At 45.1% G+C, this 144,179-nt stretch overlaps 1 protein-coding gene across 3 annotated transcripts; it reads left to right on the top strand.

Moving 5' to 3' along the window:
- Positions 1-46,838: 46,838 nt before the first annotated feature.
- Positions 46,839-138,072, top strand: SINHCAF (SIN3-HDAC complex associated factor). 3 transcript variants are annotated; one of them, XM_029600007.1, is made up of 6 exons: positions 46,839-47,052; positions 77,010-77,157; positions 96,400-96,499; positions 100,804-100,954; positions 114,325-114,475; positions 137,571-138,072. In XM_029600007.1, the coding sequence occupies exons 2-6, from the start codon at positions 77,030-77,032 to the stop codon at positions 137,731-137,733; spliced, it is 693 nt and encodes a 230-aa protein (XP_029455867.1). In that variant the 5' UTR covers positions 46,839-47,052; positions 77,010-77,029; the 3' UTR covers positions 137,734-138,072. The 3 variants fall into 3 exon arrangements, with proteins under 3 accessions (XP_029455867.1, XP_029455869.1, XP_029455868.1); XM_029600009.1 differs by having other exon boundaries at positions 46,845-47,052; positions 100,804-100,930; XM_029600008.1 differs by lacking the exon at positions 46,839-47,052 and adding an exon at positions 48,247-48,409.
- The last annotated feature ends 6,107 nt before the right edge of the window (positions 138,073-144,179 follow it).

The following is a 144,179-nucleotide window of genomic DNA, read 5'->3' as shown; positions in this document are numbered from 1 at the left end:
TTTTTATACTTCGGGCTGTTTGCATGCCCATAAAATTGCAAATCTGTACAAAATAAATGGAAAAATAAATCCAGCGATTGAGAGACTGCAGCAACTGCTGTCACCTTTGCCATACACTGGAGAGCAGGCTGAGCTGTGAACTCCCTTCCACCCAGGTTAAAAAATTAGAAGTAATAACCAGGGCACCAAAGTTCCTGCACGCACTTCTGGTGCAGATGAAGAGATGGGAAGTCGCTGAGCAGACACATTACACATGGCGTATATTTGTTGACTTAGAGCTCCCTTTTTTTTGTACTGAGATATTGCCCCGCTGTGATCTTCAGTTTGGACGTCGTATAGGCAACTTTCTCTTGGAATGACCACAAAATCCTTGTGAACGGTGAGAGATAATGTTAAGAGCGAGGAAAACAAAATGGCAGCGGAATTGGAAACGGCGATACAGGAGTTACTAAGAATGGATCAGCTGCCCTCAAAGATAAATTTAATAAACTACATAAGAACATGCCATACTGGGTCTGACAAAGGGTCCATCAAGCCCAGCATCCTGTTTCCAACAGTGGCCAATCCAGGCCATAAGAACCCGGCAAGTACCCAAAAACTAAGTCTATTCCATGTTACCGTTGCTAGTAATACCAGTGGCTATTTTCTAAGTCAACTTAATTAATAGCAGGTAATGGAGTTCTCCTCCAAGAACTTATCCAATCCTTTTTTTAAACACAGCTATATTAACTGCACTAACCACATCCTCTGGCAACAAATTCCAGAGTTTAATTGTGCGTTGAGTAAAAAAGAACTTTCTCCGATTAGTTTTAAATGTGCCACATGCTAACTCCATGGAGTGCCCCCTAGTCTTTCTATTATCCGAAAGAGTAAATAACTGATTCACATCTACCTGTTCTAGACCTCTCATGATTTTAAACACCTCTATCATATCCCCTCCTCAGCCATCTCTTCTCCAAGCTGAAAAGTCCTAACCTCTTTAGTCTTTCCTCATAGGGGAGCTGTTCCATTCCCCTTATCATTTTGGTAGCCCTTCTCTGTACCTTCTCCATTGCAATTATATCTTTTTTGAGATGCGGTGACCATAATTGTACACAGTATTCAAGGTGTGGTCTCACCATGGAGCGATACAGAAGCATTATGACATTTTCCGTTTTATTCACCATTCCCTTTCTAATGATTCCCAACATTCTGTTTGCTTTTTTGACTGCCACAGGACACTGAACCGATGATTTCAATGTGTTATCCACTATGACGCCTAGATCTCTTTCTTGGGTTGTAGCACCTAATATGGAACCTAACATTGTGTAACTATAGCATGGGTTATTTTTCCCTATACGCATCACCTATCTATCGATAGGATAAAGACAGCTTTGACACCCATCGAAATCGGATGGATGGAATCAAACATAGGGAAATGATGCAGGAAACTACGATGGACAGATTGGAAGCCGCAGTGGCAGCGTTGCAGAAAGAGAATGCAGTCTTGGTGGAGCGAATCGAGTATCAAGAGAATAGAGGAACGCGCAACAATTTGCGAATAGTTGGAATACCAGAAAAAGTTAAAGACACTGAACTACTGCATTTGGTACAGGTGTGGCTGCCGGAGAAGCTGGGGATCTCTCTGGAGACGGAGCCCATTATAGTGGAAAGGGCCCATCAGGTGGGAAAGCCGCCACAAGAAAATGGAAGGCCCAGAGTGGTGCTTGCCAGGATATTGAACTTTGCTGATAAAATGAAAATTCTAACAGTATACAAAAAAAGAGGTGGAGATCATCAGATTCAATATGACTGCTCCAAAATTCTTTTTGTCAATGACTATTCTACTAAAGTGACTGAATGTAGAAAAGTGTTGACACAGATTTATTCGGAGCTATTCAGAAAAGGAGTCAAATTTGCTCTTAAGTGTCCTTAAAGTGTTTCATGAAAGTACAGCCACTGCGATATCCATGAAGGACCAAAGCTTGAAACTTCTCGAGCACTTAAATATGCCATGAGGGTCAACCTAGTTTAGAGATGAGAGACAATGCCTTGGACCGAGATAGAGGAGCTTCGGGTGGATAAGTCGTTCTAATTTGGTCTGCAGAACGTACCCCGGCAGAAGCTTTTTTTTTCTTCCTGCCTTTTTTTTTCTTTTTTTCTTTGAAGGGGCATTGCCTTTGTTTGACTTTATGTTCTAAACATGTCTTTGCTCCCGATGCAGAAAACACTATTTAGGGGTTTCAGAATATACAAAGGACGATGTGATGGAACACTGGATATACTTTTATGTTACCATTTCTGACCATTTTCATGTCTTTTGACTGTGTTTAGAAGGACCTTTCCATGGGGTAGTTAGGGTCAAGGGCACTACATTTTTGAGCGGAGGGTTCACATTTTCTTTGTATTTATAAGAACTATTTTTTCTCAGTATACCAAAGAGTAGTTGTGTAGTGTACTGTGAATGATGGGCACCAAACGAAAATATTATGCTTTTGTTTTCCTTTATGGAGTATCCGTAGTATGATGTGTCTGGGGGTCATGGGCTGCCCTAGAAGAGAACCTGATGGGGTGGCCCAAGGATCTTAGAGCTGGTATGGGGTTATTGTGCTCTGTTTTTGTTTTTGGTGGGGTGGGTCTCAGATAAGAGGGGTTGTGATATTTTTCTCTGGAATGTATGTGGATATGTTGTGGATGTGGATGGATGTGATGTGTTAGCAGTGTGAGTGGTGCGGATTGGCTACATGGAGTGCAAAATCGAGTTGATAAGTATGGACCTATGAACATATGGGATTCTGCTTTTTCTACCCTAGAATATCATTATGAATCTGTGGGGAGAGGTCAAGGCTGGGTGATCGCTTCCCAATTAAACAATTGTGGTATATTGAGATTCTTTGATTATTGGGGAATACGCAATGGCTGACTTGTATATAATTTATTTTAAAATAGACAGTATGCATTCACCTGTGAAACGAAAAAAATATACTTAATTTTTTAAAAAAGGAACACTCTCATATTGCATTCCTTCAGGAAACTCATCTAGATGACAAGCAACATGAAAATCTCAAGCAGGATGTTAGGAAGCAGTAGGAGAGCAGTTCCACTTTCCAGGGGTTTGTGTGTTCTTGGACCACGGCTCGACCCCAGAGGAACTCTGAAGAGGTGCCGCGGCAGGCGAAGCATGCCCGAGCATGGGCTGGACAGGAGCGAGGTTGGACTGAAGACAGATGACTGAAGATACTGACCCTCCTCCGGACCTGCACGCTTCGGGAAGACCATCAACGCAATGGTGGTCTTATGAACAGTCCTCCGATCGTTCCAAGCCCTTTCGGACCTGCCGCTAGGTAACGGCAAGAAGCGGCAGGCTGGATGGAGACCAGGGCAACGAAGACCGGAACATGGAGATTCAGAAGAAGACTCAGAAACGAGGTACTTGAATGCACAGATGAGACTCAGGAACGAGGTACTTGGTATTCAGAAGACTCAGGCAAGGTTCAAGGTATTCAGGAGACTCAAGCAAGGTTCAAGGTATTCAGGAGAGTCAATCAAAGTACTGGATTGAGACTGCGATGCAGCGCGCCCTACACAGTCCACCCACGGGACTGGTCGCGGACCACCCTGGATTTGAAGTAGCATCTAGACAAGAAGTGGAATAATGAACGGAGCATGTCTCAGAAGCTGTAGAGGCCTGCACCAGGGTACGCCCTACACAGCCACCAGTGGCTAGATACGGACCACGCTCAGACGGCACAGATACTAGCAGAGTCTTAGGCATGGATGGAGCAAGCACAAGGGACTCCGTAGACCAGGGACAAGGATACAAGCGGAAGTCTCCCGGAGGCTTGTGCTGCAGAAGTGAGGAAGGCATTGCACCATGAGGCGCCCTACACAGCCCGCTCATGGGACTGGTCGCGGACCACTATGTGGCACACCAAGAAAGGTGGCGAGGAACCTGGGGTTCAGGACATCTGGACTGGAACACGGACTTCAGGAACAGGAGACGAACATCTGGACTGGATCACGGATTGCAGGAACTGGAAGACAGACAACAAGACTGACCATGGGTATCAGGAACAGCAGACGAACATCTGGACTGGAACATGGACAACTGGACAAGACAAGCTTCTACAAAGAACAGGAAACACAGGACCTTGAAAAAGAGCTGGAACAGGGACGACTCCTGGAGTGAGGGACAGGAAGATCCCAGGAGCATCTAACTCCTTGCGAAGGCAATGCTGGAATGGATGCTGAGCCCTTTTGTAGGGCTGAAGAGGACAATACACAGGGAGGAGCCAGCAGGGGGCCACACCTGGCTGGCCCTTGAAGAGCAGGAGAGAGGCACGCGCCCGCGCCTAAGGAGAGCTGGGAGAAGAGAGGACAGACTGGTGGCGTCCCCAGCCACGTGGAAGGCCCGAGGAGAAGCAAGGCAGGCAGCGGGGCAGCCCTGCCATAAAGATGGAGAGATGGCAGGCTACAGGAAGAGCAGGAAACTGCAGACACCGGCAGGGACGGCTTCCCTGCCGGGCAAGGACCCGGGCAGCAGCAGGCACCGACAGGGATGGCTTCCCTGCCGGCTGAAGATCCCGGCATCGGTGAGGATGGCTCCCTGCCATCCGAGGACCCCAGGGACGGCCCTAGCCGTGTCAGAACAGGAGCGGCTGTCCCGGCCGCGAGGGAGAGCCCCCAGCGGCTCGACCCCGCCGTGCAGGGCCGGAGGCAGTCGGGGAGGAGCCCGGCGACGGCGGCACACCCGTCGCGAAGGAAACAGCGCCAGTGGCCCGACTGGCCACGGGAGGTAAGGGACCTGCATGCACTCCTTGCGGGCAGGTTCACAACACAGGAATGGGTAAGCCATTGTTGTTATGTGTCATTTTCCAAGAGGCGGAGGGGTATAGCCATTTTAGTTCATAAGTCTTGTCCATTTGCTCTGGAGCAGAAACTTGTGGATACTTGTGGGTTATTTTGGTGGGCAAAAGTTTTAATTAATCCATGGTCTTATGTAACATTTAAGTGCCTAATGTGTTTGACCACCAATCCTTTTTTTCCAAATTAGTGATTCTCCTAAGTCAATAACCTTCTTACAAAATTGTGATGGGAGGATTTTAATCTCCTTATTTCTCTCCAGCTCAATATCCAGCCTATTAGAACTACAAAGATGCTTTGTTGTCCTAACATGAAGTGCAACACATTTTGTGTTATAAATCCATTTTGTTCTGTCAAGGAAATAAAGCTAGTAAGCTTCTGGCACACCTGGCACGCAATAACAAACTGAAACAATAATATTACAGGCCTTTATGATGTTCAGGGGAAGCTAATTACTTCTACAGCGGATATCACAAATATTATGTTACAATTTTATAAGGATGCCTGGAAGCCGACATCTATATCCCAACGTGAGGTGTTTTTTGAGGAGCTTCCTCTGCTGTGAATTTCAGTATTACAGGAACAGATGTTGCAAAAACCTATCACTGTTCATGAAATACGAGCCATTATACAACATCTCCCTTTAGCAAAAGCCCCAGGAATGGATGGGTTTGGTGCAGAGTTTTATAAATTATTGAAAGAGGGTATATTAGAACCCCTACTACACATGTATTTAGATTGTTTGCAGTGTGGATCTTTCCCGCAAGATATGAATACAATCCAAATTTTGTTTTTTTCTAAGCCGAGAAAAGATTTAACATTGCCAGGTTCATATAGGCCGAGATCCCTGATAAATGTAGACCTCAAGATTTTAGTGTCTCTCCTAGCAGCCCATGTAAGTGGGGTTGTTCTTGTATAGTGGCCGATGATTAAACTGGATTTGCTCAAGGGAGACATGGCATCACAAATGTTTGTAAATTATTAGAAGCAATTGCATCAGGAGAGCAGCGAAATCCCCAGGGTCTTATCAGTTTAGATGTGGAGAAAGCTTTTGATGATGTCCAACAGGATTATATGTTTTGGCTCTTTCCTAAATATGGGATACCGGATCCTTTTATTCAGTGGATTTGGCTACTTTATACCTCTCTTGCAGCGCAACTTCTTCTTAATGATGTACTGTTGGAACGGTTTTCTTTGCAAGGGGGTACACGACAAGGGTACCCATTATCACCTTTGTTATATATTCTTACCATTGAACCCCTGGTCCAGAAGTTAAGATTAGATAGTTCATCCCAGGCTCTTTTATGGGGAAAAGCGAATATAAAGTAGGTTTATTTGCCGATGACATGCTCCTTTTTCTACATGACTCTTTTCTTTCTCTGGGGAAAACTTTAGATCTGATTAAGCAGTTCAGAATGTTTGTGTGTTTGAAAATAAATCTTTCTTAAAAAAAATTTTTTTTAAAGACCTGGCTCTTTGAGCAAGCCTACATGGACAATTTACAAATAGGTCATTAACTTCGAGAGTCCACCATACTTGATTTTTTTCTATGCTGTATATATCTATTAAAGTTATTGCTTTATGCTTCTTTTTAGATTACTATGGTTCTTTTCACATAGATGTATTTTCTTTGAATGTTTTACTTTTTTGTAAACCATTGTGATGTAAACACGAATGAAGGTATATAATAAAATTTTTTAAATAAATAAAAATAAATAAGTAAATTGCCATTTCAGGATACTGTTCAATTGAAATGGACAGGGGACTTTCCGTTGGCATGGTCCACTGGCATTTTGAAATATCTAGGGGTGTGGATCCCTAGGAATTTAAATCTTTTATATTCTTTGAATATTGGTAAACTGATAGAATCCATGGACGAACAAATGCGCCTTTGGAAGGACTTCCCCATTTCATTCTCGGGAAGCTGTACCCTGTTTAAAATGTCTTTGCTTCCTAAGTTGTTATATACATTATAGATGCTTCCAATATGGTTGAAATCTAAGGATATTGCTCATTTACAGTCATTGGTTGTACAATTTATTTGAAGGGGGAAAGTAGCAAAGATAAGCTATAAGACTTTTTTTTTTGTAAATGATGTTTTATTGAAACAAATATTAGCATGATAACATTACAGCATGTAAACATGAGTATAACTCCACAATTGCAAGATAAACATTCATGTATACAGTCTAATAAACAGTCTCTTATGTAATACTCAGATGAATATCCTTGTGTGTTACTTTTTGAGGTCTCGGGTAAGAAGCCTATTGTTCAAGATTTAACCTGAAACCGACCTGTCCCCAAACTAGGGCTCTGTATGACCAAATGTCCATTGAATGTAATCTATGTTCATTCGCTCAGGTTATAAGGTGCGATGTAGCCCTCCATTGTAGATAGGGGTTCCTTACCTGCTGTGACGGGGTCACTATACTAGACCAGGTAGGAAGAATAAAGCCAGGAACAAAAAAACTCCCTGGAACCAAAGTCCTAGAAGGAGGGGGAAGAAAACCCAGGTGATACAGAGTCAAGGATATACACTGGTGGCTTCCCCTGTAACCATAGAGACAAACACACAGGTGTGGGAGGTTAAGGGTGGGACCTCCCCAGAGCCAATCAGCTGGCAGAGGAGGAGGAGGAGTTTGCAGAGTATAAAAGGGACTCCCTAACCCAGCAGTTTCAGTCTCCTGCTGGGGACTGAAGGAGAAGGACCATGCGCTGCGCTGCGCTGTTGGAACTTTGGTGCGCCTGTTTGGATGGGTGACTGGTGTGACTTCCAGGAAGGTGAGCTGGGAGATACAGGCTGTGTTACTATCTGGATGTACCCACTTAAGGATATTGTTTGAGAGACTGCCAGGGGGTGGTTGTACCTTTGGGGAAGAGTTGATATCCCAGAGGTACGGAGGGAGGTGGCAGTTAGGCCCATGGGGCCAGACTTTGGACTTTGAGATGAACTTCTGAAGCCAGCTGTTGGAAAGTGAGTTGCTGGCTCAGTGGGGAGGGCTTCTGTCTTCCATCCAGGCTGGGAGGGTACAAACTCTGCTTGGGGAGTTGTGAAAATAAACTACAAAGAACTTCTATTTGAGTTTTCAAGGGATCAGGAGAGCTTGTTCAGGGTTTGGACCCTGGAAGGGACGCAATCGACAGTGGGGTAGATTTTTTAAAAAAGCGCGTTCGCGTACTTTTGTTTGCGCACTAGGCGCAAACAAAAGTACACTGGATTTTATAAGATACGTGCGTATCTTCTAAAATCCTGGATCGGCGCGCGCAAGGTTGCTGATTTTGGGCAGCCAGCGCGCGCCCAAAATCCCTCCGAGTTCCCTCCGAGTTCCCTCCGAGGCCGCTCCGAAATCGGAGCGGCCTCGGAGGGAACTTTCTTTCGCCCTCCCCTCAGCTTCCCCTCCCTTCCCCTACCTAACCCACCCCCCTGGCCCTATCTAAACCCCCCCTACCTTTATCCACAGATTTACGCCTCCCGGAGACTCGACCCGGGGGCGGTTCCGGAGGTCGCGGCCACGACCCCGAAATGCCCTGGGCCGAAACCACGCCCCCTGTCCCGCCCCTGAAACACCGCGCCCCGCCCCCGAAATGCCACGTCATCGGGTCCCGCCCCTCGACACGCCCCCGACACGCCCCTTCCAAAAGCCCCGGGACCTACGCGCATCCCGGGGCTCTGCGCACGCCGGCGGCCTATGGAAAATAGGCGCGCCGGCGCGCAAGGCCCTGCTCGCATAAATCCAGGCGGATTTACGCGAACAGGGCTTTTAAAATCCACCCGAGTGTTTGGACCGGTGAAAGCGTCACAAGTGGTGTTAGAAGTGGGATAGCTGACAATCACCAGGACCAAACCGGAAGCGACTGGAGTGACTGCTGACCAGAGACGAGGTGCCTAAGGATCCAGCTCAAGGCGTATTTCAGCAGCCCTGGGAGGTAAGGGTACCTAAAGAGGGCGCTGATGGATTGGACAGGGCTGGAGGGTGAAACAGAACTTTAGAGGAAAAGGAAAAAAAAAAAGGGGTAGCGCACTTGTGTCTTGTTTGGGTTTTTTTTCCCCTTTGCAGACACCATGGCATCTGAGGAACTGATGAAATGGGTGGTCGAGACAATGCAGGCACAGCAGGCGGTTACAGACCAGCTGGTGCAACAGATGCTGGAGCAACAAACTCGCCAACATCAGATCATGCTACAGATGATGGATGGACTCACCCAGGGTTTTAAGAGGTGGACCATCTGGGGAAAAGAAGGTTTAACTGAGATGGAGCACTACACTGCACAACTAGACCAGAAAGAAGAGGAGCTACAAGCCATGAGGGGGAGAAGTGATGCAGCAGCTGTGGAAAACGTTCAAGCCCAACCAGAGAAGTCAGAGCCAGCATCCTGTATCAGAGGTACTTCTGAGAAATCACATACACGTGGGTGGGAGGATGGACAGCCAGGTAGAGTGGCTAGGGAATCCAGGCTCCTAGGTTCAGAGGCGGGACTAGGTAAAGGAGAGGCTGGACAGCCAGGTGGAGTGGCTGGGGAATCCAGGCCCCTAGGTTCAAAGGAGGGACCAGGTAAAGGGGGAGAGGATGGACAGGCAGGGAAAGAGACGGAGGAAGAATGGCAGTCTGACTGGGTAGAAAAACTGGAATGGGAGAAGGCAGAGAAGGTAAAACAGCTGCAAAAGGATCTAGAGGGGGTTTCTGAAGAAGCAACCCAAGGACTAGATAAGAACATAAGAACATAAGAAAATGCCATACTGGGTCAGACCAAGGGTCCATCAAGCCCAGCATCCTGTTTCCAACAGAAGGACCAGTATAGTCAATGGGGACAGGTCTGGGGAAAGACTCTGTGCAGGAAGTATAGAAAGAGGGCTCCCAAGTATAAACACTGGTCCAGGAAAGGAAGGGGCTGGTGGGTTTTTGAAAGGAAGAAATTTGGGGGGCTTAGAAAGGCCGGCTCCTATTTAGGGAGGGGGTAGGAGTCTCACCAGAGGGCGAGACTCCTAGAAAAGGGGAGAGGTATGTGACGGGGTTACTATGCTAGACCAGGTAGGAAGAATAAAGCCAGGAACAAAAAAAACTCCCTGGAATCAAAGTCCTAGAAGGAGGGGGAAGAAAACCCAGGTGACACAGAGTCAAGGATATACACTGGTGGCTTCCCCTGTAACCATAGAGACAAACACAAGTGTGGGAGGTTAAGGGTGGGACCTCCCCAGAGCCAATCAGCTGGCAGAGGAGGAGGAGTTTGCAGAGTATAAAAGGGACTCCCTAACCCAGCAGTTTCAGTCTCCTGCTGGGGACTGAAGGAGAAGGACCATGCTACGCGCTGCGCGACTGGAACTTTGGTGCTCCTGCTTGGATGGGTGACTGGTGTGACTTCCAGGAAGGTGAGCTGGGAGATACAGGCTGTGTTACTATCTGGATGTACCCACTTGAGGATATTGTTTGAGAGACTGCCAGGGGGTGGTTGTACCTTTGGGGAAGAGTTGATATCCCAGAGGTACGGAGGGAGGTGGCAGTTAGGCCCATGGGGCCAGACTTTGGACTTTCAGATGAACTTCTGAAGCCAGCTGTTGGAAAGTGAGTTGCTGGCTCAGTGGGGAGGGCTTCTGCCTTCCATCCAGGCTGGGAGGGTTCAAACCCTGCCTGGGGAGTTGTGAAAATAAACTACAAAGAACTTCTATTTGAGTTTTCAAGGGATCAGGAAAGCTTGTTCCAGGTTTAGACCCTGGAATGGACGCAATCAACGGTGTTCGGACTGGTGAAAGCATCACACCTGCGTGAACCTGGGAAGTGCATGATGCTTACAAGCAGTTATCCTGTATAATGCACTCATCATAACTAATTTCAATAATACCACCTCCAATGAGGGCACTACAGGCTGCTTCCACGCAGCAGCTAATATCCATCTATCTCCCAGACAAATTTGATGCACCAACAGCCCCTTGCTCTTTAAGCAATCAACAGAGGCATTCAGTAATACCCTTTCAGGTGTGAGTTGTATAGGTTGTTGCATGATTTGTTGAATAAGATCAGAAACTTCATTCCACAGCCGGGAACACATTAGGGCATTCCCACCACATATGGATAAAAGTCCCCCGTTGGCCACATCCCTTCCAACATAAGTCATTTTTACAGAGATGGGCCCTATAAAGTTTATAGGGAGTACAGTGCCAACTAAATAATACTTTATAACTATTTTCTGTGAGCAATGCTGATACCGAGCACCATTTAGTAAACATGAATATTTGATCCCATTCATCCTCCGATAAAATCCTGCCCAAATCCTTTTCCCAGGCCAGGATGTATGCTGGTTTATGATCAGGATCCCTCTGAAGAAGACTATGAATCTTGGAGAGTCCCTCCCTATTGCTTCCCGTCTGATAAAGTGATGTAATTGTAGATAGGGGTATATGGCAGTGGGCCCAAGCTTATACATGACCTTAAGTTGATCAAGTGGCACTAGCCCCTCCGGACCCCATACTTTCCCCATGGAAATTATCCCCTTAGATTTCCATTCCTCAAAAAGGGACAAGTCCCATCCTGGAATGAACCTCTTATTATGACACAAAAGGGTGTTGGCAAAGTACCTCCATGGACCCACTAAGAGATGTCACCACTGTTTCCATATGATGAGCGTGGTTTGGAGGGGCAGGGGGACTTAGCCCTAAACCCTCCATCTCTCTCGAGGTTGCCAAATGAGAGCTTGAATTGGCATATCACCCAATATCGTTTGTTTAATGGTCACCCACCGCGGGCTCTCGCCTCGCTTGTGCCAAGAAAAGACAGCACTAAGCTGGGGCACTCCCAGTCTGCCCCTTAACTTATGTCTGTACATAACATTGCTTGCCACCCTTGGTGGCCTCCTCTTCCAAATAAATGCAAACAATCTTTTCTGCCAGCATTTCAGTACTGCTGTTGGAATATGTATTGGCAGGGATTGAAAAAGTAATTGAATTTTGGAATGACATTCATTTTTATCGAGGCTATTCTTCCCGTCCATGCTATCGGGAAATGGACCCAAATGTCTAAGTCCCGAAATATCTTAGTTACCAAGGGAGAATAATTTGGGATAAAAAGGTCTGCCAAGATATTGCTAAGAAAAATACCCAGGTCTACTAGCCCATTTAAAGGGATATTGCAGTTTCAAAGGGGTTACCTGATCTGGTGGTAATGAGATGTTTAACACCTCTGACTTATCTAAATTAAGGCGAAATCCAGACACAAAACTAAATTCTTTTAGCATCTCCACCATGCCTGGCAAGGATTGCTGAGGCTGCGACAATGTAAACAGGACGTCATCCGCAAAGAGTGACATTTTATAATCCATTCCCCCTACCTTTATACCAGATATTGTGGACTGACTTCTGATTCTAATAGATAATGGTTCTAAAAATAGGGCAAACAACAGCGGAGATAAAGGGCATCCCTGTCTGGTCCCCCTCTGGATTGGAAAAGGAGCTGACTAAACCCCGTAGACTTTAACTCAGGCTGTCGATAATTTGTGTAACTAGTTCCTAAATAGAGGGCCAAAATTCATTCTCTCCAGGGTTTTAAACAGGTAAGGCCAATGTACCATGTCGAAGGCTTTCTCCGCATCTACGGATAATAGCACTGCGGGGATTTGTTGGTGTTTAGCCCATCAAAGCAAGTCCAAAATCTTTCATACATTGTTTGCAGCCTTCCTCCCCGGGATGAATCCCGCCTGATCAGAATGTATCAGCTTTGCCATTACTCTATTAAGGAGATTAGCCAGGATCTTCAAGTCAATATTGATTAGAGATATTGGCCTGTATGATCCACACTCCAAGGGGTCTCGTCCTGGCTTGGCCAAAATTGTAATCCCAGCAACATTAGATTCCAGGAACAACAAACTCCCATTACGGAGATCATTAAACATCTCAGTTAAATGGGGAGATAAGTAATTTGCAAATTTCTTATAGAAAAGACCCATGGTACCCATCTAGTCCCGGGGATTTATTAATCTTAAGCTCTTTTATTACCTGCCTAATTTCCATTTGGGAGATTTCTTTTTCAAAGAATTGTTTTTCTTCGTCTGTTAACTGTGGCAGCTCTACTTTATCTAAATAAGAGAGGATTTCTGCCTCCTGAATGCTCAATTCAGCTTTATACAAACTTCCATAAAATTGTTGGAATCTCTGCTGAATTTCTTCGGGTAGAGCTAAGAGAAATCCATCCACAGCTCTGATCCTGGTGATTTGATTCTGAGCTATTTGCTTTTTCAATTTCCTGGCTAACAACCTACCAGCCTTATTGCCCCATTCAAAATATTCTTGTTTCACCATCTATAGCTGTAATGCTGTAGCATCTAATTTCAGTGCATTGAATGCTTGTCTGGCCCTTTGTAGTTTTACATAATCTGGCTAGGATTGGGATATTTTATGCTAGGCTGCGAGCCAGGCAATTTCTACTTTTAATAGGGCTGAGCGAGCTTGTCTATCCTTCTTCTGGTAGGAGGCGAGAGAGAGAAATTTCCCCCGAAGGACCGCTTTTAAACATTCCCAAAATAGAGATTTAGTTACCATGGGATCCCCACTGTGCTGTTGGTATTCCTCTATTGTCTTTTGCATGGTTAAACAAAAGGATTCATCTTCTAATAGTGTCATTTCATTTCCAGAAGTGTGTCCCTGAATTAATATCATGCAATTGGATGCTTATCCATATGGGGGCGTGGTCTGATCACGTGATTTGTCCTATGTCTAATGCCTCCTGTACTCTCAGGCTCACAAGTTTGTCCACTAGAAAATAATCTATCCTAGAGTAGGAATTATGGGGATGTGAAAAAAATGTATAGTTCCTTCTCATGGGATTTCTATGCCTCCTGATATCCATAAGGTCCCTTCCCCTGGATAAAATGTTTTAAGGCGAGTGCATCCAGATTTAGCTCCCAGCCCACCCCCGGATGAATTGTCTATGCGTGATTGTATGGTGAGATTGAAATCCCCTGCTATAATCAGGTGTCCCTCCCCTAAATTATCTATGAGATTCCCCATGTCTGCTATAAAGCTCTGATTTGTATTAGGAGCAATGTATTACACCTCCCTGCCCAATTCCAATTGTACAAATAAAAAACGCCCCATCTGGTCTTCCTGACACTGTAGATCTTTGTGTATCAATATGATTACCCCTGAGTAGTGCGCCAGCTTAGAGGCCGCAGCATGAAATTGGTGGGGAAATATGTGCCAATGAAGCAAGTGTTCGTGCTGAAGTTTCAGGTGGGTTTCTTGGAGAAAAAGAATATCTGCTCTCAAATTTTGGGCCTCGGTCCTAAGCAGTTGCCGTTTTTACGGGCTATTTAGTCCCTTCGCATTGAGGGATACAATTTTAATCAATGTCATCCTGTCCAATATAGCGTACCACCTGATCTCTCCCCTTGGTTAAGGCCCCATGCTGCACCCTCTTTACCTGAGCTGCCTCTTGCTGTACCTCTAATATACCACCATCTGCTTGTTACCCTAAGCAGGTAGTTCTGAACAACATTGCAAAAGAAACTGTCATCATACATGATCCTGAGATATGTAGAGCTATCACACATGCTAACCGTTAACCCCCCCCCCCCCACCCCCTTCCCCTGTTTATAATCGCTGCTATTCACCCATAGCAGATCTGCAAGTGCAGATGGAGGCGGATTCATTCACGGAACATGCCCCCCCCCCCCAGCCACGCTCAGTAAATAAAACCAACCTTACTCGGTTAAATTTAGAACCTCTATCAACTATTAAATTTGTCCAAAGCTGTGGAACACCACCATTTAGCAACTCAGTCAATTCCTCTCAAATGACCAAAACACATTTGGTGCTGCGATCGTTCACCCCTTCCCATTGTCATGCTCCGGTGGTCTCCCAAGTTTCTGCACAGTCTTCTGCTTCCTTTACTGAGTATCTGCCAGCATTGCTGATGTGATATTCTTCCCCGGTGCTGAAATTTTGACTGCGTGGCCTGCCTCTTTCAAGATGGCCACCGCTTCTTCCATAGTTTTGGCCCTATACATTGTACCTTGAATCATCACAGTGATGCCGAATGGGAACAACCATCTGTACCTCATGCCTTCTTTTCTCAAGACTGCAGTGATTAAAGTCCATCCTCCTCCGTAAAGTCAGCGGTGAGATATCTGCAAAAACCATTATGGTATGTGTCTCCCACAGCCAAGTAGTTTGTTTTCTTGCCACCAGGAATACTTTCTCCTTCACAGAGTACCTGTTAAAGTAGACAACAATATCCCTGGGCTTATCATTCATCTTCAGGTCTAACGACCTGTGGGCCCTCTCCAACTCCACCTCAGGCTCTCCATCATCCTCAGTGTTATCGTTATGATGTCGCAGAAGGAAGCCACAAATTTTCTGGATAGTGGCCTTGCAGTCAGAATATTTGTCAGTTTCCGGGATGCCAAGAAACCACAAGTTATTTCTTCTGCTCCGATTTTCCAAGTCCTTAAGTTTAGCCTGGAGGTCCGCGTTATCATTGGTCACTTGAATGCAGGATTTCTGTAGGTTCAATTTTTAGGGCTTGCACATCTAACCTCATATCACAATCATCCAATCTCCTCCCACATGTCGGCCATAGTGGTGAGGAGTTCCTGTTTGTTGTCCTTCATTTCTTTTCTCAGGTCGCTAAACCATTGGCGGAATTCGTCTCAGGTAGGTAGTTTGGTGAGGCTAGCTGCGGTTCCCCCCCACATCACTTGCTTCTTCAGGCTCAGTTTCATGGCGCGGTTTCCCGGTCTCCTGCAGGACGGTCTTCATGGCTCACAATTTTAGTGTATGAAAATTGAAGTCGAGGCCCTTCTTCTTCTGAGCCATCTTTTAGTTCTTACTCACTCAATTTGAGGTATTTTGCAAGGTTAGCTATCTTTTTTGCATGTATTTTCCCAGTGTATGGCTCGGGGTTGGCAGGAGCTCAGGATCAAGTGTCCATCTGAGCGCCCCCCCCCCCCCCCCCCCAAATCTATAAGACTCTTATGCACTCTAAAGCTTATAGGGGCCTTCAGCTCCCGCATTTTTGTTTCTATAATGTGACATGCAAACTATGGTTTAGCTGGGAGTGGTATAAGCAATGTTTTAAATTTGAAGTACCCAAATTAGTCAATGACATTCTGTAGCCGTGGAAACTGATTAAAGTTCTTCACCTAGTGGACAAAGATATGGATGCTAAGATCTCTCGACATGTGCTTCTAAGACCAGTGATTTTAGCTTGGAGATATATGTGTAAATGGGGGGGAGGGGCAATAATCCCTATGCAACAGATTTAAGAGTTTGTGGAGAATCCTGCATTTATACCTGGTATGCAAAATCAATTATTTCAGGCATGGCATCAGAATGGTGTTATAAACTTGGGGAGCTTTTACTTGGTAGAACAGCAGGGAGTAGTGTAATTTGCTCACCTACAACAGCGTTGTGGTATTCCCCACTCACAGTTTTATATGTACTTATAAGCATGGCATTACCTTCAACTGCTTCAAACTAGTATTGTTTGGCACTTTATGGAATTTTCCTTTATTTCATTATTTTAAAAAGTAGCCAGATCCTCCAACACATTGGCCTTTTGGCATAATTGTCATTTTAGAGGAGAATTGGGGGGGGGGGGGTGTGCTCTCTTCTCTTGCATATAAATGGTCACTGGAATTAGGGGAAGATGTCTGTGATGGCATTAGGTAAATATTTTATATTAGCTCATACAACAACAATTGAGGCTAAACTGCAAGAACAAAATTTTAAGGTATTGCAGTGGAAAAGGGTAAACAGTGGAGTGCCTCAGGGATCTGTACTTGGACCGGTGCGGAATACGACGTGTGGTAATCAAATTTGCAGATACAAAATTATTCAGAGTAGTTAAATCACAAGCGGATTGTGATACATTACAGGAAGACATTGGAAGATTGGGTATCCAAATGGCAGATGAAATTTAATGTGGACAAGTGCAAGGTGTTGCATATAGGGAAAAATAACTCTTGCTGTAGTTACACAATGTTAGGTTCCATATTAGGAGCTACCACCCAGGAAAAAGATCTAGGCATCATAGTGAATAATACTTTAAAATCGTCGGCTCAGTGTGCTGCAGCAGTCAAAAAAGCAAACAGAATGTTAGGAATTATTAGGAAGGGAATGGTTAATAAAACAGAAAATGTCATAATGCCTCTATATCGCTCCATGGTGAGACCGCACCTGGAATACTGTGTACAATTCTGGTCGCCGCATCTCAAAGATATAGTTGCAATGGAAAAGGTACAGAGAATGGCAACCAAAATGATAAAGGGGATGGAACAGCTCCCCTATGAGGAAAGGCTAAAGAGGTTAGGGCTGTTCAGCTTGGAGAAGACAGCTGAGGGGGGATATGATAGAGGTCTTTAAGATCATGAGAGGTCTTGAACTGGTAGATGTGAATCAGTTATTTACAGTTTTGAATAATAGAAGGACTAGGGGGCATTCCATGAAGTTAGCAAGTAGCACATTTAAGACTAATCAGAGAAAATTATTTTTCACTCAACGCACAAAGCTCTGGAATTTGTTGCCAGAGGATGTGGTTAGTGCAGTTAGTGTAGCTGGGTTCAAAAAAGGTTTGGATAAGTTCTTGGAGGAGAAGTCCATTAACAGCTATTAATCAAATTTACTTAGTGAATAGACACTGCTATTAATTGCATCAGTGGTATGGGATCTTCTTAGTGTTTGGGTAATTGCTGGGTTGGCCTCTGTTGGAAACAGGATGCTGGGCTTGATGGACCCTTGGTCTGACCCAGCATGGCAATTTCTTATGTTCTTATAATGCACAGACTGACAAAGCTAGGGCCTATAAAATACATGTGGTGGAGTCTGACATCTGTGGTAAGTGTAAAATTCACCATTGTACCTTTATATATCAAGTAGTACTGAGCCCTGCTCTGTTTTCTTTTTGGGGGAAGGTATTGTCTTTTCTTGAGAATATTTTAAGCCAAAAACCTCCATTCCTGGGCTCCTTTGTAGTGCTGGGTTCAATGTCCTGGTTACAGTACACCTCTAAATTTAGAGTAAAATATGCTCATATCATGGTTCTGCTGGCTCACTGGATTCAAAGTAAAAGTCCTACTGTGGCTGAATGGTATTATAAAGTAGTGGACTGGATGCAGATGGAACGACTGGATGCCCTCCTTACTAAAAGACATATGCCCAGTGAGTATGTTCACTTATGGCAACGGATTTTAGAGTGCTGCCTGACAATGTAAGCAAAACCCTTATTTTAGGTGGTTATCCCAGTAATTAATGTAATGTGTTGACTTCTTTTGTTGTACTCCATCCTACTTTATATCCTGATATGGGGGAATATGCTAAGTATCCTTTACTGATTGTACAGTTGGGGCTGTATGTGTAAAAGAAAGGGTCCTGCATGGTCTGCGGAGGTGTGAATGAGGTATGGGAGTGTATGGCTGGATAGGGGCAACAGTGGGTATGTTTTTTATTTGAAGGTTTTTGTTTCTCTGGTGGGATTAAGATATAACATATGGAGGACACATGGATTGGTGTAGAACACGGATATGAGACTGGGGCTACCTGGGTTAATGTTGGCCTTTTGAGATTAATGTGACCCTTCTTATACTAATGTTGGCCTTTTGAGATTAATGTGACCCTTCTTATACTGAGTAGCGCATTCTATGTTTTGGATATGTCATTGTGAATATGATCATGGTATGCTGATTCAATATTGTTTTCTTGTTTCTGTATCTACTGCCTCATGTTGGACTCCATATACATAAATAAATAGAAAGTTCCTGCCCAACCCTCCCCCACCCCAACACTAGCTAGCTAGAGGAGAAGAGTTTATGGTCCTGGGGGAATTCTGCGCTATTGCAGAGCTCACAATTTGAGCAGAATTCCAACACTGCGCAGAAAATGGCAACGATGGAGGAGAACCCGGCGTACCACTAGCGGAACTTGTCCCACTTGCGATGAAGATGGAAGGCCCCGGTGTGCTGTGAGTGGAGTTCATCCTGCTTGCAACGAAGGTGAAGGCCCTGGTGGGGGTGAGTGTGTGTAAGAGCAGAGGGAGGGGGGTGTGGAAGGGTGTGTGTGTGTGTGAGACTGAAGCCTGTGAGAGGGTGCTTGAGTGTATGTGCCAGAAAGAGGGAGCCTCTGTGAGGAGATTGTGAAGGAGTGAGTTGGTGTGTGTGAAAAAGGGATTGTGTGTATGTGAGAGTGCTTGTTTGTTTGTTTGTGAAAAGAGAGCCTGTGTGAAGGGGTGTGTGAGAGAGAGATATAGGTAGCCTATATCGGTGTGTATGCAAGAGAGAGAGGGACCCTGTATGAGGGGATGTGTGTGTGTGTGTGTGTGTGTGTGCGAGAGAGAGAGGGAGCCTGTATGAGGGTGTGTATGTGAGAGAGAGAGGGACAGAGGGAGCCTGTGTGAGGGGCAGAACTGAGAGAGGGGTCAAAGTCTGTTAGTGGAGATAGAGTGGAAGGGGGTTGAGCCTAGAGGTGGAGGGGAGAGATACTGGCAGATGGAGGAGTTGGGGCCTGAGAGGGCAAAGTGGCCAGGGGAGTAGGGAGAGCGAGTGGAAGGGACACTCTTACAGTGAACTTCTAGGGAAATTATGCTCAAAATATTTAAAATTCTGCATCTTTAAGTAATCTTTGTTTTCTGTATTACATTTTAAATTAATTACTTAGCCTGTCATGTATAGTGTGTTATTTTGAGCAATATAAAGTATGCAGAATTAGATGTTTTTGTGTGTAGAATTTTAAATTTGTTTGCACAGAATTCCCCCAAGATTAAGCTTACCTTCGCCTGCTGGGCAGCCCTGTATGTCACGCAGCTGTACTAGCATTCATATTCATGCATTCACATCACTGGCTGGCCACGGATAGGTCCTTTCACTGACCGCTCTGTAAGTGAAAGGACAGTGGCCAGCCAGTGAAGTGAATAAATGAATGTTAATGTCTGTACAGCTGTACTGGGCTGCCCGGTGGGAGGAGGTAAGCTCTTCTCCTCTGGCTGGGATTGAGGGGTCAGGGGGAGAACTTAGCTGCTCTGGCCACTACTTTTATGTTTTAATTTCCCACCTGTTCTTCTCTGCTCCCCTCCCAGTTTCTCTTACCATCCCTGCACTGCCTAGTGGGTTCCTCCTCATCCATCCTTAGCCAGCTGCCCTCCTCTGCAGGCTTGGTTCACTCATCCCTTCACTGATTCCCACCCCCCCCCCCCCCCCCCCCCATCAGGTTAGGCTTCCCTTCCTTGGCAGGTTCAGCTCACCTTTCACTTTGCGATTCCCCTCCTTGAATCACTTCCCTGCTCCCCTCTCCCTGAGCCCAGGCACTGCTTTTCTTTCTGTAACTACTCCAGCCACCCCACCCCTTGCATCATTTCTCCCAGCACTCACCGATGCCAGTTCCCATGCCTGCTGAGTCCAAATAAGACACCCTCCACCACCTCATGTCAGGAGCCCTAGCAACTCAGCAGTCAGTATCTCCTCAGCTCCAGGGCCACAGCTGCATGTGGTGCCTCCTGCCCTCAATTTGGAAACCCCAGAGAAAACTGCTGTTTCCTGTGAGAAATAACTGGGGAATGTTTTATTTGACTTTTGTAACAAGGTGAACAATGTTCATCTCAATTCAAACCCTGACTCCAGACCCTCTCGATACTAGCGCTGCTAAGTTTTAAGAAAGATATTTTGAGTCTATGACGTCGCGTGTCATCACAACCTCCTCCTTTTCAATCCTTCCAGTAAAATACCTTATTTACCCTGGTGACTGTAGGGCTGGAAGAAAAGGGCAAATATCAGCTGCCCCTCATTCTTGACCCTGCACAGCTAGCACAGAAATCTTCACCAAACTTAAAATAATTTTTCAACCTTTGTGTCTATAGTTTGAATCAATCCTGTCTCTGCTGGCTCTTAGCTTTTTCTCAGTTTCCTTTCTGCCTTACTCCTTTTTTTTAAAGCTTATTTTCTGTTCTTCCTCTCATTTCTTTATTTGTTATTTTTCTTCTATGTGTATAATTCTATCCTCCAGCTGTCTCTCCACATCTCATTATCTTCTCTGGCCTCTTCCTATAATCACCCTTGCTATCAATTCCATCTTTCTCCTCACTTCTTCTTGTCTCATCCCCTCTCTTCTCACAGCTCTTACTTTGGTTTACCTTCCCTAGCAGATTCCCCCCCACCCCAGCCACACAATTCCTTTTCATGTCCTCGTCACCTCTCTCTCAGTGGCATAGCCACAGGTGGGCCTGGGTGGGCCATGGTCCACCCACTTTGGGATCAGGCCTACCCAATCAGGGTTACCCAACACCAAATGAGGCCTGAAGAATGGCTACTGTCAATTCCATCATCACAGTGGCTGTAGAAGGAGAGAGGCCACTTCGGGAGCCCATCCCCCATGGCGACGAATAAGGCCCACTGAAGCAAGGCCACCATAGGAGCCCATCTCGGTGGTGGTGAAGTCCCACTGAAGCAAGGCTGCCACAGGAGCTCATCCTCGTGGTGGCAAAGAAGAAGGTCCGCTGAAGCAAGGCTGCTATGGGAGCCCAACCCTGTAGTGGCGAAGAAGAATGCCCACTGAAGCAAGGCCATCATGGAAGCCTCATCCCCCATGGCGGTGAAGAAGATGATCCGCCAGAGTAAAGCCGTGGCGGGAGTCCATCCACGCGACAGCAAAAGAGAGGGCCTGCCGAAGCAAGGCCACCATGGGAGCCCATCCCAGTGGCTGAAAAGACGAAGGTCCACTGGAGTAAAGCCACAGTGGGAGCCCATCCCTGTGGCACCGGAAGAAGAGGTTTGGCAGTGAGGCCCAGTGCATGCATGTGAGAATGGGAGCCTGAGTGTAGGTGTTTGTGCATGAAAATGGGTACCTGTCTGTGTGGGTTTGTGAAAGAATGGGAGCCTGAGTGTTTTGTGTGTGTAAGAATGGGACTCTTGGTGTTTTGTTTTTGTGTGTGTGTGTGTGGGGAAGTAAGAATGGGAGCCTGGGTGTGGTGAGTGAGAGCTTGTGTGTGTGGTAGAACATGTAAGAGAGACAGCCTGTGTGTGTGTAAGGGAGTTATGTGAGAAAGTGTGTGTGTGTGAGAGGAAGGGAAGAAGATAGGAAAGAGAAGAGTGACCCTGGAGAAAGAATTAGGAAAAGACTGACAAGGGGAAAGTGGAATAAAGAGATCAGGACCAACTGATTAGAAAAATAAAAAGATCAGACAGAGGTAAAAAAATATATATATTTTGAGATTTTAGTAAGAGGTATGTGCCTTTTTATAATTTTGTGTTTGCTTTTTATCGTTCCACTTTTCTGAGTCTGGTTTCTCAGGCTTTCTATTTTGGTTTTGTTTTCATGTTTCCATTTCTAATTTGTAGTCCCATATTTCTGTGGGGCCAATACAATATATGTGCACTGAAAGCGGGCACTGAACACTCAGTGCCTGCTTTCCTAATGCACCCCCAGGCGCCTCTCCTGGGGGTGCCATGCAATATTTAACTTAGGGGTCACTTTTTCAAGGAGGTGCTAGGGTCTCTTGCACGCTCCTAGCGCCTCCTTGAGAACGGGAGCATGCAAGCAGTCAGCTATCCGCCGGTTAGGAAAACAGAGACACCAATAAATCCGGGGTGTTTTCCTAATCGGCGCACAGCCACGGCTTCAGGAAATGGGACGCTTGTTAACTGAGCGTCCATTTCCTGAACCTGACCAACAGTTTGTTTTTTTTTTTAAGTTTTTTAAAGATTTGTTCCTCCTATGTAGTATCGCAATGATATTAAGTAGGAAGATTTACAGAAAAGCATTTTTTCCAGCTTTTCTGTTCAACTTGTGGGAGCCCTCAGCAGCAGCTCCGGGCAGGCGTTAATTTTCTGATCGCAAAAATGTGCGTCTTAGACGCACTTTTTTTTTTTGCATTCAGAGTGAACAGCTAATAGCCTTATTCACATGCATTTGCATGTGATGAGCGCTATTAGTTTCACCGCACGTTGGACGTGCGTTATGGAGGCATTAATTCCCTTATTGCATAAGGGGATTAGGTAGCGCACTATGCAACCTGTGGCTAAGCGCACTATGCAACCTGTGGCTAAGCGCACTATATTGAATTGGCCCCTGTATTAGGTAAGGGTGAGTCTGTGTTCTGCCTGTGTGTGACTGAGGTGCAGTATTGCTGCTAGCGTGTATGTTCTCCTTTCCCCACCCAGAAACAAGTGAAGGCATTGAAATCAGCCAGATGATGTAGCCGCCAGAGAGAAGCGGGTGACTGTCTCCCCCCCAAGCATGCTGCCGAGGTGTGGTGTTCCTGCCCCTGACGGTCACAGGCCTCAAGGATGCAGTTAAAGTCATCCCTGAGCACCACATCCTCGGCAGCATCCAAGGTATGCATTATGGCTGACAATTGATGAAAGAATACCATTCTAGCGACTCCTTCGACCAGGGCATACACATTGATTATATTGATCAAGCAATCCTGGATGAGGAGCTGCAAGTGTAGCAAATGGCCTGGCAAGACGGGTTGAACGTCCAGCACATCGGCCTGCAGGGATTCCACGAGGATGGCCACTGCCCCTGCACGTCCAGAGTGGTCCTACTGAGCCACTCCAGGAGCCAGTTGGCATAACTCTCTGGAGTGGTGAGAGTCTCCTGCAGGAGACTTAGAGTATCCTCCTCTCTGGAGAAAGGAGAGTACCCAACTCCTGTAGAGACTCTCCCTGCAGTCACATGTCTAGGCCTCTCACGGGAAGGACTCTAGTTGCAAGCAGAAATGGCGTGCTCATTTTTTTGTCCATCAAGCTCACAGTCTTGCTCTTCAAGAGGTGGTCCAGGAGGGCCTCGGTGGAGATGCTCCTTGCCTGGCCACGTCCTGAGAGCTCTGTCTATCCTACTTGTCTTTCCTCTTGGCTGTTGGAGGAAAGCATCCGGGTCAGGGATGGGGGAGAGGGGAATCTAATTAGCCTGCAGAGAAGGCAAAGGGGGCTCGGGGTGCTGCTAGGTAGCTCCTCCTGACCATTGCATCCCATCCCCTCCCACCCCAAGCCCTCCCCCCAGTCCAGCTGTTTCAACTATTGTTGGCAGTTCCTGTGGACAGGAGATCACTGGCTGTTCTTGAGAGAGTCAGGGGCACTGACTCTAATATGTGGCCTCAGCCCTAATATACCCAACGCTCTCCCCTAGTTGGGCTGGACCCACCTCCCCTTACCCCAATTTCCCACCTTCCCTCTCTCACCTCATCTTCTTCATCCACTCACCTCTTGCCCTCTTCTGTTCTTACTTGGCAGGCTCCGGCTGTCAGGGTCTGGCCTCCCCACCAGCTGCTGTCCCAGGTGAGATCACACACTCTTCTTTGGCTGGTGGAACCCAGCCTCACTGACAGCTACTATCCTCTCTGGTGGAGCCACAGACTCTTCTTCAGCTGGCAGGGACCAGCCTCCCCAGCAGGACCATCAGGTCATATTTTGCTGGTGAGGCCAGCCTCCCCACCAACCATTGTTCTCCCCAGCAGGGCTGACATATGATGCGAAGGTTGGGACTTTATCTTCCTGCTAGTGGGGGGGGGTGGGATCCCCATTGGCAGACCAATAAATCACGCAGCCACGTGGGACTTTTTTGCCAGCAGGCACCTTTGTCTGGCAGGGAAATGAGGTGGTCACTGCAGGGTTATTTGGGGGGGGGGGGGGGGAGGCACTTTTTGCCGCCCCAAAATTTGGCCACCTGAGTCGACCGCCTCACCCTGCCTAATGATAGAACCACCTCTATAAAACAAGATGTTGGCTGGGAGAGGAGGTGGTAAGGAACTGTGAGGGAAAGAGGGACTGGAAGAAGAGCTGTGAGAGAAGGAAAGGAGTAGACCCAGGCAGTGAGGCCAGAGAGGGGACAAGGATTGTGAGAAGGGGGAAAGTACCTGAAAGAGGGGAAAAAGGGGTTATAAACAGGGAAAGAGGACATTGACTGTGATAAGAAGAGGAACAGGGGTGAGTGGTTAGATGAAAGGGAACTTAAGAGGAAGAGAGAGCAGTGACATAGCCAGAACTGATTTTGTTGGGCGGGCCCAAGGTTAACAAGCATGGGCTGTAGACATACAGGTCTGAACTCTACTAGTTATATTCTTATTGATAAATAATGCCTTAGCATGCACCGTACAATGAGTTCGTAAGTAAGTTAGGACTAGGGGGCATTCCATGAAGTTAGCAAGTAACTCATTTAAGACTAATCGGAGAAAATTCTTTTTCACTCAACGCACAATAAAGCTCTGGAATTTGTTGCCAGAGAAGGTAGTTAGTGCAGTTAGTGTAGCTGGGTTCAAAAAAGGTTTGGATAAGTTCTTGGAGGAGAAGTCCATTAATGGCTATTAATCAATTATACTTAGGGAATAGCCACTGCTATTAATTGCATCAGTAGCATGGGTTCTTCTTAGTGTTTGGGTAATTGCCAGGTTCTTGTGACCTGGTTTTTGGCCTCTGTTGGAAACAGGATGCTGGGCTTGATGGACCCTTGGTCTGTCCCAGCATGGCAATTTCTTATGTTCTTATACATCACAAGTGAAAATATTTAGAATATTTTAACTCTATTAGTTCAAGCACTTACCATCATTAAAAATTTCTTATTAATCTGTATTAATTTATTTTATATTTCTTGCAATTTATAAATACACAAGAATATCAGGTACAAAGCAAAGAACATATAAACATCAGATCCAGTCAATCATGTCATAAAACAAATAATGTATTCTTTCACGAATCCTCTTTCCAGAAAGCAGGATAACTACAATAAAATAGCAATAATCATAAGAATGGGTGCAGAGCAAAACTACAACAGTTCACACATTACACCCCAGCATGAAAAAAACTATATTCAAATTTTGGAGTCACCTCAGAAAAAAAAAACAAACCTCCCTCCACTGCTAAAACACAAACCCTGCAAAAATTAAAAAAAAAAAAAAGCACTTGGAACCTTACCATACCATACAACAGAACTGACTTTCAGGACTCAATGACAGCAAACTTATGAAAAAGAAGCATTGCAAATACTACATCAGGCCTTAGAACATTAATACACCACCTAGATCAACCGGCTGTACGTCGGCAGCTTCTTAAAGTCACAAGCCCTCTTGAGTGTCATTGAGGGGGCAGCTTTCTCGTATCACCACCTGGTGGCCATGAAGGTGAGGCTCAATTTGGCTGAGCCTCGAGCCACTCACTGGCATTTCAATAACTCCTTACTGGAGGACAATGGCTTCATGGCAGCGATCCAAGGGTTCTGGGTGTAATGGCACACCTTTAAGGCAGTTTGCACCTCACAGATCCTGTGGTGGGACATGGAGAAAGTCCATCTGAAATGACTATGTCAGAGGCGTCAACAGGGAGTGAAACCAAGAGATGGAGCACCATCTTGAAGCCCAGGCTGTCTGATGTTACGAACCAGGCTCTGTGACATGAATACATGGAGAAGAAGCGTACCCTCCATCACCTTGAGAAGCGGCTTGGCCAGGGGGCCTTTGTGAGTTCGTGGATCCAGTTCCTCCGGGAAATGGATTGCAGCTCACATTTCTTCTACAGGCTGAAGAAGAGAAGAGGTGTTCAGAAGCAGATCACTTCCTTGTTGTCTGCCAAAGGGGCCCTCTTCACAGACCCAGAGAGAATACGGGCAGCAGCTTGGGACTTTTACTTGACCCTATTCTCTCCGGAGCCAGTTGATCGGGACTCCTGCAGAGTCTTGTGGGAGGGGCTTACTACCATCAGTCAGAACAGTAGAAACAGACTAGAGAGACCCTTGACTGGATGACCTTTCTGAGGCTCTGAGCCAGATGCCCTGCAACAAAACTCTGGGCATCGATGGCCTGATGGTAGAGTTCTTCTGCCAATTTTTCAATCTCTTGAGACCCAATCTCCTGTGGGTCCTAGCAGAAGCCCTGGAGACTGGAGAGTTACTGCTGTCATGTCACTATGCAGTGTTGACTCTGCTCCCCAGAAAAGGGGTTCTGTGCGACTTGCGGAACTGGCAACCAGTCTCCTTACTCTGCACAGACTACAAAATCCTAGCCAAAGCACTTTTGCAGAAGCTAGAGTCCATGCTGAACCAGGTAATCCACAGAGAAAATTTTTATATGGCCCCAGCCCGCTCTATCTTTGATAACATTTTTTTAGTCCAGGAACTGGTCCACTACTGCCGTAGGAAGAAGCTGCCGGTGACTTTATTGTTTCTAGACCAGGAGAAAGCCTTTGACAGAATGGAGCACTGGTATCTCATGCAGACCCTGCAGGAATTCAGGTTCAGCATCCAATTCATGAGTCTTCTCTGCCTCCTGTAGTCGTCCACAGAGTGCTTAGTCAAAGTGAACTGGTCTCTAACAGTGCCCCTGGATTTTGGGAGGGGAGTACATCAAGGCTATCCCTTGTCCGAGCAACTATATGCGCTGGCCATTGAGCCTTATTTTGTGCCTTCTGCGCAAATGGCTTACTGGCATAGTGCTGCAAGAACCCGGACTCCAGGTCACTCTATCTGCCTACACCGATGATGTGCTCCTCATGATCCAGGATCCACTTGATCTGGAAAGGATGTGAGCCTGCCAGCAGGTGTATTCATCTGCATCCTCCGCCAAGATCAACTGGACGAACTGCGCAGGGCATTTGATAGGACTGCAGCAGGAGGACCTTGACCCGAGTACTGTTGACAATTTTTCATGGAGCCAGGAAACAATAAAATACCTGGGGGTCCATCTTACCACAGAGAACACTGTGGCCTCTGTGAACTGGAGGAGAAGGTAGACGCTCGCCAGAGATTGTGGTTGGGACTGCTACGGCTGGTGTCCTACCGTGGGAGAGAGTTAGTGGTGAACAAGCTGGTGTCCAGTATGTTTTGGTACCAGCTGACCGCCCTGAGCCCACCCATGGAGTTTCTCGCCCGCACCCAGAGGAAGCTGCTGGACTTTTCTGGGCCAGGAAGAAGCACTGGGTCTTTGTGGGAGTTCTGTCTCTTCCTTTGAAGGAAGGCTGACAAGGCCTCATGTGCCTGAAGAATCAGGTATACACCTTCTGGCTACAGGCCCTGCAGAGATTTCTGTATGCAGATCTCCCTCCTTAGTAGCGCCCACTGGCTGCTTTTTATTTTCAATATTTGGGTGGGATGCAGTATGACTGGCAATTCTTTTTAATAAAACCACATTTCTATTGAGACCTTGTTAAATCTTGGCGCATTATTTCTAGAGATGTGAATCGTGTGATCGATCGTCTTAACTGGGGGGGGGAGGGAATCGGATCGTCGCAGTTTTGTTTTTTTAAATATCGCGTAAATCGAGGGAGGGCGGGAAAACCAGCACACTAAAACAACCCTAAAACCCACCCCGACCCTTTAAAATAAATCCCCCACCCTCCCGAACCCCCCCAAAATGTCTTAAATTACCTGGGGTCCAGTGGGGGGGGGGTCCCAGTGTGATGTTCCACTCTCGGGCCATTTTGGTTCCTGTCCCCCGACGTCACGAGCATAGGAGATCGCTCCCGGACCCCCGCTGGACCCCCAGGGACTTTTGGCCAGCTTGGGGGGGGGGGGGGCCTCCTGACCCCCACAAGACTTGCCAAAAGTCCAGCGGGGGTCCGGGAACGACCTCCTGCACTCCAATCGTGTTGCCGTATTGCAAAATGGTGCCGGCCGTACGGCAACACGATTCGAGTGCAGGAGGTCGTTCCCGGACCCCCGCTGGACTTTTGGCAAGTCTTGTGGGGGTCAGGAGGCCCCCCCCCCCCAAGCTGGCCAAAAGTCCCTGGGGGTCCAGGAGCGATCTCCTATGCTCGTGACGTCGGGGGACAGGAACCAAAATGGCGCCGGCGCTACCTTTGCCCTGTCATATGACAGGGCAAAGGTAGCGCCGGCGCCACTTCTATCCACGCACCCGTGGCCCGAGAGTGGAAGATCACACCGGGACCCCCCACTGGACCCCAGGTAATTTAAGACATTTTGGGGGGGTTCGGGAGGGTGGGGGATTTATTTTAAAAGGGTCGGGGTGGGTTTTCGGGTTGTTTTAGTGTGCCGGTTTTCCCGCCCTCCCCCTTCCCCCGATTTACGATTTTTGACGATAAATCAGGGGAATTCCTACTATATATCGCCTCTAACGATTTTTGACGATTTAAAATATATCGGACGATATTTTAAATCGTCAAAATGATTCACATCCCTAATTATTTCTGCCTCGAGGAGATCGACTAACCCTGTGGGAGACTACCAGGAAGAATCCCTCCTTTACAACCCCGCTCTGAGTGTTGGGATGTTGGAGTCCCCCACAGTATGCGATCGATTTGCCTCAGCCGGAATCACCAAAGTCGGCCACCTTATAAAGGCCGACTGTAATTCATGGGTGCAGCCTGCTGAACTGGCATTGCGAACTAGGCTAACAGACCTAAGATCCCTAGCTGGGGCCGTTTACCGACTGCCATCTGTGCACCCATGATGCTGTCCTTCCTACCAGGAGGGGCTCCTCAGGCTGGAGGTCCCTACCCACCTTCTATTCCCCCTCCTCCTGAACTGCATATAGGCTCTATCTTCAGAGGCCCCCGGCCATCCAACCCCTACTCCCCATCCCAAAGCCTCAGCAGGCATAAGAGTTCCCCACTGTAGCCTTTGAGGCATTTTCATGGAAGAAAATGTATAGTCTGATGCTCTGTAGCATTCATTATCTCGCTTTGGTCTCTTGCCTGGATACAGTTTGGCGCTCCCTACTGGGAGATGGGACAGGACCAAGGTGGGAAAGTTTTTATGGTGCATTAACATCAAAATGCTATGGCGATCTTTTGTGGTGTATTGTGCATGGAGTGGTGTGCACAAGGAGCATTCTTGAAGCCATCTCTGGCATGCCACCCCTGTGCCCTTTTTGTTCTGGAGGGAGTCAGTACAGCACATATTTTGGAGCTGCCCCAGGCTAACTCCCTTTTTAAGCTTCCTAAAAATCCTGTTGAAGTTTTTTGGTTTCTTTTTCACCTCATATTCTCATATATAGGCATCCAATAGGGAAGGTCCTGAAGGAAAAACGAGACCACCTAGTGAATTTCCTTCTGGCAACAGCTAAACAAACCATCAGGTGTACGAGATAGGAAGCAAGAGCCAGTGGTGAAGCAATTGATTATGAAACCTATTTCAGATCAGAAGTAAGATCGAGGATTCACATGGACCACCACATGACAGTCACTAATACTTATTTCATTAATGCTTTTTGTTTAGGCAGTGGGATCCCTGTACGAAGAGCAGTGGAGTATAATGATTAGCTAAAGGTCACCCATTATATATGGGTAATTCCATTCTGTCTTTGAGCACTGCTTATTATGAATACTTTACCGCTCCTTTCTTCCCCCATGGCAAGGATTGAGAGGTGCGAAGAATAAACCTATAGCTCCTAAGATAAGTGTCAAGCCTGAAGCCAACTAAGACATTTACTTTTATAGACGGACAATATTTTTTCTGTGTGGTGTCCCACAGGATATGGGTCCACAGCATGTTTGCTTCCATTTCTTATTCGGGCCACAATGGTCCACCTTAAAAACAGGACAGGCATATTTGACTACCCTCCCCTGGAACCCACAGCCAGCCAATGAACTGCAGGTGGAGGCAGAATCAGTAGCAGAGAGACAGAAACACTTCCCTTGTTGCCTTCACCCACAGCCCTACAGCATGGAGCACTCCACTCCCGAGGTACAGGATTACAGGAGACAATATTGAGGGTGCTCAAGCACCCACAGAGCTGGCACTTAGAATATTAGAGGGAGGGAGCAGTGTAAGGGGGATCCTCTGGAGATTGCTGATGGAATCTCCTTCTTCCCCCTCTGCTGCTGCTGGCCGATGTGCTCCTCTTAGCACTTTATGGGACCGGCGCCAGGCATAACATTCGGTGGATGTGGCGGGGTTAGAAGATCCCCATTCTTGGCCCTGAAAAAGTGTCTGCTAGGCTGTGGAAAGGGAGTCCCCTTTCCACAGGCCCCGGAGACTACTGGTGAAGGCTTCTCCTTTCCCCTATGCTGCTACTGTCCGGTGTGCTCTCCTTCACCTTGTTATAATCTGTTGACCAGATAAACAATTGCTCAATGTGACAGCACTATTGGTGTGAGCTGCAGCATTATAGGAGGCCCAGCCTCTCGAGGCAAGGGCCTCCTAACTGGGCAGGCGTGCTGTAGCCAGCGCCAGAGGAGGGGAGGGACAGGCGGCATATGGGGCGCCCTGACTAGGTGGGGGCCGGGCGGCCAATGGGGTTCCGTGGCCAGTTTAAATCCCAACCAGGAGCCAACGAGACAAGAAAGTGGCGTCTCAGAGCTCAGGTACATTAAGGGGTAGGTCAGGGAGGGGTGGCACATTCGCCGACCAGAATTGAGAGCAAGCACTGACTTCCAGCTAAGAAGAAGCAGACCTCCACGTGGCGAAACAAATAAGGAGATTTTTCGCTGCATAGGGGGAGGTTTTTGTGTCGGGGGAGGGGGAAGGGGAGGAGCTGAGCACCAATGACTTTGCATAGGGGGAAAGCTTGGGGATGGCTATATGCAAAGCATGGCGCAGACAGAGATGATGGCTGGTCTGCGGGTGGCCCAATTAAGGCCTGGCACAAACAATAACTGGGGCCCGCAAGGAGCGGCAGTAGCCATAGGGTCATTCATGGATGCCAGTGGTTGGTGTACCACCTTCACGGAGCGGAAGGCTGGAGGGCTGCCGCCTCCAACAAATAGAGGGGGGGAGGGGGGTAAGAGCATGTAGTTTTACCGGTGAGGGCATAGGCTAGATGTATTTCCAAATGTCAAGCTTGTTCAAGTATTGCTGATTGTTAATGTTTTAAAGTAATGTTAATTGGCTGTGGCTGTTTCTTCCACTCAATAAAGGACAATGATTTAACTTACTGTGCATCTTTGTGGTCAAGGGTGGGATGCCCGGAAGCTACGGCTTGCACAAGTTAAGGGTCTCACATTTTTCTTTCCAGCCCTTCCATACACAACCTAGGTTCCCTAAGGGCTGATATGGGTGTTTGGTAAGGCATGCTATATTACAGTGCCTCCTGTTGGTAACAGCCTTAGCTGAAGGCTGTGGTCTTCTGTTTGTATTACTACAAATTATATCCAGGGAGACACTACACAACACAGCAGTAATTCCTCCAAGCCTTCTCAGTCAAGTCTTTACAAATGTCATTTTCTACTGAAATGATAGTGTAATTTTTAGGAACATGCTTTTTCTAAAACCTTAGGGGAAGATTTTCAAAGGGTTACACGCGTAACCCCCGAAAAGCTGCCCCAACCTGCCCCTGTGCGCACCGAGCCTATCTTGCCTAGGCTCAGTGGCGCGCACAAGCCCTGGGATGAGTGTATGTCCCGGGGCTTCCGGCACAGCCGCCATGCGGAGGGACCGTGCGCCGGCAGCAATTCTCAAATAAAGGTGTGTATGTGGGGGGGGGGCGGTAGGAAAGTTCGGAGGGAATGGAGGCAGGCTGCGCGGCTCGGTGCGTGCAAGTTGCACAATTGTGCACACCCTTGCATGCACTGACCCTGGATTTTATAACATGTGCGCGCAGAGGCGCGCACATGTTATAAAATTGGGCGACTTTGTATGCGCCGGGTTGGGTGAACATATCTACGCCCGCGTGTAGATTGTAAAATCTGCCCCTTAGTTTTTAAGTTTCTCTTCATAGAGTCTATACGGTCTCTTTATTCTCCATCTGTCATACTCCATTTATGTCTCTGATCTTCCTTTATACATAAAAAAGGTTCATTTTCAAAGCCATTTACATGCATAAAATGGGTTTATGTGCATAAATGGCTTGTTATATAATTGCCTGGAGTTTGTGCACATAAACGTATGCATGCAACCCTATTTTGTGCATACTTTTATGCACACAAGAGAGGTATTCCGGGGGGGGGGGGGGGGGGAGGCAGCAGAGGGAGGAGATTGGGCAGAAACTATGCATGTAAATCAACACACACAAGTTGTACCCTGCAAAGAGCAGGTGTAACTCTGTGCGGGTAAGTTTGTGCACGTTATTTTGGGAAATCTTTTAAAGCAGACTTGCATGGTTTTGTTGATTTCCTCATGAGAGCTGTTTGAAAATGACCCTCCCTGTCGGTAGAAGTGGTTACTTTGTACCTGTGGATTTTGCACCCATTTTCAAAGCAAAACCTTTGAGCAGGAGTGATCTAGCACAGTCTAGGACAGTCCTGCAGTAGCCCCTAGTTGTCTGGTTTTCAGGATATCCACAATGAATATACATGAGATAGCCACAGACTTACATGCAAATCAGTCCTGAAAACCTGACTGACCAAGGGGTACTACAGGACTGGCTTGAGAAACATGGCCTAATGATTAGAACAATGGGCAGAGAACAAGGAAAATCAAGGTTCTAATCCCACACTCCTTGTGACAGTGGGCAAGTCACTTTATTTCTTGTTGCCACAGATACACACTTAAGATTATAAGCTCTTGAGGAAAGACTTATTGTACTTGAATTCTAATAATGCAATAAGCTGCCTTGAGCATCATTTTAAAAGGTGGGCTAAAATTCCAAAAATTACATTGTCAGTATTGTTAGGACTCCATGATGCTTATGAAGAGGGGAAAATACTTTCCACGTCTTTTTATATTCTGAAGAGGAAAAGGGATGGGTATAGTCTCAGCTCTGCTCAGTTTTGAAGTTAATTATTTTTGCCAAGTAATTACTATTAGAGTAGCCCTTAAGAGTGTTCTGGACAGGGAACTAATGCTTTAAGGTTCAGGATGAACTGAGTAGATATTTTTTTTTATTTTCTTTGTGACTATTAGGGGAATTCCAATGACAAACAAAGAGTATATTTTACTTGTTTATTATTTCATCAGAGGGGAGAAAAAGATTTGGATGTATTTGTTTAACTGAAGTGAAACCTGTGCTATAAACAATGCAGAGCAATGCCTGGAAGTGCTTTAAAAAAAATGTAAGCAGAAGGTTTAATCCTCCTGCTTCGGCAATGGTTGTTACATTTTATTTATTTTATTTAAAAACTCTTCTATACCGTCGTTAAGCTAAATAACCATCACAACGGTTTACAAAAAGCACGATAATAAAATATGAGTGGTATAGATTACAAATTAATCATGTGCCATCATAGTACGGTAACAATATAATATAATAGACTATGTGAGTGAGTTAAGCTTGTTTGTCAGGTATATATTAGGCGGCTTGAATTTAATATTAATATGCGTTTGTGGGTTAAGATAACCTCAGGCTTGGTGCGTCCTTATAGATCAACTGTTTTTCTCATTCTCTTTATAGAAAGCTTGTTTAAAGAGCCAGGTTTTCAGATTGGTTTTGAATATTTTCAGACTACTCTGCAGGGATACATCACTGTATCCCTAATGCAAGTGAGGTGGCAGGGCATTAATACCCCTCCCCCAAGTTATCACTCAGCCAAAGGGCCAAGCATGGACCACCCTTGGCTCAGAGATCACAACTTGCACCTGGATGTCAACCAAAGGCCAAGAATGATACTCCAGTTTATTAAATCTAAAGAGAAACCAGTGTCAAAAAACCTGCTTATTTTCACTGTCCTTTTCTACCATACAAGGCAGCACTGGCAGGGATTCTTGTTGGCTAGCAATATAACTGTCCTTCTCACGCCAGGCACTAGTGCAGACTTCAAAGCCTTTCTACGGCAGGGCAGTTAGGGGTTCCATTAATAATAAAACTCAGCATGGAGAAAATGAAATCTTTATGGGGAGGGTAGGTGAGGCTAGTCCAGGACTGGGCAACTCCAGTCCTGAAGTGTTACAGACAGGTCTGGATTTCAGGATAATTTCCATTGTGTGCAGATTTATCTCATATATATTCATTGTGGATGTCCTGAACACCAGACCCCTTTGTGACATTCCAGGACCGGAGTTGCTTACCCCTGGGCTAGTCTATGACTTCTAGTTCCTGATGAGTCAATTTACTACTTAAACAGGCCCCTGCATACCTCTCCCAATTCATCTCCTTTTACACGCCCTCAAGGGAACTCCAGTACTCCCAAATGGCTCTTCTCTCCTCGCCTTTGCCGACTGCCGCCAGATCCTCCTGCTCAAGATCCCGAGCTTTCAGCTGCTACACACCAAATATTTGGAACAAGCAACCGTTAATCCTGTGCCTGGAGCCATGGAACTCTAATTTCTGGAAAAAAGCAAAGGCATGCCTTTTCAGCCAGGCCTCCCCTTGAGACACACTTCTTGCAGCTCATCTACCTGAACTCTCTTGAGAGATTGCGCTATACACAACAAGGACACTACTGGATTGAATAATAATCCAGTACTACTCTAATTGCACATTTTGATTGATTGTAATTGTTCAATTGCCTCTATTCATTTAAATGTATTGTAATCCCCCTTGAGACCATTCTTTCGTAAAAAGGCGGAATATCAAAATGTTAAATATACTTACATAGCGATACCCTTTTATCACAATGGTTATCCCTCTGTCCTTCTCTTTCTTCTATTCCCAAATTTCATCCCCTTGTTATATGTAACTTTTTTACCTCCTCTGATTATTTTACTGTTAAATGGTTGATAAGAATGTTTTACCCCCTTGTTCCATGTAAACCGATTTGATATGACACCTGTCATGAAGGTCGGTATATAAAAGAATTAAATAAATAAATAAATATTTGTATCAGGGGATCCCCAACCTTTTCAAGGGCCAGGCCCCATAGGACATTTCAAATCACCAAAGGGGCTGGGAGGAGGGGAATATTTCTGTATTAAGCAGCGTTGGCAGGGGAGGGGACGTCTGGCCCTCTTGATGATTTAAAATGGGGGAGGCAAGGTTCCAGCTGTGGCAGATAATCAGAGTGCTAGTAATAACTTTTCTATATTTGCCAGAAGTTGGCAACCCTGCTCTGAGGTACATGTACTGTATGTGTGTGGCGTACTTCCTCCTCCTCCTTCACATCCCTTCCTCTCTCTTCAGTACATTTTACTCACCTCTCTCCCCTCCCTTTTTCACTCCTTCCCTTCCCATCTTTTTCCTTCTCTCAATCCACCCTCCCTTCACTCCTTCCCCCTTCATTCCATTCCCTCTTCCCTCCACTTTCACTCAACCCCCTCCCTCTTACCTCCTTTTTTTTCCCCTTCCTTTTCCTCTCACACTCTCCCATTTCCTTCACTGACCTCATTTATCCCCTTCTCCCTTCACTTCTCTCACCCTGCTCTCTCTCTCTCTTTCTCTCACTTTGGCATCTTCTTGCTCATTTCCTGGCCTGCTCTGCTCCCACTGGTGAAGCTTGGGAAACCCCAGCAGCCTTTATGTCACTGCTGGATGCTGTCGGGAAAAAAATGCATAATGGGCCTGAAAAATGAGCGCCATGAGTTGGGTCCAGCCCATGGGCCATAGTTTAGGAGCTGATTTATATAGTACTAAAAGGTGTACACAGTGCTGTACAGGTACACACAAGAGAGTCCCTGCTCCATGGACCTTACAATCTAGTGAAGACTTCTACTACTACTACCACCACCACTACTACTAATCACTTCTATAGTGCTGCTCGATGTATGCAGCACTGTACAAAAACGCATGAAGAGTCAGTCCCTGCTCTGTAGAGCTTAAAATCTCATCAAGACAAACATACAGGGTAAAAGAGACTTTGGGAATTCTGTTTATTAAGAAAATAGTTAAAATGAATAAGACTGTAAATGGGATAACCAGGGTTTAAGATTTAAAAGCAGCCTCAAAAACGTGGGATTTTAGACTGGATTTGAATAAGACGAGAGGGAGCATGATGCACCAACTCAGGAAGATTATTCCAAGCATATGGGGCAGCAAGGGGGAAAGCACAGGGTCAGGAGTTGGAGGTAGAGGAGAAAGGCATTTATAAGAATGACTTGCCAGATGAGCAGAGTTCGAGAGGAGGGGTTGTAGGGAGACATAAGTGAGGAGAGGTAGTGAGGAGCTGCAGAGTGAAGGCTTTTGTATGTAAGAAGAGCTTGAACTATATACGGAAATGAAGAGGGAGCCAAGGTTGTGGCTTGAGAAGAGGGGTTATATGGATGTACCAACGTTGATGAAAGATAAGTCGCCAAAACAGAATGAGGTTACTGTCAATCAATGAGCACCATTATGTGTCAAAAATAAGTATTCAGTTTTTCATCATTGATGCGTTCTGTCAGACATACAAGCAGGAAGTGGATTGTATATCCGATAGAATGCATCACTGATGAAGAAGTGAATATTTAACCCCAAAGGCATTAATGGTGTATAGTGTCTTGTATCTGTGGGTGATATCAGTTCTCCATTCCCATCATCATTTGGGCATTTTTGAAGGATATCAGCTTTTCATTATGATCAGCAATTAATGTCTTCAGACCTAGATCCAGAAATACAGGTCTCCAGTTTGGCTCTACTATAACATTCACTGCTTGATGGTTCATGCTGAAAACGTTTTTATTTTGACTATTCATACAGATTGGTATTTTACTTGCAATCAAAAATATAAACAAAAATATTAAGGACTACTATAACTGGAAAAGCCATTGAGTAATACCAATAGTAAATGATTATAAAAGTGTGATAGATGTCCATACTTCGTTCACTGGTATTTTGATCAACGGTTTCTTGACTAGAATGTATCGATTTTCAAAGTAATTTTTTTTACGCATATAGGTGCTGGTTGATTGACATATAGTAACCTTATTCTTCTTTTTTTTTTTATTATTGATTTATATGAGGTTCCTTCACTTCTTGTTGAAAGATAAGTTACTATGCCCATAGACAGACTAGATAAATAAGTGTTTGAGGAAAGGCAAGGATAAGATTTTAACCCCGAAACATATTGAAGACAGAAGTTACGTTACCTAATTGGGTAAACCAGCAAGTATCAGTGTATGCCTCAAAAAACAATTACATATGTAAAGCAGGAAAGAGGGTGGGAGAGAAATAAGAAGTACAGATTAGTTAGTTGAAATCCCTTATTTTTACCACTTAGAGCACAGAGGAAAATGGAAGATGAATTTAGGATGTTTTCTGGAGCTATCATGAAACTATGTCAGTAAATTATTTTATGACAATTACAAAAGGAACACATATCAGCTTCACATTCCATATACTGGGGTAGATTTTAAAAGGTGCGCGCAGGCGTACATGTGCGCGTACTACCTGGCATGCACACTTGTATACCCGATTTTATAACATGAGCGCGCAGGCGCGCGCTCATGTTATAAAATTGGGGATCGACGCACTCAAGGGGTGCACAATTATTCACCTTGCGCGTGCCGAGCCGCGATCCCTTCCCCCTAGCCTGACCTTCCCACCCCTTCCCTAACACACCCCCCCCCCCCCCCAACCTTTGTCTTACCTTTTGCACCTGCCTCTGGGCAAGCGCAAGTTGCGTGCACCGGCAGCCTGCCGGCATGCGATCCTCCAACACAGCAGCAAATGGCCGCTATGTCGGACGTCTCTGGCCCCCGCCCTGACCCCGGACCTACACGCGTCGCCGGGCCTTTTTAAAATAGGCCCGGCGGGCATAACCCCGGCCCACTATGACCATGCAAAAAGGATTTTAACCAAGAAAGTTAACAGCGATGAGCTGGAAGTCACAGAATAATCAGATAGAACCAACTCAAAGATGGAGTAGCTTAATGGTTAGAGCAGCAAGCTACAAACCAGGATAGCAAGGGTTTAAATCCCACAGCTATGCCTTGTGCCCTTGGGCAAGTCACTTGACCCTCCATCACCTCAGGTATAAGCTTAAATTATACATTTTCTGGTGACAGGGAAGTACCTAAATGCAATCTGCTTTAAAGCATAAATAAAAAGTTATGTTTCCACAATAAGATTTACCATTAGTGGGGTACTTTAAACTTCTGGGTGAGTACTTTCACATTTTATTTTTTCCCTAGCGACTTCATCCTGTCCTCTAGGCATCCGGCTTGCCCAGAACCTGCCCCAAGCGAACTATGGTACAATCAGCCTTCATTATCAGGTACCTAGTGGGCTTCTACAAACTTATTTGCTTTGCCCTCCCATCTGGCCCAGCTCACATAGCGACGGTCCTCAGAGTGAAACGCATAGCTCCCTTTACCTTTGTGCAATGAATGGGACTCCCGGCAGCTGTGAATACTGTTCTGCGCAGTCATCCCCAGGTCAAAGAATTAAACCTGCATTTCTAACTTTGCAGCACACTAGGCCACAAAGGCAACCCCAGTAAGTCATTCTTAAGCCACCCAAATAATTTACATAATTGGCAACCTGCAATTCATTTCTAGCTTTTCAGTGACATTAAGACACATATCTGTATGACAGTGCACCTGGAAAAACTGCGTCCTGGTCTCTTTTCGGAAACACAAACTTTTCTGATAACATGGCATCATAATATCCAATCACTTTCTCCAAGAGCACGAAGCTTAGTGATGAATAGTGCAACTCGAGTGACTGGACATCTCTTGCCTGTGCCTTATTGTTAGAACAGGATTTGGATAAAGTGGGAGGGAAGGGGACTGGGGGTAAGATATAATGTATTGTTCTTTGTTGCTTACTTTTCTTTCTTGGTTACGGGGCGTGTAAGAAACCAACACACTCCCTCGCCCTCTTCGTATTGGTTTATTGCAAAATAAAAACATATTGAACATAAGCTAAGCCAGAGAATATGTTTTATAAACAGTTCAGACTGTTGGTTTGCTTTTCTTGTTCAAACGTGAACGGGCTGATGCAATAACATGGGCACTCATTGGGTGCCTGTTTTCCTAACGCGCGCACACACCCACATCCCATGTGCGTCCGATGCAATATTTAAATTTATTTATTTATTTATTTAGCATTTTTATACACCGACGTTCTCGATACAAATATCAAATCAGGTCGGTTTACATAAAACAAAACAATCGCGGTGAGGCGTTACAATAAACGGAGTTTCAGAACATGAGAATAAATATTAAATAAACAACAGTGACTCATCAAATGACGAGAATCTATATAGTAAATAACATGTAATAAAATAGATAATGGTGTAAATAACTAACTTGAAATAAAATAAATAAAATAAATAATAAATAGAATAGTATAAAATATATATGTAAAGACAACAGTAACTCGTTATGATACGTGAAACATGTAGAGAATAACTAAGAATAAATGATGTGTTAATTTGGGATATACAGGTATCAGGGACCAATGTTTATGTGCCTGGTTATGAGTAATGCATGGGCTAAAGAATTAATGCATCCACAAGTGGAACAATCAAACAGGTGGGCTGTCAAATAACGTGGATTCATGTGGAGATAACTAAAAATAAATGATGAGCTGAACAGTGACCAATGTTTATGTGTTTAGATATCAGTAATGCATGAACTAAAGAATTAGTGCATCCACGCGGGAGGCTTTCCCTACAGGTGTGTTGTAAGTGGGTTGTCCAGATGAGGTGGCTTTCACTACAAGTGGGTTGTAAGTGGGTTGTCCAGATGAGGTGTAATCGGGCCTTGAAGAGGTGTGGGCGGTCGTGGAACTTGAGGTGTGGTCATGGAACTTGTAGTGAACTAATTTTACTCTTTTGCTCTTTGGCCCGTGTCAGAGTGTTCCTTCGATTCTGGAAATGCTTGCCGGAAGAGCCACGTTTTTAAATTTTTCTTAAAAGTTATATGACAGGTTTCTTGGCGTAGATCCGGTGGTAATGAGTTCCAGAGGGTGGGCCCAGCTGAGGAAAGTGCTCGTTTAGATCGTGAAGTTTTGATCGGGGGAGCGTATAAGGAACCTTTGTAGTTGAATCTGATAGGTCTTTGTGATGTGTGAGGTCGGAGTTGCGAGTTTAGGTTTAGGTGTGCGGTGCCCGTAATATCCTTGTGGATCATTGATAATGTCTTGAATGTGATTCTGGCTTTTATGGGTAGCCAGTGCAGACTGTAGAGAATGAGAGAGAAAGTAGAGCAGCATATAAAAAGGACACTCTAAGGAGAAATGAGTGCCTGGCGCTCAAAAGTGTATTGCATCAAACGCATGGACGGGATGTCTAAATTGTGCGCTCCTTACAAAAGTGCATCGTTAATATGAAATTACAGAAATCTGCAATGTCTGTTTACCAAATGGAAAGGGATCACCCATGATTTTTAAGACGTCCTTTAGCTAATCATGCTCCACTCCACTACTCCCTCAAAATCATTTTTTGATTTTTGTTCTAACACCAAAGAACTAAATCTTTTACTAATCACTCTAAACAACCCTACCCTACAAGGGGCACATTTATTGCAACACAGAGGACCACACTTTTTATGTTTCCCATGAGCCCTTAAATTAGAGTAAATTTTATTCCTCCTCTACAGTTGGAGTAAATTTTTCAGTATAAAAAAATCTGCATTGGGTGCCTAGTGTTTGGGCGCGCTTTCCTGCATCAGGCAGTAATAGCTAATGTCTTCATTTACATGGAATTTAAATGCAACGGGCACTGTCCAGTATGCATTTGTTAGGACACACGTTTTAGAAGCGCTAATCTCCTTGCTGCATTAGCCGCTATTATTGGGCGCCCATACGGGAGCAAAACTGTGCACTAGGCTGAGTGCACCTTATTGCATCAGCCTGGAAACGTAAATCCAGACATGGATCCTGAGGCCCAGAACAATCTGTTCAGTTTCCTTTCTGCTGCAGTACCATGATCCCCACTTGATCTCGGGTTTTATCCACACCTTTCTGTAATTAAGGATACTCTGCACTTTTCCCAGGCTTTCTAGAATTCTGCTCCTGTTTTTGCCTCCATCTCTTCCAATGGGAGGCTGTTCCATACATCTACCATCCTTTCCATGAGTCTCCTGAGTCTGCCTGCTTTGACATTCATATTGTAATCTTATTCTAGAACTTCCTTTCCAATAAAAAAAAAAAAAAGCTTGAATCTTGTGTATTATTAATTCCTTTGTGGTATTTGAATATCTCTATCATATTCCCTCTCTGGAGTACAATTATTTAGATTCTTAACATAGAAATGACGGCAGAAAAAGACCAATCGGCCCATCCAGTCTGCCCAGCAAGCTCCCACACTTGTTTTCCCATACTTATCTGTTTCACCGACCACCAAGTTCAGGGTCCTTGTTGGTAACTGTTTGATTCACAGGTCCTGCCACCCCCTGCCATTGATGCAGAGAGTAATGTTGGAGTCTCACTTCATATGGTTTGTGGTACAGACTTTACATCACTCTGGTAACAATTCTCTAGACCTCCCCTATATCTTGTTGGAGGTATGGCCTCCACATTTGGAAACCTATTCCAGCTAAGGTCTAACCAATATCCTAAACAGATGCACCATTGCCTCCTTTTGTTTTCTTGCATTATATTAATATTTGTAATTAGCATAAGATAATTACACAAGTCAACAATTTTCAATCATTACTGCTCAATACAAAGAAAGAAATATGTACAGACAATGGAAATAAAAAAAACAGTCCGGACGTTCAGTTCATTATCAGCTGAATATTTATTTATTTTTATTTTTTATATACAGACATTCCTGTACAAAAATACAAATCATATCGGTTCACAATGAAACTTCAATTTCGCTCGAGGGCGGTACAAGGAACAATGTTGCCAGTTAAACAGTTGAAAACATGTTGAAAACGATTGAAAACATGTCAGAACTCGTCTAAGTGAAGAAAAGAAAAATCATAAGGAGGTGTATGGATACCTCAGATTACATGGCCATGGGATATAATACAATAGGATATGACTGGTTTATACAATTAATATTGACAGTGAGCTTTCAGTTTTCCATTTTCATTCAGCATCCTCCTAGGATAGGATTGATCAGGCTGTATTAGTCTCTCCATCATCTACCAAGTATATTCTTGACACCGTTAGATAGCGATTCAATAAACTGCACTCTTCTCCCCCTTCCCAGCTCCCCCTCCCCCCCATGTATTAAAAAACACATCCTTCTCTTTTTTTTTTTTTTTTTTTTAAAGTTCCAAACCCATCCCAATTTTTCTTCTCCATGTAGCAGATCATTTGACTAGGCTACTGAAATATATTATGTGTTCTGGCAAGGAGCCAAATTACAAACTATGCATTTTTCACAAAGAATATTTTCAAATGAACACAACCTTCTGTTAAGGGCTATATCTGATTTTTCCAGAAAACTATTAATTTGAACTACTTGATTGATTTGTGTTCAGTCTCTTTTAAAACAGTTTGACAGAGAGATTATTTCCTATCAGGAGATGGGGGATCAATATAGAATGACTCAAGGACAAAAGTTTTGCTTGTCATCAATTGAAACACTACTGGCGAACTCTATTTAGCACTAATCTTATGGAAGATTTTAAGATCCAGGTGGAAGAATTTTTTCAAATTGAGAAAAGGTAGCACATATGAGTATTTCCTGTTTATATAAAGCTTTGTTGAAGTTACAGGAGAACATTCATTATGATTCTTTAGTAGATGAATAGAAAGCTGAACTTCCAGCCTCTTTAGAGGTGGGTCATATAGCTTCTTATTTTGCAAGAATACCTGGGTTGGTGAGTAATACTAATTTGAGAGAGCCAATTTAAGTTCTTATGGGGGGCACATATGTCCCCCTCTCAGCTGTATAGGCTGGTATTTTGCAATCAGAGCTATGATGTAAATGTATGGATGTTAGAGGTACTCTGGGACACTTTGTGTCTGTCCTGCTGTTCACTGTTTCTGGGCAAAGGTCAGTTGCTGCTTGCAGCAGATCCTCTCTTATTCCCCTCCTTTTATACCAGAGGGAGTATTTTTGATTGTTCAGAAACTTTTCTAAATGTGGGTAAGAGAGAGAGTCTATTTCTCCGGAAAGGCTATTTGTTGGGGGGAAAAGGCAATTTTAGCAGAGTGGTGCGATGAAGGGGCCCCTGAATACTGGGCATGGAGAAATAGTCTTCATGCACTAATGCAGCTGGAAAATGTGGATAATGCACTTATTTATAAAACAAAGCTGCATTTTGTGGGAGACTGGGATAAATAGTTGCAATCACTCTCTTCTAGAGCGAGAAGTTTGGTACTTAACTATCCTTAACGGTGTGAAGGTCAGCATCTGGCTTTTTTTTTATCAGCTTGTCCATCACTCTTTGTAGAATTAATACCCCAGAAGGGATAGAAAAGAAAAATAGTAAATACAGGCTGGAAGCATGATAGAAAAAAATAGTCAAAGATGGTATTTAAAACCTCAATAAAACTAGAAATGAGTCAGAAATATCTGGTTCAGAAAGCATTTTATGCTCTTTCCCTTTCAGAAAAGGACAAGTCGATGTAGATCCTAAAAGATATAGAAAAGATCCTGGAATTTAATCTTGCAGTTACAAGGACAAAGTGGATTAAACTGGACTCCAATTAAAACAGCCTCCTGCCTCAAACTTAGGAACTTCTTTCTTCTGGCCTGTAAGGCCCGAGAGATATCTGGGCACAGTGAAATCTCCATTCCCCAATTTCTCCAACAAAAGTTTCCATATCCAGTCCCTCTCAGGTTCTGGGATAAGAAATTAACACAGTAGATATTTATGTATTTGAATGGATTATCTGCCTTTATGAATATAAAAAATGTGATTTAGAGAATGATTATTTGGCTTTTAGAAGATTAAGAAAAACCTGGCTTTTTAAAAGCATTTCATTGTATTTATCTTTCATATTATTAGAGCTGAGGCAGCTTAGGGTTTAAGTTTTGTTTGATTGTTGGTATTCTTATACGGTAAGGGCTTCTGAAATCAAACCTAGAGTTTACTAGAATTTACAATTTTTATAATCTTTTTAACATTTTAATTTTTTGTAATTATGGCTGGGGCTATGTTATACATGTTTATTAATGCTATATTTTATTTTGTTTTGCTGTACCCCACGTTTCTTATGGTAGGCTTTAAAACTGTAAAAATCAATAAAATCCAAAAAACCAATACAGTCAGGATCTATAATATGAGAGTAATAAACAACTGCTTCAGAATTATCTGTTTTCTTCTGCAAAATGTATTTCTGGAAGAAAACAAGCATTTAAAATTGGAAGAATCGACTAGAAATTGTAGAGATTCAAGCATATATTTCTTAAAGAGTTCAATTAAGCAAAATACACTTAACCATAGGAAAATGAACTGCTATTAGATTTCTCCACTTTCAAGAATTTTCCATAGGATTCAAGTTTTTCTAATCACAGCATTATCTTTAATTAAAGTTCAAATAACATTTTACTGAATCCGGGTTTAACAGTAATTGTTGAATGCCTTGAATTTTAAGTACCACAGTTTGTTTTTCTAAGTAGGAATATGAGATTTTAAATCAGTCAATAGTTTCCCACACCGTAAGTTTGGGAGAGCTTGCTTAATTTCTCCACTTCCTTTCCATATCTGTTGTAACACTAGTTCTGAGTCTCTGGATACTTCCGAGAGCCTAAATCCAACGTGACAGCTTGTTCTGGGGAACCTTATGTGTGGAGACTTCCCCCGGATACCTTCTCCAACTCTGACACAGACCAACGTGATCCACCATTAAAAAAAAAAATTTTGCAGGCAGGCCATATCAGGCTGAAAAGCTTTTGTTTGGGGGGCAGAGCACTTCTGGGACTGGCATTGCCTTTGTCACCCAATAGTGACTCTCAGAAGTGCCAGAGTACCTCCCATGCCATTCACGGATGCATTTCTGAACATAGATTGGCCTAGAAAAAAAGCCATTGGCCCTAGAAGCAACGCCTTCACGGGATACTCTGAGTACATTTTAACTTGCCTTTCCTTTAAGCCATGGCAGAAAATTGTTCTCAGAAGGAACTTCCCAAAAAAGCTTCCAGAATGAAGCTACAGGTTTCAGGAAAGCAGAGTCAATGGACTTGCCTGCTTCAGGCTTCCAATTGCTTGTTGCTAATTTGCCAACCCACTTGATTAATTTGTTCCATAATTGAAACCCCAAAATTTCAGGTACCTCTTTTTTTTCCTTCTACTGATTATATCCCTCTCTATGCACCTTAGCATTCTTTTGGAATTCTGGAAACTTTAGGGAAAATTAAACTGTGAGATTGAAAAATATGTTTGTATACAGTTTTAGTGTTTAAAATTATCTTTTAAAACTAATTTTTTCACTATTTATTTTGAGAAAAAATATAATTTGGATTATGAGTATAGCAGCATAAATAGTTATTTACAACAGAATTTAAATTGCAAATTTGTTAAGTGATAACTTCCTTTGCCCTGATATGCAAGTCCAGTCGGCTAAAATGCCATGTATTGTCTGAGTGATTACTTTTTAGTGGGTTAAGATGGAATGCTTTTATGAAGTTTATATTTTTTTCAGGGAAGTCCTAGGAGGTGGGGGAAAACTGCATTGTGCTCGGCCCCGCTACAGTAGCCTCCACCTCAACGGAGTTAGTATCTCCGGTCCCCCCCACCCACCACTTCCTAAGATTAGCAATGTATATATGGATACTGATGATGGATACATTCGATCGATAGGCACTGCCAGCGCGTAGCATTTTCTAAATTAAGTATGCACATCCCATTAGAAATAATTAAAAAAAAAAAAATCTCATAGTAACAATTACCACCTTTTGAAAAGGACAGCTGCATTTCATCTCCCACTAGCCATTTGTGTTTATTAATTCATTAATATCGAATAATAAAGGCTAGGATCAGATTTCTAGCTAGTTCTATGTTTACTCCATCTATGAGAGTGCTGCACCCGGCTTCCATCCACCTCATTTATTTCTGTCGCACCTCCTTTGAAGTAGAACGATAACGCAGCTGTGACCAATAACACCATGACCCTTTTATGTCAGGCGTGCAGGTGCACTCGAGAACCAACCTATCACATAACGCGGCGGCGCTATCTAAATCTACGGTACGTGATGCTGATTATTACAAACCACATGTCCTAATCACTAATAGGCCTACCCTGTGCTTAGGGAACCGTCAGCCTTGAATAAACTCAAACTTTACAAGGATTATTTACGGAAAGTGCAAGTCCATTCCGATCTCCGCTCTAGCTTTCTAGTGCGCATTAAAAGGAGCAGAAGGACGATGAATCCGCAACTCTCCAAGCCCTCCCTCTGCCCGTCTTCACGCTAATTGTTTGTATGACGTCATCGCCATAGTAACAGTTACGACTCCCAGCCTCCTCCCCTTACGTTTCCCGCGCGACGTTTCTCCCTTAAATGGGCAACAGAATGCGGCGCCCCTGACGTCTGAATTGCGCATGCAAATGAGTTTGATTGAGTAGAACAGTGGCGTGGGAACAGCGCCTGCGCAGAGATTGTGGGCAAGGGACCCTGTAGACCGGAGATCGAGACATCAACAACGGGGTAAACTAGCGAGAGACACAATTACACGCAGGCATCGTGATCTATGCATTATTGATTTCGTGATCCAGCTGCAAGGTGAGTGTTCCCATATGCCTATTGAAGAGATTATTTGCAATTAGAAAATTTTACAGATATTTCAAACTCGAGCCTTTTCTGACATCATGAAAGCACAACTTTTTTTTATGGAAGTCTTCTGCGGGATAGATAATACGCCTATATGTAATACAATCTGACATGATCGTAGTGTGGGGAGTTTAGTTTTGTTTTATTCTGAAGATAGGCCAGTTAATTCGAAAACTAGTTTTTTTTAGCGGTAACATTGTTAATACCTTGCATTTTAGGGTAAATGGCTTTCCTTCCTTATTTTCAACTATTTATCAAAAGGCTGCAATTCTTCAGTTAGAACCAAAAGTTGCTCGTTACTATGCTTGTAAAATGACTGGGAATGTGCAAAAGTTTGAGGCTGATTTCGTATTAAAAGTGTGCAAAGTTTTAGAGAAGTACATTTGTTGTCTGAAAGAAAGCCACAGAAACCTGTCAACGGTGATAGCATCTGTTTTGGTACCTTGGATTTCATTCGGAAGAAAAAAGTGCCGTGATTGGGGTGATTACGGTGCATGCAGTGGCATTATGTGCTAAACTTTGGAGATGTGCCGTTCAAACAACAAAAGCCCACTGTTTGCGCCTAGGCAATGGGGAGAATTGTTTCCACGTTCGATGCCGATTGTTGTCAGAGATGCATTCCGATTTGAACCTTGGCGACAATATGCTCTGCAAGTTTGTTGCAAGTTTAAAAGCGTAGCTTTGATTTGTGCCCACAAAAAAAAAAATGTCTCTGCTCTGCTGCGTGTGTCCCCTTTGCTCAGCGTGCTGCGCCTGGATGCTATTCTTTCTGTTATCTGCAGAGACTTTCATTTTCGATTGCGATTTTTTTTTCACTTTCGTTAAATTGTTTAACGTTGGGCTGTCATCTCGATCATGTTAACGTTTTGGATTTTAAACTATCGTTTTCTGTAAAGTTGTTTTGGTCCGGGAAGCTGGAAAAAAGGTTTAAGACAATGTGGCTTCCCTGATTGGGGGGGGAGGAGAGAGAGAAGAAAGTCCAACTGCATTCGTACTATGTATGAAAAATCGCTCGCTCCCTCTCCTTATTACTGATAATAAATTTGTAGCAGTCGCGTGAAGAGCTTTTCCTGAGTTTGACTATTGCTCGTTACTTGGAGTCGTAGAAATCTGTCCGTGATGCAAAGGAGACAGGCTGGCGAAAACAAAGAGGAGCGGCATATGCCCCGTGCATGCTTGTCGGCCAGTGGCCAAGCTTCTCTGGGCGCCTTCCACCCGACCTTTTGGTAGCCTATGCACACCTGCAGCTAGCACGGATGCGGGCCGCTCTTTGAAATGCCGTTTTAAGAGAGCGGGGATGTCGTCTCGGGTAAGTTTTTCTTAACTTGACTTGCACTTAACAGGCAGGTGCTGAGCCGAGTTAAGTGCGGGTTCTTTTTATTTTCCTACACGGGGGCGGGGGTGGGAGTGGAAATACCACCATGTCTTTTTATTTGTTCTCTACAAATGCCCCCCCCTGGAGATTGAAATAGACTGGGAGAAACGCAGAGTAGCTCGGCCGTCGCTTGCGTCTCGAGTTGTTCCGCTGCTGTGTGTGGGAGGTCTGATTTTCTTTGAAGTGGAACTGTTGCCATGTTTGAATGACGTCAGGGTGGAGGAGCCTCGCGGCAGCTCCTGTAGAGCCGAGGCTTGGGTCGCGCGCGTGGCCGGGAAATTTCCCTTTAGGAAAAAAAAAAAAAGATTCCCGGCCGCAGATGACACTGGCGTGCGGGGTTTTCAGACGGGCGCACGCAGGGCTGCGGCTTAAAATACCAAGCGCTCGAAATGCGCGCTCGTCGTGCTCGCAAAACCGTCCCCGAGGGTCCGTTTCTCTGTGGCCCCTCTTCGCAAACTGCAGTTACCTCCCTTGGCATCCTGGCCCTAGAACCAAGTCCCGCTCCTTGTGCTCCGGATGGAACGTGATGCCTTTGTTTGACGAATGTGTCACGTTCCTGAACTTTTTACTGTGACAGGATTTACTTACAAACCTGTCTTGACCCCATAGCTAGACGGGTTTTCAGGAGATCCACAGTGAACGTGCATGAGAGAAACTTGCATATACTGGGTCGCCAACCTTTGCACTATTTTGTTCTTATTCCTTGAAAACCCGTCTTGGCTGTGCTGGGTTCTTCAGACTAGGTTTGGGATGCCCTGGTTTACAGCCATCTGCACTTAGTATTCCAGTTCTGTGACTGTGTGCAGGACAACTCTGCCATGCCAGGATTTTACTGCGTGAAGTTCAGGGCTCTCCTTGGGGTTCCTTTCCACCGTGGAGTAATGCCTGACTGATATACTAGATGGGCTATTTCACCTTGGACTCCAGAGCCCTACCCTGTTCCTCAGGGGTCCATAAGTGTGGCTGTTTATGCCACATGATTGTTAACACTACATTAACACTTACAGGCCAATACAATATCGGTGCAGGGAAAACGGGTTCTCATGATTGAGTGCCAGCTTTTCCAATGCATGCTGATTGACCACATTGGGGTGCCCGATTTAATATTTAAATCAGTTGCCGCAGTAAAAAGGAGGCGCTGGGGAAATTGTGAGCCCCTAGCGCCTCCCCTGCAGCGGGTGCCCAGGACAGGTCGGCTGTCAGCTGGTTAGGAAAAGGGACGCTCCATTTTATAAGTGTCTGTTTTCCTAACCTGTGCACAGCCACAGGTTAGGAAAAAGGATGTTTGTTAATTGAGCATCCCTTTTCCTAACCTGACCGCTGGCACACTTTATTTATTTTTAATGTTGTCCTTATTTGTTCCTCCTACTTAATATTGTCATGATATTCCTCCATGCAGGAGTTAATTTCTGAGAGTAAAAATGTGCACATTGGACGCGCATATTTTTATTTTTTTTTTAAAATCTGAGAATAGCAGCCTCATCAACATGCATTTGCATGTGATGAGCACTGTTAGCTTCGTGGGGGGGGGGGGGGGGGGGGTTGGACATATGTTTTGGATGTGCTAATCCCCTCAGCGTTAGGGGTTGTGGATGCACGTCCAACCACGGGTTAAAACAGTCTGCTCAGCTAAGTACATTGTATTGCATCAGCCTCTTAACTTTTTAAAGTAGCAGAACCAATGGATATGACTCAGGGACGGTAACTTTCAAACCAGCGTGTGGGCGCACATGTGCATGCATTTGTCGGCCTGCGCCCAGGGATGTGGCTGGTTTTTTTTTTTTTTATCACTTGCATGTATATGCGCGCATATACATGCAAGTGATAATGAGCCAAATTTTAAGTGGGCATGCGCAAGGGCGTGCAAATGCCACTTCTACCACGTAAAGCGGGGGATTTTAAAAGGGGCCAGCGCCAATGCCATTTCCAGTTTTACCAGTTCACCCAGTTGAGGAGTTCTCCAACCCCCCCTGGTTTAATAGCCTTCACTCCCCCAGTTATCCCCAACCCTTAAAACCCCGCAGATCTGCCTATTTATTTGTTTATTTAAATGATTTATATACCGGAGGTTCCTGTATAATATACATATCACCCCGGTTCACAAGGAACAGTAACTGTCGCTACATTTAGCGGTTTACATAGAACAGAATAAGAATAAAACAGGAGTTTTTACATTGAACAAAATAGTAAACAAGTTTGTCTTTATATTATAACTTACAGCATCCATAAGTATGCGCGCATCTTAGCTTCACGCCTCGAAATGCCCATGCTCCGCCCAGATCACCCCGCTCCTTTTTTGAAAACATCGTGAGATGTGCAAGGTGCAGCATTTACACATGTATCCATTCACCTTTAACAGTTTACTGTAAAAGTGAGTAGATTTGTAAATGTGGGTCTTAGATTTGCCAAACTGGCATGTCTTGTACGATGTTGATTTTTATTTACCCTCAAGTTATGTTTCTTTAGAGGTAGAATACTTTAAAACTAACATATCTGTTAAATATGTCACCTCCTTTGCATTTTTGCTGGATTTTAAATAGGTAGACTGCGTCGTTTTTGCTTTTTTTACTTGTTTAATCACTTTGGCTTTTCACCAGCAGTAAAACCTAATTTCTTCAGTTATTTGTGTTGTAGTTACATTTTTATATTTTAAACCACTATTTTGAAGTTTGGTAGCATTTGCAAAGTTGGTGGTGCAGTGAATGGATCTGGATAGAATGACTGTAGCATACCTGGATGTGAAGTTCTTACATTCATTTTAAAACTGAATGGATTTCCAGACCTTCTTATGAGTTTTGTGACGCTTGGATTCTTTCTGTTAGCAAGATGTGACCCTAATCATGCTTGTCTACCTGATCATGTTGGCCTGTTTGCAAAGTAGGTCATTATTGCAGGCTTTGGCTGCTTTGTTTTGGCAGTCAGCACAGCTCCTTGGGAGTTTTTATACATCCTTATTATTTTTGCTTAATGTCTGTGTCTTTTTTTTTTTTTTTTTTTTTTTTTTTTTTTGTGGAATACCATTTTAAGTTGTGATCATTTGACACTCAAGACCTTCTTTATTTAGCTACTACCCTCTATTGAAAGTAACTTGGATGCCTCCCTACTTTTTTTTTTTTTTGGACTTTTGTTAAAATATGTATTTATTTTTAAATAGACATATAATGTACTCCATGGGGCTGATTCATCTTTTGCTCTTCTGATCTTTTGAATATAATTTAAAGCTAGGTTTTTATATTGAGCTATAAATAAAATGCAGGTTAGCAGCAAGTAGAAGCCTGATTAATTTTAAGAAGAGCTTACCAAGAAAAACTGATGGCCTCTAGCATGGCCTGTTGGGGTCAGTGTCACTTGAAATCCAAACCAAATCATTGTATTTTACCATCATTAGATGTGTTGACATTACTTTAAATATATGGGGGGAGGGTTAAAATTAAAGAGAAGCATTCCACTTGAAACAATCACTGCAGATTTATTGTAATTATTGAAGATGAGTATGTAGTGAATTCTTTTAAAAGGCAGTCCATTTACAGGCTAATGCCATATCTGTACGGGATAAATGGGCGTTCATGATTGAGCATCCCCTTTCCTAACGCACACACATCCACCTCCCCCCCCGGGCGTGCGAGTCAGTAGGATAACGAGCCGCTGCATTAAAAAGGAGGCACTGGGGAAATTGTGTGTCTCTAGCGCCTCCTTGGCATCGGACACCCAGGAGAAGTGGCTGTGTGCGGGTTAGGAAAACGGACTCTCGGTTTTAGGAGCATCTGTTTACTTAACCTGTGCACAGCCACAGGTTAGGATAATGGATGCTTGTGAATTGAGCGTCTGTTTCCTAACCTCACCGCCATCAATACTTTTTTGTTGTTTTTGTTTACGTTGCTGCTTTTTGTGGTTCCTCCGACTTAATATCGCCACGATATTAAGTCTGAGGAACCACAGAAAAGCTGCATTTTCTGCTTTTCAGTTTAACTTTTGGGACTCCTCAAAACTTAATGCCAGCTCCGGGGCTGGCGTTAATATTTGAGGGTTAAAATGTGCACGCGCAGCGCATGGTTTATTTTTTTTTACATCAGACGGTAATAGTTAATAGCTTCATCAACATGGCATTTAAATGTGATGAGCGCTATTAGCTACTCCCTGCATCGGGGGTTATGGACACTCGTCCAACCGCAGATTAACCTGTGCGCTAGCCTGAGCACACGGTATTGCATCCACCTGTTAGTGTGCAGATAAGATTTTGGGTTTGCATATATGTATTATATCATATTTGATCATTACTTAGTAACATTTTACATTGGCAGATATTGCACAGGTAATAACTATTAATCTCAGATTTTTTTTCTCTTGTCTGTTTATTTGGTTTGAGAAGTAAAAAGTGAGAATGATTTCTCCTTGTATTATGTGATTATATGCAGCATTTCTGCTTTAAGGATTAAAGACAGGTGAGGGTCCATTTGTTTTAACATTACCAGCATAAGATCTTTAAATGATCCCTGTTAAAGGGGAGAAGGAAAGTTGTACCTGGCCTCCATGAATTATGACACTAATATTACCTGTAAGTTAAAAGACTTTTGTTTTTCTTATAGCCTCAGGAATGTTAGTGTTTATTTTACAATATTTTGACAGTTGGACTCTTTTCATTGTACCAGCCATTTTTCTTCGTGTGTTGCTCTTTCTGTGCCTAATGTTTGGCAGCCTCATAGGTTTCCATCATGCCTTTGTGTTTATAAAATTTCAATTCGGGGTGAAAATCGAAACAAATAGTGAAACAAATTTTTTCGGCTTTTTTTTTTTTTTCCAGTATAAATTGGTGTTAAAAATTAGTTTTTATGCACTGATGAGGCTGCTGATCATAAGACTGGTCTGTGGCTGAAGGTTTTATACTGATACTTTCATAGCACTGTCTTTTTCATTTTGTTCACAGCTACTGATTATCAACTATTGAGTTGCAATTCACCTGCATGTGTGTTTAGACTAGGAGGTGAAAATCCCCTCTGCTTTCTGTAGGAGGTCGAGGTAGTGTGGGTCTTGTCACCTTGGCCCAGCTGGTTTGTGTATGTGCAGCCTGCAGGTAATGGGAAGGGGAAGCTCCATATGCTGTCCCGCTCAACGATTTAGCTGCATCAGGGAAGATGAAGAGCATGGCCTATAGGGAACCCAAGCTCCACCTGAACACTAGCTTGGTGGAGCAGGTAGCCGTCCATGGGCGAGCGCTATGGGGACGGGCAGTGAGCTGACGGACAAGCAGCAGCAAAGGTAGGAGGGTGGAGAGTTGTAGGAGCAGAGTTCATCTCAGCCCGCCATTATCGATAGGCCTTTTTAGCTAGTAAGTAAATATCCAACTATATCATCCTGGGGACTTTTAAATTAAAAAAAAAAAAAACAGCCAAAACTCAAAATGAAAGACCTTACAGATAATTAAACACTGGGGCATCTGTTCTCTGAAATCTGGATGCTTGCAGGTAAAGGATTGTATCTCTAGGACCTGAGCTGAATATCTCCTGAGCTGGCGTAAATAACTTTGGTGGAGCATGCATTAAATGCTGCAGACCAAATATTTCCAGATTTACTTGGCTCTGTAAGTTAGCGGAACAGAGACCTTGATGTCAAGGTTTAGTGACTTTGAGTATGCTCATTTTGTAACAACTTGCCATTGAGATGGTGCATTTAGAGCTTTATTCAGTAAAGACATTTTCCATATAAAACAGGAAAAAGTACTCTTCAAGGTCCTTAAAATATATGCTTGGAGCCTCAAACTTTATGTATATGAAATTACATCTTAAATTGTATTGGAATTAATCACCATTTTTGTATTTAAAACAGACTATGGAATAATCAGAACAAAATACCATAATTAAAATTATTAGACAAGGTTTTCTTTGCATTCAGTGAAAGGAACTGTTGTGCAGCTAAACATTTTTTTTTTTCCTGTGTCTATATAACCATTCTTGCTGTTTTTAAAGTTTGATTAAAAAAAAAAAAGTTTTCTTCCCTCATCTGTTCATTGTCTAAGTAAGATTTGGAAATATAAATCCTTTAGTCATTTTGGGGCAGATGGTTCTGAGCTGTGTTCCCCAGGGTTGTCAGTATTTATTGGCAGCACTTTACAATAAAATTAAACAGGAGCTTAACAGTAGTGGGGAAAAAAAGGTCTGCACATAAAGGTAAATTTTTAACTCTTGCACCGATTTTATAACATGCAGGCGTGTTATGAAATCTGCTACCCACGCACATATGCACGCCTGATTGCTGGCTCACATGCGTAAATGCTACAGTCCGCGGTGGTGACGCTATAGGCCCTAATCCTGGTTCCCTCCCAGTCCGCTCCAATAAATGTTCGGGAGGGAACTTCCTAAACCCCTTACCTTAGCTAACCTGCCTCCCTTTTACCCTATCCACCCTGACTCCTTAAATCCCACTAACTAACCTATTTATTTTTTTGTTGTGTTTTGTTTTAGAACTCGCCAGAGCAGTAGCAGGTTGTGCAGGCCGATCGGCTGCCAGTGTGTGCTTCAGCGGGGCAGTGCCTACTGGCGCTGTCCAGGCCCGCCCCTTTTTACCAAACCCGTTCTTCTGTGCATTCTGGGAGATATGCGCGTGGCCACGGGCATTTGAAAAATCTCCTGGTTTTCACACTTGCGGGGTTTTTTTTTTTTTAAGATCCAGACTATACTGTTTAGTTGATAGGAGCAGAGTTTTGCTATCCATCGCAGCTTAACCACATTTCTCTATTGTACCACTTTTGCAGATTATCATAGTTAACAATAAACAAGAATGTAGTGAAGACATTAAAGGTTATTTGCTAGAAACAAAGGACCTGACTTACTAAGGCTTGTTTTGTGCTCGCTTCGGCAGCATATATACTAAGGCTTGCTTTTCCTATTCTGTGTCAGTGAGGGTGGGGAGGGGGGCTTATTAAATCACACACAAACTGTCAAAATACATTCAAATAAAATAAACAGTATTTCAAAAGATATCAACTTTGTGGAACATAAACACTTTAAAACAATTTATACAGTGACTTAAGAGATCTGTTGGTGGAGTAGCCTAGTACTCAGAGAAGTGGCCTGTTTCTCCTACTGTTTTATGTATTTATTTATTTATTCTAGTTATAGTCTGCTTTTCTGCCACTTCAAAGTGACCTTAAGCAAGTCACGTTATCTGCTGTTGCCTTAGATTGTAAGCTGTTTGGGGATGGGACTTCTACCTGGAAAAAAATATTGTAAATAATCTTGAGCTAAAAAATGGGAACAGTTCTATTCTTTATCAATTAAAAATTCAATAAATATTTCCAAATATTTGAAAGTTTGAGGTTGGTTCCTTCTAGGATTTTCGTTTACAAGAGATGGCCACACTGATTAGAGTAGTAACATTTTTCTTTAAACATGAGAGGGACTGGTCTGGAGGACCTAGGTTTCATTCCTGGGTTAGGCTTTCTATTCCCTAGGCTACCTGGCATTGCTGCAGAGGTAGTAGTCATGTCCTGGCGGTTAGGGAGCACCAGCTATCATGTAATCCTGTCTCCATGAACACATTTAAGACTGGAAAGCAAATTGTTAGCTGATTTTTGTGGTGTTCAGACTTAGACACAATCCAATGAGAGAACTGAGAGGAGAGGATCACCTTACTGATGGCTGAAAAGAATCTGTAAGTACTGCTTGGGGAAACTTTAGAACAAGTTTTGGGGTATATTCTTTAGTATGTTTGTGCATCTGTATTAAATAGCTAGTTAGAAGGCAGGCAAAATACCCAGGAGTTTGTGTTTCTTTTCCTCCTTCCCACCCACCCCTAGCTAATCCTTTGATTTATAGGCAGGTGACACTTTCACACTAAAAAAAAAAAAAAAAAAAAGAATCTGCCTTTTAACTTAAATTTGGATATTCCCCATGCCTTATCAAGGGTTTAATCATTCCCTTGTAGGTTACTACCAGGTAAATAGTGAATACACTAATACATTTAAAGGATCCTAATTGTACACATTCCTACTCCACTAACAACCTAAACTTAAGTAGGAAATGAACAAATTTAAGATGAAGGCAGCAATCCAGCAGCAAGAGGGGGGGTCTCCCAGGCTTTTGCTTAGAGTGTCACATTTTTTATTTTTTTACCTGCTGTTGAGAAGTTGTATGTGTGCACCCGGTGCAAAGAGCACCTGTCTCTCAGAGAACGAGTCTGATCTCTGGAGGAGCTGAGGCAGACATGTATAGGAGACCTTCAGGGACATAGTAAGTCAAGTCCCAACTTCAGACTGGCAGCCCCGGTGCTGCCTTGGAGGAGGAAAGTCTCCTGGTCAGAGAGCATCAACCTGGTGCAGCAGGAAATGATCCTGTAGCAAGGACCTGCTCTCCAGGTGGTGCATTGTCTTCTCAAAGTGAGGATGTCTCCCAGGACTACTGCCCAGGAGGGAAGGGTAAGGTCAGTCGTCATAGTTAGGAATGTAGGTATCTGGGTGGCTGGTGGGCATGAGGATCGCTTGGTAACATGTCTACCTGGTGCGAAGGTAGTGGACATCACATATCACCTAGATAGGATTTTAGACAGTGCTGGGGAGGAGCCGGCTGTCATGGTACACGTGGGCACCAACGACATAGGAAAATGTGGGAGGGAGGTTCTGGAAGCCAAATGTAGGATCTTGGGCAAAAAGCTGAAATCCAGAACCTCCAGCGTAGCATTCTCTGAAATGGTCCCTGTTCCACGTGCAGGTCACCAGAGGCAGGAAGAGCTCCGGAATCTCAATGCGTGGATGAGACGATGGTGCATGGAAGAGGGATTCAGTTTTGTAAGGAACTGGGGAACCTTTTCGGGAAGGGGGAGTCTTTTTCCGAAGAGATGGGCTCCACCTTAACCAGGGTGGAACCAGACTGCTGGCGCTAACCTTTAGAAAGGAGACAACAGCTTTTAAACTAAATCAAAGGGGGAAAGCTGACAGTTGCTCAGCAGCGCATGGTTTGGCGGGAAGTATCTTTGAAGGATACTAAAGAAGCAAGAGAAGTTAAGGCATCCCAACAGTGAGATTCCAATAATAAGAAAAGTAGTGCAAGTGCCTATAAATAAATAATAACCTGAGCTAAAAGATTCCAATTTATCCCGGTCAACTGAAAAGCAGGATGTTAATATAAACAAACATCACCCTTTGAAATTTTTGTATGCTAATGCCAGAAGTCTAAGAAGTAAAATGGGAGTCTTACGGCCAAGTTTTCAAACACCCCCGTGCATAAAATCTGGGGGTTATACGCATGGCCGGGCCTTGCACACATTTTAGGAGGGGTCTGGCTGTGCATTTAACCCCTGATAGAGACACAAGAGCTGGGCCTCACAAAAGGGGGGCAGTCCAAGGGGAGGGGAGGAGCTGGAAGTGGCTGATATAGCGGCTGCAGGCGCTTTCAACTTACGCCAGCTCAGGAGCTGGCATAAGTTCTGAAATAAAGAAAAAAAAAAAGGCCATGTTAAGGGGTCAGAGGGGAAGAGGGAGGGAGGGTAGGCAAGGGGGGGGGGGTAGGAAAGTTTCTCCCAGTCCACTCCTTATTTGGAGCGAACTGGGGGAGGCCCGATCTTGTCGCTGTGCATAAATTGGCCAAATCTACCCCCCCACATGTGCACCGGCCTGGATTTTATAACATGTGCGTGCCGGCGCGCGAATGTTATAAAATCGCATGCACGTATGTGTGTTTAAAATCTACCCCTTAGTGTATAGCAGTGAATGATGACAGACTTAATTGGCATCACAGAGACCTGGTGGAAAGAGGATAACCAATGGGACAGTGCTATACTAGGGTACAAATTATATCGCAATGATAGAGAGGAGCAGCTTGGTGGTGGGGTGGCGCTTTTATGTCTGGGATGGCATAGAGTCCAACAGGATAAACATCCTGCATGAGACTAAATGTACAATTAAATCTTTATGGGTAGAAATCCCTTGTGTGTTGGGAAAGAGAATAGTGATAGGAGTATACTACCGTCCACCTGGTCAAGATGGTGAGACTGACAGTGAAATGCTAAGAGAAATTAGGGAAGCTAACCAAATTGGTAGTACAGTAATAATGGGAGATCTCAATTACCCCAATTACCCCATTTGACTAGGTAAGTGAAACATCAGGACATGCTAGAGAGAGTTCTTGGATGGAATAAATGACAGTTTTATGGAGCAGTTGGTTCCCAACAATGGAGCACAGGATTTGGTGAGAGGTAATGTTGGTGGGGTCGCTTGGCTATAGTGATCATATGATCAAATTTGAATTAATGACTGGAAGGGGGGACAGTATGTAAATCTACGGCTGTAGCACTTAACCTTCAAAAGGGAAACTGATTAAAATGGAAAAAAAAAAAACACCACAAAACTGAAAGGTGCAGCTACAAAGGTTAAGAGTGTGCAACAGGCATGGACATTGTTAAATACCATCTTAAAAGTGCAGTCCAGATGTATTCCACACCTTAAAGGTGGAAGGAAGGGCAAACATTTTCCAGCATGGTTAAAAAGTGAGGTGAAAGGGGGCGCGCTGACGTCACATACCAAGATGGACGCATAATTTGGGAGCTCCCACTATCCCTCGCTAAAAGCAGCGGAATCCGCACCCATCCGAGGCCACAAGCGCTTTAACTTTACTGCTTTGGCGGCGTTACCAACCAGCATGACGGCCAAAAAGAAAAATATTGACCTCCAGCGCTTCTCCTTTTCGAAAGAAGGAGCCCGGGCCTTCTCAGATATGCCTGACTGCGAGGTAGGGGATCAAGATGGCGCTGATCCGAGTTCCCCCGATTCGGACTTAACCGGCAGTTCAGGCGAGCCGCTGCCAGCTCTTGACTCGACCCATCCTACTCGCGCGGAATTCCGCGAATGGTTCTCCCTCCTCCGTGCCGATATTAAAACTTACCGTAAGGAACTCTATGAACGGATGGAGGAGATGAGAGAGGATCTTACGGGCCTTGGGCGCAGGGTGGATGAAATGGACACTCGCATGGAGGGCCAGGCCGAAATCACCGCTGCCAACAAACAATCTTGTGCTGCCTTGAGCACTGAAACCCAGGCCCTCACTACCAAGATAGCGGACTTAGAAAACCGCATGCGGCGCAATAATCTTCGATTCCGAGGATTTCCTGAGGCCGAGGAACCCGAGAACTGCACGGAATTAATAATTAAATTCTGCTCTTATGTATTAAAGGAGTCGAACCGCTCGGACGACTACGTTCCCCCTGACATACGACTTGATCGGGCGCACAGAGCCTTGAGAGCTCCGCAACAAAATCGCAGCCGAGACATCATTGTCTGTTTTGCTGATTTTACTATCAAGGAACAAGTAGCGCAGGCGGCCCGGGCGCGTAACGCATGGGCATGGGAGACCCACGACATCCTTATTTTCCCGGATCTCTCCGCCGCCACTCTGCAAAGCCGGCAGTCATTTCGTGAAATCACCACCTTCCTACGCGGCAAAAACATCAAGTATCGATGGCTGCATCCCTTCGGCTTGTCTTACACTATGGAAGGCTCCACTCATAAATATATTTATCCATCAGAGGCCGTACCCCACCTTTCCTCCTGTGGGTTCGCCGCTTCTTCAACCTTGCCCAAGCCATCTGGAGATCGCTCTTCTCGGCTGTCAGTTCCAGCATGGCAGAGAGTGGGAAAACGCAATAGCAGGCTCCGTCGCCACTCTGGGAGTTCCCTCTCCCGCCGTGACCCAACCTGAGGCTCCTGCCTATTTCTAAAGAGTTGTCTTGCTGAGTGTGCTGTAGGCTCATCTAAAGCTATCAGCTCCTTAATGCTTCCCTTTTGCGATTTTTCTGAGCTGTATTTATTCTGCCAACAGCGTATTACTGGGTCCACACATCTATATTTTCATGTTTGTATGGGTGTGTTGATTCTGCTAATTTCTGGTTTTACCTTATGAGTTCCGCTATAATAGCGGATGCGGGGGAGGGTGTTGTTCCTCTCCACCATTTCCTTTTGTTTTCATTTTTCATTTTTAGAATCTGGTTGTGCCGTTATCCCCCCCACACAGGGGGTGTTTAACGCCTGCATGGAGGTTAAGGCAGGTGTTTGTTCTGTTTTGAGGACACCTTGTAGTCCTCAGGGGTTTCATGCTACTCAAAATGTTTTTGCTGTGCAGTCTCATGTCAGGTATTGCTTGCTGTTTGTGTTCACTACATATGTTTTCTTGCTACGCTTGCTACACAGCCTCAGCTGTCCGTGCTCATTTATTGTGATGTTCTATGTATTGGCGGGGGCTACCATTGATGGTATTCCATTTCTGCTTTCCTATTGTGAGCGCCCACAGTCTGCGCTATGTCCCTCTTATCTCTGACTATGGCGAATCTAAACCTTCTCTCAGTAAATACTAAAGGTTTGAACTCGCCTCAAAAACGAGCCCTGCTCTTCAGAGAATTAGCTTCTTCTAAACCAGATGTTGTCTTCATACAGGAGACTCACCTCAAGACCCGATATGAATCCCTTATGAAGTCCCACCAATTTAACCATCAATACTATTCCCCGGCATCTAAAAATGCTAAATATACTGGCGTTGGCATATTATTTGCTTCTCATATTGTATTCGAATGTAAATTCTGTCTTCGGGATCCTGGGGGTCGCTACCTATTGCTACGTATTACTATTCATGATTGTGATCTTACATTGGTTAACATCTATGCACCACCACGGGAGCAGGCTACTTTTTTCCAAACCATATGCCCCTTACTCATTCAACATACAGTGGGTCACTTGGTGTTAGCAGGCGACTTTAATGTTACTATATCTCCATCCCTAGACAACTCTAAGGGCCACTCTCATACGTCTCCGATTCATATCAGAGCTCTTAAAGATTTGATGGAGGCTCATGAGCTGATTGACCCTTGGAGGGTGACATACCCTCATTCTCGTTCTTACTCCTTCTATTCCCCAGCCCACAACTCATACTCCCGTATTGACCATATCCTCCTGGATAAATCCTTATATCATGCGGTTACACACACTGACCTGGGCATTATTTCCTGGTCGGACCATGCTCCCATACGTCTAACTTTGAGACTGCAGGGAGACTATCACGGCACCCGTTTTTGGAGATTAAATGACTCCATCCTACAAGATCCTCTATATCTACAGTCCTCCACGCAGACTATTCTGGATTATTTCCAGGACAATACACACTCGGTGCAATCCCCAGTCCTCCTCTGGGAAAGCTTTAAAGCCTTCATCAGAGGTCACTTTATTTCCCGAACCTCTTATCTCAGGAAGCAGAGAGAAGTGGCCTGCTCCACCCTTCGGGACCGAATCGCTGCACTGACTGCCCGACATGTCAGTGAGGGTTCTCCTAGGATTCTTGCTCAGCTTACTAAAGCCCGGGAGGATCTGCATAGGCTAGAGGTCGACCGTATAGCACACGCCATGAATATTACTCGCCAACGTTACTTTGAGGGGGGCAACAAAGCTGGGAAATTGCTAGCACACCAGCTAAAGAAAGTCTCTTGTCAAAATCACATTCTTAAGATTAAGGATGCTCAGGGCCATTTGCAGACTACCAATAAAAATATCACGGCCCAATTTCTTAATTTTTATAAAAAATTATATGCAGCTGAAACTCAAATCCGGAGTGCAGATATCGAACAATACTTGCAATCTATTGATCTCCCCTCCCTGACCCCGGCAATGCGGGACTCTCTTAATGCTCCAATTACGAGTCCTGAAATCCTCCAGGCCATCAAACATCTCCCGGTGGGAAAGGCTCCAGGTCCCGACGGCCTCACGGCTAAATTTTACAAACTTTATGGCCCGGCTATGGTCACACACCTTCAGAACCATTTTAACCACCTTCGTGAAGGGGGAGACCTACTACCTGAATCCAACAAGGCTGGTATTTCCATTATTGCGAAACCGGGCCGAGATCCCACCCTATGTGCCTCATACAGACCCATCTCTCTGATCAATTTAGATCTCAAACTATTAGCCAAAATCCTCGCCGATCGCATGAATGGTTTTATTGGCCAGATCATTCATCCGGATCAAGCCGGCTTTATACCTGGACGGATGGCCTGCGACAATGTACGCAAGATTATAGATATTCTTTGGGGCGTCTCCAAACAGGACCAGGCTCATGTACTTTTAGCTATTGATGCCGAAAAGGCGTTCGACATGGTCCATTGGCCTTTCCTGTTCGGGACCCTCACTCGCATGGGCTTCGGTCCTTTTTTCTTTAATTGGATTCAGGCTCTCTATTCCTCCCCCTCGGCCTGTCTAAAAATCAATGGTACTTATTCAGATCCCTTCTTAGTTCAGAGAGGTACCAGACAGGGGTGTCCCCTTTCACCCTTGTTGTTTGCCATATTTCTCGAACCCATGGCCATACGTATTAGACATAACCCCCGGGTCCAAGGGTACTCCCTAAATTCTCATCAATATAAATTGTCACTATTTGCTGACGACATCATGTTTACCGTGAGTGATCCCCTGCAGTCCCTAAAGGAAATTGAAGACGAACTGGCCTGTTTCAGTATTGTCTCTGGTTTCAAGATAAACTGGGATAAGTCTGAAATTCTCAATATTTCTTGCTCTCCGGATTTGGTTCAGACGCTCCAAACTCTTCATCCATTTAAATGGGCTCCTGCTAAATTGAAATATTTAGGTGTGAATATTGGTCGAGACCTCTCTAATTTATTTCAGCTTAATTATTCTCCCCTTATCCAAAAGCTTGATCAGGATTTTATCCGCTGGAACTCTCAACCCTTGACGTGGCTGGGGCGGCTTGCCACTCTCAAAATGAATGTTCTACCTCGTTTCCTGTATCTCTTCCAAACATTACCTATACCGATCCGTCCGGACATTCTGAAAACCTGGCAACGGAAGCTGCTACGGTTTTTGTGGAGGAGCAGACCTCCTCGCGTGGCACGAATGGTTCTGTACCAGTCCAAAGCGCAGGGTGGTTTAGCTCTCCCCAATCTACTTTGGTACTACGGGGCTGCCCAACTGCGACCTCTTATCGACTGGCATCGCCCACTCGACGGCAAGCCCTGGGTTCAACTTGAGCAAGCTTGGTTATCTCCTATGCCGTTGTCGGCGCTGATTTGGCAACCCAATACCACCTGGAGGTCGCCTCTGACACTTACCCTCTGCGCTCGCCAAACTCTCAACGTATGGCGCCAGTGGAAACGCCAGTTGGTGGGTTCGGAACTCTACTTTTTACAGAGCTCCCTCTTCCACAATACGCTCTTTCCACCGGGCCTTCCCCGTCACGCATATTCAACTTGGAAGACGAGAGGCATTTCCACAATCTCCCACGTACTCCACCACGGAGCAATCCGTTCCTTTACTCAACTGCAGGACACTTTTCAATTATCCAGCGCTGAATTCTTACCCTATATGCAAGTGCGCCACTTTCTACTTCAGTTACAATCCCAGGGGACGTTGTCGACACGGCGCTCTCTTTTTGAAGGATACTGCTCCTCCACCCAGATAATCAGGGGTCTAGTCTCTAAACTCTACAAGTTACTGGCGACCCGTCCTACGGCCAGACCAGCGCACCTGCGAGCATGGGAAGCGGATCTGGGCAGATCCCTATCCGATGAGGATTGGGACATTGTCTTCCTTCGCATGTCACGAGGCTTAGTCTCTGCTCGGATATCAGAAGCTAACTACAAGCTATTATATAGGTGGCATTATACCCCACTGCGTCTCCACCGCTTCTCATCTAGTCACGACCCCAACTGCTGGCGTAATTGCCGCCATCTAGGCACTTTCTATCACATGTGGTGGGACTGTGCTCTGATACAGAAAGTGTGGTCCTATGCTTCGCACATGGTTTCTGAGATCCTGGGCCGGACAATCGTTCTCCAACCCGCTCAGGCCCTTCTTCATCTTCCAGACGGGGATCTTCCGCCTCCGGCGCAGACATTCATCCAGCTGGTATGCACGTCAACTGCTATGGAGATTGCGTTTTCCTGGAAGAGGGTTCATCCGCCTACGCCCACTGAGATACTGTCACGTCTGGACAAGACGTGTACTCTATATCGCTTGACTGCATTTAAATGTCATCGTCTCGCTAAATTCTATCACATATGGAATCCCTATATTTCGTGGAGGTCACTTCCGCTGCCACCACTTTCCTATACTTCCTGACTGCACGGATGTACGCAGTAATACCGGGCACCTGCCGACAGCCTTTTCATCTTCAATGCAAGCCTGACTTCTTGGACACCTATAATTTTCTCACATAAGTTTGAGTGGCATGATGGGGGGGGGGGGGGGAGGGTGATCATTGTATCATTGTAAACCATGCCATGTACTTCTTGTTCTTGTACTTCCTGTTTCCACATTGTTTTGTAGTTTTGTCATGGCAATAAAAATTATAAATTAAAAAAAAAAAAAAAAAGTGAGGTGAAAGAGGCTGTTTCAGCTAAAAGATCTTCATTAAAAAATTGGAAGAGGGATCCATCAGAAGAAAATAGGATACAGCATAAGCATTGGCAAGCTAAATGTAAGACATTGATAAGACAGTCTAAGCGAATTTGAAAAGAAGTTGGCCATAGAGGGAAAAGTTCATAATAAAAAAAACTTTTAAAAATAAATCTGAAGCAGAAAGCCTGCGAGGGAGTCAGTTAGACCATTAGATGATCAAGGGGTTAAAGGGGTACTTAGGGAAGCTAAGGCCATTGCGGAAAGACTAAACAAATAATTTGCTTCGGTGTTTGTTGAAGAGAGACCCATTCCAGAGATGGTTTTCAAGGGTGACGATTCAGGTGAACTGGAAGATGTGGTAGGTCAGATTGACAAACTGAAGAGTAGTAAATCACCTGGACCAGATGGCATACACCCCAGGGTTCTGAAAGAACTAAACAAAATTTCAGACCTATTTCAATTAATTTGTAACCTATCATTAAAAGACTGGAAGGTGGCCAGTGTAACCCAGATTATTTAGAAAGGACTTGAAGGGTGATCCAGGAAACTATAAACTGGTGAACCAGACTTTAGTGCAGGGAAAAATTGTGGAAACTGTTATAAAGAATAAATTACAAAACATTTAGACATGGTTTAATGGGACATAGCTAGCATGGATTTACCTAGTGGAAGTCTTGCCTCACAAGTCTACATTTATTTGAAGAGGTAAATAAGCATGTGGACAGAGTTGAACCGGTAGATGTGGTGTATTTAGATTTTCAGAAGGCATTCGACAAAGTCCCTCTTGAGAGGCTTCTAAGAACTAAAAAGTCATGGGATAGGAGGCAATGTCCTTTTGTGGATTGCAAACTAATTAAAAGACAGGAAATATAGAGCAGGATTAATGTTTTCACAGTGGAGTGCCTCAAGGATCTGACTTGGACCGGTGCTTTTAAATATATTTATAAATGTTCTGGAAAGGGTTACAGTGAGTGAGGTGATCAAATTTGCGGATGATACAAAATTATGCAGAGTAGTTAAATCTCAAGTGGATTGTGATAAATTGCAGGAGGACTTTGTGAATTTAATGTGGACAAGTGCAAGGCGATGCATATAGGGGAAAAATAACCCTTGGTAACTACAGCAGGAGAGTGGCCTGGGCACGAGTTGGGAGAACGGGCGCTCGCCTCAGAGCACCGGCTCTTCCGTGTATTTTACTGAATCGGCCCAATTGTGCACAGTAATAAGGCAAGTAATACATATTTAAAATAAGTCATGTGGAAGGAGAAAGGTGAACATTTTTCTCTTTGCGTCCAAGTGTTCAGAATGTTCACAGTTGAAAGTTGGCTACCCTTCCAGTATGGCATATCTTATGTTCTTGTGACATATAGAATACAATGGCAGATAGAGGACCATAAAGCCCAACTAGTCAGCTCAATTTGCTGCTTTATGCAATAGTATAGACCCCTGATCTCAAGTTTCTTGCACTGAAGACCCTTTGTGCTTATCCCATACCTTCATGAATCCAGTTACTAACTTTGCCTCCGCCTATTAATGTTGGGAGGTTGTTCCTTATAGCCACCACTCCTTTTGTGAAGAAATGTTTTCTAATATTACTCCTGAGTCTACTATGCATCTTTGTGATAGAATTTCCTTTACACTGAAAAAGGTTTGCTTTTCGAGCAGTTAATATAAGTAAAACTCTTTTATTTAATAGATATGGATCAGTTTTTGGATGGGGAAATTGTTAGGGGAGAGCACTTTTTTTTTTTTTTTTTTTTTTTTTCAATTAAAAAAAGAGAAACAAAAAAATGTTGAAGCCCTCACCACTGCTAGGGAACTCCTGCCCTCCACCTACAACTTATTCTCCCCCTCGCTCTTACCCCAAGCTGTCATTTTCATGGGGCAGGAATAATCCTCAGTGACTCCTACCCAACTGATGTTACAGTTTTAAATGAGGCTAGTAAACTATTTCTCATTTTTGGTTTAACTTTGGTTTGAAAAAAGAAATAAAAAATCAAGGTGTGTGTTTTTTTTTAATGTTTTAAAAACGGGAGCCTGCAGAAAATGCAACAAGGCCTTCCCTCGAGTTTGTTTCCCCCCTCCAGTCTCCCTGGATCTCCTTACCCCGCAAATCTTCTTTCTTTACCTGGCAGGAGCAAACCCCAGTTGCCTTTGCCCTGCCAGTGTTATAACTAATGGCGCTGGCAGACATTTTTCTATACAAGAAAATAATTCCAGCCTCTGTCTGCCGTTGTAACACAGACAGGGAGGGAGCAACCATGTATCGCGTCTGCCCTGTGCAGATAGAAGACTTTGGGGTAAGAAGATCTTAGGAGGCTGGGGAGAACAAAGCCAAGGGAGGATCTAGGTTGGGGTGGCCAATTCCGGTCCTCGAGAGCCACAAACAGGCCTCGTTTTCAAGATATCCACAAGGAATATGCATGAGATAAATTTGCATGCACTGCCTCTATTGTATGCAGATCTATCTCATGCATATTCCTTGTGGATATCCTGAAAACCAGGCCTCTTTGTGGCTCTTGGGGACCAGAGGTGGCCACCCCTGATCTAAAGACCTTGAGGGCAGATTGTGGCTGGGCCTTATGCGTGCCGGGCCAATTTTCAAAGGGCCCGGCCATGTGCATAAACCCCCAGGACGCATGTAAGTCCTGGGGTTAGTGAAAGGGGCAGTCTGGGGGCCGGGCTCGAGGCGCCCGGCACAGCAGCCATTTGCCACTGTACCGGGGGATCGCTTGCGGCCAGGGTGCCGGCACGCACAACCTGCTCCTGCTCAGAAGCAGGAGCAAAAGGTGCGTCAAAGCATTTGGGGGGATTTAGGATAGGGGAAGGGAGGTTAGGCTAGGGGGTTGGGAAGTTTCCTCCCAGTCTGCGCCTTAATTGGAGCGGACTGTGAGGGAACTGGGGAAGGCCCCACTGCGTTGCTTCACGAATTTGCAAAATTATTCTCTTCCCCCACCCCCCCATCCTTGTGCACGCCGACCAGGCATTTTATAACATGCGCCAGGTAGCACGCGCATATGGACGCACGCACGCAATGTTTTAAAACCTACCCCTTATTGTTGAAGGAAGCTTTTAATTGAAATTTTTATTGTAATTCTTTTTTATCCACTTAACTTGAAAGTCTTCATTATAAGCAGACAAATGCTTTTAAGTAAATAGATTTATTTTATTGGCTTTTTTTGTTGTTGTAATGGGATGCCCTGTTGTAACAACAAATGAAAAATATTGATTTTTAAAAATTTTGTTTAAATAAAACAAAATGGGAAACTTTAATGAAATTTCTCATTTTTGTTTCCAACAAATCACAATCCAGGGTGATGAGGCACAGTCCAATTACTTTTAGATGCGCTTTAACCTTTGATTACAATCCCTAACTTTAGTTTTTCCATCCAAGAAAAAAGAACTGATCCCTAATTCTGTTGTCACAAGGAATCTTCCTGCTCTCGCCACATAAAGATATGAGATCAGATATTTCCTCCCTTGTTTTAATCGGATATAAGAGCCATTCTTTTGCATGGATTTTCTAGCACTCTTCCTTTGACCCTTCTAAAAATGACTTCAGCTTTATTGGATTGAGGTTATTTTTAATAGTATAAGTGCTGAGTCCATGCTCCACTTTTCTTCCAAGCTTCAACCTTGTCAATGAATTTTCACAGATTTGATGTTGCCAGACTGAATTATTTCAGCCCTGGTTGAAAAGTGCTGAAAAGTAATTGGAACTGTCTTGCGCTTGCACTACATCTCTAACAGGTCAATCCAGTAAAGTGCGGCCGCGTTTACCCCACTCCTAACACGCTTTCTACTCACTTTCCGGCCGCGTTAGCCCTTCCTGCGATCCACAATCCCCTTTAACCTACTCTTACCGCGTCCTTAAATCCCCGGGTAACCCCTTCCGCACGCGGCATGTATATTACATGTAAACGATCGAATTAGCTATTCCCTACCATCCAGTAACGCACGCCCCGACTATCGCTTTTTTACCCTGCCGTTTTGCCGTGCGTTTAACCTGCTAACTTACCTCCTACCCTTACCCCTGCATTAGAGGCAGGGGTAAGGATAGGCGGCAAACTTTCCCCCAGCCCCCGCTCACCTGCCCTGGCAGTGTCCATGGGTGCTGGTCTCCGGGGCAGCCCCAGTCCTCTCCCCTCCTCCCGAAGCAACAAAAGTGAAAAAAAGCGAAAAAAAAAGTTGCAAGAGAGAGAGGGGAGAGAGGACGGGCAATCCTACGCTCGGGATTGCCAGTCCTCTCTCCCCTCCTCCCGAGGCAAGGCGCGAAAAGCAGCCTTGCTCCGGAAGGAGGGAAGAGAGGACTGGCAGTGTAAAGCGACGAAGCGACTTACTTTTTTTTTGCAGCCCCCCTCCGGAGACGGACATCGGCGAGGACGACCGCGGCTCCCCTGCCTCCAGCTGCCCGCGAAGATAGACGCATCGCATGGGCAAAAGCGGCCCCTGTGCGTGCAATTGGGCCGCTCAAGGCGTGACATCACGACGTTTGGTGTCACGGCATGTGACGTCACGTCTTGAGCGGCCCAATTGCACGCACAGGGGCCGCTTTCGCCCATGCGATGCGTCTATCTTCGCGGGCAGCTGGAGGCAGGGGAGCCGCGGTCGTCCTCGCCGATGTCCGTCTCCGGAGGGGGGCTGCAAAAAAAAGTAAGTCGCTTCGTCGCTTTATACTGCCAGTCCTCTCTTCCCTCCTTCCGGAGCAAGGCTGCTTTTCGCGCCTTGCTTTGGGAGGAGGGGAGAGAGGGCTGATAATCCCGAGCGTCGGAGAACCGTCCACTTCCTGGTATCTGTCATTTCAAATGACATTTGAAATGACAGGTACCAGCGTGTCCGTGAAGCGTTAGGCCCGTGCACCCAGGTTACTGTATAGGCGCTGTATAGCGTATACAGTAAAATGGGTTGTGCGGGCCTAACACTTCACGGACGTTCTTAGACGCAGCTTGCATTTTGCAAGCTATTTACATACAGGATCGAGCAGTAGGTGAGCTGCACTGTGCGTGCGGCAACCGCGGGTGCGCCGGGCACTAACGCAGCTCTTCCTACCACTCGGTACTGGATTGACCTGTAAGTGTTTAACAGTACCTACTACTACCTTGGTGTAATTCAGACATTGTCATGTTAGCCATCTTTGTACCCAGGGAGAGGACATTCATTCTCAGCTGATTACTAATGTGGAAAACTTACTGCAAGGGAAATATGAAGCCTTTTATACTGGCTCTTGGTCAGTTCCAACCTGTATCAGACTACTGCACCATACTTCTGAAATTTTTAAAATAATTATGCAAAATGCAACTGCAGGGTCCACTGCTGCAGCCTAAAAGTTTCTGTAGAGAAACTGCAGGGAGCTATACCAGCCTCTACTGTTCAGGTGCTAATGCAGCCCTGAGCTTGTGTCGGATGGGTTTCTGACTCTGTTCTCTCTTTATTGGACTTTGTTCGTGATCCAGATACCAAAGGTCAGAAGAAACAATCTCTTTTCCCCATGCTCTGGCTGTATACATTGTCACACTGTTAGCGGGTGACGTCTAATCTAATTAACGCATGTTAATACCATTTAGAGCCTCTCTCTCTTTCATTAGTTAGGAAGCAGATGGCGTGCGTTCCCCCTTCTTCAGGCCCGCTGCGGCTGACGGACCATTCCAGTGTAAGAATAAACTGACAGATTAGCTAAAGAGGAGATTTTAGTTTTAATGACCGGAGACTGAAAAACCCTTGATTTGGGTCTTGGTGTCATGAATGGGAATTGTTGCGCCTCAGTGTTGACAGCAATTGTGGAGATGGGGGACGCACTAGAAAGGGATCCCTCTTTTTTTTTTTTACTGTGGAGACATTCTTTGACTTGCCAATGGTTCATTCAGGGAGAAGGGACCCACCGCAAACCGACCGTGCCGTCTCCCTCTGGGTGACAAACTTGAGGTTTGGTCTCTTTGTTTCTTGGCTGATACGCTGGTGCAGCACAGTAGGTGGAGGGGAGAATAAGGAGTAAGGGTGGGGACATCGGTTGAAGTACAGCGCACTCTGACAAGTCAGGAGTCTGCGGGATCATTCTGGCTAGAAAGGTGGTGGACTTTGTGGGGGCCAGATTTGAAGAAGTGCAGCCATGTTCAAACTTTATGGTGTGTTTCCCTGTGTTGAAGCAGTCTCAAAAGGGTTCATAGCCATCCGAGCACATTGTTACTGGGCACAACTTGGCCACTGTTTCCATACCTGCCCTGTACAGTAGTAAGGAGGTATTGCCAGTAATGGCCACTTAACTTCAACACAGCACATGGGATCAGAAAGAAGGCTGTAGTGAGATCCCTCGTTTCTTTCATTCTTCTGCAGGACTGGGGAGTTTTCCTGTTGTATGGCTGCCTGCATGCTGACCAGCAGTGCGTGGAACACACGTTCTCCTGCTGTGTAGTAACTAAATGCTCTTGATGGTATGCTAGGTTTTAAAATTTAAAAATAAAAGCCCATAGTAATTGCAAAGCCTTGTAAAACTTTCCTGCATTGCAATGCCAGTGTCTCTTGAAAGAATTTAGCTATCCGTTCTTTGGCTATCTGTTATCATGTCTGCTTTTGACCATATTACTAGGTCTACTTTTCTCTTTCGTTGTAATGCATTTTATGTCTTATATCTTTATGCTTTTTGGAATGAAAGACGTGTACCACTTTTTTTTTTTTTTTAATCTTTTGGTTCCTCCGATTTTAATATCACTACGATATTAAGTCTGAGGTTGTACAGAAAAGCAGTGTTTTATGCTTTTCTGTACACTTTTTTGGGCTGCTTAAAAATTGTCTGCCCTTGGGCAGGGGCTAGTTTTTGAGCATAAAATGTGTGGGACAGCCATATGCATTTGCATGTGATTAGCGCTATTAGTTTCAGGTGGGGTTGAACGCGCTAAACCCCTTACTGTATAAGGGGTAGTGGATGTGCGTCCAGCTGTGGGTAAAATAGTGTGCTCAGCTGAGCGCACTTTACAGTATCGGCCTGTTTGTTTTTCCACTCGGTTTGGGATGGCATCTTCCCTTTGGGCTGGTAATGGCAGTGGTATCTTCCCTAAGCCAGAGATGGAAGCACTGGTGGTGGTTCTTTTGGGCTTTCATGGCTGTAGGTGACCTGGTACCTGGTATTTTTAAAAATTCTGTTCATAAACATTTAAAAAATGGTGCCGACCTGATCTTGTCCCAGCCATCGGTCTGGGAAATCATACCTCGGCCACGACCAGGGACCCTCTATTACTTTTAAAGGTTCAGGGAGTATGGAATGAGGTCATGGCGTGGGGGGCCTGGGCCTGGACCCCTCTTTTACATTTTGGATCTTTGGGGAGAGGGGAGGGGGCCCAGGGAGTGAGGAGCACTGAACCCCCCAGTGCTTTTGGGGGGGGGGGCCCTGGACCCCTTTTCATTTGTTGGATTTGGGGTGGGGGGTGTCGGGGGCTTATATATATATATATATAATTTTTTTATTTTTTTTTACACTTTGGGGTAGTCATGGCTGCCTCAAGTGGTGACCCTAGGTTGAATCGGGAGGGGGGGGGGGCCAACACTGACCTTGCTTGCCATTTTGGTGTGCAACTTTTTTTTTTTTTTTTTCACTGGCTCTTTTTAAATGTGAGACGGGAGCCTTGAGACTTGTGTTAGGGTCCTGGGCTTCCCACCTTACATTTACTGCATTTGAAATAGGTGGTGTTTTATCGTAGCTGACAACCTTCTTGGTCGGCCACAATAAAATATTTGCATCAGATTGCCTGTTCATGACCACCTTCTCTGCATGTATTTGCACCCACCTCAGCACCAGTGATCATCAAACGGTATGGTTTAATATCACTAAAAGAATAGGGAAAAGAACCACAAAGACCCGAGTTTTACAGTTCAAAAACACGGACTTTGAGGAAATGGGTAAGTACCTGGAGGAAGAACTAAAAGGATGGGAGAACGAGAGAGATGTGGAGCAGCAGTGGACCAATCTAAAACGAGCAATCACCAAGGCAACTACTCTATATGTTAGAAATGTAAAGAAAAGCAAAAGAAAATTGAAACCTATCTGGTTCTCAAAGGAGGTGGCTGACAAAATTAAAGCTAAAAGAACAGCATTCAAGAAATATAAAGGATCCCAAAGGGAGGAGCACAAAGAAGAATATTTGATTCAACTGAGGGAGACAAATTAATCAAGTTGGCAAAAAGTCAAGCGGAAGAGAGGATTGCCAAGGAGATAAAAAATGGTGACAAAACATTTTTCAGATACATCAGCGAAAAGAGAAAGGTCCAAAGTGGTATAGTGAAATTGAAAGGTGATAATGATCAATGTGTGGAGAGAGACGAAGAAATGGCAGAAATATTAAACGAATACTTCAGCTCTGTGTTCACTAAAGAAGACCCTGGAGAAGGACCATCTCTACACAACAAGAAACTGGAAGGAAATGGAATAGATGAAAATCCTTTTACAGTAGAAAATGTGTGGGAAGAGCTAAAGAACCTGAAAGTGGACAAAGCCATGGGGCCTGATGGGATTCATCCAAGGATATTGAGGGAGCTCAGAGATGTTCTGGCGGGTCCGCTGTGTGACCTGTTCAATAGATCCCTTGAAACGGGAGTGGTGCCGAGTGATTGGAGAAGAGCGGTGGTGGTCCCGCTTCACAAGAGTGGGAACAGGGAGGAGGCTGGCAACTACAGACCGGTTAGCCTCACTTCGGTGGTGGGAAAAGTAATGGAGTCACTGCTGAAAGAGAGAATAGTGAACTATCTACAGTCTGGAGAATTGATGGACCAGAGGCAACATGGATTCACCAGGGGAAGATCCTGTCAAACAAATCTGATTGACATTTTTGACTGGGTAACCAAGGAATTGGATCGAGGAAGAGCACTCGATATCATATACTTGGATTTCAGCAAAGCTTTTGATACGGTTCCGCACAGGAGACTGGTCAATAAAACGAGAAGCTTGGGGAGTGAGTGCCGAGGTGGTGACCTGGATTGCAAATTGGTTGACGGACAGAAGACAATGTGTGATGGTAAATGGAACCTTCTCTGAAGAGAGAGCGGTTTTAAGTGGTGTACCGCAAGGATCGGTGTTGGGACCGGTCCTGTTCAATATCTTTGTGAGCGACATTGCGGACGGGATAGAAGGTAAGGTTTGTCTTTTTGCGGATGACACAAAGATCTGCAACAGAGTGGACACGCCGGAAGGAGTGGAGAGAATGAGACGGGATCTAAGGAAACTGGAAGAGTGGTCGAAGATATGGCAGCTGAGATTCATGCCAAGAAGTGCAAAGTCATGCATATGGGGAGTGGAAATCCGAATGAACTGTATTCGATGGGGGGGGAAAGGCTGATGTGCACGGAGCAGGAGAGGGACCTTGGGGTGATAGTGTCTAATGATATGAAGTCTGCAAAACAATGCGACAAGGCGATAGCAAAAGCCAGAAGAATGCTGGGCTGCATAGAGAGAGGAATATCAAGTAAGAAAAGGGAAGTGATTATTCCCTTGTACAGGTCCTTGGTGAGGCCTTACCTGGAGTACTGTGTTCAGTTCTGGAGATCGTATCTACAAAAAGACAAAGACAAGATGGAAGCGGTACAGAGAAGGGCGACCAGGAAGGTGGAGGATCTTCATCGGATGACGTACGAGGAGAGATTGAAGAATCTAAATATGTACACCCTGGAGGAAAGGAGGAGCAGAGGAGATATGATACAGACTTTCAGATACTTGAAAGGTTTTAATGATCCAAAGGCAACGACAAACCTTTACCATAAGAAAAAAATCAGCAGAACCAGGGGTCACGATTTGAAGCTCCAGGGAGGAAGATTCAGAACCAATGTCAGGAAGTATTTCTTCACGGAGAGGGTGGTGGATGCCTGGAATGCCCTTCCGGAGGAAGTGGTGAAGACCAGAACTGTGAAGGACTTCAAAGGGGCGTGGGATAAACACTGTGGATCCATAAAGTCAAGAGGCCGCCAATGAAGAGTGGGTGACTCGCCAGAATGATGGCTACTTCCTGGCCACAATACCCTTATTCAATAAACATACACATGGTTACTGTGACTCCAACATCACTCTAAGCTTCAACAGCAAGAGGAAATGTGGAAAAAAGGATTTGCACTCACAAAGCCGGGAGTAGCTGGCTTGTTACGGCGGTTACTACCCCAAACCAAATGTGCCTGATACTTCACTTTCGATGCACATCCAGCATAGCTCTCTGCTCCAACGGCAGGGGAGAAGAAAAACTGATACTTCACGCATACCCAGCATAGCTTCAACGGCAGGGGAGAAGAAAAAAGGATTCACACTCACAAAGCGGGGAGTAGCTGGCTTGTTACGGCGGTTACTACCCCAAACCAAATGTGCCTGATACTTCACTTTAGATGCATATCCAGCATAGCTCTCTGCTTCAACGGCAGGGGAGAAGAAAAACAACCAATAAGGGCTGTATAACATAGTCTGGGTTAAAACAAATAAGCATGGGTGTAGCTTGCTTATTGCGGCGGTTACTACCCCTACTACCCCCTAACTAATCAAGCTAGATATTTCACTTGGATGCAGCTCCATCACTGCTCTCTACATTAATGGTGGGGGAGGAAGGGAAATAGAACCAAGAGCTAAAAGAAACAGATAAGTATGAGAGAAAAAATGTGTGAAGCTTGCTGGGCAGACTGGATGGGCCGTTTGGTCTTCTTCTGCCGTCATTTCTATGTTTCTATGTTTCTATATGCAAAGAAGGTCATTGTAATAGGAGGGTAGAAGGGTGGGGAAGTTGCAAAATATCGTGTATATCATTTGATAGTGCTCTCCCGTGTGACATAGTGTATATCATTCGATTTATATGCTGTTTAATGCGCATTAGAGCACTACCATGTCTTGATGCATCTCAGTAGGTTTGGTAGCTGATTAGATTATTACAGAGATAGCAGTAAGACAATATCTGTCTGAAAATCATCCCACAAAATTAACTCAATTTGCCGTTACCCATATTTGCATTATAAATTAACTTTCCCAGAAGCTATTCACCAGGGATGCTTCTGGAATCCTGCAGTCAAGAGCCCTGATCTGGCCACTAGGTGTCACCCTAAAGCAAGGCTTGTGAGTCCCCTTCTCCTCAGGGGCTGTGAACACTACCTTCAAAGCATCCTTCAGCTAACTTGTGGAGTGGAAGACCCAATTCGGGGATTAAACTGGGAACCTTCTGCGTGGCAGTGCAGAGCACTGGCTCTAGCCACCAAGCTGGTGCCAGTTTTTTTTTTTGTTTTTTTTTATTTGGTGGTGGTTTTGATTATCTGTGGACAACAGGCATTTAGACTTTCAGCATAATTATTAGTCTCTACTTTGCTTCTATATAGAAAAATTACTCTTGGAATTTTTCTTGGCAGATGCTGCCACCTGAGAGGGTTACAGTGGCGAGAGATGCAGTGTGTGTGGCAATAGTGAGGGTGGTAAGGGAAGCATTTGGGTCATAGGCTGAGATGTTTCTGCCCTTTAGATACAGAAGACTCTGCCTGTCACCAGCACAGCCACTGCAGGTTATAGCTGTGGTCATACCGCCATCGGACGCTAAAAGTGCTACTTAATTCATCATTCTCATGGAGGTCCATTGACATTTTGGGTTAGCGATCAGAATGTCTTTTGACTTGCCCTTCCGTGGTTTTAAATAAACTACTTTTGAACTTCCAGAGGGGTAATGGTATTAGTCTGTACCAGCAAAAAATGACACCGAGGCTGGTGGCAATTTATAGACTAACAGATTTAATTAAGCATAAGCTTTTGAGATGCATCTTCTCCTCTGAAGCTTTGGACCTAAATAAATCTGTAAGTTGCTACCAGTCTGGGTGTCATTACATCTCTGAAACAAATATGCAAAACCAAGTATATTTTTTTCTTCAGTTTTCCCAGGACCCCATGGGTAATAGTAATTAATGATACAAACTCTGCTTACAGATAGATGCACATTATTGAAATACATAATCCTGATTAATACCCTTTTTATTGCTATTTACAAGGCACAGGTAAGTCTTGTTAGCAGGTAGATCCTCGCTGAAACTGTGATTAGAGCTGCCTCTAAGTGAGTGATTACCCATTATGGGTTTTTTTTTTCCTTGACAGTCTTGCTGTCTTAAGACGTGATATGGCAGACAAGAGCTGGCACTGACGCCTTCCTTTTTTGCCCCATGCAGGCTGCCACTGAGAGGGAAGCATGTTTGGTTTTCACAAGCCGAAGATGTACCGAAGTTTAGAGGGCTGCTGCATTTGCAGAGCAAAATCTTCCAGCTCACGTTTCACAGACAGCAAACGTTACGAAAAAGATTTCCAGAGTTGCTTTGGGTAAGATCTATAATTTTATTTTCAAATTGAATTCCCTATTTCCTAGCGTGTAGCTAGATGGACTCAGGACCAATGGGTATTGTGCTCTCCTGATAGCAGATGGGAGACGGGAGTCAGATTTCAAAGCTGACGTCACCCTACATATACCCGTGCAGGAAGCTTAGCTCTTCAGTATTTCTCCTTCTCCACAGCAGATGTGGACACTCTCCCACACACTAGAATAGTGTAACAGTTGGAACAAAGAAGAGAGAAAATGTACCTTTAAGAAGATCGAGCCCCGCTTCTCCTGAGGTGAAACCTAAGGGTCCCTCCCCCAGTCGATTTCCTGAGGTGATTTCCGACATCCCTCGGAGGTGACCCTTGGGCCGGTAGCCGGTTTCTGGCATAGACTTAGCCCCCAGGGTGGCTGAAAGGCAGTGGGGGCTGAATAGAGCGCGGCAGTGAAGGTATTTCCCTCTTCCCCCCGCAGCTGGAGACCACCCAGCACGCAGCCGGCAAGCGCCGAGACCAGGTAAAGTAGAAATCTTTAAATTCAGGTCTCCGGTCTCCAGAGCTCAGATTGCCGTACCGAAGGTTTTCTTCAGGCGAGGTATGAAGGGGCACCAATCGGGTTGAGCAGCCCTGCTTGGCCTTGTCCCCGATCTGGTGCAAGGGTCCACACACGTGGAGACCCTCCGGTGGTGCCATCTTGAGAGCGGGGTCGTCTGCGCCATATTCCCTCCTCGACCAGCGGTATGGTCGATGCGCCTAACTTGTGTGCGCCCAAAATAGACGCGCGCATAGCTGTGTGCACAGCCAGGCGCACCTCATGCGTACAGCCGAGCACATCCGGAACGCACAACTGAATGTACCCATGCGCATAACTACACGCACATTCACGTTTTTGAGTTCAGCCACGCGCACAAACTCGTGGAAAACAATGGCATTGCCGCCCAAGAAGGCCAAGGGACATTCCTTTTGCACAGCCTGCCATATAAGAGCCGCGCAGTCTGAATTGGAGTCCTGCCTATGCCAGCACTGCCAAGAAGCCCAAGGGGAGCCAAAACCTGGGCCCCTGCTACCTGGAGAGGGGTCCGGAGCCACTGGCGATTGCTCCCCAGACCTATGTATCTCTGGCATGACCGCCCCACAGGGGAGCACCTCTGGAGGTCCTACGCCACCTCTCCCTGGGATCAACATGGACCCAGGGACCTTCTCCTGGGTGGAATTTATCAAACAGCTGTAAACCTTCGTTCAGGCACAACCAGCCTCAGCTGCGCACCAGGTTCAACCCATACTGGGAGCTCTAAATCCTCCCGGTCTGGCTCAGATGCCTCACCCAAACAATAACCTCCCTAACCGAGATCCAGACACCTCAGATGATGAGTGATCCCCTGGAGGAAGGAGAAAAATCCCTCCATGGATGGAACCATACCGAACCATGCTTTGCTTTTTCCACAAGAACAAATTACCTGCCCTTCTGTCCCAGACCCTAAAGATGCTGGGTATTCCGGGCACAGGCCCTATGGTGGAACCAAAGAAGAACCCCATCTTGGTGTCCCTTCGTAAGGCCTCATGCTACTTTCCAATGATGGAAGCCTTTCAGGAACTGATTGACCTGGAATAGAATGCCCCGGAGGCCAGCTTCAAAGGGGGGCGGGCATTGGAAGCCCTATACCCTCTGGAACCTGTGGCCAAGGAACGCCTGCGTTCCCCGGAAGTGGATGCTATGGTCTGTGCAGTCTCAAAGAGAACAACGATTCCTGTTGAGGGAGGAGCGGCACTGAAGGACACGCAGGACAGACGAGTAGAATCCATCCTTAAGCAGGCCTTTGACGCAACAGCAATGATGACGCAGATTGCCTTCTGCTGCGCACTAGTGGCACATTCCTGTTTGCTCCTCTTGAGAGAGGCTGATACCTCCGGAACCCATACTGGAGAGACGATGGAGCCAGCAGTGTCCTTCCTCACTGACGCAAACTCAGACCTCGTGCGCACCTCACCCAGGGGCATTGCCTCTGTAGTGGCAGCCAGAAGACCACTATGGCTACGAAATTGGTCTGTGGACGCGACATCTAAAGCGAATCTCGCGTGAATGCCTTTTAAAGCAGTGGTTCTCAACCTTTTTTCGGCCGGGACACACCTGACAGATGGTTCTCAAGTGTGTGACACACTGAATATGTGACAGTCACGGGACAAAATGTAAATATACATTCTGCATCCTCAGAAACCACGTCAACCCCCAAAAATGGTGCAGAGCAGAACTAGGGCATTACCCGTACCGCTCACCATACAAAAAAAGATATTCTGGATCTGATGACATCTCAGTAAAAGCAAAACAAACTCTCTTTACTGACAGGCACAATACCCCTCCTTATGAAAAGACATTAATTTACTGCTACAAATATTTAACCAGGCCCTAAACACTAATACACCTCCTATTGGGAAAACAGAGCAAGCCAAGCTGCTATAGATACCCACTTAGAAATAATTGTAAAACTATACTAATAAATGTTACAAAACAGCTGATGAACAGAATAACATCCAACATCTAAAAACTCATAAAAATTAATAAAAATTGTCTAAATATCAAAATATTTCAAAAAAGCAGACACATCACATAATACCCAATAATTAAAATGGCAGTCAATCAAGAAAAATAAACTTAAAAAGCTGCCTTTACTTACCCTCTCCAGCAACTCTCCTACTCCTTTCCCTTGCAGACCAATAGCACTCACCAGAAGCAGCAGTGGCTGCTGAAGCTATGTCCTCACAGTCCTCTTCCTTAAGGCCCACAACCAGTCATAACTAGTCTCTGTCTCACATAGACTAGTAACTTCCCTAACTAGTATCTCTTCCTCACACACACACACACACACACACACACACACACACACACACCGGTCACCTCCCTGACCAGTCTCTCTCAATTACACACATGCTCTGTCACTTATATACAATCTCACACATACTCTGTCACTTACAATCACACACACTGCCACTCATGCACCATTGTACCACACACACACACAAGCTCTCACTCATGCACCCAGGCACCCATTCTACCACACACTGCCACTCACCACCCAGGCACCCATTCTACCACAGGCACAACAAGCTCTCACTCATGCAACCAGGCATGCATTCCAACACACACAAAGTTGCCACCCAGGCACCCATTCTACCACAGGCACACAAGCTCTCACTCACGCACCCAGGCACCCATTCTACCACAGGCACACAAGCTCTCACTCATGCACCCAGGCACCCATTCTACCACACTCCCACACAAGCTCTCACTCATGCACCCAGGCACCCATTCTACCACACTCCCACACAAGCTCTCTCATGCACCCATTCTACCACAGGCACACAAGCTCACATGGAGCCTCTTCTCATTGTTTGGCCCAATAAGCCTGGCCTCCACTTCTCAGCCGCCTCTGGCCTGACCTCCCGCAGTGCACAACGTCTCTCCAGCCGCCTCCCGCTGTGCGCAGGGTCTCTCTGCTCTTCAGCCGCCCGCGGTGCGCAGGGTCTCTCTGCTCTTCAGCTGCCAGCGGCACGCAAGTCTCTTCGTTCTTCGGCCCCGTTGGCGTCGGCGCGCAGCGTCTCTTCGTTCTTCGGCCCTGCTGGCGTCGGCGCGTAGGTCTCTCCGCTCTTCAGCTGCCGCCGGCGGCGCGCAGCGTCTCTTCGTTCTTCGGCCCCGCTGGCATCAGCGCGCAGGTCTCTCCTCTCTTCATTCTTCAGCCCTGCTGGCGTCGGTGCGCAGGTCTCTCCTCTCTTCATTCTTCAGCCCTGCCGGCGGCGCGCAGGTCTCTTCATTTTTCGGCCTCGCTGGCGTCGGGGCGCAGGTCTCTCCGCTCTTCAGCCGCCGGCAGTGGCACGCAGTGTCTCTCCATTCTTCAGCCCCGCCCCTGGGGAGAAGGGAAGCAGAAGCGGGGCAGTGGAACACCGGGAGCCGCGACACACCTGCTGGTGCTTGGCGACACACTAATGTGTCACGACACACCGGTTGAGAACCACTGTTTTAAAGGATCTCACTTATTCAGAAGCGAATAAGACTCTGATTACAGTTTCAATTATATAATATATACATAAGTTATCATCAGTTCCACTATATAACCTTCTGACACCCTCTCAGACCATACCGTGTAATGTGTACATAGTTCTGTGTATGTTTATATTTTTCCCTCAACACCTTATACTCTCTGCATACCATGTCTTTTTACCACGCCATGTAACCAAATCGTTCCATGTATTTTCTCTATCATGTTATACGTTAGCTGTAAACAGATACGATGTGCAAACGGCTATCGGCGTATAAAAACCTTTAAATAAAAAATAAATAAGGTTAGCCAACAAATGGGGTGAATCTCCAGTGCCTTGACTGCCTGAAGATAGGAATAAAAGATCTCTGCGTCCATCCCCCAGAAACGCCAAGGGCAGAGGATCGCAGCGCTTTAGACCCTACAGGAACGCGCAGTTCCAGGCATCTTGCCCCCTCCGGAAGGTCCCAGTCCTTTCGGAGCAGACAAACCAAGAGGGGAGTAGGACCAGGGACAGGCTCCAGCCATGCCCCACAATGAGAAGAGGCCAACCATTCCACAGGAAGAAAACAGGGGGTCGACTAGCCCTCTTCTACCAAAGATGGGTCGAGATAACGTCAGACAAATGGGTCCTAAACATCATTCAAGAAGGGTACTCTCTGGAATTCCGCAGCATCCCTCAAGACAAATTTATGAGATCACCCTGCCACTCCTACTCAGAGACTGGAAGTATAAACCACACTAACAAGACCTACTCAGTCTGAAGGCAATAACTCAGGTGCCCATGCCCCAGCAACATACTGGGCACTATTCCATCCATTTTATCGTTCCCAAGAAGGAAAGGGTCATTCCAGCCCATCCTGAATCTCAAGAATGTCAGTAGTTATCTGCAGGTGTTTCAGTTCTGCATGGAAATTGCACTCTGTTATAATGGCAATACAACCAGGAGAGTCCCTAACCTCCCTGGACCTCCCCGAAGCCTATTATCATCAGCGCTTCCTGCGCTTTGCGATACTGGGTCACCATTACCAGTTCAGTGTGCTTCCCTTTGGCCTAGCAACCGCCCCCAGGACCTTCACCAAAATCATGGTGGTCGTGGCGGCAGCACTGAGTAAGGAAGGAAGGAATCCTCGTACAACCTTACCTGGACAACTGGCTGATCAGGGCAAAATCTCCGGAGGAGAGCCGGCAGGTGACCTGCAGAGTCAAGAGCCTACTGCAGGAGCGCGGGTGGGTCATGAACACAAGCAAGAGCAGTCTACAGCCCTCTGAGTCGCTAGAGTATCTGGGGGTCCGGTTTGATATCAAACAGAACAAAGTCTTCCTCCCTCCCCCCACCCCCTGAGGAGAAAGGAAACTGATGGCACAACTGCGACGATTGATGACCAATGCACATGCCAAGGTATGGGACTACCTTCAAGTCCTCTGCCTCATGGCATTAACCCTGGAGGTCGTTCCGTGGGCAAGGACCCATATGTGACTGCTCCAGCGTACCCTACTGTTGCGGTCCCAACCGCTTCCCTTCTGTTAGGGCCCAAGCCCGCCTACCTCTGCTTCAGGGATCACCGCATTCCGCCCACTGCGGGCCCCGGGGGCTTCTCTCTCTCCACGTGGCGGCCGCCATTACGTGCCTGCTTCTCGTCAGCCTCGCGCGCGCCCGAGGATGTCCCTCTTGAGCGCCCAGCTCCCAGAAGCCTGGCCCTGCCCGCGCTGCTGACGTCACGCCCAAGTCCCGATATAACCGGCGCTCAAACTCTCTCTCATTGCCTTGCAACAAGGTTCACAACTCCATAGTTGTTCTTAGTTGCGTTCCTGGTGATCTTCACGTTGTCTGCTTCTGACTCCGGTTTGCCTCTGACTCCGCTTCAGCCTGCTGCCTGCCTCCGACTCCGGTTTGCTTCTGACTTCCGCTTCAGCCTGCAGCCAGCCTCTGACTCCGGCCTGCTTCCGACTCCGCTTCAGCCTACAGCCTGCTACAGACTCCGCTGCCCTGCCTTCAGCCGGCCCTCGGCCCTGTGCAGCCGGTCCCCTGCCTTCCTTGGACTTCCTTTCCTTTCTCCTCACTCTGGTCCTGGCCTACGCCTATCTCAGCCTCTGGACTTTGTCTCACTTCCAAGTCCAGTGGACCCAGGACCCTACGGGCTCCTCCCGGGGGGTCCCTGGTTCCTGGGTGAACTCCTCCGGCTTGTGGCTCCGCCTCCCGGCCTACCCTGCCTCCCTAAGTAGGTCGGCCCAAGGGTCCACTATCTCTCCAGCAGTGTCCAACTGCAACAACTGTCACGATGGAACCCACTGTCCCAGGACTACTCAATTCATCTCCCAACTACCAGCAGAGGTTCGGAACCAGCTCCAATGGTGGCTACAGGAAGACCACCTAAGCAGAGGAGTAAGCCTATCCCCACGAACTGGATATTGCTCACCACAGATGTGAGGGTGGGAAGCCCACTATCAGGAACTGATGGCCCAGAGACAATGGAACAAAAGAGGCAGAATGGAACATAAAACAGTCTGGAAGCACAAGCAGTCAAACTAGCATGCCTGTGATTCAGCCACAGACTCCTTGGTGAATCAATCGGGATAATTGATTACATCAACTGCCAGGGAGGACCCAAGAGCCAGTAGATGTCTCTGGAAATAAACCCCCTCATGGCATGGGTGGAGATAAACATACAAGGGATCTTGGCCTCCTACATCGCGGGAAAAGCCAACGTCTCAGCAGATTACCTCAGCAGAGAGAGCCTAGACCCAGGAGAATATACACTGTCAACCACAGCCTTCCAACTGATAATAAATCGCTGGGGCCTCCCAACCATGGATCTTCTGGCAACCCGTCTCAATGCCCACGTTCCCAGATTCTTCAGCCGCAGACGAGAACCACAATCCCACGGAATCGACGCTCTCGTCCAGACCTGGCTAGAGGAAGACCTTCTGTATGCCTTCCCTCCATGGCCACTACTGGGCAGGGTCATCCGCAAGATAGAGCATCACAGGGGGCTAGTTCTATTAGTCTCCCTGGACTGGCCAAGGCGACCATGGTACGCAGACATGCGAAGACTACTTGCAGGGAACCTTCTTCCTACCTCCACACAGGGACCTTCTTCATTAGGGCCCGATCCTCCACGAAGATCTCTCGGACTATCAACTCATCCAGATGTATCCTGCTTTCTGAAAGGAACAACTCCTACCACCCCCTAAAGTGGCCGGTGCCTCTATGGAATCTCAATCTAGTGTTAGACTTCCTAGCAGGGGCCTCCTTCAGACCAACACGCAGTCTCACTACGCCTCTTAACTTTAAAGACTGCATTCTTGGTGGCAATATGTTCAGCTCGGGCATCTCCGAACTTCAGGCACTATCCTGTCAAACCGTTCCTTAGGTTCACGCCAGGAACCATACAACTGCGCATTGTCCCCTCCTTACCGAAAGTGGTTTCCCAGTTTCACATGAACCAACCCATCTTGCTACCATCGCCAGATGAGCATAAGGACTCTGAAGACTCATGCCTTCTTCGCCATCTGAATGTCGGCAGACTCCTGGTCCGATACCTGGAAAGATCTGAACCTGTGCGCAAAATGGATCACCTGTTCGTTCTTCACAGCGGGAAGAAACAAGGGGAAGTGGCATCGCAGGCGACCATAGCCCGCTGGATCAAAGAAGTAATCAAGGCAGCCTACATAGAGGCAGGAAAGCCCTTACCTCTACAGGTTAGGGCTCATTCTACAAGGGCCCAAGCAGTCTCCTGGGTGGAAACCAAGCTTCTGTCGGGTGGCGACGTGGTCCTCCATACACACCTTTTCCAGGTTCTACCGCCTGGACGTTCAGGCCAGGGAGGACACAGCCTTCAAAAGGGCAGTACTAAGTGGGCCACAGGCATCCTCCCACCCTGTGCGGGAGTAGCTTTTGTACATCCCATTGGTCCTGAGTCCATCTGGCTACACGCTAGGAAATGGAGAAATTACTTACCTGAATTTCGTTTTCCTTAGTGGACTCAGCATCCCGCTGACGGCAGCCCCAGAAAACGAGAACCTCGGATAACAAACCTCGAGACAAAACTAATACGGGTAAGCCATGGCCTACCCCTAATTCAAGACACCCACAGTTTGGTGTCGGCGTTAATCGGTTGAGTGCACTGGCGGTCTCCAGTTTGGAAATCAGTTGAACCAGTTTGATTTTAATCAAGTTATTTAAGCAAACATACATCCACAATGGCTTTTCGAAGAGACTGCTGAAGAGCTAAGCTTCCTGCACGTGTATATGTAGAGTGACGTCTGCTTTGAAATCTGACTCAGTCTCCCATCTGGTATCAGGAGAGCACAATACCCATTTGTTCTGAATCCATCTGTCTACACTAAGGAAAACGAAATTATCAGGTAAGTAATTTCTCCATTGTTAGCTGAAAATATATATTAATATTAAACTTTACCTTTGGCAAACTCCATGTTTGTCACACACCCACGCTCCACTTTTTAATTATTTAAAAAATGTATATTGTGCATAACCAGTAAAAATTCACAATAGAAGCAGTTAACAAATTTAATGCACATAATACAATCCAGCATAAAAACCAGTTAACCAAACAATAGTGAATTACGTATATAGGCTACCACCTGCCACTGCCACCCGCTCTCCCAAAATCACATCACTCCCAAATCATAATACCAATTCTCCTTAGCATCAAAAGCCAACGCTAAACTAATTTAACTGCCGCCCCCCCACCCTGGAAACTGGGAAGAAAAAATGGACCTTAGTATAGTAATTTTGTTTAACTCGGTTCATTTCTAATCAACACTGGTAAATTATTCCAGGCCAGAGGGGCTGCTGCTCTTAAAGCATGATTAGAGCGCCTGCTAGACTGAGTTTTCATCCATGTGAGAATTTGAAACGTGTTCCTCCCACCCCAGGATTCTCTGAGACCTCAACCTGGTAAACTCCATGATAACTTTGATGAATGCTATCGTGAGTCAGTAAAACTGACACAGCGGAAAGTCATTGCTAGTAACTTAAAACTCACTTTTTCATCAGCCTTAGTTACTTACAAAGCTATGACAGATTCCTATTGTCTGTGTCTCCTTTTCATCATCCCCTCTTTTTTTTTGGTCACATGCAAATACACACAACAGTCAGGTTAAGCAAGTTGTTATGGGTTAAGCCAGTGAATGCTGAACGTGGGGAGATGCAGGCATATTGCCAGTGGGGAGGGGGGAAGAGAATGATAGGACTGTAGGAAACCATCTTCCCTGCCCAATTGACCACTGAAGCATAGAGGAGTCTGGAATGAGCACAACCATTTTCTTCCTCTTTCCTGCTTGTTCAGTGAAGCATAAGAGCTGGGGGGCGGGGAAATGGGGTGGTTTGCCTCCTCCCCACCTGCCTGACTGACAGAGCAGGCAGCCAGAGATGAGCAGGGCCATCTGATTCCTCTTCACTCATCTGCTGAAGCAGAGGAAAGCCAGGGGTGAACTGGGGCATCTGCTTCCATCTCCTGCTGCATGAGAGCAAAACCAGGGAGGAGCAAAATCGAACTCCAGCCCCAGTGTTTCCAAGTCTCCCCTTCCCCCCCCCCCCCCCCCCACACCACTCCTAGATTGAGAAAGGCCAGCCTACTCAGGCTTTCTGCTTTCACCCATCCTTAAAGAGGAGTTGGAAATGAACAGAGCTAACTGCCCTTCACATCCCTCCCCCCCTCCCCTAGCTATGGAGGAGAGAGTGCCAGAGAGGGGTGCCACCTGCCTCAGCACTACAGAAAAGAGTCTGAAAGCAGGGAAACCATCTGCTCCATCACCAAAGGAGAAAAGAGTCTGAAAGCAGGGAGGCCATCTGCTCCCTCACCATCAAAGGGGGAAGGAGGCCAAGAGGTTTTCTCTGTCTTATATTTGTTACATTCCTTTTATTAGCATGCTCGAAATAACCTAATTGATCCATTTTACAAAACAAAGTATGGGGGAGAGGGCTCAAACCTGTGAAATTATTGGGAGTGGGGAGGAAGGGCTCAGTTTGGTCAAGGGTGAGAAACACTGGGTTAAACTAAACTCCACTATTACGTGTAAAAACTGCACTTCCTTTAAAGCATCTCCATTAAAAATCTTTATTGTAGCTCCTGGTTTTTATTGTCTATAATTTTAGGGCATCTAGTCCAATAATATTTGCATACAGGACCTTAGTCGTCTTTGCAGTTTCAGGCTTCCTTGTAAACTGTTAAAGTCCTGGGAGTAGGATGGAGGAAGAAAGCTGAGCCTTTCTCTTTTCAAAACCTTGTGGATACATTTATACAGCTGGACAACGCTGCTTTTTTTTTTTTTCCATTTTGATTTAAGAAAATAACAGATCCCAGCCTCCCTACGAGCAGTTGGAAATAAGGACCTGTATAATCAGAATGATGATGCCCAAACGGTTTTATCCAGCAACAAACTGGCTAAGGAACATCCCATGCTTTATACTATGTAAAATGGAGTAATACCCAGAAGCCAAATTTTCCTCTTCCCCTGGCTAGTGGACAGCTTACCCTCTGGGAACTGCTCTGCTCTAGGGCAAAAACTACTTGAGGAGAGAGATAGAAAAATTGGGCTGATGCAATATTTGTTTGTAGAAAACAGGTGCTCAATGGGACCAATGCAGGCTGCGGCTAGCGCACGCTTAATACGCAATTGGACACGTGTCCATAACCCCTGATACAATATGGGGATTAGTGCGTCCAAAATGCCACGTAGCTAATAGCACTCATCACATGTAAATTCCATATAGATGAGGCTATTAGCTAATGCGCATGATCTGCGCAGCCAATACTCCCATTGCAACGTGGTAAATTTTACGCCATCCCAGGGCTGGCTTAAAGATATGCTGCACTCAAGGGCTTGTTGACAAAAGAAAAAAATCCTGCGTGATTCCTCCTATTAGTACTAAGTAGGAGGAACCACAGAAAGCAGAAGAAAAAAAAAAGTCTCAAGAAAAAATAAATAATTCTGGGTGCCCAATAAAATTCACAAGATACACTGACGAGGCCATGTATCTTGTGCCGGTAGCGGGAGAAAACAAACGCTCATATTGAGTGTCCTTTTTTCCAACCCGCACTGACAGCCACCTCTCCTGTACGCCTGATGCTGAGGAGGTGCTAGGGATGTACAATTTTCTCTAACGCCTCCTTTTTAGATCGACCCCCTCATTTAAATATTGCATTGCATGCCCAGGAGAGGTGACTGGGTGCGTGCTAGGAAAGCAGGCGCTAAACATTGAGCACCCATTTTCTATGCACAAATATTGCATCGGCCCTAATGTTTGTTTTCTAAAGATAGATATAGGAGCATAATTTTTATAATTGGTTTTTCTCCTAGGACAAGCAGGATGATAGTCATCGCATGTGGGTGAAATCATCAGAAGGAGCCTGGCACAAAACATTTGTCAAAGTTTCTAGAAGCTTTGACCAGCACACTGAGCATGTCCAGCCTGTTGCTATCCGTGTGTCTACCCGAGGTCCCCCTTCAGTCTCCACAAACCGCAGTTGCCTCACAGTTTGTGGAGCTCTTAATTTTCTTGTTTTTCCTCGATAATTTTCGGGTTATTCCCGATTTCCTAGTCAGGTTCCCCTTCACAGCCTGAGCCTCCTCGGTGTGGTAGGCTGGTTTTTTTGGTTTTGTGTTTTGTTTTGTTTTTTTGCCTTTTTCCAACTTTGCAGTCTATTCTCAGCTTCTCACCTCACGGTGACTGCCGGTCATAGACTGCACACGGGTGTTTTTTTCATGGCATCGACTGGTTTTAGTCTGTGCTCCCAGTGCTTGCGGACCATGTTCATCACGGATCCACATAAGGATTACATCCTCTGCCTGGGGACTTCGCACGATGTCTGTGGGTGCCGACTGTGTGACCAGATGACCCCCAAAGGCTGTCAGGTGCACACCGATAAGATGGAGATACTTTTGGGGGCCCCAAAATTCGCTCCTTCTACTCCTGGGTTTGCTCCATCGACACCGTGAGGTCGCGGAGAACCTCTTGACACACTTCCCCCTTGCTGTTCCTCTCACCAGTACCTCTACGGATCACGGGAACGGTGATAGATTCTCAGTGATTTCACCGCTCTCCTAGACATCAGGATCTTCTGCTTCCTCAGCGCTGGGGAAAGACCGGGTCGAGCACAGAGGGAGATTCCACAAGCATCACCACCAATTGCCAGTCACCATGGCTGCCACTGAATTGTCACCAGCCTTCGGAGGCCCCATCCTCCAATGCCCCCTGGAAGTCCTGGGCATTTCCCACAGACACCAGTGCTGGGCACCATGCCGTCTCGGAGACCCAAGGAAGAGCTGGTAACGCCTTGTCCTCCTCAGTCTGTCCTGGCCACTCCTCACTTTCAGGAGGAGTTGGACTGTAGGGTGCAATCTGTGATGCTTATGTTGAAACGGTTTTTATTGAAGTTTTCCACAAGAAAATACAACTACCAGAGGGGAGTGGTTCCTGCACCCCTCCGGACCACATTAACCAACAACAACCATTCCCACCCCCCCTCCCAGAGGAGCAAGCAAGTTAGCATTTAGAGTGATACAAAAAGTCACAACTGACAAAAAAATACAATGCGTACATAAATAACACAAGGAAATGTGGTCCTAATCATTGAGCACATAGCTGCGCGCACGGTGCGGGAGGGACTGAATGTAAAGCTGCCAGTTAACTAAAAACCGGCGTCGCTGGCTCGGAGAGGACCGGGCTGCCAAGCCTTCCATGGTCATCATGAAATGAAAGCTGTTCCTCCACGCCCAGAAGGATGGATGGTCCTTTGAACACCAGCCGGAGAGAAGGATCTTCTTTCCCACAAGACAAGCCTTGTGCAATAACATGCGCGAGCCAAGATCCCGAACACGAATTGGGGAGACACATCCAAAAAGCATCTGTGATGCTTAAAGCTCTCCAAAGCGTTGAGCTGTTGGTGCCATTGGCCCCCATGCTGGTATCAGAGCCTCTGTCATTGATGCTAGCACCCCGGCTGGAGCTTCTAGACTTCCTCTGGGCGCCCTTCTGATACAGCTGGTGCCCAAGGGACCCTCTGTTTCCTAGCGGCCACTAATGCTCTCCACTGGAGCGATCCCAGTGCTCAGGTCCTCCTCCTCAGAGGATGTGGCCAGTACAGTGTTCCCTAGGCCACGGTTCCCTGGGCCCTTCCGGCCTCCTGTGGCCTCAGTCCCCTCGATGCTAGGGGAGTCTTTGATTCCCACAATGTCCTCGAGGCCTCCGAAGCCATTGGAGCCCAGAACCAATACCCCTTATGGACCTCTCCCACAGCATGTGGGTACCAGTGAGGAGGAGGGAAGGGCCTTATGACCCTTAGGGTGATGACTCGATGGAGTCATCCTCAGTTTATTTGAACGACCCCCTCTTGGAGCCCTCCCCACCGGAGAAGCGGTGCCAGTCGACCCCCAAGGATTTGTCCTTTGCGGGGTTTGAGGGCCATGGCTGAAGCCATTCCCTTTCAGCTGCTTTCGGAGGAGGATGCATAACACAAGATGCTGGAAGTGCTCCGGTTTGACGCTCCTAAGGAGATCATGGCAGTTCCTATCCACGACCTCTTCAAGGACCTCCTCCTCTTGATGTGGGAGCACCCTATTCCTAGCTCCCTCATCATTAGAAAGGCTGATGCCACCTACTTGGTGCAGCAGGCTGTGGGGTTTGAAAAGCGGCACTCCCACCAGTCGGTGGTTGTGGAGTCCTCCCTGAAAAAGTCCTGGTGCTCCCTCTGCCCTCCCCCCCCCCCCCCCCCCCCCCAGGACTAGAACACAGAGAGCTGGACACCCTGGGCAGGAAAGTCTTCCAAGGTGCCATGCTGGTGGCCCACATTGCCACCTATCAGCTATAATTGACCTAGTACAACCGCAATCTCTGGAAACGGGTCCAGGACTTTGCAGAGGACCTGCCCTAGCAACAGCAGGAGGCAGTCTTCAGTCATTGTCCTGTTGGGTCTCAAGGCTGGAAAGCATGAGATGTGGTCCACCTGGGATATCTTCGAGAGAGCCCGCATAGCTGCGGTGGCCATCGGTGCCAGGAGAATGCATGGCTCAGAGCCTCTGACCTCCAGCTGGAAGTCCAAGACAGGTTAGCCAATCTCCCCTGCACGGGTGAAAACCTCTTTGGCGATTAAAGTCCAGGATGCAGTAGCGCAATTGAAGGACCATCACGACACCCTTCAACAGCTGTCTGCTAGCACTTCTGACCTCCCGTCCTCGGCCAGGAAGTCCTCTAGTCCGGGATCCCGGAAGCCCTTTTACAGGCAGAGGAAATACTATCCTCCAGCCTCCAGGGCTCGCACACCTTGTACCAGCTCCAGGGGCCAGCCTCGCCAATAGCGAGTGCCTAGACCCAAGCCGGTGCCCCAGAAAGCCCCGGCAACAGGCTTTTGATTGGCAGCGAGGAAGTGGAAGTCGGTTGACCATACCCCTGACATCAGATCCCTCCAGTCAGAGGCAGGCTGCTGGGTTTCGCCCATTGCTTGGCATCGGACCGCTGGGTCCTTTCTATCATTCATCAGGGCTACTGTCTAAACTTCAGCCGGCTCCAAGAGGCCTCTCCCCCATGTCCATCGTGAGGTTCATCTGCCCAACTGGTCATACTTCAGATGGAACTCTCTGCCCTCCTTGTGGCGGGCGCAGTAGAACCTGTCCCTGGCCATCAACAAGGCCGAGGGCTCTATTCGAGGTATTTCCTCATTCCGTAGAGGAATGGTGGCTTGCGCCTCATCCTCGACCTCAGGGTGTTGAACAAGCTTCTCACAAGAGAAAAGTTCAAGATGGTCTCTCTGGGCATGCTAATTCCACTCCTCAGAGGAGACTGGCTTTGCTCCCTCAATCTCAGAGGCTTATGCTCACATAGCCATCTTCCCTGGCCACCAGAAGTACCTCCGCTTCGTGGTGGGGGAAGGCCACTATCACTACAGAGTGCTCTAGCCTCAGCCCCCGCCCCCCCCCCCCCCCCCCGCGTATTCACCAAATGCCTAGCAGTGGTGGCCACCTATCTCGGGCGTCTGTCGGTACATGTTTTCCCGTACCTAGATGACTGGTTGGTCAAGATCAATTCCCACGCAGGAGTCTTAAGTGCTCTGGCCCTGACTGTGCAGACACTACAGACTTTAGGATTTGTTATCAACTACCCCAAGTCTCATCTCTGTCCATCTTCCCAGCTGGACTTCATAGCGGCCAGATTAGATACGGCATAAGCAAGAGCGTTTCTGCCCAGGGATCAGGCTCTTGCCCTCTCCTCGCTGGCCGCCCTTGTATGGAACAGCCGGCAGATATGCATCCGCCTACTAGGCCACATGGCGGCTTCCGTCTGTGACCCCTCTCGCCTGCTTGTGCATGCGGAGGACTCAATAGACCCTACAATCCCAATGTCAACAGGTCTCCCAGGACCTCGAGACTCACATTGGACTCACAGACCCTCTGTGAGTGTCTTTCTTGGTTGGAAGATCTCTCCAATTTGGAAAGGGGACTCCCCTTCCAAGCCGCTCCATCTCAGCTAGTCCTCCCTACTGATGCCCACTCCTCAAGGCTGGGGGGCCCATGTGAGTGGTATCCACACTCAGGGTCTCTGGACTGCCTCCAAAGCCCAATGTCCGACAAACTTCCTGAAGTTTCAGGCAACCCGTTACGCCTTGTGGGCGTTGAAACCACTTGTCCTGCAGGGAAGTCCTGATTTGGACAGACAACCAAGTAGCCATGTGGTATGTCGTCAAGCAGGGTGGCATGGGCTCATTCCTGGTCTGTCGGGAGGCAGTTCAAGTGTGGACCTGGGCCCTGTGCCAAGGGATGTCCCTGAGAGCCATGTACCTGCTGGGACACCTGAATGCGATTGCGGACCGCCTAAGCCACTCCTTCCAGCCTCTCGAGTAGTCCCTCTACCCGAAGATAGTGGCCAAAGTGTTCAACCAGTGGGGCATACTGGATGTCGACCTGTTCACTTTGCCCCCTCAACTGCAAAGTGAAGTTCTGCTCCCTGTGGTCGGGGGGGGGGCAGGCTTCCGGCCTGCGATGCCTTCTCCCTTCACCGGGGGAAGGGTCTGCTGTATTCCTACCCTCCTCTACCACTCGTCTTGAAGACTTTACTGAACCTTCAACAGGATGGAGGGACCATGATACTTGTGGCACCATTTTGGCCCCGACATGTCTGGTTTCCTCTTCTTCAGGACCTGTTGTGGCCACCTGTCCGGCTGGGGACAGTGCCTGACCTCATCTCTCAGAATCTGGGCACCCTGCGCCATCCAGATCTCCGGGTGTTGGCACTGACGGCATGATTGTTGAGTGCATAGCCCTTCAGCACCTGGCATGCTCAGACTCTGTCTCCTGGGTACTGGTGGCGTCTTGGAAGCCTTCCACCAAGAACTCCTACAGTTTGAAGTGGAAAACATTTTCCATCTGGTGTGAGGGGCATGACTTGAACCCTTTCTCATGTCCCCTCCCTAGACTGTTGGACTACCTGTGCCACCTTTCCAAGTCTGGGCTTCAAACCAGCAGAGTCAGGATCCACGTCCGCGCATACCATCGACGTGTCACTGGCACGCCCGTCCCAGTGCAACCTTTAGTAGGCAATTTTATGTGGGGTCTTCTCCAGCTGAAGCACCCCCTTTGACCTCCTGTCTTATTCTGGGATCTCAGTGTTGTCTTGGCACGGCTCATGCACTCTCCTTTTGAGCCACTGCAGTCCTGCGATCTGAAGTTCCTCACCTGGAAGGTTATCTTTCTGGTGGCAATTACTTCGGCTTGCAGAGTCAGTGAACTTCAGGCTCTGGTTACGTACCTGCCATACACTAGGTTCTTCCACGATTGTGTAGTCTTGCATACGCATCCTACGTTTCTGCCCAAGGTAGTGACTGATTTCCGCCTCAATCAGTCCATTTTACCCACCTTTTTTCCCCGAGGCCCCATTCCCACTCAGGGAACGGGCTCTCTTCATACCTTGGATTGCAAAAGGGCCTTGGCTTTCTACCTGGATCGTACAGCCAGCCACAGGTATTCCACCCAGCTCTTCGTGTCCTTTGATTCCAACCGCCTGGGGCAGTGGGTAAACAGACCTTGTCGAACTGGCTGGCGGATCGCATTGCCTTACTACGCGCAGGCAGGCCTCCTGCTAGCCAGCTGAGTAAAGGCTCACTCTGTGCGGGCTATGGAGAATTCTGTGGCTCCTTTGCGTGAAGTCCCCTTTGTCAGAATTTGCCGAGCCACATCCTGGAGTTCCCTTCACACGTTCACGGCTCATTACTGCTTGGACAAGGACGGGCCACAGGACTGTGCCTTCGGTCAATCCATCCTGCACAACCTGTTCCAGGCCTGAACACAACTCTCCTGTCTGTGCTTCTGTGGGAACCAGACAGTCCTCAGCCAACCCACAGCATCGCAGTTGTGCCCGTTGGCACTTTGTTCGATTGCTGTTGGTCTCTTCTGTTAGCAAGGACAGACTGGAGCTTGGTTCTCACTCACATGTGAGGACTACCATCCTGCTTGTTCTAGGAGAAAGCGCAATTGCTTACCTATAACAAGTGTTCTCCTAGGACAGCAGGTTGTTAGTCCTCAGGAATCCCACCCACCTCCCCACGGAGTTGGGTTCTCCTTCAGGTTTGTTGCTTTTTTCACTTGTAATTTCCTTCTATGTTATGAGACTGAAGGGGGACCTCACATGGACGCGTGGATAGCAGCAGGCTGGGCATGCTCAGTGTGCTGGTCAAAGCTTGTAGAAACTTTGACACCCACATGAGAGAACTAATATCCTTCTATCCTAGGAAAACACCTGTTGCATGTAAGCAACTGTGCTTTCTCTTATTTTAAAATCTTGTGCTTTTTTTTTTTCTTCTTCCTGTTTGATTATTTGGAGCTCAGATTTTAACTTTTGTTTCCCTAAAGTGCATGGTGTTCAGTAATAAAATGTCAGTTACAAAAAGCAAACTTTCCATATAGTATTTTAGCAGTATCCAGTGGCTCTTACTGTTGTACTGTTCTCATGTGGAAGATTTACAAACACAAATATCGCCCAGCCATGTGAAAGCAGAAATCAGTTTTGGGGGGGTGCAATTCTGTAAGAACTTCTGTAAATTTCAAATCCAGTTAGGTGCATAAATTGCACCAGTTTACAGAGGGGAAAATACCCACCCAAGCTATCTGTACACAATTACACCTGCTAACTTGTGCACAGAGTTGTGGGGAATGTTTTACACGTAAACGTCTGAAAATTCAGCAGCATGCATGTTAAGTGCAAACCCCCTCCAGGAATGCTTCTGCTCACTGCAGGAAAACTTAGCCACATACCCTGCATAAGTTTACCTCCATATTGGGCGGGCAATTTTTGTAAAAGGTCATTTCTCAAGGGAAAAAGTGCTGTTTTCCCTGCAGAAATGCCTTTAAAATTATCCTTTCAAGTAACCACCTTAACTAAATCTGACAATTCAAAGCTAAAAAGAATTGCAATTAATTTGTGTCCCTGAGCCATGCAAAGATGCATTTCTGGCTTGCATATGTAATGTCTGAACTCTGTGAGTAATTATTGTGGAGGGCAGCAATGGTTGTCTGCCTACTTTTGAACTTTGCCATAACAAAGAGCAGAGTTGTCAAATGAGTCAACATCTGTATGGCGACCTTAGACCTTTTTGAACTTGCATCCTAATGAATTCTGATCTGGCTATTTTATTGCCACATGCATTTTAGAAAATTCCATGACTTAAGCCTGTAAAAGCTGACTGGGGGGCATAAATGCATCTAAATAATGTAAGTAAAATCTACTCATTTATCCCTTTAAAAATTTCAATACAAATAGGCTGGTATACCATTTGCACTCACTTATCTGGCTAAGTAACACCTTTGCTGATACTTAAACAGTTAATTTTAATTTATCCAGATAAGTAGTGGCACTTACCCAGCTATATTCACATTTATCTGGCTAAGTAGCAGCAAGCGCTATTTAGCTGGACATGTCTTAAAGCGCTACTTATCCAGATAGGTCAGATAGCTGGCTATTGGCTAAGTCTTAAAGCTGTACTTCCCTGGTTATCAAATTTAACTGGCTAAGTAGTGCTATTTTTTTTTTTAACACTTATCTGGCTATCTTATATAGCCAGAAAGTCCAAAGCTGCTTGGAGAGGAGGTGGTGCATGACCAAACTATTAACTCCACTTTTTTGGTGACTGGCTGGGCGTTGTGTATCTATGCTGACCGTATTATGACAGAACTAAATGAAGAAAGTACCCTGTTTTCTCATCAGGTTACATGAGACCCGCTCAGGAGACATCTGCAATGCTTGTGTACTTCTTGTGAAGAGATGGAAAAAACTGCCAGCAGGGTCCAAGAAGAACTGGAATCATGTAAGTGCAAAAAGAGAAATTGTTGGGGCAGTGAAACATGTCTTACATGTCTTTCCTGGTTTTGTCCTTCCCAGTTTCCATTTTAAAGTCTCTTCTGATGTGGTCAGATGCTCTGATCCTATGAAACGACCCAGTGGGCTGGAAGAAGGGTGTAGGCCTCTGATTTGTCCATGGGGCATGAACAATGGGGAGAGTCCCATTGGTCTGTGGTAGAAGGAAGAGCAGGAGCAGCGGCGTATGGCTGGAGAAAGGGATGATGGCCATCAGTGGGCACCCCCAAAGAGGTGATGGCTGCTGCTGGTGGGTTCCAAGTGGGAAGAGGGAAGGAGTGTGCGTATGAGGGGAGGGAGTGTTTATGAGTGGTTCTGTGTATGTGGGGAAGGGGAGTTTGTGAGATGGCATGGGCGTGTGGGAGAATGAGAGGAATGTGTGTGAAAATGAGCATGTATGTGTGAGCGAGAACATGTTTTGTGTATGAAAGAGGAGAAAGTTTGTGTGCCTGCCCCCTCCCACCAGTCGAGGAAAATCTCAGGGTGACTAGAAGAAAAAAAAATTTCCAGGTACGTCCATTGCCAAGCAGCTATGCCACCATTACCCTTTGCGCCAGGTCCTGCATTCCATTGATTACTAGATCTAAAGTAGCTATTTTAAATCCATGGCCAACTGCTCCACAAAGCAGTCATTTATGGCAGGAAAAAGAATAAGCACTGGCAGCTAGAATTCTGCTTTACAGCCCCGGCATGTTCTGATGAGTCACCCCATCAACATTGGGATAATTTGAAATCACCCATTATTGTATTTCTGCTTTTAGGAGCCTAATCTGTTGTCTTAGTCTGGTGTACTATTCTGCATAGGTGGATGGTAGTGGGTTGGTTTTTTTTAAATATTTAAACAGTTTAAAGGGTGGCATCATTATAAAAAAAAAAAAATAGCAAGCAGCGTACAGTGACTTGCGCCCTCCACACCCCATGGGCAAATCTTTAGTAAAGACCTGTAAAGTTGAGAGATCTCACCCTTCTGTAATCTTCAATCTGGGAGATATACATCTTTAAGAAGTCTTTTGTGATAAATTAGAGGAGTTTTTCAAACAGCAAACCTAACTTTGCTTATTATATTCAACTTCAACATTATTTCTTATTGTCAGATTAAATGTATGTTGTAACTCTTGAAAGGGGGAGTATTTGCTCATCCATACCCAATACTTGTCATAAATAAGTTTAGTTTTGGCTGTCCAGGAAGCGAAAACCCCATGTTGGCTTCTTGGCAAAAAAAAAATGGATTTGCACCAATTGGCAGATAAGGGGAAATTACCAAAGAATGTCCTAATTGAGCACACAGAGCTTATCAAACTTTCCTCATCGTTTATAAAAAAAAAAAAATAAGACACCTCCCCACCCCCCCAACATTGAGAGAAGATTGGAACTCCACATGTAAAATCAAGTGGAGATGCATCAGATACCAAACGTTTCTCCACATCCAAAGGAGTATAATATCCCATATCCCAAAGCCAGTCTTTAAGATGTCACAATTGACACACCCAATTATCCCTCTAAATCCAGAAGCCCAATAGCACCACTCTTCCAGCTTCCCATGAGCTGTTGCACTTATTCTTGGCTTCCGCCCTTGCCATAATTTACAGTACCCAATAAATCGCCCGAAGATCTTTTTTGAGAAAACTCAAGGGCAATAATTGCAACATGTATTGCCATTTTGGGGAAAACATTTTAAACAAATTCACCCTACCAACTAAGGAAAGAGGAAGATTCTGTCATTGATCCATTTAGTCTTCATTTGCACTATCAAAGGTGGAACACTAAATTTATAAAGTTTAGAAACATCTGAAGGGAGATGAATCCCTAAGCACTGAAAAGAGTCTACTGTCCATCTCAAGGGAAAATTCTGGCCCCAAAGGGGAACGAACCCTTGCCAAAGTACCCATAGCCTCACACTTATCTAGGTTGAGCTTCAACCCTGAAAAGGCACCAAATGTGGAAAACTCGTGCATCCTGCCTTTAAGGAATCAACCAGCTTAGTAATATGTACCAGTGGCATAGCCACAGGTGGGCCAAGGCCCACACAACCAGGGCTCTCTGACACCGGAAGAGAGCCGGAGCTGCAAGGCTGTCGCGGGATCCCATTGTTGCGATGGTGAAGAAGAGGGCTAGAGTAGTAAGGCCGTTGTGGGATCCCATCCCCGTGATGGCAGAAGTAGGTGTTTGGCTGTACCTAATGAAAAGGCCCTGTATGCATGTGTGGGTGGGAATGGGAGCCTGGCTGTGTTTGTGTGGAGGAGGGAGAAAGGGAGCCTGGCTGTGTGTGTGTGGGGGGGGGGGGGGGGGGGGCGGAGAATGGGAGCCTGGCGCTGTGTGTGTGTGTGATGGGAGCCTGTGTGTGTGAGAGAGAGAGGAAGAGAAGAAGACATAGGAGAAGAAATAGTGCGAGAAAAGAGACCCTAAAAAGGAATTAGGAAATGACTGATGGAAAAGTGGGAAAAAAGCCTGGGACCAACTGATTTAGAAAAATATGGACAACAAAGGTAAAATATATATATATTGATATTTTTAGCAATTGGAGTATGTCATCTTTGGGAATGTGCATTTTATATATTTGTATTTTGCTCTATCTTCAGTTTCCACTGTTCAGAGTCTAGTTTCTCAAGGCTTTCTATTTTGGTTTTGTCTGCATGTTTGTTTCTAATTTGTAGTCTCTTATTTCTATATTAAGTAAGGGGCGGTCTCTGTTTAGCCTGTGTAACTGAAGTGCAGTATTTCTGCCAGCGTGTAGTTTCTGTGCAGTAGTCCAGCTTGTTCTGTTACTCCAGTAGGTGATGTATTAATGTTCTAGAGCCTGGTGTAGTATTTGCATAGCGGCTTTTTCATAAGGTTACTGTTTGCATCCTGAGAGTCAGAGCTGGGATTGTATGGTATGGCAAGGTTCTAGATGGGTGATGGGTTGTTTTTTTTGTTTTGTTTTTTTGCAGCAGTTTGTGTTACTCCACCAACAGGCAGATTTTAAATGCCCGGCACGCGTAAATTCTGGCCTTTACATGCGTGGCCGGGCCTTATGCGCACCGGGTGAATCTTCCAAGAGGCCTGGCCGGTATGCGCTCAAGTGCCAGGCCTCTTGGAAGCTGAAGTAAGTTGAGCAAAAGGTAAAAAAAAAAAAAAAAAATTTAGGGAGAGATTTATTTATTTTTAGATCCTACTTTTTTCACTGGTAGCTCAAGGCAAGTTACATTCAGGCACAGGGAGTGTTTTATGGTAATAGCGCACATTGCAATAAATAGGCTATCTTAGTGCTTTGCATAGGTATTTGCAGTAACACCACAATTGTTGTAATTCCTACCTACAACCACTGGGGGAGAGGGAGAGAGAGAGAGCACCTAGCCATAATGCCCTCACACTAGTTAGGTATTTATACCTCTATAGGAGGCCCACCTAGTAACTCGAGGTGAGGTTTAGGTAGTAGTGTAGGGATTAGGAGCCACTTTGCCATTCAGAGTGAGACGTTCGAACAGAACAGTATACTCTTGTGAAGATTTGATGTCCTTCGGAGTGAGAAAACTCACTCAAAGATGAGATTTGTACAATGTTCTCTCAACCTAACTTGATGGACTCTCAACCTGGGTAACGCCAATGAAAAAGGTGTAGTTATTTCTGGTGTTAAAACTGTGCGATTATGGCTTCGCAAACTGCGAAGCCAGCCCACTTTGACAGACATCCCGCCCCTAACTCCTCCCCCTCTTCCAAATTAGCATCGCACCATGTGTTATGGTGCTTTTTGCATGCATTAAGGCCATAACGCGAGTTGAAAAATAACCCCCTGCTTTTGTACCTGAGGTAATGGAGGGTGAAGTGACTTTCCCAAGATCACAAGGTGAGTCAGTGGGAATTGAACCCTAGCTCCCTGGTTCTCAGACTGTTCTTATTACTATACTCTTCCCTGTCTTGCATGGAATTTCTATCCATAGAGATTCCAGCGTGCAGTTTGTTTTCTGCAGAACTTTTATCCTACATGACTTTCAAATCCTTGACGTATAATGACCACCAGTTTGATCTGCTCTGTCATTGTAATGTATTGTATCCAAATATCAGTGTTCCCTTGGTTATCCTTTCCACCCACTCTCTGAGAGGTCTTATGTCTATCTTCATTTAGTCCCATACAGTCTAGCTCTCTGATCTTATTTTTAAACTTCTTGCATTTACATATAGATACTTATATATATATATATATATATAGCTTTTGTTCTTATTCACATCCCATTTTTAGATTGTGATCTTTTTTTTTTTTTTTTTTCTTTCCAGGTGGTGGATGCACGGGCAGGCCCCAGTTTAAAGACTACAATGAAGCCAAAGAAGATAAAATCCCTCTCTGGAAGTAGAATGAAGAATGATCAGATCAGCAAGTTGCAGAAAAAACTGAAACGACAGAGTAAGCTGGCATTGGCAAATCAAGGTTACATTAGCTAGTTACATATTACTTTTTTTTTTTTCATAAATTTCCAAATGTGTGCTAAAGATACATCATAGATAAAAGGAGAGAAACAATTTGGCTTTTAGAAATTAGCAATACCTCCAAATATGAAAATGTAATTAAGTTTGCTTGTGATATGTGTGTTTGGGTTTTTTTGTTTTACTATTCTTGTAGATCTTTTGTTGTGTGAATGGTAGGTAGAGTAAAACAGGTAAAATGAGATGCATGTCTTCCCTCTGAAACAGCTGAGTGTCTAATCTGGCCTTCTCTGATACATAAACCTGCTCTATTAAAATGAAGCTTTCAATTTATTACTTTTTTATGACGGGAAAACTTTTCTGGAAAAAAGATATTAAATTTCACACAAGATATTTGTACAGTAGCAAGAACACACAGAGTTAAGATCATAGTTGTATAATAAAACACAAGCATACTCATTGAGTAATCTTGTTCGTCTTCAGCCATTTCTGCCCTGTAGTTTGCATAATACTAAATGAGCACATCCCATACTTAAGCCAGTGCTGGCATGACTTAAGGTCTGAATGCTAAGTAAGCCATATCTGTTCTTACCAAGAAATCCAAAAACCATTTGCTTGGGTTTCTCCTTTTTTCCCCCTTTGTCATGTGTTCTTTACAGTAATGCGGTGTAGGAGTATTTTATGTGCCTGACTGGGGGAGGGGCAGTTTTCAAGACACTGCAGGGATGCTTTTTTTCCTGCGGATTCTGCAACAGTTTTCAATCCTCTTCAAAACTGTCCAAGAAAAAAGTACCTGTAAAAATTCACACCTCCTTTTTCAAGGAAAGAGTATCCTCTCAAAAAAAAATTGTGCCCAATATTGAAAATGCCAAAGTAGTCATGTTGCATATCTGCCATCTCCGGGAATGCCTCTGCTGAAGGCAAAGGATACACATTGTGGCCCAACAGCTACAGGGTGGACAATTTTCAAAAAGCCCTTTTACCCAGGTAAATAGCCTTCTCCATCAACAAGCAGGCATGAATGTAGCTATTACATGTGGATGACGACATCCCAGTAAAGGCTTTACTGAACACGAGCCGGAGTTCCCACATGCGTATGCTGCCTCGTGAGCCCCTCAGTCTTTCTTTGTCTGAACTACCTTGCACATGTGTCCCAGTCTTAGTAACATTTTTTTTTCAACTTTTTGGGGCCTTGTGCCCTCTGCACTTTTTCATTACTTATAAAATTGTTGCTCAGCAGCTCATCAAACAGAAAACTTAAGTTTAAAAAAAATATTAAAAAGTGGGCAGGCAGTGACTTCAAGGCCTGTATCTGTGAGAGGTGGATGTGCTACAATTAGCTACATCTACCTTGGCCCACCTCATAACTCTATTCCAGTTGTTATAGCTGTTGTCTGATGACCGCCAGGGTGTAGCAACCTTGTAGCTAGAAGGTGAAGGCCCTAATGAAGGATAAGAACCTTAAGCCTCAATGCAAGGCTTGGCAGTGGAGCCACGCCTAGTCTAGGAGCAAGGTGGTTTGGACTTCCAGTGCAGGGAGTTGAGATGGGATTCCCCCATCTCAATCCCATAAGCATGAAAAAAATGCTTCTCACTGTAGCAGTGGTTCCCAGATCTACCTCAGTTTGAGCTGGGTGCAGAAGCCAGCGGTGCCAGATCAAGCTTCAAGAAGAGCATCCAAAAGAAGACTGGCACAACAGCAGCATGTTGCTCTGCCAGACTGGGCCCCTCCTTGACACCACGGTGGGTGATGGCCTCATTGGCACAGTTCCCATCTTTCTTTAAGGTGCAGAAGATTCCCTTAATGTCATCGGTTGGTTTGTTTTTTGTTTTGTTTTTTGTTTTTTTTCCAGATCCTGCACCATCCAGGTGTCTTGGCGCAGAGGTTGCATTCAAAGGCACAGTTAACTTATGCTGTGCTGCATACCAAGAAGCTGACAATCATATTGGAGTGGAGCAATTCATCATGTAAGCCCAAGAATCCTGCCGCTGAGTCTAGAGCGCAACAGGAGAAGCAACTAGCACAGTCCAAGGATCGGGGATCTGTTCAGAAAGTGTCAATGTAAACGGCACCAAGGGTAGAGCTGGCCTCTGCTGCCGCAGTCATAGTGCAGAGGTCTTCCATGGCCATGCAGATAGCTTTGTGACCTGCGTTTTTGAAAAAGATCTCTCTCCTCTCCTCCTCCGGTGCAGAGGGTCCACAACCCGTGGGGGCCCAGCTATCAACATGGTGAAAACTTTATTTGCCATTTTGAGCCTCAATATCAAAGGGAAGTTGGATTCTCTACTGTCCAAGATGGAGATTTTTCCACATAATTGGGTGGCTTAAAGGCCTATAGTGGTGTGTTCATCTCCTCAAAAGCTTCTGGAATTTGGAAATAAGCCTTCACCATAAGGTGGTCAATTCTATTCCTCTAAGGTAGTCCCCTCAACTCTGTTAATTCTGACTTCTTACCAGACATTTCCATATCAGACCAGTGACAGTTTTCTCATCAGTCACCCTCATCCTCTTAAGGGTTGTGGCTTAGTGTTCCCTGATTCTATGGCTATCCCAGTTCACAAGCTCCTTAAGGTCCTCCAGATTAGGATGAGGCATCCACTAATATGCCTAATTAGTGGCCTGGAACCTGGATCTAAAAAACAGGATTCAAGCTTCCCCTAGTTCTGGGGTTGTCTAATTTTAACATACCACCTGATAGTGGTGGAGTAAACATTGAAAGGTGCAACGTGCACTCATTGTCACTTCAACTTGCTTTCTGGGAAGGAATCAAAGTAATTGTATATGTTTGTAAAAAGGTCTTTCAGGGGTTCATGCTGAGTATCTGGATTATGATTCACCAGCTCTACATCAAAAGCAAAATGAGAATTCAAAGCAAGGTACAAACATTACAGTACAGTTTATGAGAAAACAGTAGTTTTGGAGAGAGTAGTTGCTTAAATAGAGAGAATCTGATTCACATAGACAATAAGTAGCTGCTATTTACAATGCAGGATGTAGGAGGGGTACCTGTAAGTATGAAGGTAAGTGATTGTGCAGTTGTAGCACACCTAAGAGAGTTGCCTTCATGTGTAGTGGTCAGTTCATGGTGGGCCAAAGGCAGATTGGAAAAGCCAAGTTTTCACTAGCTTTCTGAAGGCTAGAAGGTCTGGGGCTTGTCTGATATTCTGTAACAGTGTTCCCGAGTGTTGGTGCCACGCCTCGGAAAGTAGTCTTCCTGGTGCTGACAAGTTGTATTTGAGGATAGGTACCACCAGCCAGATTTGTGATAGTGGAGGGAGCAGAGCAGGGTGGGTGAGATGGTTATTAAAGAGGTATGTTATCTATGAGGATCTAATAGGCTAGGGTTAGGATTTTGAATTTTGAACCCGTGGCAAAGCCACGGGTGGGCCTGGATGGACCATGGTCTACTCACTTTGGGTTCAGTCCCCAACCAGGGTTGTCTGACACTGGAGCAGCAAGGCCATCGAGGGATCCCATCTCCACGACACTGGAAATAGGATTTTGGCTGTGCCTAATGAAAAGGCCCCTGCTGTGTGAGGGGTGAGAATGGGAGCCTGGGAGGGTGTGTGGATTACAATGGGAGCCTGGGGGGGTCGGGTGTTTGTAAGTGAGACTGGAATCCTGAATGTACATCTGCGAGTGAAAATGGGAACCTGGGTATGCATCTGTGTGTGAGAGAATGGGAGCTGGGGAGAAAGAGAGTGAGAGGTGCCTGGTAGACCATAATGATGAGAGCATGTGGGTGTGTGTATGGGAGAGTTTGTGAGAGTGAGAGCTTGGGGGGAGAGCATATGACAGAGAGCCTGTGTGTGAGAGGAAGGCTGAAAGAAAGCATGAGCGTGTTGGGCGGGGGGAGACTGGGACCAACTGATTAGAAAAATACAAAGATCAGACAACAAAGGTAAAAAAAAAATTGTTTTGATATTTTAGCAATTGGAATATGCCATCTTTGGGAATGTGCCTTTTATATTTTTGTATTTTGCTCATTCTTCAGTATTCCACTGTTCAGAATGTAGTTTCTCAGGCATTCTACTTTGGTTTTATCTGCATGTTTCTGTTTCTAATTTATAGTCTCTTATTTCTATATTAGGTAAGGGTTGGGCTCTGTTTTGCCTGTGTAACTGAAGTGCAGTATTTCTGCTAGCGTGTAGTTTCTCTGTAGCAGTCCAGCTTGTTCTGTTATTCCAGTAGGTGATTTAATATTCTAGGGCCTGGTGTGTTTACATTGCTACTTTTTCATAAGGTTGCTATTTGAATCCTGAGTCAGTGCTCTGTGACTGTATGGTATGGCAAGGTTCTAGATGACACTTTTTTTTTTTCCAGTAGTTTGTGTTACTTCACAAAATCTTTAGCAATGGAGGGATTTTTTTTTACTGAGGTGACACCAGAATTTGAATGTCTTTTATTCATGCTGGTTGTAATGTCTTAGCTCTGCTCTGTACCAGTTCTGATGATTAATGCTATTTTATTGTATGATGACTTCTGGTTTTCTGCAGAGAGGATTCATGAAAGAATACATTGATTTTTGTTTTATTACATGATTGGTTGGATCGGTTTTCTTTGCGTTTTGTATGATATACTTGTGCATTTATAAACTGTAATAAATATAAAACAAATGCAGATTAATAAGGAATGTTTAATGCTGGTAAGTGCTTGAAATAATTGAGGTAAAATGTTTTAAAGTTTCACGCATGATGCATAATGGCTGTTGCAAATTACTTAGAAAGCCATTGTAGGGTATAGTATATGGCATTATTTATCAATAAGAATACAACTAGCAGGTCTCAGACCTGCATGCCTACTGCCCACCCATGTTAACCTTGTGCCCTCCCAAAAAATCAGTTCTGGCTATGCCACTGTTTTGAACAGGAGAGAGTCAGAAGCCAGTGGAGGGCCTTTAGGGTAGATGTGATCCTTTCAAATTTATTTTTGTTTCTCAGCAGTCGTCATGGTGCAGTATCTGTACAAATGCAGCAAAAGCTAAAGCCTCTGGATTTGACAGACCCAGAGCCGGCAGATTTCTGCTGAGGATTAATTTTGTGTGCTAGTATAGGCTAGTATTTTTGTTTGCAAGTATAAACAATTGGATGTGTTTAGGGATAGCAGACTTTGGATTAATTTTGTGAGCTAGTAAAGATTAGTATTTGTTTTTTAGTATTAGTATTGTGCATTTGCAAAGGTCACTTGTTTGATTTGAAAAGGTGAGAGTAATGGTTCCTGGGCAACTAGTCACTAGTTTGATTCCCACTCCAGTCACTTTATTTGTTATATACTGTAGATTCCCCTCACCCCCAGTTAGGAAGAAATTCTTCAAAATAAATCAGTGATTTGGAATAATATTGTTAACCCTGATTTTAGTGATTGACTAATTTTTCATCTTGTTACTGGTCATTCACAAAATACTATAAGCCACCTAGTTATCCATTTAAAAATCCTAGATTAAAAAGACACTGAATAAATAGTTACATTTAAAATCCCTTAAATTGAGATGCATACCTACCCCTTAATCAGCTTTTAAAAATATAGCAACATAAAATTAAGTTGAAGACACAAGTCCAGCAGCAAGTTGAAGGCTATCCAGTCTGAGGGCGAAAGGTTGTATGTGTTCACTCTATACAAAGAATTTCTGGCTCTCAGAGAACAAGTCTGATCTCTGGAGGCCAGAATGGCAAACATGGAGGATTTGAAGCAGACAGAGGTATGTAGAGGGGACCTTCAGGGAAATGATAGTGGTCTCAATTCTAGTCAAGCAGCTCTTATGCTGCTTTAGAGGAGCTGCGTCACCTAGGAGGCATCACCTTGTTGTGGCAGGAGGTGATTATGTAGCTAGGTCCTGCCCTCCAAGTGATGCTTTATCTTCTCACACCAAGAATGTCTCCAGGGCTGTGTCCAGTAGGGAAGGATTAGGGTGGGTAATTCAATCATTAAGAATGTAAATAGCTGGGAGGCTGGTGGACATGAGGATCTCTTGGTAACTTTCCTGCCTCATACAAAGACAGCAGGCCTCATGTACCACCTAAAAAATATTTTAGAGAATGTAGTGGAGAAGCTAACTGTCTTAGTACATGTAGGTAGTGACATAAGAGGGTACAGGAGGGAGGTTCTGGAGGCTAAATTTAAGTACTTAGGTAGGAAACTGAAATCCAGAATCTCCAGGGTTCTGTTCTCAAAAATGCTATCCATTCCATACACAGGACCCCAAAGGAAGGCTGAGCACCAGAGTTTGTGTGTAGGTGAGACAATGGTGCATGGAAGAAAGGTTTTAAATGTGTTAGGAACTGGGGAACATTCTGGGAAGTGAGAGCCTATTCTGATGGGATGGGCTGCACCTTAACCTTAACCAGGTTGCTGGTACTAATCTTTAAAGAGGAGATAGAGCAGCTTTTAAATTAGAGCTGGGGGAAAGCTGACACTCAAAAATCCCTCAGGCATATGCGTCTTCCCTGTTTTGCAAGTGTCTTTGGAAATTAGCATATCCTAACAGAGCTTGTGTTGAAGGCTGAAGTAGCCCAGATAGACTTTGATAAAGAGCACCCAGATGTGAATGACTCTAAACTGCCTGTATCATTTGCTAACAAGCAGGTTGTGAATGCAAAGAGAGATGCAAATACAAATAAAAACATACTTTAAAATATATCTGTGCAAATGTCAGAAGTCTGAAGGAGGATAACCAATGGCACAATGATACCAGGATATAAATTATATTATGATAGGGCAGATCAAATTGGTTGAGATGTGGCCCTATATGTAAAAGATGGCATAGTCAAACACGATAAAATAGTTGCAGGAAACAAAATGCAGTGTGGAATCCTTATGGATAGAAATTCCATGTGTGAAAGGTAAAATTATAGCAGTGGGTGTATACTACCAACCACTTGGCTAAAATGAAGAAACAGACCGAAATGTGAGATGAAATTAAAAAAGCAAATACATTTGGCAGCACAATAATATTGGGAGATTTCAGTTATCCCAGTATTGATTGGCTCTGTCTCATCGGGATATACTAAAAAAGATAAGTTTCTAGATGTCATAAATGACTGCTTTATGGAACAGCTGGTCCTAGAACTGACAAGAGGGGCAGCTATTTTAGATCTAGTCCTCTGTGGAATGCATGATCGATTATGAGGGGTTACTGTGGTGGGGCTGCTAAGTAATAGAGGGAGGACGTTAAGCAAAACTATTAAAGTAGCGTATAACTTTAAAAAGGGAAACTATGATAGAATGAGGAAATTAATTAGAGAAAAACTAAAAGGAGTGGTTACAAGGATTGTTAGCATGAGTTGTGGCCATTGTTTAAAAAATACCATTTTGAAAGCCTCTGCCACTATGGAGGAGGATGTCGGGAGCGAACCCATATCTGAAACATATTTTTCAAATGGTGAAGATTCTGAGAAATCTGACAATGACAATAGATCAGAATGAAAAACTAAAAAGTAGCAAACCATGGGGATCAGTTGGCATCCACCCCAGAGCTCTAAAAGAACTGAATCATAAAATCCCTAACTTATTACTAGTAATTTGTAACCTATCATTTAAATCAACCATGATTTCTGAAAATTAGAAGACTGCCAGTGTGACATCGATTTTTAAAAAGGGCTTCGGGGGAATCTAGGAAACTATAGATTGGTGAGCTTGATGTTGGTGTTGGGCAAAATGGTAGAAGCTATATAGATATTCTTGGGAAGAATCAATATGCTTTTAGTAAGGGGAAGTCTTCTGTTGCCAATCTTTCAGAAGTTTATGAAGATGTAGATAAAGGTGAGCCGGTTGATATGGTGTATTGGATTGAGGTGATAGGCAATATTCTGTTGTAGATTGGTAACTGGTTAAAAGGGTAGGACTAAATGGTCAGTTTTCCAAATGGAGAAAGGTCATTAATGGAATATCACAGGGATTGGTACTGGGACCTGTGCCTGTTTAACATATATTCATAAATGATCTGGAAAAGGGAACAAGTGAGGTCATCAGATTTGCAGATGACACAAAATTATTCAAATTTGTTAAAACTGCAGAAGGACATTGTGAAACTAGGAGTCTGGGCAGTTGAATGTCAGATGAAATTTAGTGTAGAAAAGTGCAAAGTGATGCACATAGGAAAATCAATCTAAACGAGGTACACAATGCTGGATTCTAGATTGGGAGTAACCACCTAGGAAAAAGGACCTTGTAATATTTGTGGATGATACACTGAAATCCTCAGCTCAGTTTGGAGTGGTGGTCAATAAAGCAAATAGAATGTTAGGAATGATCTCAAAAGGAATGGAGAATAAGAGAAAATATCATCACCTTTGTATCAAGCCATGGTCCAACTACACCCTACATATTGTGTGCATTTCTGGTCTAGAAAAGGTGCAGAGAGTAACAAATGATAAAGGGGATAGAACATCTCTCCTATGATGAGAGGAGGCTACAAAGGCTAGGACTCTTCAGCTTGGAAAACAGATGGCTGAGAGAATGGATAGAAGTTTATAAAATCATGAGTGGAGTGGAACAGGTAAATAAAGGATGGTTATTTACCCTTTTAAAAAATGCTAAAACTAGGAATCCATGAAAATCACCAGGGGCAGCTCCAACCATTGAAAGGCGCCCTGCCACCAGCGCCCTCGAACTGGCAGCCCACCCACCACCTTTAGGCGCCCTGCGGCACTTCTCCATCGCCATGGGAACAGAAGAGAAGAGTATCACCTGAAACTGAAAAAGGAAAAAAAACAGAACTGCAATGTGAGGGAGAGACCTGATCGGAAGCTCCTCCCCCCCCCTCCCCAATGTCTCCAGGGGCAGCTCCGACCGTTGAAAGGCGCCGCGCGCCGTGCACCAAAGGGGCGCGCCAAAGGGGCCCTCCCCTTTGTGCACCCCTTAGTGCAACCTGTAGTGCAAATGCCAGTTAATATCTTTGCAATTGAATATCTCTCCTTTATTTAATATACTTCCTGTTATCCCTTTTTGCTCAATTGTTAAAAATCCTGCATTTTGAGCTTTTGTAAACCGTTGTGATGGCTTTACCGAATGACGGTATATAAAACTCATTAAATAAATAAACAACCAGCAGATTCAAAACTAATAGTAGAAAGTGGTTTTTTGTTTTGTTTTTTCACGCGGCACCCTCAAGCTGTGGAATCTGTTGTCAAAGGATGTGATCAAGGCGATTAGCTTAGGGTTTAACCTTCATCCTACCAACTAGGATCCAACCAGGACCCCACACCCTAATGTGCTTCTGCTATATAAACACCAGAAATTATTTTCAGCTGCCATTTTAGGAATTTGTCACTTAGCCCACGGTGAGTATGATTCAAATGTTGTTCTAAACTATTCTACTTTATTCTTCCTATAGCAGCTATTTATCATTTGGGGGTCTAAAAAGACCCCAGAATAAGCAAGTTAAAAAATGTATAACTACTGATTCTTTGCATTTTCAGTCAGTAAAAAATGTCTACAAGAGGAGGGTCTTCTAAGCAGAAATATGCCTGGTATTCTACTGCAGATGTTCTGAAAGCAATTTTCAAGGATAATGATGACTCTGATTTTGAAGATACAGACAACTCTGAAGTTGATCACATATCAGAGCAATCAGAACATAGTGAAACCAAATCCGGTTTTCCATATTGAAATAAATAATAAGGCATGTTCAATGACACTGATTTTCAAGGTCAATCAACAAAACTGCATGGGGTCCATTTGGAACCCCAGTTGTTAAGATTGTGATGTAAAATATATTGGTAAGATGAAGGTTAAGAGGTTTGGACAGGCACCTTGAGGAAAACTCCATAACATATTAGCCAGGTAGATTAAAGAAAGCTGTTGCTATCTGTGGGAGTGAGTAACAGCAATTGGATCTACTTTATGGGATCTACCAGGTACTTGTGACATGGATTTCCCACTATCAGAGACAGGATGCGGGGCTCAATGGACCTTGGTCTGACCCAGTTTGGCAGTTCTTATGAGGTAAATTTTAAGACCCGCACTTGGGTGCACATGTGCGCAGGTTTGCTGGTGCGCACACATGGACACGAGGATTTTATAACAGACGCTCACGTTATAAAATCAGCTATATGCATGTACATGTGCTCATGATTTTTTATTGATGTATGCATCTGCGTGCAAATGGGGAGGCTGAACAAGTTGTTGGTTTGAGAGAGGTTCAATATGAACTCACTCCAGACAATTCTCCCTTTCATTCAAACAAGGGATTTGAATGTGTGTGTTCTGAGTCTGAAGAACATTTATGCACACATCCCCATTCCTTCTGCTCATCAGAGGTTCACAGTGAAGGATACACATTATCAGTACTAGGTGCTCCCCTTTAGCCTCTCTGCAGCCCCAAGGGAGTTTACATAATGTCTTGCGGTGGTGGCAGCAGCACAGCTTTGACAGCAGGGAGTCTATCTGTTCCCATACTTGAATGATTAGCTGGTGATGGGGCCATACCCATCGGGAGTTCTGGAATCCGTTGAGAAGACCATAAGGCTTCTCTAGTTTCTGGGGTTCTTGATCAACTTTGCCAAGTCAAACCTGGTTCCCATTCAAAGAATTCAGTTCATCGGTGTTTGGATATTCCCTTCAGGACAAAGCCTTTCTACCTGTCAAAAAAGCCACATTGCTGATGGGCTGGTAAGGTCTCTCCTTCAACAGGACTAAGTGTCAGCAAAGTCTGTCCTGGGTCTCCTTGGTCATATGGCATATGGTTCCTCTGACTCTTCTGCATATGTGGGGCCTTCCATAGAGCCTTCATAAACAATAGGATTAACTCTCAGCTTTTATCTCACCAAATCTGTGACCTCTGGGATGAGAACAGAGGTGGATGAAGTTCTAAAGGTAGGCCTCTTGTTGCACATTCCACTGCATCAAGTGAATCTTCTGCCAACACCTTTACCAAAGATGGGGGCCACACCTGGTATAGTGTGGACCCAGGGATTTGTGATCCCTGGCAGAAGATCATCTGCCTGGAACTGAAGATCATTCACTATGCTGTCGGTGCTTTTTCTCACCTGCTTTTGGGAAAGAGAAGCTTGATCCAGATGGCCATGCTCTTTGTAAACAAGGAGAGAGAGAGTTTCTCAGAACCTGGTTGTGGATGGATATCAAAGTCCATCTCCAAGCAATCTACCTTCCAGGAATAACAGAACACATTGGTGGACCACTTCAGCAGAGTGCTACATCTGCATGCATAGTTCCTGAATTAAGGGATTGTGGACTTTTTCAGTCATTAAGGAAAGCCAGTTATCGATCTGTTTGTTGCAGAAAACAGAAAAGTTGAGAAGTTCTACTCCATGCATCCAAGCAGTTACAGATCAATTCCTGAGTCTTTTAATGCTAGACTGATGCATCAGTCTACTCTCTGCATACCTGCCAATTCCTCTATTTGCCAGAACAGTCTAGAAGGTCCTTCAGGACGACAAAGATAATACTCATAGCTCCAGCATGTCCACAGCAAGTCTGGTATCCTTAATTAGTCCATCTGCAGTTCTGTCTCCAGTTCCAATGGGAATGTCTCTAACTCTCATCTCACAGGAAAAAGGAAAGAAGGCTTGCTATCCAAACCTGCCATCACTGGCACTCATGGCATGAACGTTGAGCATGCAGTAATCTTACTTAGTCCTCCTCAAAGGATATTATGGTTGAAGGTTTTCTTACAGAAGTGAGAAGATTCAATTTCCAATAGAACAGAGTCTTGGCTTGGTGTAAGACCAGTAGGAACCTTCATTTTCATTTTTTATTTTTCCTAGAAATTTCAATGCTATAGCAAAAAAAAAAAAAAAAATCATTGGAAACATTTATCCACTACCTTTTTTTTTTAACCTATATATAATAGCTTTTCACAGATTTTTTTTTTTTTTTTTGTTATAACATTGAAATTCCTAAGAAAAATAAAAATTATGGCCCAAGAGACTTGCTTCAGTATATATTTTGCCTCTCATTCTCAGACCTTTAGTCCCTCTTCAGTCTAAGTTCCTTGATGCTATTGTGGCAAGGGGTCTGATCTCTATCCGTTGGAATCAAAATACATGAAAGGATTGTGGCATTCCAAACCTCTGGAGAGTGAATCTCCAGTGTTTTGGGATCTCAACATGTGAAACCTCTTTTAGAATCATTTAAGTCAATGAACTTTTAATTTCTGTCCTGGAAAGTATTATTTCTCATGGCCATTGTTTTGTCATGAAGAGTTAAGTGAACGTCAGGCTCTGGTTTCATATTCGCCATACCTCCAGTCTGTTCATAATAGGATGCTTCTATGAACTCATCCCAAGTTCCTTCTTAAAGTGGTATCTGCATTCCATGTTAATCAAGCTATTGTGCCACCCACATTCTTCCCAAGATCTCATGGGCAGAAAGGAGAATGGGCTTTTCACTCCTTGGACTGCAAGAGGGCCTTGGCATATTACCTAAAGAGGACTCAATATCATTGTCAAGCTTAACTGTTTGTCCTTTGATCCCAATAGAGTAGGACGGGCAGTTGGCTAGCAGACTTTATAGTGCACTGTTATACACTGGCTGGCTTATCAGGTGAGTACCATGGCGATTTCAGTGGTTCCTCTGAGGCACTTCCATTGAAGATGTTTTGCAAAGCTGCTGCTTCGTCGTTTCACACCTTCATGCCTCACTATTGTCTGGATAGCATGTTCCAAGGAGAAGACAACTTTGGACAAGCATTTTTGCACAGCCTGTTCACTCTCTGCCTGGAGGGACTGAGTTGTCTAAGTGCTTCCACTATACAATCCTCAGCTTGGGACTCCTCACATGTAATGGCTAATTCATGCCTGCTTATCGACAGAGAAAGCAAGTTGTCTTACCTGCATAAAGGGTTCTGTGCAGACAGCAGGATGAATTAGCCATATTTGATACCCACCTGCCTCTTTGCAAAAGCTTAAGCTCTAGAAGAGACTAAGGGGCTCGCAAGACACTTCTGCGCATGCTCCGTAGTCTTTACTGAGCTGGGCCTGTGTTAGTGCTGCTGGATGAGGTCATCCATGCATAATGGCTGTTTCATCCTGCTGTCTATGGAGAACGCTGTTTACAAATAAGCACACTCGTTATTTATGCAGGTAAATGACTTTTGAAAATTGTCCTCCTGCAGGAAATTTTGCGCCCAATTTTCAATGTATGCTCCTGTCTTTGAGAGTTACCTGCATTATTATGAAAGGATATGCACATGAACAAACACATTTTGGAAATTTAGTGATCAGTGTAAATAACATCTTTTGAAAATTTTATGTACTCTATGGAGTACAACTTTTCAATCTTAGTTTTTAAAGGTTTTAAATATTTTGGAGAAAAGTAAAAAAGGATGAAAGTTAAATTTTAAGAAAGTTAAAAGCTTTCACAAAAAAAAAAAAAATCGTTTCAATGGGTTAATAGCATTTTCTTCTATCCTGCAGATTCAGATGCACATAGCACCACCTCAAGTGCCTCCCCGGCCCAGTCCCCATGTTATAGTAATCATTCAGATGATGGCTCGGACATGGAGTTAAGTCCTGGGTCCACCAGAACCCCAGTCTTCTCCTTCTTGGATCTCACATACTGGAAAAGGTAGGAAGCAAAAGGAGCATGCAGCTGGCAAATGCAAGCCTAATTACATATCGTACATTATTTTCTCAGTAATTAAACAGTATAAGCTCTAACTATAGCTTCTGGCAAACTGCTAAAGCAAATGATGTTGTGAAGGTGGGGTAAGTAGTTAAACAGCATAGGAAACTACTGACTGAAGTTTCTGGGTGACTTTTTAGTTTTTCTGTCTGATTTTTTTTTTTTTTTCCTCCAGAGAAGTAATCCCAGTGTGGGATGTGATTTTTGTCAAGCAGAGTTAATAAATGCATCAGTGTTATGACCTGCTCTGCCACTGACATTTTTGCCATAAGTCTTTGGCAACATCTGATTGTGGGTACAGATGTGTGAGAGATTTCGCATCACAAGCAAAAATTCTTTTTAAAAAGTATGAGTTTATGCCCTTGTAAATTATAACAGAATAATTTGTTAAAATTTGTGCTTCAGACTTGTAGTTGCATCTTATCATAGTCTCATGTCTATATACTGACCTTCCAAACAGTTGTAAACCTGTTTTAACTTGTACATTATCTAAAAGCTGTACAACTGAACTCCAGCCTTCCTACAAAGGAACATGCTGTTACTACAGCTTCTTTCTGGCATGGTAAGCCTCTGTCCTCACCAGCTCTGTGATAGTTGTATCATGATCAGTTTTACTGCACACTGGGGCTAAAAAAAAAAAAAAAAAGTAATGGTTAATGCAAGCACTAATACACCTGTTATCTATTGCGCATTAGCAGCATTATTAACATGCATAAACTAGCTTGCACCTTTGAGAGGTGTAGTTAAAACGCATGGTTATGCAAAAACTAAAAATTGAATTTTAAAAACTCTGCGCATTAATTAGGGGATGCGTGAATAAGTCAGGCTTGCACGTGCCGAGCGGGTTTTTAAAAGCTGCCTGGATACACACGTATCTCCCGCAGCGCACACTTCTCCAAAGTTTTCCAAAAGGGGCTTGGCATGGGTGTTCTGGGGCGTGAACCAAAGATGCGCGCACAAATACTTGTGTACCTGGGCGTGCGCCCGGATCTCCCTGCCACGTAAGTTTACTTCTGCTATGGAGGAGGTGTATGTTTAAAATAAAGAAAAATAGGCAGATCTGCAGGGCTTTAAGGGGTGGGGCTAACCGGGGGAAGTGAAGGCTATTAAACTAGGGGGGGTTGTAAGACCTACCCCTTAACTGGGTGAACTGGGGACAAACTGGCTTAACTGGCAATGACACGCACCACTTTTAAAATCCCTTGACTTGCATGGTAGAAGCAAAACTTGTGCGCACATGTGCACGCAGCAGGACTATTTTATAACATGCACACATGTTATAAAATGGCTGTGCGCAAATGTGCGTCCGTGCGTCGGTTTGAAAGTTTGTCTTAATGCGCATACTATTCTATCAAATTGTTTTAATGAATCTCTGTGAACAGAAACGGACACATCCTCTACATGGTACAAAGTTCAACACAAAATTATTTGCTTATTTTAACAGGTTCAAAATAGCAGTGAATAAGACCTATGCAAAGTTTGGACACCTTCCAGTTCAGCCTTGATTATTTTAAAAAGGCTTTAATAAGGCTCAAAAAAATAACTAACTTATTATGCCTTCACTTATTTCATTTTATGTTATGTGTAGTCAAGTGAAGACAATTCCATGGTTGAAAAATTCTCTGAACTGTCTAACCTTTCAGAACATAAGAACATCCCATACTGGGTCAGACCAAGGGTCCATCAAGCCCAGTATCCTGTTTCCATCAGTGGGCAATCCAGGCCATAAGAACCTGGCAAGCACCCAGGTTGTGATTGTTCTGTCTATCTTCAATTATCATGGGCCCTCTAAGCAGCTGTTCTAGCATTTGAAAATGAGGCTAATTCACTTTTACAAGGCAGGGGAAGTCTATTTAAAAAAAATAAAAAAATCTCTAAACCAGTGATGGCCAACCTTTTGAGCTCAGTGTGTCAAAATTCATAAAAGAATCTAGCATAACTCGGTGTGTCACTTCTGAAAAATCCATAATTTTGTGATATTTGTAGCTCTAATAACAAGTTATAATTTTAATATATGTACTGTATTAATACAGCAAAAACAAATAATTCTTCACCTTACCCGCTTAGTGACTTTTTTGTTGCTGAATTTCATTGGCTAAATCTTCAATTAAAACTCTCTCCTCCTCCACCCCCCCCCCCACCCCCACACACAAACTCTTACTCCCCTGGATTTTCTCATGCACACTCATGCTCTCACACTCACTGGCTCCCTCACATACACACAAACACACACACCCAGGCAAGCTCCCAGTCATTCTCACACACACACACACTGACCCCCAGGCAGGCTCCCATTCATTTTCACACCACTCCCTCCCCATCCCCCGGGCATGCACACATTCATTCTCACACACACAGACCCCCAGGCAGGCACCCATGCATCACACACATACACCCCCAGGCAGAGTCCCATTCACACACATGCACACACTAAAGGCAGACCCCCCTCTCTTTTGCCAGCAACCTCGGAACCTCTCTCATTCCTCTGCTGCCACTGTCATTGCTGCCGCATGGCTATTGGGGAGGTGCCGATTGCTGCTACTGACACTGAAGCCCATTCTGCTGCCGCCTCTGTGCAGGTCACATGGGCTTCCACTTCCTCCATGCTGATCTCGTACATTGCGAGATGTGCATAGAGAAAGTGCTATTCTTGCACATTCCCAAAGATTACATGTGCCAATCACTAAAAAGTTATTTTTTAATTTTTTTTTTACCTTTGCTGTCTGGTCTTAGTTTTCTGATTGGTTGGTCTCAGGCTTTTTTTTTTCCACCTTCCCTTTCTTATTTTTTTCCACCTTACCTTTCTTTTTTTTTTTTTTTTGCCAATTCCTTTTATATTGTCTCTTTTTCTGTTTCTTTTCTCTCAATCTTCTTTCCTCAAACACACACTCAGGTTCTCATTCTCACATGCATTTCTCTCTCTCACACGCACAGGCTCTCACGGTCACATGCTCTCTCTCATACAACCATTCATACACACAGCTCTCTCTCTCCCACATGCTATCTCTGCAAACATTCAGGTCCTCACTCTCACACACAATCTCTCAACTCATCTCATACACGCGCGCAGACCCTCAGCCTCTCTCACCTCTGGGCCTCCTCTTCACGTGTCGCCGCAGGATGGGCTCTGCAGCGGCCCTAATCTCTGGCCGCGGCGGCCCTGCTACCGGGCCTCTTCCTCTTCTCGGGCTGCTGGGACTTGGGATTCGTGGCGGCCCATAAGCGCAAGCGCTGCTTCTCTTCTGCACACGCTGATGCTTCTCCTCCTTCCTGTCCATGCAGCTCCGGCAACATTTACTTCCGGAGCCGTACAGGCAGGAAGGAGGAGAAGCATCAGCGCATTTAAATGCAATCTTTCGTTTTCTTCGGGCCGTGGTGACGTGAGCCTCACCACAGCCCTGCCTATCTGCCTGTCGCTGCACCGCCTGAGCCTCCCTGCGCCCGGGGGCATACTAAAAAAAAAAATTAATTTTAAAGGGTCGGCGCAGCCGATTTAATAAATAAATAAATAAAATAATAATAATAAATTCCCGATAGTCCATGAAACGCTGCGCGTGTCAGCAAAAAGTCTCTGCGTGACACCTCTAACACGTGTGTCATAGGTTAGCCATCACTGCTCTAAACACTTCCAGCTAACAGTTTCAATTGTCAAACATTGTTAAGAAATGGAAGTTACATGGCATTATTGAAGTTGAGGCAAGATCTGGAAGACTAAGAAAAATATCTGGTAGAACTACCTGAAACTGGTCAGAACTGCAAATGGAATCCACAGATCACTGCAAACGACTTGCTGAAAAGTTTACCTGATACTGGAGTACCTATCTGCAGTAGAGTTGTTTACAGAACAGTGATCCACATGGGAGAGTCATCGGTAAACCTTTTCTACAGCCTGATCACAAAAAATCATCATCCAAAGTGTGCAGAACAAAGTGCTTTGGGCTGACAAAACTACATAAGAACATGCCATACTGGGTCAGACCAAGGGTCCATTAAGCCGAACATCCTGTTTCCAACAGTGGCCAATCCAGGCCATAAGAACCTGGCAAGTACCCAAAAACTAAGTCTATTCCATGTAACCATTGCTAATGGCAGTGGCTATTCTCTAAGTGAACTTAATAGCAGGTAATGGACTTCTCCTCCAAGAACTTATCCAATCCTTTTTTAAACACAGCTATACTAACTGCACTAACCACATCCTGTGGCAACAAATTCCAGAATTTAATTGTGCTGTTTGACCACAGCCACACAAGATAATGTAACTTCCATTTCTTAAACACGTTTCTGACAGTTGTGTTGTGATGCTGCTCACGGGCCTAGCCGCGAACAGCCTTTTACCTCTCTGCTGCCTTTCTGCCTCTGCGGCCTGGAGGCCACTGTCATGTTTCCGGGAGGCCACAGCCAACATCCTGCTCTGCAGTGGGTCTGCTGCCACTGGAGGCCGCCGTCGTCGCTGGCACCTACACGGCCCGGAGGCCACCGATGTCATCCTCTTCCTGCGGTGGGCAGGGCCACCACTGCTGTGCCTCCATGCGGCCTGTAGGCCACCGTCAACGCACCCTCGCGGCTGGGAGCCGCCGACACCGGGATCCGCTTTGCAGCCTAGTTCCTGCCTCCTAGCCTCCTCTTTGTGGCATGGACACCACTGTCCGTGGTCCTGCCTCCTAGGTGCGTGGCCGCGCCTCTCCTGCCTTCTTAAAGGGCCCGCAGTGGGAGTAGCCCTGCGGCCCCTCTTGATGTCATCAATGTGTCTCCTCTTCAGCCCTATTTAAGGGCCCTTCACCAGTCCTCCAGCGCCTTTGCAAGGAGCCAGTCCGCTCCTGGACTTCTCTTTGTGTCCAGCTTCTTCAAGGCACTTCGTTCTTCATGGGAATTCCCTAATCTACGTCTGTGGTTCCTGGTCTCTCGTCAGATCTAGTTTCTTCAGATGTCCGTGACGTCCCCGTCCTTTGTCCCTGATGTCCTTGTCTTCTGATGTTCCACCTCCAGGTGTTTACTCCTTCCGGCTCCTCTTCTTGGAAGCCTTGTCCTCTGTCCTGGTTCCGGATTCAACTCCTAGCTTCCTGCCGTCCTCTGTACAGCTTCTAGATAACTTTCTGGTGCGTTTTCCATGCCTGATCTGAAGTTTCGTCTTCTGGTTGATCTCTCAGGTGCGTCGATCACGCTGGGTCACTGAAGCCTCTGTTCAGGTCAGATGCTGCTTAGTGTTGCCCGGATTCCTCTTCATGCTGAGTTTTAACCCTGCTGTCGTCTTTCCACTCAAGTGTTCTTATCGATGTTCCTCTCCTTTGATGTCCTTTCTCCTGATGTCCTAGCACACCCCAGCTTCTCTTCGACTATCTCAAGTTCCGGGACCAGCCCTAGTCTTCCCAGTGGACCCTGCTTCTAGATGAACACCTGGTGCGTTTTCCATTCCAGGTCTGAAGTTTCACCATTTTCTGGATGACCCTCAGGTGCGTCGAGCATGCTGGGTTACTGAAGCCTTCTCTGACTGGACTCTGCTTCCTGAGCTGCCCGGATCCTCTCTTCCTTTTGAGCTTCAGCCTTGCCTTAGCCTTGCCTTCTTGCCTAGTGTCTTCGTCTTGTTCCAGTACCATCACCTGTCCTTGACCTCTGTTCGTCCTGTTGCCTCTACCATTTCCAGGTGGCAGGTCCGAAAGGGCTATCGAGTGGCCGGAGGGCTACCCCAGAGACCAGCATTGCGTTTTTGGGTCTCTTCCGGTGCATTCAGGTTTGGCAGAGGTCAGAGCTCCTGGTCTTCAGCCTGTCTACCCGAGCTTGGACACATCTTGCTTGCTTCGGTGCTTCCTCAGAGCTCCTCTGCAGTCGCGCCGTGGACAAGGGCACACTAACCTCCCCGGAAATGGGACCTCTTCCTAGCGCTCCCGCAACAAGTTGAAATTGATAGCTGGAAGCATTTATAGAGATTTATTTTTAATAGCCGTCCCCTGCTTTGTAAGAGTGAATTATCTTCATTGTCAAATGCTCAGGCAGCTGCTTAGAGGAACCCATGGTTGTTGAAAGTAGACAGAACAGTGTCAACCTGTTAGAAGGGTCAGAGTATTTGCTCAACTGCGGAATTGTCCTTACTTGACTAATTGAAGGTCTGACTTTTTGGGCCTTAACATCTTTATGAAATAAGTAGAAATAACTCAACTAGCAGGGTGTCCATACTTTAGCACATGCCATATTTACGGTTTTATTATTTTCAGTGTGTTAAAATTTGCAGAAAGAGAAAGTAAATTTAATTAAATCTGTGTGCCAAACAGATTTTAAAAGCCAGCTAGATATGCGAGTAAATGCCACAAGCGCACATCTTGGAGGTATTCAAAAGTGGGTGTGGTATGGGTGTGAACATGAGATGTGCGTGTAAATACTTAAGTTTTCCCGTGTGCGCTGATGCCCCCTGCTGCATAACTTTGCTTCTTCTATGGATGCCATATGTAAGTTACAAACTAAAGATAAATAGGCAGATTGGCGTGGTTTTAAGGATCAGGGATAACTGGGGAAAGTGACGGCTATTAAATCAGTGGGGTTTGGAAGACCTGTCTCTTAACTGGGTAAACTGGGGCCAAACTGGAAATGGCATCGCCGTGCACCCCTTTTAAAATCCCCCAGTTTACACAGTAGAAGCAGCATTTGCGCGCACGTGCATGCGCAATTTATAAAATAGCTGTGTCCCTGAGCGTGAGCCGACAAACACGTGCCCACGTACCGGTTTGAAAATTACTGTCCTTATTTAACTTTGTACCTTGTAGAGGCTGTTAGCTTCCATTCACTTAAAGATTCATTGAAACTTACAATTTGACTGAGTGCCTAAGCTTTTGCTTACAACTGTCACCTATTAGTCGCTCAGAAAACAAAGCGTAATTTGTTAAAGCAAGCTTCATAATGAGATGCCTGCACAATCTGAACTTTAATGGGCTGATTCCAGTATAAATTGCTTAACTAACTTTAGCATTGGAGATTCTTAAAAATTGGTAGTTTGGCTACTCAGCATGTGCAAGCATTGATGTGAAGGGCTTGTTGTTACCTTCCCTGTCTGGGCGCTCTCTCCTGTATAATTTATACACTGAAGACAATTTTCAAAGGGTAAATAGCAATTTCCCAAGGTAAAATGAGGGTGGTGGATGTGTGGAACAGCCTTCCAGTGGAAGTGGCAGAGACAAAAACAATCTCTGAATTCAAGAAAGCATGGGATAATTACAAGGATCTCTAAGGAAGTGATGAGCATTATAATACTAAATTAATTGGACAGATGGGCAGACTAGATGGGCCATATGGCCTTTTTCTGCCATCCTGTTTCTATAGAGGTTTCTAAAATGGCTTGGCTGAAAATTCTCATGCTGGTTTAAAATAAAGATGGGTTTCCATAGCAGGCATACTTTTTTTCACATGGGCCGCAAGAAGGTGTTCCTGAAGGCATGTTTAGGTTGGAGAAGGAAGATATTGTGCACATAACACTTTTGTAAAGTATGAATGTTATTTTACCCTTCCCACCCCCCAACTGCCCTCACAAGAGAGTGCAAACTACATGGATGGTTTTAGCACACATACTTTATATGAATTTTTAAAGAGAAAAATGCACAATTGTATCTCATTAAAAATGTGCATAAAGTGCATTAAAACTGATCATGTAGTTTACAGCTTCATGGATTATTCAAAGATTGCCCCCTACATGTTGCATAAATAAAAATTTTTAGAAAATCTGTTTCTTTTGCAACTCTTTTTCAGGATATACTAGTCATGGTAGAAAAAGACCAAAATGGTCCATCCAGTCTGCCCTGCAAGCTTCCCAAGGGTAGTAACTGCTGCTCCGTGCCGGTTAAGCCTTTTTATTTATTCTCATCCTCTAGCCTCTTAGGGATCCACAGTTTTTATCCTATGTCCCTTTGAAAGGGCATTCCAGGCATCCACCACCCTCTCAGTGAAGAAATATTTCCTGACACTGGTTCTTCCTCCCTGGAGTTTCATATCGTGACCCCTAGTTCTACTAAATTGTTTCCAATGGAAAAGGTTTGACGACCATGGATCATTAAAACCTTTCAAGTATCTGAAAGTCTGTTGAAATTTGGAATTCTCTTTATTCTTATGACAATTTCTTTGCATTGCCTGGTATTCGTTTAATGAAAGTTTCTTTTCTCTGATAGAAAAGACCTGTGACAAAGCAGACCCTTTGGCTTAGCTTTTATTTCATTACTGTTTTTATAAATTAAGATGTAATACTTTTTAGTATTTTTATTTGCATAAGCAAAAAAAGTACCCAAGGCCAGCCTGCAGGAAAGTACCTGGATCAGATCTTTAACACAAAAGGTCAGCCTGGCCTTGGGGTGCTGTGGAGCCAGTGTTCACAGCCCCTTGGGGGTGGAAGAGGAGGGAGTTGTGATAATCAATAAGGGCAACACCTGGTACCTAGATTTAAAACCATGAGCAGGGTTCCAAAAAGGAGTCTTCATGCATGGATGATGATCTCAGGCCTGTTGCTGCAAAATTTATTTTATTAATTTATTTTCAGATACTTAGACATTCCACTCACTAAAGTACAGAGTGGTGTACAATGAAAACAAAATAAACTGAAAATCAACACAAAATAATCTACACATAATAAAATAATAAAAAATCAGGTCAGAAGCCAGAATTTTGTGTGAATTTGAATAGATAAAATAGAGATTATTCAAAGGCATCTCCAGATAACCATGCTTTGCATTGCTTCCTAAAAGTAATGAGATCTCTTAGGATTTTAAACTCCTGTGGGGCAAAGCAAGGATGCTGAACAAGAGAAGGCCGCCTTAGTTTTCAATTAATCTAATTTTCTCTGGAATTTGAAGTAGGGACAAAGTTTTTCAGACAATATCGACGTATATGAGATTGAAGACCGAGAGACATAATTATTCTAGATTTTAAAGACTTAAAAACAGAATTCAAATTCGACCCGTTTTTCAATTGGGAGCCAATATAAAGTCTTCAGAACAGGAGAGACATGGTACCAGGTTTTAATTCCCAACACTGGCTGCACAGCAGTGTTTTGCACTATTTGCAGCCTAGCTAGTTAGTTCTTTGGGAAGCTAATATACAAGGAATTACAATAATGCGATTAAAACACGGACCACTGTAACTAAATCCTTTTGTTCTAAGAGGTCTCAGATTCTGAATATTTCATTGCTGAAAACAGCAGGCCCTCCATAATTCTCCCAATTTGATTTTGTAGGGTAAGATCTAATAACACTAAGGATTCTGATCTCTTGATTTGCTAATATCATCTTTGACCACTCAAAGACAGAAGTTTCTATAACTGGCTCCTGTTTCCAAATTTACAGGCCGATACAATACAGTGTGCTCCAGCATTGGACGTGCGTTTTGGACACGCTAGCTTTACCCCTTATTCAGTAAGGGGTAATTGTGCGTCCAAAACGTGCGTCCAAACCCCCCCACCCCGAACCTAATAGCGCCCGCAACATGCAAATGCATGTTGATGGCCCTATTAGGTATTCCCGTGCGATTCAGTAAGTAAAATGTGCGGCCAAGCCGCACATTTTACTTTCAGAAATTAGCGCCTACCCAAAGGTAGGCGCTACTTTCTCCAGGCACCGGCTCGCGGGTTGAAAACCGGATGCTCAATAGTGTCCCTAGCACCTCTTTTTACAGCCGGGCCTAATTTTAATAAATTAAAATACTGTATCGCGCGCACAGGAGAGTGGCCTGTGCGCGTGCCGGGAGAGCAGGGCACTCGCCCGCTCTCCCTAGTTTTTACTGTATCAGTCCAAAAATAATCAATCACTAGACTAAGTACAGTGGAGGACGTCCCTGGGTGATTGCAAATGAAGGTTCATGGTGCTAGGATCCCAGCCCTGATTCTGATTTGAGCTGGAAGGAAAAAGGGCAAACTGCTGGACACAAAAAAAAACCAAAATCCCCAAATCAGTAGCTGGAGGAAAAGCATAAGACAATGATGATGATATTTTGGGAATAAGTAGTCTTTGACTTGGCAGTTTCTTCCTCCTCCTCCTTCTCCTCTCTTGTGCTTCCAGTTCAATTGAAACCAAGCCGGGGATCTGGCACTATCATTCAGAACTACTGGGGATTTGTCTCCTACTGTAATCTTTCCCCCACCCCACCAGTATACTTAGTCTGATCATTGCAGTGATGGTCCTGGGCCATGAACCCTGCAATCATGGGCCCTGAATCTGGCCACCAGGATTCTCTTCTATCCAGGGGCTGTGAATGCTGCCTCCATAGCGTCTCAAGTCTCGGCTGATCAGGGGAACAGAAGACCTCATTCGGGGATCAAATTGAGGCCCTTCCATATAGCCGTGCACAGCACTGCCACTGAGCAATCTGGCCAACCCATGAGTTACTGGTTCTATGTTTTGGAAACCCCATCAAAACTAAAGGATAAATTTTCAAAGACTTATGAGGGTTGTTAATTTTCTCTTAGGTAAAAGACATCTAAGTCAGTCATAGCTGGGTGAATGGCTTTCTAGCTGCCTGAAAATGTGTGCATACTTTCATACACATTCTGTACATACCTAGATCAGCCCAGACCAGTGGGTTATACACGCCCACCAGCAGATGGCGTCAGAGAGCAAAACTTCGAGGCACTGGTATCCTGCAGCTCATCAGTATTTCTTTGACTCCAGCAGATGGTGGTCGTGTATACCTGCAGCTCTGTGTGAGAAGGATTTTTCTTGCTCCCTGAGGTGCTAGGTTCAGTGTCTGGGCCATCCCTCGGGTAGAGCCAGGCGAACTTGGGGATTGGTTACCCCTGGCAGTGCTAGCCCGTGTGGTTCCGGGTCTCCTGATAGCCAGGGGACTGGCTCCCTCAGCGACCCGAAGGCTCCCCCTCACTGTCTGCAGTACAGGGAAGTAGCCCCTTTGGGGATTTTTTTTCTACTGTTCTTAGCTTAGGTTTTATATTTTTCTGTTACTAGAATTAAAGTTTTTGTGTTTAAAAAAAAAAAAACAAAACAAAAAAAAAAACCAGCTCCAAGTTCCCTGTTCACCGCAGCTCCCAGGGTAAATCAGTCTGCCCGGTGGTGCAGAGCCAGGCAGACCCCTGAAGAGGAGGGGAGAGTGTTTCAGCCCTGGTAAGAACCTCAGAGGACGTTTTTAGGCTCCCTCTTCATTTTTACCGCTGGCTCTGGAGCTATTTTTACTGTGGCAGCCATTTTGTTTTTTCTTTTTCGACCTCCCACTTGGCTCCCCAACGTTCCTGGGGCCAATTTTTGGGAGTCACAAGGGCTGGGTGGCAGCACTTGTTTTCTTCCGGGGGGGGGGGGGTGGAGTTATATGCCCCTTTTTGCAGGGGGAACATGGTAGAAACTCCTCTGGTGGAATCCTGTAAGGCTTGTGGAATCCTGTAAGGCTTGTCAGCTTATTTAGACCCCCTGTTACTGTGCACTGGGTGGGGAAGGGGCCTCAGACAATAGGACCAAACCTAAAATGTCTGCACACAGGTCCGGCTCGGCGGCTGGGTCTAACGAAAGGAGCCCAACCCCCACTGCACACCCTGCGGAAAAGGTCTCCCAGGATGATCCCCCCCCATTGTGCGGACTCCGAGACCAAAAGAATCGAGAGACATGGACACTGATTCTAGCAGTGACGAGATGGGACCGGGGGGATTTTCACTGGAATTTGTACTACTCATACATGAAGCATTTCTAGCTCGGAAACTCGCGAAACACAGAGCCCAGGATGGGAGCATTGGAGTTCCCAAGCGTCCCCTTCTGCGAACTGACGGTCGCCCATCCCGGGTAACTTTGGTTCGGAAGGATCTAGCAGGTGCAGTCGACCAGCAGGGAAACAACTCCTACTTCGCCCCCAAGGGACAGCGCTGCAGATCAGGGTGAGGTCCCTCCAGACATAGATACGGGCGACGACGATCAGGATTCAGTAGAACCTAGTGCAGAGGGTGTTGACCCCCGCATAGTCCAGCTGTTTAAGAGGGAGGAATTGTGCCCCCTTATTCCCCAGGTGCTTGAAGAATTTGGGGAGTGAACCCAGTCCTGGATGGTCTCCGGGTTTCACCTAGTGCTTTTCCCATCCCGAAGAAGATTCAAAAGCTCATCAGCTGGGAGTGGGAATCCCTGGAGGTGGGGCTTAAGGTCGGCCGGGCGATGCAAATATTCTACCTGCTAATGGAGGAACATTTAGAACGCCTCAGGGGTACCTAAGGTGGATGCGGCTGTATCAGTTGTGACCAAGAAGACTACCATTCCAGTGGCAGGAGTGGCTGCTCTCAGATGTGCAGGACCGCAAGCTGGAGCTGCATCTGAAGCGGGTTTTCGAGGTCTCCTCCTTAGGATTTCGGGTGGTGGTGTGTGCCAGCATGATGCAAAGAGCGTGTTTATGTTGGATTCAAAAACCGCAGGACCCTTCGTCTTCTGGGACTTTATCAGCTTCTCAGGCGGTTCGTCTGGAGGCGGCGGTAGCATATGTGGTGGATCCTTATGACTTGGTGCGTTCAGTGGCCTAGACTATGGTCTCCTCCGTGGCGGCTCGGCGACTCCTATGGCTCCACAATTGGGCAGCGGATGCTTCCTCCAAGTCACAACTGTGCAGTCTGCCTTTTCGAGGGAAGTTGCTGTTTGGAGAGGATTTGGATCAGCTGATGAAATCTCTGGGGGAGTCCAAGGGCAATAAACTGTCAGAAGATAGAAAGCCCTACAGGATATCATTCGGCCCTCTATCCTGTTTTCAGGATTTCCGAAAAAGCAGGTTGGGGAGGAGTGTTCCACCCTCTGGTTCCAGAAAGACCTCTTCCCATACACAGTCCTTTCAGGCTCCAGTTGTCTGCCAGAGGTGGTTTCGGTCAGGTAACTGGAACTGGGGAGCCTGCCCACTGAAATCAGGCCCGCCTACTCCTCTGATGGGATTATCAGGGGCAGGGTGTCCAATTTTACGAGGAGTGGGCCAGGATCACCTCCGATCGCTGGGTGTTGGAGGTGGTAAAAAAGGTTACGCCTCAGAATTTTCTCGGCCTCTCATGCCTGCCTTTGTGGAATCGCGATGCTTTTCCTGCAATAAGCGAGCCGCAGTAGAAGACACTCTACAAAGATTACTGGCCCTAAAGGCGCTCGTCCCCGTGCCGTCCGAGGAATGGGGGAGGGGATGGTACTCCATTTGTCGTAGTTCCCAAAAAGGAGGGCACTTTCCGATCCATCCTGAACCTACAGAAGGTGAATCGCTGCTTGAAGGTGCCCCATTTTCAAATAGAAACACTTCGAACAGTCATCGCAGCGATTCGAAAGGGAGAGTTCCTTGCCTACTTGGATCTCACCAAGGCTTATCTATACATCCTGATTTGCAGCGCTCACCAGAGATTCCTATGATTCAATATCCTGGGTCAGCATTTTCAGTTCCAGGTGCTGCTGTTCGGACTGGCGACAGCCCCATGCACCTTTACGAAGGTGATGGTCGTGGTGGCGGCGACCCTCCAGAAGGAAGGGATAATGGTTCATCCTTACTTCGATTGGCTGATTCGAGCCAAGTCGGAAGAGGAAGGCGAGTGAATGGTTCTTCGTGTGGGCCATTGTCTCCAGTCCCTAGGCTGGGGTAATCAACGAAACAAAAAGTCATCTGACTCCGGTGTCTGGAGTATTTCGGAGCTCGTTTCGACACCCTCCAGGGCAGGGTGTTTCTCATGAACGACAGGATGTTCAAATTGCAGCAACAAGTGAGTCTCTGGTTAGTTTCCAATCCCCAGAGTGTGGGATTACCTACAAGTTCTGGGGTTCATGGCTTCAATGTTGGAATTGGTGCCTTGGGCCTTTGCTCACCTGAGACCGTTGCAAAGAGATCTACTGGCATAGGTGGAACCCAGTGTCTGAGCAATACCAATTGCCCCTGCCTTTGTCGCAGCGAATCAGGTCCAGCCTGCAATGGTGGCTGAAGACAACTTAAGGGAAGGGGATGCCCCTCGAAGTCCCGGATTGGGTGATCGTGACAACTGCGAGGCTTCAAGGCTGGGGAGCAGTGTGCCTCTGTCATGCAGTGCAGGGAACCTGGTCCTTACCTGAACGGTTGTGGTCTATCAATCGCCTAGAGACAAGGGCAGTCCGCAAAGCGTTGTTGGCATTCCAGTCCCTGGTGCAGGGGAGAATGGTTCGAGTTTTCTCGGACAATGCCACCATGGTAGCATATCTCAGGGAGGACCCAGAAGTCTGGCCGTGGCACAGGAAGCACACCTCCTCTTCACTTGGGCTGAGCTTCATCTGGAAGGCATCACAGCCTGTCACATGGCAGGCGGACTTCCTCAGTTGTCAACAGCTGGGTCCTGGAGAGTGGGAACTATCCTGAGAGGATTGGAATCACATTTGTGCCTGATGGGGAGTTCCCCAACTGGACCTCATGGTGACCTGTGTCATTGCCAAGATAGACCGGTTCTTCAGCCAAAAGAAGGAAATCGGGGCGGTAGGAGTAGACGCCCTAGTCTGCAAGTGGCCAACCGGAATCCTCCTGAATGCCTTTCCTCCATGGACCCTGATCAGGCACATTCTCCGGCGCATAGAGGACCATACTGATTCGGTAATTCTGGTGGCACCGGAGTGGCTGCGGCAGCCGTGATTTATGGACCTGGTACGGTTGGCAAGAGACTGTCTGCTGTGCCTAGCTCATCTGCCGAACCTCCTGCGGCAAGGGCCCATTTATTTGGATCGGGAGGATCACTTCTCTCTCGCAGCCTGGTGTTTGAGAGGTGGCAGTTACTGATGAAAGGTTATTCGGAACAGGTGATTTCCACCCTGCTTCAGTCCAGGTGGCCCTCGACATCTATGGCATATGCTCCAGTGTGGAAGGTGTTTGAAGTCTGGTATGACCAGCAAGGTGAGTGCCGTTGTCTGTGGCCATTCCTCAGGTCTTGGTTTTTGCAGCAGGGATTATCTAAAGGTTTGGCTTATAGGGCTCTGCGTGTTCAGGTTTCGGCCCTGGGATGTTTCCTAGGGCGGGTAGGTGGCAGGCCTCTAGCCAGCCACTTGGACATTGTCCAGGAAGCATCTTCGTACTCCTCTTCGTAAGTTATGCCCGGAGAGGAATCTCAATCTGGTGTGGAGGGCGCTTCGTGATCCCCCTTTTGAGCCTCTGGGACACGCTTCCTTAAAGGACCTCGCCTTGAAGACTGTGTTCTTGGTAGCCATCTGTTCCGCAAGTTGTATTTCAGAATTGCAGGCTCTTTCCTGTAGGGATCCCTTCCTTCGCATCTCGGCTGATAGGGTGTCCCTGCGTACGGTCCCTTTCTTTTTGCTGAAATAGTGTCTGCCTTTCATGTTAATCAGTCCGTGGAGTTACCTGGATTCTCTGATTGGGCTCGTGACCCCACTATGGGAAGAGATCGTCATCTGTTAGATATCTGCCGGGTTCTCCTTCAGTATTTGAAGGTCACTTACTCTTTTTTTTCAAAAATCAGATCACTTTTTGTGCTCTTTGGAGGTCTGAAGAAGGGTGAAAAGGCATCCTTGGCTCGCTAGCTGAAGGAAACAATTTGCTTGGCCTACATCGGGAAGAGTCGCCTCGTCCCAACTGGTTTGAAAGCTCACTCGACAACAGTGCAAGTGGCTTCTTGGGAGGAATGTCAGTTGTCGCCTGAAGAGATTTGTAGAGCCGCAGTCTGGTCTTCCCTGCATACCTTCACAAGGCATTATCATCCGGATGTTAGGGATCCGGACCAAGCGCTTTTTGGGGAGAGCATCTTGCGAGCAAGTCTTTCGGGTTTCTGCCCGATGTAATGTGGCTTTGGTACATCCCACTGGTCTGAACTGATCTGGGTATGTACAGGAAAGGAAAATTGGTTCTTACCTGCTAATTTTCGTTCCTGTAATACCACAGATCAGTCCAGGATCCCACCCGGGTGCTACTAACATAAGAAAATGCCATACTGGGTCAGACCAAGGGTCCATCAAGCCCAGCATCCTGTTTCCAACAGTGGCCAATCCAGGCCATAAGAACCTGGCAAGAACCCAAAAACTAAGTCTATTCCATGTTACCATTGCTAATGTCAGTGGCTATTCTCTAAGTGAACTTAATAGCAGGTAATGGACTTCTCCTCCAAGAGCTTATCCAATCCTTTTTTAAACACAGCTATACTAACTGCACTGACCACATCCTCTGGTAACAAATTCCAGAGTTTAATTGTGCATTGAGTAAAAAAGAACTTTCTCAGATTAGTTTTAAATGTGCCCCATGCTAACTTCATGGAGTTCCCCCTAGTCTTTCTACTATCCGAAAGAGTAAATAACCAATTCACATCTACCTGTTCTAGACCTCTCATGATTTTAAACACCTCTATCATATCCCCCCTCAGTCGTCTCTTCTCCAAGCTGAAAAGTCCTAACCTCTTTAGTCTTTCCTCGTAGGGAAGTTGTTCCATTCTCCTTATCATTTTGGTAGCCCTTCTCTGTACCTTCTCCATTGCAATTATATCTCTTTTGAGATGCGGCGACCAGAATTCTACACAGTATTCAAGGTGCGGTCTCACCATGGAGCGATACAGAGGCATTATGACATTTTCCGTTTTATTCACCATTCCCTTTCTAATAATTCCCAACATTCTATTTGCTTTTTTGACTGCCGCAGCACACTGAACCGACGATTTCAATGTGTTATCCACTATGACACCTAGATCTCTTTCTTGGGTTGTAGCACTTAATATGGAACCCAACATTGTGTAATTATAGCATGGGTTATTTTTCCCTATATGCATCACCTTGCACTTATCCACATTAAATTTCATCTGCCATTTGGATGCCCAATTTTCCAGTCTCACAAGGTCTTCCTGCAATTTATCACAATCTGCTTGTGATTTAACTACTCTGAAAATTGTTCAGAGTAGTTAAATCACAAGCAGATTGTGATAAATTGCAGGAAGACCTTGTGAGACTGGAAAATTGGGCATCCAAATGGCAGATGAAATTTAATGTGGATAAGTGCAAGGTGATGCATATAGGGAAAAATAACCCATGCTATAATTACACAATGTTGGGTTCCATATTAAGTGCTACAACCCAAGAAAGAGATCTAGGTGTCATAGTGGATAACACATTGAAATCGTCGGTTCAGTGTGCTGCGGCAGTCAAAAAAGCAAATAGAATGTTGGGAATTATTAGAAAGGGAATGGTGAATAAAACGGAAAATGTCATAATGCCTCTGTATCGCTCCATGGTGAAAATTGTTCAGAGTAGTTAAATCACAAGCAGATTGTGATAAATTGCAGGAAGACCTTGTGAGACTGGAAAATTTTGTGTCATCTGCAAATTTGATTATCTCACTCGTCGTATTTCTTTCCAGATCATTTATAAATATATTGAAAAGTAAGGGTCCCAATACAGATCCCTGAGGCACTCTACTGTCCACTCCTTCCACTGAGAAAATTGTCCATTTAATCCTACTCTGTTTCCTGTCTTTTAGCCAGTTTGCAATCCATGAAAGGATATCTCCACCTATCCCATGACTTTTTACTTTTCCTAGAAGCCTCTCATGAGGAACTTTGTCAAACGCCTTCTGAAAATCCAAGTATACTATATCTACTGGTTCACCTTTTATCCACATGTTTATTAACTCCTTCAAAAAAGTGAAGCAGAAAGACTGATATACCTAACAGTTACCCGCTGTACATAGGGAATCTATCAGAATGATTCTATAATATTTTGGTTTTTGTTATGACCTGTGGTTCAAACCTGATTTTCAGGTATTGGGGTCATTTGTTTCAGACCCTTGAAGTTTTTTCTTGTTCGCCCTTGTTTCGGGAATTAGATGGGTTTTTGTCAATTATACTTTGCTTGGGTATCGATAAATACTGATGAGCTGCAGGTGGCACACTTGGGATACCAGTGCCTTGAAGCTTTGCTCTCTGACTCCATCTGCTGGTGGGAGTGCATAACCCACTGGTCTGGACTGATCTATGGTATTACAGGAATGAAAATTAGCAGGTAAGACCAATTTTCCTTTATTGGCCACATAGAAAAAAGGCATATTGGGGGTGTATGGAAATTGTTTACATTTTAATTTCCAAAAAAATGTGTTGTAAGCATGGCACTAACATGGCTAATCTGTACCATCATTTTGCAATCTGAGGGTATGCACCGGCCTTTTTAGCTCTATAACAATCCACTATTGATACACAATAGGGTGAATTTTCAAAGGAGTTACTTGCATAAATGCACACTATTTTATAAAAACAAAGAATATGTTGGTATTTTTGCTTTTGTGTGCACATTTATCCATGCAAAAAAAAGGTGATCTAAGGGTGTTCTAGGATGGAGATGAGAGGTATGCATGTGAGCTGCTATTTTCTAAGAGACTTACACAAATACATGTGGTAACTTATTCACGCAATTTTACACCTGCTAATTATCTCATGCAGTTGATATCAGACTGGTCTGTTTAAGTATTGGTTGGGTGGGAGGTCTGAGTGAAGGAGTTCAGAGTGAAGAACTAAAAGGGTCTCAATGACTTGTAGAAGGACTGAGTTAACTGGTGGAGGAATTGGGAAAACAGCTGATTTCAATTCTGTGCATGTTTTAAAATATATTGACTTGCACACTTAAAAGCAAATTATAAAAGCCCTGCATGTGCCAAAGCCGAGAAGTACTTGAGTACGCGCACAACTGGGAAAGGCAAAAAAGGTGCGGGGTCTGTGCAGGACATGGGCGGTCCAGGTATGTAACATGAAATGTGCACATAAGTATTTACATGCACAAGCGCGTGCCGGGGTCCCCTACCGTGTAACTTTACTTCTGCTATGGGGCGTTTTTTCATCTATTTCATTGTGCTCAAGAAAGAGGGTTCTTTCTGACCCATCCTGGATCTCAAGCGTCAACAGTCACCTGTGGATAGTTCACTTCTGCATGGAAACTCTTCGCTCTGTCATAATGGCAGTGCAACTGGAAAAGTTCTTAGCCTACCTGCATATTCCAATCCATCAAGACCACCAGTGTTTTCTGCGCTTTGCGGTACTGGGCTGCCATTACCAGTTCTGGGCATTGCCCTTTGGCCTGGCAACCTCCCCCAGAACTGTCTCCAAAATTATGGTGGTCGTGGCGGCAGCAGTGAGGAAAGAAGGAATCCTGGTGCAGCCTTACTTGGACAACTGGCTGATCTGGGCACAGTCATTTGATGAAAGCCTCCACGTGACCAACAGGTTCAGCTCGCTCCTGTAGGAACTCTGTTGGATCATGAACATAGACAAGAGAAACCTCAAACCCTCTCAGTCATTAGAGTACCTGGGGGCTTGATTTGACACCAAGGCCAAGGTCTTCCTCCCTTCCTCAAGGAGAAGGAAACTGATGGACCAAGTACATCTGTTGACATATACAATGCACCCCAAGGTATGGGACTATCTCTAGGACCTTGGCCTCATGGCATCAACCCTGGAAGTAGTACCTTCAGCGAGGGTACACATGCGGCCCCTCCCAACACTCCTTACTGTCACGCTGGAACAGTCTGACTCACAACTACTCGATTTGCCTCCACCTACTGATGGACATGTGCTCTCGGCTCCAATGGTGGCTACAGGAAGCTCACCTAAGCAAGGGGGTAAGCCTCTCCCCACTGAGCTGGATCGTCCTCATGACAGACACAAGCTTCCAAGGGTGGGGAGCTCACCTTCAGGAACTGACAACCCAGGGACGCTGGACCGAGGAAGAGGCGAACTGGAATATAAACTGCCTGGAAGCGTGAGCGGTCAGATTAGCATGACTGCAGTTCAGCCACAGACTCCAGGGGCGAGGAATCCGAGTGATGTCTGACAATATTTATTTATTTATGTGCTTTTCTATACCGACATTCGATTTGGCATATCACATCGGTTTACATAAAACATGATGTCATAGGGCAAGCCGTATTATGACATAGTACATTGAAACATGGAAGAGTTAATTTAACTTGGAACATATAACTTATAACTTGCTTATAATGACATGGTGTATTGTAACAGTATATTATCTAGGTAATTCTATATGGTTAACAAATTAACTTAGAAGAAAAAAAAGAACACACTCTATTAACCGGGAGTGTTTTGATTGACTTATGTACAGTGACAGGGAGGAGGGATGGTAGGGCATGGGACGGGGGAGAGGAACTTATTTTGGGGGGTGGGTGGGGTAAGGAGACAAGTTATTTATTTATTTATCTGGAGGAAAAGCTTTCCGGAAGAGCCAGGTTTTGAGATTCTTTCGGAAGGAAGGCAATACTACAACAGTTGCCTACATCAACCACCAGAGAGGAACCAAGAGCCCACCAAGTGTCTCTGGAGATATATCTCCTTATGGAATGGGCAGCGTCAAATCTGCAAGGGATATCTGCCTCCCACATCGTGGGAGTAGACAACATCAGGGCAGACTTTCTCAGCAGGGAAAGCCTGGATCAGAGGATATGGATGCTGTCAGCCAGAGCCTTCCAACTCCTAATGGATCGCTGGGGCCTCCTATCCTTCAACCTACTGGCTACATCTCACAATGTGAAGGTTCCCCGGTTCTTCAGTCGCAGGCGAGATCAGCACTCCCAAGGGATTGACGCCCTTGTCCAGACCTGGCCAGAGGAAAACTTACTGTATGCCTTCCCCCTGTGGCCCCCTATTGGGCAAGATTGAGCACCACAGAGGACTAGCTCTGGTGGGCCCAGGTGCCCGTAGTATGCAGATATGCGGAGGCTCGCCGTGGAGAGTCCTCTTTGTCTCCCCCCACACAGGGATCTTCTCCAGCAAGGCCTGATTCTTCACAAAGATTCAACACTATTCTCTCTTCTCCTCGTCTGGCCCTTGAGAGGGCTCGCCTGACAAAGCATGGATATTCGGCGGCTGTGGTTACCACATTTGCTCCACGCTTTGACTTTTTCAATGTCCCTGGCATACATACAGATCTGGAGAATATTTGAGACCTGGTGCGAGGAACGTGGGGTGCCCCCGCGAACAGCCAAGATCTCCATGATCCTGGAATTTTTACAGGACAGCCTGGTCAAAGGATTGTCCCTCAACTCCCTGAAGGTCCAAATGGCAGCCCTCTCCTGCTTCAGGGCAGAGGTGAATGGAACCAGTCTGTCAGTGCATCCGGACGACCCATTTCCTGAAAGGGGTTAAGCATCTCCAACCACTCTTAAAGTGGCCTGTCTCCCAATGGAACCTTAATCTAGTATTGGACTTCCTGGCAGGACCTTACTTCAAACCACTACGCACAGTCTGTCTCTACGCCTATTAACACTAAAGACTATTCTTGGTAGTGATATGCTCGGCTCATCGCATCTCGGAGCTACAGGCATTGTCCTGTCGGGAAGCGTTCCAATGGTTTACTCCAGGAACAGTGCAGCTTTGCACCAACCCCTCCTTACCAAAGGTAGTCTCTGAATTCCACCTGAACCAATCCTTCTCCTTACCTTCTTCGCCATCTAAACGTCGGTAGACATTTGGTACAGTATCTGGAACATTCAGAACCACTGTGCAAGACGAATCGCTTGTTTGTTCTTCATGGGGAAAAGAAACAGGGCAAAGCAGCTTCACGAGCTACCATAGCTCGCTGGATCAAGGAAGTAATTAAGGCAGCTTACATAGAGGCAGGGAAGCCTTTACCCTTCCAGGTCAAAGCTAATTCTACCAGGGCCCAGGCAGTATCCTGGGCGGAAGCTAAGCTGCTGTCTCCTGCCAACATCTGTTGAGCAGTGACATGGTCCTCTTTACACACCACCTCTAAGTTCTGTCGCCTGGATGCCCAAGCCCGAGAGGACGCAGCCTTTGCGAGGGCGGTGTTAACCAGACCATGGGCAGCCTCCTGCCCTGTTCGGGAGTAGCTTTTTTTTACATCCCATTGGTCCTGAGTCCATTTTGGCTACACGCTAGGAAATGGAGAAATTACTTACCTGATAATTTCGTTTTCCTTAGTGTAGACAGATGGACTCAGAATCCCGCCCACAGCTGCCCAGGTGAGGCAAGCCGTTCACCTATCACTAGTTCAGGGCACCTGTAGTATTGCTGGATTTTGGCGCTTATCTTGGTTGAGTATAGTTAGTCTCCAGTTTTTTAACCAAGCTTTTTTTAATCAAGTTGTACTCAAATTCTAATCAAGTCTTTCATTAATATGTCCACAATGGCTTTTCGAAGAGAATACTGAATGGCTGAGGTCACTGCAGGGGTGGGTGACGTCAGCTTTGAAACCTGACTCAGTCTCCATCTGGGAGCACATAACCCATTGGTCCTGAGTCAATCTGTCCACACTAAGGAAAACGAAATTCAGGCAAGTAACTTCTCTATTTTGAAAGTTACAATCATAAATCGGGGTTGTACATGAGCAAGTTTTTCTTTTTGCATGTAAAATATACACGCATATAGAAAATAGGTAGGGAAAGTATGTGCTTTCAATGCATTGAAATATGCACTTTTAATATATTTCAGGTATTCGCGCATAACCATACATATACAAGAATTTGGGGGGGGGGGAGAGACGTGCAAATTTTATAATATGCACATACTAACATACATACAGATTATAAAACACTGTAATAGATCTCCACATGGACATATAAGCGTGCATATGATGCTGCGTGGATTTGTTTGAAAGTTATTGTCAATGAGCCTGACTTTAAAAAGCATTTAAATGTGTAAAATTTGGGTTTTACATGTGTAAATGCACTTTACTCAAGTATGTGGGCTTTTGAAAATTGCTATAATATATGCTACTGAATTGTTTTCAGAATTTACTTGCGCAAGTGCACTTTACTCAAGTAGATTGCTTTTGAAAACTACTCTGATAATGTAACATTTAGGCACATTAACTCCTTTGAAAAAGTATCTCCGATGTGTGCAGTTTTCCTTGGGTTTTTGAATATCAGCTTGCTTTTTACAGGCTGCAAGTATGCATGTGCCTTTGCAGTTAAGCACCCCCTAAAGTATGTTCAGATGTTCCTTGGTCCTTTCAGTACTTGTGATATCAGTTCTTAGCAAATGTGGCCCTGGTAGGTCCCTGAGGGACATACAAAGTGATTATAATTAATGCTACAAAGCTTGTAAAATCTAAATCTTTGTGGGTTTTTCCCCCCCTTTTTTTTTTTTTTGTGTGTGCTTTAGACAAAAAGTATGCTGTGGAATTATTTACAAAGGGCGTTTTGGTGAGGTGCTGATAGACACGCATCTCTTCAAACCGTGCTGCAGCAACAAAAAAGCAGCGGAGGAGAAGGCAGAGACACCGGAAACTGATTCCGTGCCCGTCTCCAACCCAGAGGAGTGGTGAGACGTGCCAAGTGCAGGAAAGCAGACCAGCTCAGCGCTTTCATACATCTGGGAAATGCCATGGAGCACCACCTCTTCCTTTGGACATCTGCCGTACTGCCAAAAGACTGTCTTTCTATCGTTCTCTATATATAATCCTCTCTTACTTTTACATAAACTTTTGAAGCCAGTTTCTCTTTTTTAAAATAAATCTGTATGTTATATTTAACTTGCTATGAAATTACTTAGCAAAACTGACTGCTGCTGTAAAGTGCTCTTTTTAAAGTCTCTCTTTTTTTTTTTTTTTTTTAATGAATGAACTTGGGGTGAGATTTGTTTAATAAACTATGTGCAGCTAGTATTTTTGTCTTGAGAAGCAGTGGTTGTTTTCTTTTTAAGTTGGCTGGCAACGTTTTTCTTTGCAAGGAAATTGTTATCTATTTTTTTGTTTTTGTTTTGGGGCTTTCTTTTTTGATCAGGCCACATTTTCAGTTTGCTGGTACTACTGATAGTTACCTATCTGAAAAATTTAAATTACAAAATAGAAAAAATAGTTATTACAATTCATATCACACAGCAATTCAGGTAGAATGAGTTAGTGGTCTGACTATTGCATAGTGCACAATGAATTTTCATATAACCCAATGTTAGTTTGGCTTCTGCAGGACAGCTTCATAGTGCCGCAAATGGACCAATGTCTGAATTCTTCAAAATTCCTGAGCCACACCAATGTGCAAGTATCTGCAGATAGTTGGTTGGTATTTTTTTCTTTCATGTTTTGAGAAATTTATTCAGACCAGCTCAGGAAGTATTTGGTTCTTCCTCAGGGAGATGTACCATGCATAGTTGGGGGGGGTTTTTCCTTTCTGGTCTCTGAAATTTGCAAAATAGAGGCTTTCTTGATCAAGGAGGCGATGTCCTTTCTTGATAGGAGGCGATGTCCTTTCTTGATAGGAGGCGATGTCCTTTCGTGGATTACAAACTGGTTAAAAGACAGGAAACAGAGAGTAGGACTAAATGGTCAATTTTCTCAGTGGAAAAGGGTAAACAGTGGAGTGCCTCAGGGATCTGTACTTGGACCGGTGCTTTTCAATATATATATCAATGATCTGGAAAGGAATACAATGAGTGACGTTATCAAATTTGCAGATGATACAAAATTATTCAGAGTAGTTAAATCACAAGCAGACTGTGATACATTACAGGAGGACCTTGCAAGACTGGAAGATTGGGCATCCAAATGGCAGATGAAATTTAATGTGGACAAGTGCAAGGTGTTGCATATAGGGAAAAATAACCCTAGCTGTAGTTACACGATGTTAGGTTCCATATTAGGAGCTACCACCCAAGAAAGAGATCTAGGCGTCATAGTAGATAATACATTGAAATCGTCAGCTCAGTGTGCTGCAGCAGTCAAAAAAGCAAATAAAATGTTAGGAATTATTAGGAAGGGAATGGTTAATAAAACGGAAAATGTCATAATGCCTCTATATCGCTCCATGGTGAGACCACACCTTGAATACTGTGTACAATTCTGGTCGCCGTATCTCAAAAAAGATATAGTTGCAATGGAGAAGGTACAGAGAAGGGCAACCAAAATGATAAAGGGGATGGAACAGCTCCCCTATGAGGAAAGGCTGAAGAGGTTAGGGCTGTTCAGCTTGGAGAAGAGACGGCTGAGGGGGGATATCATAGAGGTCTTTAAGATCATGAGAGGTCTTGAACGAGTAGATGTGACTCGGTTATTTACACTTTCGAATAATAGAAGGACTAGGGGGCATTCCATGAAGTTAGCAAGTAGCACATTTAAGACTAATCGGAGAAAATTCTTTTTCACTCAACGCACAATAAATCTCTGGAATTTGTTGCCAGAGGATGTGGTTAGTGCAGTTAGTGTAGCTGGGTTCAAAAAAGGTTTGGATAAGTTCTTGGAAGAGAAGTCCATTAACTGCTATTAATCAAGTTTACTTAGGGAATAGTCACTGCTATTAATTGCATCAGTAGCATGGGATCTTCTAGGTGTTTGGGTAATTGCCAGGTTCTTGTGGCCTGGTTTGGCCTCTGTTGGAAACAGGATGCTGGGCTTGATGGACCCTTGGTCTGACCCAGCATGGCAATTTCTTATGTTCTTATGTTCTTATGTTCTTAAGGCCACAGAATGTTTGCCCTTACTGGGGTAGATTTTCAAACTTATGCGCGCGTCCATGAGTGTGCATTTCCCGGCACGCACAAATGGATGTGCTGATTTTATAACATGCGCGCCAGGTTTTATAATCTGCACGCGCAAGGGGGGGGGGGTGGAGGTGAACGTTTGCAAAGTCCACGCAGCGACGCAATCGGGCCTTCCCCAGTTCCCTCCCAGACCGCTCCAATTAATGAGTGGACTGGGAGGGAACTTCCCTATCCCTCTGCCTAGCCTTCCTTCCCCTTCCCCTCTCCTCCCCACCCCTTAAAGCTAACCTACCCTGCCTGAATTATTTTATTTTATTACTTGCTGCTCATCGGGAGCAGAAGTAATTTATGCCACAGGCAGTCGGCTTCCCTGGCCCGCCCCTTTCTCAGGGCCCGGCACTTGTGCTCGTATCTCCACTTGTGTGTGGCCAGGCCCTTTTGAAAATGCGCGCAATGCACAAAGGGCCCAGCCTCGTGCATATGTGTGGCCGATTTTAAAATTTGGCCGATTGAATCTAATCATGAGCCTTACAGAATTCATCAAATGTGATCTAAAATGAAAAAGCATTTTCATTTTATCCAAACTTGGATTTGCTGCATTAGTTTGAGGGTCTACATTGCTCAGGAATGAATACTTGGATAGTTGTGAAGATAAATTTGGCACTTAGTGTGACATGCAGGTTATATTCTGTTATGTGTATTTTGTACAGCACCTAAACAGGATTCCAAAGTGATATTACCTCAGACACTAAATGTAGCCTATTTGGTAAATGTCTGTACCCACGGGCTGGCCCACATCCTGGCAGTTTGTGCAGGATAGTATTTACATTTTTACTCCACCATTTGAGTGGAGTAAACGGACAGACAGGCAGCCAAGGAGACTTTAAGATGTCAAAGTAAGTGGCAGAGCTGGGATAAGAATGGAGAGTCCTGACTGTCCTCCCAGCTCAAAACTACTACACCATTACTCATCACTATTGACTTGTGTGCATATTTTGTATCGGAGTAACATTTTGTGTACTGCTTTTTATTAGCATAAAAAATAGACTGGCATATTTTAGTTCCTAATTGCTTGCAAATAGCTAGGGACCTTCATTTTCAGTTTTTAGCTTATTTTGCCTAGGAATTTATCAGTATTTTATAACAAACAGAAATGGGAGAAAAATTAGTGACAAACGATTCATTTTTTTCCAACTGATTTTTCTCTTATTTTTGTTTGTCATAATAAACACTGATAAATTCTGAGGAAAAATAAAAAGAACATTAAGGTCTGTACAAATATAGTATGAAAGGTAAAAATGATAGTATCTCTTGAGAAAAAGTAAAATGTTTTCTCTGACCCCTTCCTCTACTAATTTTTTATCTTTAATTTTGGAGAGGTCTTTGCTTGGATAGTCCACTAATGCAGAGCTTCCCAAGCCTGTCCTGGGGACCCCACAGCCAGTCGGGTTTTCAGGATATCCACAATGAATATGCATATTACGGAGAGACTCAGTATATGCAAATTTATCTCATACATATTCATTGTGGTTATCCTGAAAACCCGACTGGCTGTGGGGTCCCCAGGACAGATTTGGGAAGCTCTGTACTAAGGCCTAGGGCCGCCATCCTTTGCTTGTTTTCTATGTTGTGCATCTGCCATAATATTTAGACCAGGGTTAGGCAACTCTGATCCTGGCATGGCCCAAACAGGTCTGGTTTTCAGGATATCCACAATGAATATGTATGGAATATTTACCTACATTTGAGGTAGGGCATGCATATATCGTGAGCATATTCATTGTGAGATCCTGAAAACCAGACCGGTTTGTGACACAAGGACTGGAGTTGCCAACCCCTGCTTTAGACCTTTCTCCTTGCTCAGCCAATGAGAATTTACTATCCATAATGCAGAAAGAGGGTTGTGGCTACTAATTGGGGAAAATGTAAGACATGCAACAATAGCCATATTTAAACTGGACCTGCAACTATTGTGAACAGTATTTACATTGATGTCAATGAATGGACTGTCTTGCCTAGCCATAGAGGTTGAATATTTCTTTCCTTTGACAAAATTGATTAAATAGCAGGCAATGCTGTATTAACTTTTATGGCCTCCCCCCAGCCTTGGTTTAACACTACAAGAGAGCAGTAAGGTGCGGGTACAAATTTTCTTTCATTTGAGCTGCATATTTTGTTTGTTTTTATGTATTCTGTCCTAAAATGTGAACATTTTGGGATCTGCTGTGCTATGTCTCATCCATTTTGAAATAATCTTTTAACAACCTCTCGGACTGATTCAAACCTCATTTTCCAGAGTGAATTCACTGTGTAGGGGGGCTTACCTGGTGAGTAAAGCATTAAGTGATGGACCTAAGACTTGACTTGAGCCTTTAGTTTTGAGAGAACGGAATTTTATCGGCTAAGCATATAAACGTTGTGCTGTGAAATTTAAAAAAAAAAAAAAAAAAAGCTGATTCCTAAATATCTTCAATACAATGAAATGGTTTTCTTCTCTCAAATCATGGTAGAAGTTGGAAGTTTTGCAAATATTTTGTAATTGGTGGATGATAAATGGAATACTGAGACTCAATTCACAACATTCGTGTATTTCCTATTAGTTTTGCTGTCAGGTAGATGAAGTCCATGCATCGACAAGGACAAAACCTACATACGATACAGTAACTCTGGATATGTATGACTGCTTTTGTCTGTCTGACGAAAACAGTCCCCAAAACATGTCCAAGAGCTCCAGACCCCTTGAGCCACAAATTTTATATTTTACTTTTCAGTTCATATTTTTGTGTCCAGTCTGTGCATTTATGGTTGCAGTATTGCTGGTAGAATATACTGTAAGATGAAATTTCTCAACCTCTGTATTTATTAATAATTTATTGCTAGGCTTCAACCACAGACTGCTTCCCCTCTACCCTCTGGCATCTTCCTTTACCCTTACTGTAGCCTTTAGTATTGCAAGATGTATGTAGTCCTTGCACTTTGTATTAATGTATTTAGAGAAATCTATGAATCTTGTTTTGTACTTTTTATACTGTTATCAGGACTGGTTTTTTTTAACTATCAAATAAATTTAGCATTATTTTGAAAAATGTGTTTTTTCTTCTTGTGTTTCTGTACTCTGATCTGTTCATTCTGTTTAAAATCTGAGCAAGAGAATGTTGATTCCTGAAAGCTCATCAAGAAATATATTGTTAGTCTAGTGAAAAGGTAGCACATTAATATTATAAATATATATATATATATATATATAATAATTTTTTTTTATTTTTTTAGGAGGTCAATATGCAGAGTATTGAACAGCAAAAATAAAAAAGTTATGGGGTAGATTTTCAGACCACGCGAATAGGCGTACTTTTGCTGGCGCATCAGGCGCCAGCAAAAGTACGTGGGATTTTAGTAGATACGCGCGTAGCCGCTAAAATCCTGGATCAGCGCGCGCAAGGCTATCGATTCTGTATAGCCGGCGCGCGCCGAGCCGCGCAGCCTACCCCCGTTCCCTCCGAGGCCGCTCCGAAATCGGAGCGGCCTCGGAGGGAATCCTCTAACGCCCTCCCCTCACCTTCCTCTACCTAACCCACCCGCCCGGCCCTGTCTAAACCCCCTCCTTACCTTTGTCGGGATTTACGCCTCCCTCTGGGAGGCGTAAATCCCAGCGGGCCGCTAGCGTGCCGGGACGCGACCTGGGGGGCGGGTCCGGAGGGCGCGGCCACGCCCCCGGACCACCCTGGGCTGTAACCATGCCCCTGGGCCCGCCCCCAAAACGCCTCGCGGCTTGGGCCCGCCCCCCTCGGAAAACCCCGGGACTTACGCGAATCCCGGGGTCTGCGCGCGCCGGTAGGCCTATTGAACATAGGCGCACCGGCGCGCAGGGCCCTGCTCGCCTAAATCCGCCCGGATTTAGGCGGATTTAGGCGAGCAGGGCTCTGGAAATCCGCCCCTATGTGTTTAGGGATAAATTTTAAAGGTTGCGCCCCATTTTCTATTGGTGCGGGCGGGTACCCACTCGCACGTGGGGGGATTTTTTAACATACTCGCAGCAACATGATCAGGCCTTTGCCCAGATCCCTGTCCCCCTAACTAACCTTCCTCTCTCACCAAATCCTGTTCTCCACTGAGAATTAGATCTAAAATTGCTCCCTCTTTCGTCGGTTCCTGAACCAATTGCTCCATAAAGCTATCATTTATTCCATCCAGGAACTTTATATCTCTAGCGTGTCCCGATGATACATTTACCCAGTCAATATTGGGGTAATTGAAGTCTCACAAAGTCAAAAGTGCAAGTAGAGAGATCAAAATCCC

Source organism: Rhinatrema bivittatum, chromosome 4 (genome assembly GCF_901001135.1).
Source record: "Rhinatrema bivittatum chromosome 4, aRhiBiv1.1, whole genome shotgun sequence".
Classification (NCBI taxonomy): domain Eukaryota; kingdom Metazoa; phylum Chordata; class Amphibia; order Gymnophiona; family Rhinatrematidae; genus Rhinatrema; species Rhinatrema bivittatum.
This window is presented reverse-complemented; position numbering and strand designations above follow the sequence as displayed.

Bases quoted from the DNA above. Each gene is read 5' to 3' on its own strand.
- SINHCAF (XM_029600007.1), top strand. From the start codon at position 77,030: ATGTTTGGTTTTCACAAGCCGAAGATGTACCGAAGTTTAGAGGGCTGC. The intron at 96,500-100,803 runs GTAAGTGCAAAA...TTTTCTTTCCAG, and splicing joins CCAAGAAGAACTGGAATCAT to GTGGTGGATGCACGGGCAGG. The intron at 100,955-114,324 runs GTTACATTAGCT...TCTATCCTGCAG, and splicing joins GCTGGCATTGGCAAATCAAG to ATTCAGATGCACATAGCACC.